Genomic DNA, 121,896 nt, shown 5'->3' with positions numbered 1-121,896 from the left:
TCCTTTCCAACTCTAAAATTCTATAATATTCCAGGAGTTTGAGATAGTCTTGTAAGAAACTGTTTCTGGTCAGCAGAGCTATGGGGAATGGAGAACTGTGCTTCATTTGCAGTGTAACAATTCCACCATAGGTATTTGTAAGTGGTTAAAAAGAAAGAAGAGAAGTGTTGGACATTTGGCTTCGTTTGCTTAGACGAGACATGGGGGGCAGAGGACTATGAGGTGATTTGTTTTCCCATCTCCCCTTTCACTGGTTAAAAGCCCCCACTACAGAGCCTAGGGCTTGCCAATCAGAAGGTTGGTGGTTTGAATCCCCGTGATGGGGTGAGCTCCCATTGCTCAGTCCCAGCTCCTGCCAACCTAGCAGTTCGAAAGCACGTCAAAGTGCAAGTAGATAAATAGGTACTGCTCTGGCGGGAAGGTAAACGGCTTTTCTGTGTGCTGCTCTGGTTTGCCAGAAGTGGCTTTGTCATGCTGGCCACATGACCCGGAAGCTATACGCCGGCTCCCTCGGCCAATAACGTGAGATGAGCGTCGCAACCCCAGAGTCAGTCACGACTGGATCTAATGGTCAGGGGTCCCTTTACCTTTACCTATAATATGTAAAGGTAAAGGTTTAGAGGGTTAAAGACGCTCTGAAGGCAAATCTTTAAAATGTGTAGCATAAACACTGACAACTGGGAAACACTGACCTGAGAGCGCTCCAATTGGAGAATAGTCTCTACCAAAGACATCATAGACTTTGAAGTTGCATGAACTCAGGATGAAAAGGAGGAACGAGCTAAGAGGAAGGCACGTTTGGCAAATCCTCACCGTGATCAACTCCCGCCCAGAAACCTATGTCCCCACTATGAAAGGATTGGCCTCCACAGTTACTTAGGGACACACTCTAAAGACCATATTCATGGAAGACAATCTTACTGGGTTACGAGTGATCACCAAAGAGATGTACCGTAATCTAGAGGCTTCAAAATCCTTGGCACTTCGTCTTGTTGTTGATTTGTGTTGGTTTCAAATGCACTTTGCAAAAAGACGACAGCAGCGGCAATAAATAGAAGCAGCAGAAGAGAATGGTTTGGAGAAACAGGTCTACTAGACTTTATTCAAATCTGCCAATGAGCCATTCATCGAGTCCCCACCCCATGTAATCCCGGCTTCCATTCTGGAAATAGGTTCAGCAGCTCATAACACGGCATGGCGCAGGGAAGCAATGAGAAACACTCAAAAGATTCCCCTGTACTTGATCAGGAGGAGTAACTGTAATCTGGTTTGGGGAGTTTTTCCAAATAGAATTTCTGCCAAACGGGAAACCAAAGTTCTTTTATCAGTTAAACTCACTTGGATAGAAAGGGGCCTTGAGGATGCAAAGCACCCTTACTTGAGGGATTAAAGTCTGAGGAGGACGTTGTCTCCTCAATGATGTCATGGCTTTACTTCTTTTTGTTGTTGTTGTTATTGTTCTTCTTCTTCTTGGATGGTGTTTGTCTGGCCAGTAGCGCCTGTCACCTCCATGGCACCATGGTCTTTATCTCCCCCCTCTACCTTATGCAATGACGTAGATCTGGTAGTTCTCAGGTCAGTAGCATCCAACTGAGATTTTGTTTGCTTGATGTCTCCCTCTTTTGCATTATTTGTGGAGATGACAGTGCTGGGGCTTTTCTGGTCAGACTTCCAGGACAACCTTCTCTTTGGCTGGGCAAAAACAAGGTCTTTATTTGAACACGACAACGTCATCACCGGAACTAGGCTGTTGCCAGAGATGAACTCCTCATTGCAGTATTGCTTTCTCCAGTCAGCATCTGCGATGAAATCCTCATTGCTGCATTTCTTTATCCACCTAGCATCTGCGATGAAATCCTGATTGCTGCATTTCCTTCTCCATCTGGCATCTGCGATGAAATCCTCACTGCTGCATTTCTTTCTCCATCTGGCATCTGCGATGAAATCCTCATCAGAGTATTTCTTTCTCCATCTAGTATCCGCGTTGACGAGCTCGGTCACATCATGGAAAGGGCTCGCGTCTATGGCATCGCATTCATTTTGGAAACCTGTTGGGGAGAAGCAGAAAGATCATTTCCTCGCGAAGGCTTCCACAAACATGGTGCCATGTCATTAAATCTCTCACTTCCAAAACACCCCCTTGAGCTTGATTTCTTTTAAAGCTGCTCCTCAGAGCAAGAAAGGCAAGACCTTTATTGGAAACAGCAACAAGCGTGGGAAGGAAGAACAAGCCGCAGGAAACCAAAATAAAAATGCCAACTTGTAAGGGGAAGACAATATAGAGAACCTCCCCCTTGCATCAGGAGTAGCTCCTCCCCAAGCAGCGATGGAAGCGCGGGCTCTGAAGGGGCTAGTCAGGAAGCGGAGGGAGAGTGCCCGGGCTCTGACAGCATGGGAGAGCCCCGGCTACACAGGAGGGAAGAGAGAGTGATGGAAGGGGGGGGGAGGGAAAGCATGGAGCGTAGACCCTTTCCCCCGGTTCCGGAATTACAGAGGAGGAAAAGGGGGAGGAGATTCACTGTCCCGAGACTCTTATGTTGGGGGAAGGCACGCGGGGGGGGGCAGTGCCGGATTCTGGATCGGAATGAGCAGACATGTTTCCAACACCCCGTTTTACTGTAAATAGAGTCCACCAATAAAGACTGTTAAAAGACAAGCCTGTGGAGAGTCGTTACTCTGGGTAGTCGCAATAATCCCTGATACAACTAAATCAATATTGTGGGCCAGATTCAATTGCCCTGTTCTTCTAGGAGGCAAGGACTGCTGCTACCGCAGTTCCCCCATGCACCCCACCTCCCCCAAGCAGTGCCAGATGAAACCCTGTGGAGGCCCCCCCAGGCAGTCGAAATCTCGGGGGCTGTGCTCTCGTTAGTCCTAGGGCAGACAAAAGGAGACTCCATGGTGGGAAGGCAAACGCCCCCTCCATAGCAGTGCATGAGTCATTGTAGGTATGTATAATCATAGAATTATTGAGTTGGAAGGGACCCTGTGGGTCATTTAGTCGGAACCCCCCCCCCCAATACAGTATCATTGGCTATAAAAGTTATGAATGGAAACCATTCAAAAATGAGATTGTTTAGCCAAAGCACTAGGCAACCCACCTTCTTCCCCCAAGCCTCTTTGCAGTCCCCACGCAGTCTGAAGGAAGCTCAGAATGTCCACCTTTCCATTCCCTACAAACAGAACAAAATGTATGTTTCCTGAGAAAGATCTAGTTCGTTTCAACTTATCACATAAAGAAGACCTTTTGAGATACAGTGGAACCTCGGTTTATGAACACCTCGGTTTATGAATTTTCGGTTTATGAACGCTGCAGACCCATCTGGAACGGATTAATTCACTTTCCATTACTTTTAGTGGGAAAGTTCGCTTCAGTTTATGAACGCTTCAGTTTATGAACAGACTTCCGGAACCAATTCCCCCCCTGTTTCAGTTTATGAACGCTTCAGTTTAAGTACTCTGCGGACCCGTCTGGAACGGATTAATCCACTTTCCATTACTTTCAATGGGAAAGTTCGCTTCAGTTTATGAACGCTTCAGTTTATGAACAGACTTCCAGAACCAATTGTGTTCATAAACCGAGGTACCACTGTAATAGGTTTCTTTAAAATTTTGCCTACGATTGTTCAAATAATTAATTTTGGAGGGCACATTTATTTTTACTTTATTTTAATGTAGTGATTCATGGATAATTTTTGACATATTTGCCTTCGTCATGGTTTTGCAGAAGGGCATGTTGTTGCATGTGTCTTAAATAAGCAAATATTTTAAAAAGTTGGGCAAAGCAGGAGGGAAGGCTGGGACTCACGAGTGGCACCCCCAAGCCTAAAATTTGTTTCATGATTTAAAAGTGAGAAGAGAACTTGGAGTGGAATCACAACTGGATATGAAGCATCAAACAAGAACTTCTGTTGATGTCAAAAGAAATGGAGAACTGGCCAGATTTTCCCGCTCCAGCACCAATTTGGATGAAGAAATGACCAACAGACACCCCTGCAAGTTTTATTTGGCTAATACCATGTCCGATATCCTTTCTGCAACTTGTTCTCTTGGTGCACACTGAGATACTCACTAACTTGAGTGCATCCCAGTGCCTGTTGTATCTCCTCGTTGTTCAAGTTGACTCCCAGGCCTATCAGTACTGTTTCCAAGTCATCAACAGCCACCATACCTCTATTTATTTTCTTGAAAATCCAAAGAATACTCTGGAAATCTAAAGGATGCACATGGGAAAGAAAGGACAACAATTACTGGGCCGGAAATTACCTTCAACCTTTAATTGCCAGGTGGTGTTGGTGTTTAGGCTCCCTGGGCAGATCGATGGAACCATACTGGCCCTTCTACAAATTTGCTGAGGTGACCCCCCACCTTGCTGCTACCCCATCCAAGTTCAGTCCCATCCAGGTAAGCTGGTGTTGGGTGGACAAACCCACAGCTCTGCCTCCAACTTCAGCTCTGCCACTGAAATAAAGGTAAAGGTAAAGGGACCCCTGACCATTAGGTCCAGTCGTGACTGACTCTGGGGTTGCGGCGCTCATCTCGCATTATTGGCCGAGGGAGCCGGCATATAGCTTCCAGGTCATGTGGTCAGCATGACAAACCAGAGCAGCACATGGAAACGCCGTTTACCTTCCCGCTGTAGCAGTTCCTATTTATCTACTTGCATTTTGATGTGCTTTCGAACTGCTAGGTTGGCAGGAGCTGGGACCAAGCAACGGGAGCTCACCCCGTCACAGGGATTCGAACCGCCGACCTTCTGATCAGCAAGCCCTAGGCTCAGTGGTTTAACCACAGTGCCACCTGAAATAAAACTGACCCCCAAATGGCCAGACCCCCAGATTGGCACAGGGTATTGTTTTTGTGAAGCAACATCAGCAGCTGCAACAATGGGTAAATCTTTTAGTTTGTGCAGAGAGGGTGAAGGAGAGAGAAACAGTTTCTAAGAATGCAGACAGAGAGTGACATACAGAGCAACAATAGGAAAGCGGCCATCTTTCCCCTCACTCCCTCAGTTTTCTTTCTCCTACCCTCCGTGTCTGTGAAAGGCGAGGTGTTATTCACAACTTCCAAGAATTCAGAGAAATCCAGAGTCCCAGATGCTGTAATGGAGAAAGACGCAGAAACTGAGTTGAAGTATGTGTGGGCGCATTACAGCGAAATCTAGTCTTGCGCAACTATTCAGGTGTTTCTGTTGCAGAAATTAACACTGTGCAGTTTGAACTGACAGGGAGCATACAAACAGGCTCCTATGGAAGAAAACATTGTCCAGGCCCAGAAAAATATGATTCAAACTTTTACTTGCAGAACTCTTTAAAAACAGAACAGAAGCATTACAGATACACCCAAAATATCCATACAATGTCCAGCACAGGCTCAACATCTTTGAAAATATGAAACAATCCAAGCAGCCCTCGAAGCAGAGGTCTGTTTCTCCCCACAGCCTGCTTTCCAGCCTCCATTGGCCTTGGGCTGCAATACTCTCCCTTTAGGAGAGCTTCATATACATCCTCTCTCCATGGAGTTTGGGAGACAAAAGACTAAAACCAACTCCCTTTCAAAATGGAGATTTCCAGGTCCTTTAGCAACTCAGCTGTTTCTTCACCAGCCACCCTGCTCCAGTGGAACCTTGGCTCTCGAACTTAATCTGTTCCAGAAGTCCGTTCGACTTCCAAAACGTTCGAAAACCAAGGCACGGCTTCTGATTGGCGCAGGCGCCCCGGAAACAATAGCCGACAACCGCATCAAGACGTTGGGCCTCCGAAAAAGGTTTGAAAACCGGAACGCTTACTTCTGACTTTTCGGCGACCGGGAGCCGATTTGTTCATCAACTAAGCAGTTTGAGAACCAAGGTTCCACTGTATTTGTAAAGTCTTCTGGCTTAGGTTTATGAGGTATAAAAGAAACTTGTTCTTGTGGAACACAAATTGTCCTTCGGTCCGTTCACCCCACCCTCAGCTGTGCAAGAGCTGGGTCTGACCCACTTAAATCAGTGCACGTAGCTTTTTTTTCATATAGCAGTCGGATTTCAACAGGGCTTCTGGGCATATCAAGAGTTCCTCAACATTGCATTCAACAAAGGTAAAACAACTGCCATGGAAAACCAGAGATCTGAGGATGAAGTTTGTCACATACCGGTCACCTTGACCTGCTTAAGCGTCCGACGCATTTCAGCATTGGTCACTAGGATGCCCAAGGTGTGCAAAGTCAAGAGAAGATCGCTGGTGTGAATCATTCCAGACTTAAGTGTGCTGAAAACAGTGCAGGCCTTGGAGAGCCCTGAAGAGGATGCAGACTCTGGAAAGTAAGGATGAGAGTGCATTGGTTTCTGGAACTGATTGTGAAAAAGAACAAGAGGCAAAAAACCTTTTGGGGAAGGGTCGTAGCTCAGTGGTAGAGTAAAAAGGTAAAAGGACCCCTGGATGGTTAAGTCCAGTCAAAGGCCGACTATGGGGTTGCGGCGCTCATCTCCCTTTCAGGCCAAGGGAGCCGGTGTTTGTCCACAGACAGCTTTCCACGTCATGTGGCCAGCATGACTAAACTGCTTCTGGCGCAACAGAACACCGTGACAGAAGCCAGAGTTCACGGAAACACCGTTTACCTTCCCGCCACAGCAAGTACCTATTTATCTACTTGCACTGGTGTGCTTTCGAACTACTAGGTTGGCAGGAGCTGGGACAAAGCAACGGGAGCCCACTTCATCACAGGGATTCCGATCAGCAAGCCCAAGAAGCTCAGTGGTTTAGATCACAGCGCCATCCGCATCCCAGTTCAGTGGTAGAGTATTTGCATGCAGAAGGTCCCAGGTTCAGCATCTCAGCATCACCAAGCAAGGCTGGGAGACCCCTGTCTGAATCCCTGGAGACCCACTGCCAATCAGTGTAGCTAATAATGAGCTAGATGGATCACACACACACACCCCGAATTAGAACACAAAACCTGTGCTGTATTCAAATGCAACGGCTTAGATCCAGTCCAGGTTGTGTTTAGGCCCCACCCAAATCAATGGGGCTTGAAATCACCAATCTTACAGCATCACAAGGACTAACATATTTATCACATAGTCTTTTGTGGGTTACGCGCATGAAATGCTATCCTGAGTTTCATTAATGTGTGTTTGTACATACACACAGATCCAGACCCAGAGCATTTGGGGCGGAGGGGAATCTTAAACAGTGAGGTCAGAGGGAAAAGAATTGCTACTGTGAATCACACAATTATCACTCTCTGTGTACTTTCTGCATTTCAAAATGGCGGCACTTGAATGGGTCTGGGAAATGGGTGAAGCTTGTAATGTCAGGAAGCGCTCCACATCTCAGGATGTTTGAATTTAAAAGATATTGTCTGTATCTGTCCAAGCATATTCGGGTAAAGATACGAAAAGTGGAGATTTATTCCCCACTCTATGTCCTTGGGACTGTGTAGGCTTATAAATCGAAATAAGAGTAAACATTTCTCTGTTAGGAAATCTGCAGTTTTTTCAGCCACACAGATTTCTCTTGTCAGGGCAAGAACACATTAATTACCTGGAGAACAGCAGGAACCGGGGGGGGGGGGGAGAGAGAGAGAGAGAGAGAGAAAGACATAACATATCACAAGGACAGGAAGAAACACCACAAACAGAATAATTGCCACACACAGGAAGAACAAGGATATAGTTTGAGTTCCTCACTTGTAGTTTTATAAATCATTTAATGTGTCAACACGGTTAGAAGTTATTAATATTGCAGTTGTTGTATAAGGGATTGCTATTTTGACTGGAGTGTAACTGAAATTAATAAGATTCTGGTATGCAGAAATAAAGCAAATAATCAATTCTAGCACGTGGGGGGGCACCTTATCTAAATTATATAATTCAGTATTTGAACTATTGGTATTAATAATTGTATTATAAGTTGGTATTGTTGCAATGAGGCTATTATTGGATTGCAATTGAAAACTAATAAAAATTATTATCAAAAATAAAGAAAACAAAAAAAAGAACACATGAATTACCTTCCCATCTCGGTCCCGCCTTACACATTGAATCCTTTTCATTCTCCCCTTCATAAACAGTTATGTGGAAATTGTAGACAGCTTTAGTTTTCCTGCCAAAACACATGCAGAATTAGTAAAATGTTTTTTTGCTTAATTTTGACCCATTTGTTGATCCCTGAGGGATCAGAATACAAATCCTTAAGCATATTTATTTATTTATTATTATTACTTTTTTTAAGACTTGCTTGTTACCCAAAATATCTCCAACAACACATTAAAAACTTAATATAAATACATACTACCATAGAAACTGAACAACCCCTATAACAAGGTTGGAGGCAAACTAATAACTACATTACCTCAGTCTATCAGATGCCTAGGGGCGGCGGCGGGGGGGGGGGAGAGATAAGTCTATACCTGGTGCCCAAAAGATATCAGTGAAGGCGCCAGGCAGACCTCGCTTGGGAAAGCATTCCACAGATTGGGAGCCACAACTAAAAAAGGCCCCTTCCCTGGTCACCACCCAGAGCCGTCTTCCCCATTGGTGTTAGTGGTTCGTTGCGCCAGGGCACCGGCCTCTCAGGGGCGCCCTAGCGAGTGGGGGAGCTGTGCAGCTTTGCCGGCAGCCTCCCCTTTCCCTGCACGCCCGCCAGCTGCGCCCCGCCAACTATATGGCTGATGGGCATACAGCTTCCTTCCCAAGCCTCCGCAGGTGGAAAGCGATCCCCGCAGAGACTTAGGATAGAAGCTGCACACAACTTCCCTCCCAAGCCTCTGCATCTGCTAAAGACGGCCCTGCTCCCGGTCGGTCGTTGTCCTCCTCCTGCTTCCTGGCAAAAGTCGGTGCACGGCCTTCCTGGGCTGCCTTCTCGGGCACCCCGGCGCTGGAGAGCATGTCCGCCAGCACGTTTTCCTGCTTGATCGCCACCACCACGCCAGGGATTGGGGCGGTGGGGGAGGCAGAGGACATTTTCCACCACCCTCTCCCTTGCTTTGGAGTCGGTGGGGGGCACCGGAGGGATCTCTGCACCATGGCGCCAGAACCTCAGTTGAAAACCTAGTGTCCAAGACTGTTCCTATAGGAAGAGGCATTTCCTAATATGTTGGCATCTGGAGCGATAAAGAGTTTATAGGTCAAAACCAGCACTTTGAATTGGGCTTAGAAACATATCCAGTGTTGTAACATAATTGGTATTTATGTTATTTGTGTGGGTGCTTGTGCACCTCTGAACAACCCATTGGTGGTTCCTACTCTAGCTTTAGAACAGAACTGAATGTAAAACCACAATTTAATCCCATTTCCCGCTTTAAGAATCTCTGGGCTTCAGTTAAGTGTGGTTTCGAGCCCGCCAAGGGACGACAGTGGGCATAGCTCAGTTGGTTAGAGCAGGCATCCCCAAACTCGGCCCTCCGGCTGTTTTGGGACTACAATTCCCATCATCCCTGACCTATTAGCTAGGGATGATGGGAGTTGTAGTCCCAAAACAGCTGGAGGGCCAAGTTTGGGGGTGCCTGGGTTAGAGCATGGTATTGATAAGGCCAAAGTTGCAGGTTCAATCCCCATAATGGACAGCTGCCTACTCCTGCATTCCTGTGGAAATGAAAGGCGAGACAAGCTGAGAAAGGGGCAGAACCAAGATGGCAGAAAGGAAGGGCAGAGGGAAGCAAGCGGGCCCGAGAGGGAAGGTGGAGATAAAAGGAATGGGAGTCAAGTCAAGGCAGGACAGAAGAGTCTGGAATACTCACTTGCCCTTTTTAATAGTCATGGAATCCTCCGTGCAGATACTGTGGAAGGCAGAAATGGTGGTTACTTAGAAGCCTCCTAAGACCGCCAACTCCATTTACATGGTACCTGGAGCGACATGGCTGCCATCATCAATTCATGGTTGCTTCCTTCCAGTGCCAGATTTACATATAAGCTAAACAAGCTATAGCTTAGGACCCCACTCTCTTGGGGCCCCCCAAAAAATTAAAGTAAGAAAACACCTGGATGTACCGGTAGATTTCTAAAATATAAGATTAAAAAACAAATAAAATAAAGCCTACATAAATTAACAGTGTTTTGTGTTGTGTAGGCTCCTCTGATGTAAGTCATGGGCCCCGCCTGTTAGCCTGCTCCCTAAAATATCACTGGTTTGCTCATTTCTATATATAGGGTGCCCACATTCTGCATGGACTGGTTGCATGGCAACAATGTGCAAATGGCTTTAGATACCTATTAGGTCAGTGGTGGCCAAACTCGGCCCTCCAGCTGTTTTGGGACTACAATTCCCACCATCCCTGACCACTGGTCCTGTTAGCTAGGGATGATGGGAGTTGTAGTCCAAAAATATCTGGAGGGCCAAGTTTATGTTCATAAGTCGAAACCTACGGTAAGTCGAGGGTTTATGAACACAATTGGTTCCGGTCTGTTCATAAACTGAAGCGTTCATAAATTGAAGCAAACTTTCCCATTGAAAGTAATAGAAAGTGAATTAATCCGTTCCAGATGGGTCCGCGGCATTTGTAAACTGAGGTGTTCATAAACCGAGGTTCCACTGTACATAATAAACAGTAGTTGATTCTGCCACCCACCTCCTTGCATGCCTCTCTTACGTATCTGGGTAGGCTTGCCTAAACAATTTAGCTTTTAGCGGGTGCCAAAAAACAATAAAGTGTCCAAATAAGTTGATAGGGGAAGGGTGGAGAGGTTCGTCTCAACCAGTGCTCTTTTTTTTTCTAAAAAGAAATAAAAAATGTTTAGGGGTACTCTCAAGATAACTACCATTTTATAGTTCAAATTGGGAAAAATAAGTACAGTAAATGGACAAAAGGACAAAGATTCACAAACTGTTTAGGGGTATGTGTACCCCTGCGCCCCCCACAGGAAAAAAACAAAACCCTGGTCTTAACTATACCAGGGGTTCTTACTTGTCATAATAGCTGCCACTTTCTTTACGCAATATGGATGGTCTGGTCTTGCTTGGAAAAGGCTTGTCAATTGTCGTTTCCCCTGTTTTCTTCTTTTTGATCGAAGCAGGTTGTCTCTTCTCTATCTTCCCATAGTGAGAGTTAATCTGTTGGTGAGGATGGCAGGGTTGTGGCTACAGCAAATGCTCAGGGCTACAGCCTAGCAATCTCAGATTGTTAAGGAGTGATGGGGTCACATCTGAAGTGGGACAACCAAAGCTTGGAGAGAAATTTTGGGAAGCTGGTGTTTCTCTGTGGTAGTCTTTGTCAAAATAGCAACTGAAGTTGTTAAGCTTCTAGTTCAGGGGTCAGCAAACTTTTTCAGCAGGGGGCCGGTCCACTGTCCCTCAGACCTTGTGGGGGGCCAGACTATATTTTGAAAAAAAATATGAACGAATTCCTATGCCCCACAAATAACCCAGAAATGCATTTTAAATACAAGGACACATTCTACTAATGTAAAAACACGCTGATTCCCGGACCGTCCACGGGCCAGATTTAGAAGGCGATTGGGCCGCATCTAGTTACTTGGGGAAGATAAATATTCTAAGAGTAAGCTTATCAGTATTGCAACACCAACTGCATTAGTGAAGTCAGAGAATTCAACGGAAGCAGGAGCAGAAATTATTCGTCCTATGTCCAGAATGGAAATCGATTCAGCAAATAATGCTCATTATTTTATTCAGTCCTCCAACAATTCGTGATTTGTTACAAATTCCCCTTTCCAGTTGCGTTGATTTTCGTTTTCACTGTAATGAATGGTGTGGAATGATGTAATGTTAACACAATTAATTATGTGATTAATTGTGTAAACGTCTGTCACGGTGGACAGGGAGACAAAGACTGTACTCTTCGCCAGAAGCCGAATTGCAGCAGAGCAAAACAAGGTCTGCGTGGGACAAACTCGGGTCAGAATGCAAACGGATACCTTCTGGCATCCCTAACTGCAAATTAGCATTGCCAAAAGTGATGAATGGCCATGCAGTGTGATCTTAAGTATATAGAAAGCAGCGAAACTTATGCTGTCTTCAGATATACCAGCATAAATTACCCCTATTTTGACCTCCGTTCAGGAATGGAAGGTACTGTTGCCTGATGGAGCCTAGGTTTGGCAGAGGGGGGCTGAAACAAGCCTTTGAAACAGAGCTTGACTTAACAGCACCCTGTCCAAGTTCTGCCCTGTTTTGAGATCACATGACTAAGCTGAACCAAGTCAGGATCTAACATAAGCCCCCCGCCACGCCCAATCCTTCCCCTCCCTCAGAATACCCATTTTTCAGGGCTTATACCAGCAAAAGCCCCACCAGTCTCAGCTGAGCTGGAAAGAGGGAGTTTCATCAGCATAATGTCTGCTGAGCTGGAATCTCCTCCTCCTCCTCCTCCTCCTCCTCCTCCTCCTCCTCCTCCTCCTTCATACCCCGCCCATCTGGCTGGGTTTCCCTAGCCACTCTGGGTAGCTCCCAGCAGAATAATTGAAGGGCGCCTTCAAATGTCCTCTAAAAGTCTGATACAGTGGTGCCTCGCTTAACAAATGCCCCGTAAGACAAAATTTTCGCTTAAAGAAAGGATTTTTCTAGCGGAGGTTGCCTCGCTAGACGAATTCATTTTACGAAAAATTTGTCTAGCGAATTACGGTTTCCCATAGGAATGCATTGAAATTCAATTAATGCGTTCCTATGGGCAAAAAAAAAATTCAAAAAAATTCAATGCATTCCTATGGGATTCGCTAGGCAAATTTTTCGTTATAGGAATAGACCCGTGGAACGAAATAAATTCGTCTAGCGAGGCACCACTGTAGTTGTTTATTTCCTTGACATCTGAAGGAAGGGCATTCCACAGGGAGGGTGCCACTACCGAGAAGGCCCTCTGCCTGGCATAGCCCAAGCTATGCTGGGAATAAGCTGACTGAGCCATTAGATCCAAACTCACTCACCCCAATGGATCTTGGTATGAATTGCGCCTTAAGCTGAAAAAATATATAATGAAGTATGGAACCTATGACTGGCAAACCATATCATGCATGCAAATAAACTCTGCCACAAAAGAGGGTACAAAAGAAAATGGCTCTTAGGACAGATGAGTTAACATTGCTCTTCCTGGAAGGAAGTATCAACAAGTTCCTTTGGCTGGCTGATATCACTGAAGCAGCCTCAGTTCCGTCTTCTCTCCACTATGACTTACCTGTCCTGCTTTCTGCATGTAAAAGAGGGAGGGTAATGGGAATTGAAGGTACGACAGGTTGGCAACATTGTTATGAGCTTCTGGGTGCCAGACACTGAACCCCTGGATTCAGTAAATGTTAAAATATAAGCCAGGCCAGTTTCCTGATGAGGTAATTGCCTGGGAGATGAGACATTAGGAGAACAAAAGGCAGGTGATGAGCCATTAGGAAAGCCAGGGCTGTTCTTCTGTTGGCAGAACAGCACCAGTCCCATGGTTTAATGCCCTGGCAATGGGAAGGTACCTGCTGTAGGACACTGAGGGGAGCTTGGAGTGAAGGCAGCTTAACAAGGTGGGGCTTCTAGGGTTAGATCCATCCAGGGCTGGCCCAATACATTTTGGCACCTGGGGTGAACCACAAAATGGAAAGAAAGGTGAATATCTACATCAGGAACAAGAGAGGGAATCAAACCATCCTTATCCAATGGTTGAAGAGGAAATCAAAGATCATTGTAGGAGAAAAAGGGACTCTCCCTGAATTACATGGCTGGGGGTTGCAGAGCCCAGGAGATCCCAGAGGGCAACCACTACCATTTTCTCCTTAGTGGCGAGAAGAGACCAGGAGCGCCTCCTATTTGCAAAGAGGGTATGGGGGGTGCTGCTGAGAAGGTGACAGATTTAGCCTCCAAGGAGCACAGCGCAGCTGTTGCTGCTACCACAGCAGCAGCGGCCCATGCACTCCTTGGAGGTAAGATCTGCTGCCTTTGTGGTTCCTCCCGCCTGAGGCAGTCACCTTGCCTTGCCTCACAGGTAGGGCAGCCCCGGATCAACCTTGCTACATGCAAAGATTTCGGCTCCCACCTGGGTCGCTTTATCAGCGGTTGCTCTCTGCACATGGCGTCTCTGAGGTGGCGACCTCGGAAGCACCTGCAATTTCCGCATGAGCATCAGCTTGCACTGTTCAATCCAAGAGAAAAGACAATTCCAAGATGACAAACAATGCGGATCACTATCCCACTGTTGAAATATATGAAGAACTCTGTTACTGTCAATCATAGAGGCATAGCTGCCAAGTACCCCGGTTTCCCTGGGAAACCCCCGTTTTTACTTACCTTTTCCCGGTGGTCCCTCGTATCACTTCGTCTCCCGTTTTTCTCCGTTATTTTCTCCTGCCGGCGGCCATTTTTTTCTGATTTGCCCTTCTATGGGCACAAAAAATGGCCGCCGGCAGCTTCAAAGTTGCCATTTTTGGTGCCCATAGATGGGCGGGGTGACAGCAGAAGTTGCGTTGACGCACTTCCGGTCATGCATAGAAGCTACTTACGAAGCCGGTGGCGGCCATTTTTTGTGCCCATAGAAGGGCAAAGCGGCACCGGAAGTTATGTCGACGCAACTTCCGGTGTCACACGGCTGCCGGTCCCGTTTTCTGCAGTCCGGGACTTGGAAGGTAAGCTTAGAGGTCCCTATAGTAGCAATTTTCAGGTGACAACTGTGGGGTGTCATCCATTGGAGCAGTCAAAGACAACATTCCTTATTTCCCTAGAGTGGGCACAGGCAGGACATCCAGTCATGTTTCACTGGTCTGGAACATACTCCCTCAGCATGTGATCTGGGAGATGGGCGTGGCTCTGGCTGACTCCATAAAAGAGCCGAGTCATGCAGCCATTTTCTCAGTCTTGATCTTGCTGTCTTGCTGCTCTTTTGCCGCTGTGCTGCTTTCCTCCAGCCATTTTGTTATCTAAATGTAATTTTGCTGTCTGCTGGCTCTCAGCCAGCAGCACATGAGTTCAGTCTCCATATGAGATGAACTCACAGTCTCTTTCTTTATGTAACCACTAAGTTATGCCTGCCTTTCAGGGATCAAATCGTGAACTGAAATGTGAGTAAACTTTTTGTTACTTTACACAGAAACGACTCTTGTGCCTTTATTCTTTTAAGAGGGATCAAAGGGGGCACCAGGAAATAATCTTAGCTAAGAGATTCAAACGAATCTGCAAACTAGCTTCCAGCTATATTGAGGGGAATCCGTTCTGCTACATCACTTACTAGTGTGAGTGTGACTTATTCAATATATCCTTTCCTACTATCCTTAACATTCCCACAACAACTGTGCACACAGTGAACACATGGGAGGTGTAGAAGGGGGCCAGGACCACGCTGCAAGCCCAGTCTGCATATTACTAGACGGTGTTACCAGGGCCGTCTTAAGCGTACCAGGCGCTGTGGCGCGACAATCCCTCCGCCGCCCCTCGCGCTCTGCTGGGCAGGGCTAGGCGCAGTGGGCAGCTGGAGGCACGGCGCGACAGGCAGGGACGCTGCCAGCTGTGCTCTGTCTCCGCCTGCTTGGCTGAAGCGAGACGGCAACAGTGGCAACGAAGCTGCCTCCGTTGGGGGAAACCTGGAGCTGGACTACCTTCTGCCCACACTCCTTTAAGTCACAGCGAGCACAGACAGCACTGCCCCACAATGAGGTGCCGCAGAGCATTGTGGGACAGCGCTGTCTGTGCTCGCTGTGACTTGAAGGAGTGTGGGCGGAAGGTAGCCCAGGTCCAGCTCCAGGTTTCCCCCAACGGAGGCAGCTCCGCTGCTGCTGCTGCTGCTGCTGCAGTCTCGCTTCAGCCACCGCTGCCGGGAAAGGAGCGGGCGAGGCGGAAGCGGCTCCGTATTCCTCTTTGATGCGTCCCCTGCTGGTCGGGCGCCCTGGCACACCACACCAGTCAGCCCAATAGGAAGGACGGCCCTGGGTGTGACTAGTTCTTATATGTGAATAATTATCAATATGTGTTCAAATTCCGCCAGTGGCATTTCAGCTGCATACTGTTTGCCACTTTATTGGCAGCACTGAGCTGTGCAATTTGATTTCCTGACCTGTGAACATGCCACGATGCCATGTATCACTACGGAATACCAGCCCGCCCGGCCATTGCACTGGATTGGCTGCGTAGACCCACATGATCTCACTGGCCTGGCAGAAGTCAATGCTCATCTTACCTGAGTTCCTTTATCAGCAGTTTCAGGTTTTACTTTGGCAGAAGGGGGTCTCTGTAGTGGGACCTTTGCAGGCACTGGCAAATTCCTTATAGATCGCCTATGGAAAATAGCAGCACATCAGAGAATGTTCTCTCCTTCCCTCTAACAGGAATGGCCTCTAAGGATGGCGGCTAAAAGATTGAGATTGAATCCTGACAAGACAGAGGTACTGTTTGTGGGGGACAGGAGGCGGGTGGGTGTGGAGGACTCCCTGGTCCTGAATGGGGTAACTGTGCCCCTGACCAGGTGCGCAGCATGGGAGTCATTTTGGACTCACAGCTGTCCATGGAGGCGCAGGTCAATTCTGTGTCCAGGGCAGCTGTCTATCAGCTCCATCTGGTACGCAGGCTGAGACCCTACCTGCCTGCAGACTGTCTTGCCAGAGTGGTACATGCTCTACTTATCTCCCGCTTGGACTACTGCAATGCCCTCTACGTGGGGCTACCTTTGAAGGTGACCCGGAAACTACAACTAATCCAGAATGCGGCAGCTAGACTGGTGACTGGGAGTGGCCGCCGAGACCACATAACACCGGTCCTGAAAGACCTACACTGGCTCCCAGTACCTTTCCGAGCACAATTCAGAGTGCTGGTGTTGACCTTTAATGCCCTAAATGGCCTCGGTCCAGTATACCTAAAGGAGCGTCTCCACCCCCATCGTTCTGCCCGGACACTGAGGTCCAGCGCCGAGGGTCTTCTGGCGGTTCCCTTGCTACGAGAAGCCAAGTTACAGGGAACCAGGCAGAGGGCCTTCTCGGCAGTGGCACCCAACCTGTGGAATGCCCTCCCACCAGAGATCAAAGAGAACAACAATTACCAGACCTTTAGAAGGCATCTCAAGGCAGCCCTGTTTAGGGAAGCTTTTAATGTTTGATTTCTGTATTTTAATGTTTTGTTGGAAGCCGCCCAGAGTGGCTGGGGGAACCCGGCCAGATGGGCGGGGTATAAATAATAAATTATTACTGTATTATTATTATTATTATTATTATTATTATTATCCATCTGTCTTCAAATATGACACTTTGGAGCTTAATTCTGATAAATACGTGATGTATCTATATCATTGCAAGAAGAAGATGGCCTTCTTTAGGAGGGTATTTACAGCTGCATACCCTTCAACATTTCTCGGATGAAAACAGGGGTGTCCTATTCCATAATAATGGTTGCCCCAGTGACTCAAGGTGGCTTCCAACAGATATAAAAACACAATAAAACATTAAACATTTGAAAACTTCCCTATACAGGGCTGCCTTCAGATGTCTTCTAAAGGTTGTATAGTTACTTATCTCCTCGTTTCAGTGAGTTGCCTTACTCCATGCCCGTCAACATTTCTCTGATGAAAAGAGGGACACCCTACAACATTCCACTGATGGAAGTAGTTACATCCTAAGGAAAAGTGGGACATCCCGGGATCAAATCAGAAACCAGGAGGGCTTCTGTAAATCCGGGACTGTCCCTGGAAAATAGGGACACTTGGAGGGTCTGTTATTGAGCTCAGTCATGATCCGTAGGCCATCTTCGGTCCCAGCTCTCTGCTTCTGCTTACATGGAGTAAGTGGATCTAGCAGAGACGACGGGGAGGGATTCCTTCTTTTTTTTGGACTGTGGTTTTAAGTCCACAATGGTGGTAACAGAAGGCGGCTTTAATTTTTTGTCTTGAGACGGTTGCGTCAGTGTCTCTATCAGAACCTCTGAAGTTTCCTCGACCTCCTCCTTCAGGTCTGGGAGTCTGCCATATTTAGCCTGGTCTTGTGGAATTCTGTAGCAAGGGAGGAGGAAAGAATTAGTCCAGTCGCAGGCATGAATGAAAACTCTTCCTCTCAATAGGAAGAATGGCAGATTAAGTTGACGGACTTTCCCGAAATGGCAAAAATGATGGGAAAAATCAGAAATCAGGAAAACCAAAGCTTTAATAAGGAATGGGGGAAATTTATACTTTACCTTAGAGGCCACTGTAAACAGTTAAAACCGTTAGTGGGATTTTAATAACACTTGTAATGTAACGAGAACTATGGATATAATGGAGTAATTAAAATTTGTATTATTATAAAAGTTGCAGCAGAAAAGGCTTAACAATGGGACCCACAAAGGGGGAGGTGGGAAGTACAGAGATTTGTGGGAATCTTGTACTTTTAAATGTGTTGTGTTGTGTTGTGGTATGATTGTAAATTCTAATATGTAAAACCAAATAATTTTTTTTTTGCAAAAGAAAAAAGAAAACAAGTGTAGGTGGGCTTCCATGAGGCAAGGCACACTGATAGCAGCAAGAACCTCTCTTGAACTACATAACTGCTTATATACATTCCTGAAAGCCTGGGCCGCTCCCACTCCCAACGTGATTGGCTGTCTAAACTTCCAAGCTGCAAATCACGACTCAAGAGTTCAAGGGCCAATGGCAGAGGCCCAAATCCTGAAATTTTCTGTGATTGGACGTCATGTATCAAATCAGAACACAGGTGCTCAGAATCCTTCGCCCAGACTCAAGCTCAGGCAAACACCGACCACTGAATACATAACAAAAACTATTCCTCTCAAACTATCTTTTTTTATAGCGAGGGCAATGCTTTTTAGCCTGAGCAGAGGGTCATCTTAGATGTTAGCGAATGTAGGCTGCAATTGAGGGAACTCTGAAAGGAGGGAAACACCCTTCTTTTCCCACCCCCTAACTTGCAGTCCTCTGGTAGGGAAGCCAACTTCTGCCTTAGCCATCCTACTTCAGGAGATAGGCAGCGGCAGAATGACGTTGTTGATTCACCTGGATCTCTCAGCAGCATTTGGTATCAGTAACTGTGGACAATATTCTTGGGTGGTTCTGCTATTTTTTTGGAGTATCTGCCCAAGTAGCTAAGAATGGGTGGCCTTTGGAGCCTCTTTTACAGGATTATAACTAGCTTCCTGTTAGAATTAGATGCTGCCTGAGCAACGAGGGCTACTTAGCTTTCGTCCCAATTTATGACTTAATGCTGTGGCTTCCTTCCCAGGTCCGCTTACAGTTCAGCCCAGACAAAAGGAATTTTAGCTTAACCCCGCCGCCTCCCCGGCATTTGTGCTGGGTGGCGGCTGCTCTGTCCCTCATCCTATTTAACACCCATACGAAGCTACTGGCTGAGCTCATGCAGAGTTCTTAAAACCTCTTTTTGTGACAGTACTCACCAGTACAGGGTACTGGTCACCTCTTCTCCTTTGTTCGCTGCTCATAGCTGTCGTTTCACGCTGGCACCCACAACACTTCCCCACCCCCACCCCACCCCAAGATATGAATACCAGCCCTTCATGTTACTTTTTTGGTAAAAGAGAGCAATGGTTAAAGTTAACAAGATAATAAAAATATTATACAAAAAAAGTTATTTGTCACAAAAACCTTGCATTAAAGAAAGATGCAAAAAATAAAACATTTAAAACAACTATATACACAGTCAGTGTTGAATCCATATTATGGGATTACTGGAATCCCCCGACTTCCTTCCCCTCCCTCCCCTGGTTCCTAGTATTATTTTCATTCATGCATGTCAATAAAGTCTTTATCTCTGATTACCTCCAATTTTAAATTTTGTCTATAACATTACAAGGTGTTTTTTTATTAAAAAAACCTGCTAATGTATTCTGTACATTGCTTTTGTAAATATGCAATAAACATTTCCCTTAAAAAAAAAATTTGTTGTCATCTTGATTTCTAAGTTTCCCAGTTAATTTAGCCATTTCAGCATACACCATTAACTTAATTTGCCAATCTTCCTTGGTGAGGACTGCTTCTTCTTTCCAATGTTGGGCTAGCAATATCTGGGCGGCCGTTGTTGCATACATAAACAAATTCTTATATTCTTTAGGTAGATCCATTCCTGTAATCTATATAAATAAAAATGTAAATGTCCGTTTGTACACAACCAGAAATCTCCGAAACCGCTTGACCGATTGCATTGAAATTTTGACACAACGTTGCATTCCAATACGGGAGTGTTTGTATTTACTTAGATTATATAGATGCCACACCTGTCACAGGTAAAAACATGATTTTGTGTAAAAATAGCACCCTCTGGTGGACGTCAAAGGAACAGACCCTATAGTACATTCTTTCCTCCCAGGACGCCACGGGGAACGTGCAGAGCGTGCTGAGAGCGGGTGGCCGACGGCTCCTTCTGATGGAGCGGGGGCGGAATCCTCTCCCTCCCCCACCAACGCCTCACCTCTCCCCAGCGGCCTCCACATGTCTGTCTTCGGTCAGGACCTGCCGTTGGGCCACCTGCCCCCTCGCCCACCAGAATCTGGCGGGGAAAACAGACAGCCCCCCCCAACATCTCCATACGTTGGCCAGTTCCTTCTGGGAGACCGGGGGCCGGATCCTCTCCCTGTGCCACCGCCACCTTTCCTCTCCCCATCCTCGGCATGTCCGCCTCCTCAAAGGGACTACACCTCGACCGTCTACCTCCACACCCATCAGGATCTGGCAGGGGAACCGCCCAGAACCTCCCCAAAATGGGAGGGGAAAAAAGAGAGGTCGGGGTGGAGGTTGACGTGGCGTCGAGGGAAGAGGATGTCACTCCCCGGTGGCAACAAGAGAGAGGGGTGTTGTTACGTCATCCACCTCTCCTGGGAAACGGGGGCCCTGACTGAGCTACAGCAACGCATGGCCGGGTACAGCTAGTACCTAATAAAAAAGCTTCTGGGTTGTTTTTTTTTAACAAAGGTTATTCTTAACATTTTCCCCCAATTCATTATATATCATTTCCCATAATTTCTTAATAACCTTACATTGCCACCACATACGATAAAACGTACCTTCTACTTCTTTACATTTCCAACACTTATTTTCTCTCGCTTTATACGTTTTTGCCAATTTAACCGGTGTTAAATACCACCATTTAATACCGTCATTTCCATGTAATTCTCTTTATAATAAATTAATGTAAATCCATCTGGGATGTTCCTCACACAAAGGATTGGTGCTGGATCCTGCCACTTGGTGCTGAAGTTGGCAACACTAGGGACAATTTAAGGAATCAGATGTGAAGCACAAGATTTCTGCCACAATGCCAGAACGTTACTTACCGGGACTTATCCAAGTCAGGTTGAGAGGCAGAGGAGATTTGTGGTCTATCATGCAGTTCCGCCAAATAAAACTCTGGTATCCTGGAAAGAGGATACAGGGAGGGCTTTTTACCAGGGAGGTACAGAACTGATGTTTTCACTTGTTCCTCAACCCTGTCTTTTATATCTTGGGGATTATCGTCGTTGGCCTGCTCATCTGGGCCTTGTGGCTTGTTCTCCTGCTCCTGCTCCTCATCTAGTTCTTGGGCTAATTAAATTTAAGTTAATTTAGCCATTTCAGCATACAGTGGTACCTCGGTTTAAGTACACAATTGGTTCTGGACGTCTGTACTTAGGTAAGCTTAAGCGTACTTAACCTGAAGCGAACTTTCCCATTGAAAATAATGGAAAGTTGATTAATCCATTCCAGATGTGTCCGCGGAGTACTTAAACTGAAAGTACTCAAACTGGAGCGTACCTAAACCGAGGTATGACTGTACTCCATTAACTTAATTAGCCAATCTTCCTTGGTGGGGACTTCTTCTTCTTTCCAATGTTGGGCTAGCAATACCTGGGCAGCCGTTGTTGCATACATAAACAAATTCTTATATTCTTTAGGTAGATCCATTTCTGTAATCTCTCTCTATATATAAATGTTAAAAGGCCATGTTTGTGTGTCCGGACTTTTCTCCGAGACTGCTTTACCGATTGTCTTCAAACTTGGACACAGCATCACATGCGGATATGCGAGAGTTTGCATACCGTTTGCGTAGATAGATGTCACCCCTATGGCAGGTAAAGCAGGAAAAACCCACTGTTCCCGAACACAAACCTCAGACAGCCGGGGATGTTGGGAGCACAGGAGAGGTTGCAAAACAGCGCCCTCTAGCGAAGGCTACATGGGAATTGCAGCTAGAAAAGCTTCCCTCTCCACAGCATCTCAGCTCGGCTTTGGAGACTGGGCCGAGGGGGTGGGATAGGTCATGGGTCGGGACAGGGTGGGGCCAGTCACAGGGATGAGCCGGGGGTGGGGGGAGGAGGGGGCAGAATAGGTCATAGGTTGGGACAGAGTTGGGGGAGTCACAGGGATGAGCCGGGGGGAACAGAATAGCTCATGGGTTGGGACAGAGTTGGGGGAGTCACAAGGATGAGCCAGGGGGTGGGGGGGAGGAAAGGGCAGAATAGCTCATGGGTCAGAACAGGGTGGGGGCAGTCACAGGGATAAGCCACAGCAACGCGTGGCCGGGTCAGCTAGTACCTAATAAAAAGGCTTCTGTTGTTGTTGTTTTTTTTAATCAAACGTTATTGCGTGGACAGGCGGAGTCCCCCAAAACCCCAGGCGGCCCCCTGAGTGGAATAATGATGCAAGGCAATGTGCTATGGGATTCAAATTGGCCACAACTTTATTAAGATTCAGATTTAGGGAGACCTTGGCTCAGGCATTGGGCGTTATCCTCTCCAGTCCCCAGCCAGGGTTCTGGGAGGCTTCGGGGTTATCAAAATGTATGGGGGTTGGGGCTGGCTCTGGAGAACATACAGTGGTACCTCGACTTACGAATGACTCGACAACCGAATTTTTCGACTTACGAATGGGGGTAATGGCTGCGCCCTTACGAATGTCTCAACATCCGAAAGAAAACCGCGGTGGTTTTTGATAGGGATTTTTCGACTTACGAATTTTTAGATAGGGTTGCTTCGACTTATGAATTTTTCTGTTTCCAATGCATTCCTATGGGAAATCGTGTTTCCAATGGCGTTTTTCGACTTACGAATTTTTCAGCCTACGAAGGTGCCTTCGCAATGGATTAAATTTGTAAGCTGAGGCACCACTGTATGTTCAAGCAGAGAGAGCCTGCCCCCCCCCGGTTCGCCGCCACTGGAAGGGGGAAGCAATGACACCTCTTGGTATGGTCAACGCTTCCCCCAATACCCCGATCTTGTCGTCGCAAAGAGGGCGAGGTCTCCGCCTCACGCCCCTCCCTCTAGGAAAATCGCCAAAAGAATTCCACCCAAGGCCTGAAACCGCCAAAGTCGGTTTTGCTACAGGAAAGGCGAAACCTGCCAATGCAGGAAAATTCCTTTCTGGCCCTTCAACAGAGACCTTGACGTAGCAGCGCCTGTGTACCTGTGGAAATAGGTTAACCTGCAAAAGAAACTTCAATGAGGGTGTGGAGGGTGGGAGAAGCTCTGGAGCCAACTGGTGCTTGCAGGTAGGATTCAACTTCTATTGTGTGAGCTGGAAAGCCCCTCCCCATACCTGGCCAGTCCCCTGGCAACAACTCCCCAGGCAGGAGTGGACAATTGGATGGGGTAGGCGGAGACCCTTGGCATCCTGCCTGGGAAGGCAGCACCAGCCCCGAACTACCAGGGAGTTGCCTTATGGGATCAGGGGGCTGCGCGCGACCACGCAAAGGTCGCCCCCCCCAATTTGATGTGTGGAGCAGTCATTCTTAACATTTTTCCCCCAATTCATTATATATCATTTCCCATATTTTTAAAATAACGTTACATTGCCACCACATACGATAAAATGTACCTTCTACTTCTTTACATTTCCAACACTTATTTTCCCTCGTTTTATACGTTTTTTGCCAATTTAACCGGTGTTAGATACCACCATTTAATACCAGCATTTCCATGTAATTCTCTTTATAAGTTAATAGGTAAAGGTAAAGGGGCCCCTGACCACCAGGTCCAGTCGTGTCCGACTCTGGGGTTGCGGCGCTCATCTCGCTCTATAGGCCGAGGGAGCCAGCGTTTGTCCGCAGACAGCTTCCGGGTCATGTGGTCAGCATGACAAAGCTGCTTCTGGCAAACCAGAGCAGTGCATGGAAACTCCGTTTACCTTCCCACCAGAGTGGTCCCTATTTATCTACTTGCACTTTGATGTGCTTTCGAACTGCTAGGTGGGCAGGAGCTGGGACCGAGCAACGGGAGCTCACCCCATTGCAGGGATTCGAACCGCCAATCTTCTGATCAGCAAGCCCTAGACTCTGTGGTTTAACCCACAGCGCCAATAAATTAATGTAAATCTATCTGGGATGTTCCTCACACAAAGGATGGTGCTGGATCGTGCCACTTGGTGCTGAAGTTGGCAATACATGGGACAATTTAAGGAATTAAATGTGAAGCACAAGATTTCTGCCACAATGCCAGAACGTTACTTACTTATCCAAGTCAGGATGAGAGACAGGGGAGATTTCTATTTCATCCTGCAGTTCATCCTGCAGTTCCGCCAAATAAACCTCTGGTATCCTGGAAAGAGGATACAGGGAGGGCTCTTTACCAGGGAGGTGCGGAACTGATGTTTTCACTTGTTCCTCAACCTTCTCCTTTAGATCTTGCTCATCTGGGCCTTGTGGCTTGTTCTTCTGATCCAGCTGCTCAGCTAGTCCTTGGATTTCATTGCCTTCGATATTTGGCTCCGAAAGTTCACTGCTCTCTTCAACCAGCTCAGATACATCTTGGATTCTAATTTCTTCAAGATCTGGCACCGAAAGTTCACTGCTCTCTTCGGTCTGGTCGTTTAAGTTTTGTGGCGTGTTCAATTGGTCCTGCTCAGATACCTCTGGGGGTTTATCGCCTTCGGCATTCGGTTCTTGGAGTCTGTTCTCCTCAGCTTGCTCGTTTTTGTCTTGGTGGTCACTGTGAGGGAAGGAAAAATAAGCCCAGTGACAAACATGAATGAAAACACAATACTACGATATGGTCGGATAACGCCATTAGTGGGGAGGATACCCCGAATGTGCAATAAAACTCCAGCAACAACAACAAAAACCACAAGAAGGGAATGGACCCTTGGTTTCCAAAGACTGGTCAATGGCCCACCAGTGGTTCACAAGCTTCATTCAGAGAGTCCACAGCTTCTCTGTCAAAATACAATTAGAAATCATACAGCACATTACTTGGCAGTCCACATTGTTAAGTGGTCTGCCGAGACCCTCAGGGAGAAGGGGAGATTTGGGGACCACTGATCTAGATCAGCACACAAACTAAGGGACCTGTAATTCATCCCAAAAATTAACCTGTTTCACAGGTCATGAGAAGCGGTTCTTTTCCTTGTCCTTGTCAGGATGAAAAACTGTCATGAATAACCCTTAATAGGCGACAAGTAGGAAGAAGTATGTAGGCACTCTTGGGATTTGTCATAAATAATCCCCCTCTCTTCTTGGAATTGTTCCTTTTTGTCTTTGTTTCTCTTCCTATTTTTTCAGAATTACTGTATATACTGATAGTTGCTCATAGTACCATTCCCCGCTACCTCAGTGCTTGTCTACAGTAGACCACTGAGCCTCTTCGGCCTGCTGATCAAAAGGTTCGAATCCCTGAGACGGAGTGAGCTCCCGTTGCTCTGTCCCAGCTCCTGCCAACCTAGCAGTTCAAAAGCATACCAGCGCAAGTAGATAAATAGGTACCGCTGCGGCAGGAAGGTAAACGGCGTTTCCGTGCGCCCTGGTTTCTGTCACAGTGTCCCGTTGTGAAGCAGTTTAGTCATGCTGGCCACATGACCCAGAAAGCTGTCTGTGGACGAACACCAGCTCCCTCAGACTGAAAGCGAGAGGAGTGCCGCAACCCCATAGTCACCTTTGACTGGACTTAACCGTCCAGGGGTCCCCTTACCTTTTTTACCTTGATCTGATAGTGCTCAGACAGAGCTGAATTGTTCTCTCTCTTCTCCCTCACATCACATAGGAAAAAGCACCCCCATTGGTCTAGGATTCACCTTCCAAGTTTCCTTACCCTACTTTCCTGAAGGGCAGGGCAATCCCAAAATGTTTACACTGACCTCCTGAGAATAGGAATTTACTGCAAATGTGGCCCCTTCTGCACTATGCATTTAAAGCAGCACTTTAAACAGACACAGCTCGCCACAAAGAACCCTGGGGAGTTTATTGAGGGTTTATTGACACCTATTCTCCTCAGAGAACTAACATTTCCAGAGTGGTCTAATGGTCAATTACTCTGGGAATATAACTCTTTGATGGGAATAGGGGTATCCTAAAAATACTCTTGTTGTCTTTGTCCATGGAGATTTCTTGGCAGGGATACTGGAGTGGCTTGCCAGTTCCTTCTTTTACTTTCCTGGGCTTCTTGATCACTGCAGAAGGTGACAGCAGTCACGAAATTAAAAGACGCCTGCTTCTTGGGAGAAAAACAATGACAAACCTAGACAACATCTTAAAAAGCAGAGACATCACCTTGCCAACAAAGGTCTGTATACTTAAAGCTATGGTTTTCCCAGTAGTGATGTATAGAAGTGAGAGCTGGACCATAAAGAAGGCTGATCGCCAAAGAATTGATGCTTTTGAATTATGGTGCTGGAGGAGACTCTTGAGAGTCCCATGGACTGCAAGAAGATCAAACCTATCCATTCTGAAGGAAATCAGCCCCGAGTGCTCACTGGAAGGACAGATCCTGAAGCTGAGGTTCCAATACTTTGGCCACCTCATGAGAAGAGAAGACTCCCTGGAAAAGACCCTAATGTTGGGGAAGATGGAGGGCACAAGGAGAAGGGGACAACAAAGGACGAGATGGCTGGACAGTGTTCTTGAAGCTACAAACATGAGTTTGACCAAACTGTGGGAGGCAGTGGAAGACAAGAGTGCCTGGCGTGCTCTGGTCCATGGGGTCACGAAGAGTCGGACACGACTAAACGTCTAAACAACAACAACAAAAATACTCTTAAGAAACTGCACTTCCCAAAATTCTTTGGAGCAAGCTGTGACTGTTTAAAGCTTTATAACACTTTGAAACTTCTCCAAACTTTGCAGTTTAGTTCTCCCGTCAAAAAAATGTGGACAAAAATGTAAATACTAGTGCAAAGTGTTATATATTAGTGAAAATAACATATCAACGCGCATTATTTTGGGGGAGATTGCATTGCAAAAACGTGTATACTAGGCAAATATACATGTGTATAATTAGGAGAAATCCGCACTAAAATGCTGTTGAATTCTCATGAGGATTTTTAAATGAATGAATGAATGAATGAGAAACTGAACCTGAATGGACAGATTTACCCATCTCTAGTTGTTACTTTTGACTTGGTGGGTCTGGATTGCAAGTTGATAACCCTAAGTAATGACTAAGTGATTACTGAGTCATTTGCAGTTTGACAGATCACTCTCCGTCCCAGGCTGAGAGGGAAAATGGCAAAAACAGGTTATTTATTGGGACAGTGTGATTTTTTGCAGCTGCTGTTAAACAAAGAAGCACAGGACGGAGCAATTGAGAATTTCTGAAAAAAACAATGGGATGTTAGCTCCGCCCAAGGCATGATGGAGAACAGCAACAACTGGGAAAAGATAAATAACATTTTACAAGGACAGGGAGAAACATCACGGAATTACCACACACAGGAAGAATAAGGATATAGTTTGAGTGCCTCACCTGTAGTTTCATAAACCATTTAATGTGTTAATACGAATGGAAGTTGTTAATATTGCAGTTGTTGTATGAGGAATTGTTATCTTGACTGGACTGCAATTGAAATGAATAAGATTTTGGAGCGCAGAAATAAAGAAAACCATCAAACCATCAATTCCAGCATGCAGGCGGCCATGTAAATTATATGATTTGGTATCTGAATGATTGGTATTAGTAATTGTATTATAATTTGGCATTGTTATAATGAAACTATTATTGGACTGTAATTGAAAACTAATAAAAAGTATTATCAAAAAGCAAGTCGATCACCCTAGTTAGGGGTATATCGATAGCTGGGTAACCTTAAAGGTAAAGGGACCCCTGACTGTTAGGTCCAGTCGCAGGACCCCAGGTTCAGTCGTGACCGACTCTGGGGTTGCGGCGCTCATCTCACTTTACTGGCTGAGGGAGCCGGTGTACAGCTTCTAGGTCACGTGGCCAGCATGACTAAGCCGCTTCAGGCGAACTAGACCATCACATGGAAACGCTGTTTACCTTCCCACCAGAGTGGTACCTATTTGTCTACTTGCACTGTGTGCTTTCAAACTGCTAGGTGGGCAGGAGCTGGGACCGAACGACGGGCGCTCACCCCATCGCGGGGATTCGAACCGCTGACCTTTCGATTGGAAAGCCCTAGGCTCTGTGGTTTAACCCACAGCGCCACCCACGTCCCTCAGTGTTTAAGTACAGCCTTGCAAATAATCACATAGAACAGTGGGGAACATTTGGCCATTCAAACCTCAGCTGAACTTCAGTTTCCAGCATCCCTGACCATCGGCCACGTTTGTTGAGGCATATGGGAGTTGTAGTCCAGCAACATATGCAGAGCCCGGAGCAAACAACGGGAGCTCACCCCCTCGCGGGGATTCGAACCGCTGACCTTTCGATTGGCAAGCCCTGGGCTGTGTGGTTTAGACCAGTGTTTCCCAAACTTGGGTCTCCGGCTGTTTTTGGACTACAACTCCCATCATCCCTAGCTAGCAGGACCGGTGGTCAGGGATGATGGCAACTGTAGTTCAAAAACAGCTGGAGACCCAAGTTTGGGAAACACTAGTCTAAACCACAGTGCCACCTGCGTCCCAGAGGGTAACCTTTTAGAGCCCCTATTACCTGACAACTCTGTTGATGGTGTCATCCATTTTCTAGGAACCACAGCAGGGAGATGTACTCCTTCCACATTAGCAGGGATGGCAGCCAAAACTGAAAAGTCAAAGGTCAACAGAAAAGATGAAGGCCACACAGCAAGGTCCTCTTCACTGGAGGTGGAAAAGAAATCATTGAGCTCTTCTTCAATGGCCCTTCATCCAGAGCAAGTGGAGGGGGAAAAGAATAAAAGGAACAGGAGGAGCACCAAGGGAAGACGGCCTCGTTTTCCAATCCCTCAGAACCACAATTCACTTGGTCAGAAGCCGTAGGGATCAGCAATTTTGTTGGGTGGTGTTCAAGGACCTAGGATGAGATGAACCGGCAATGGGGATGTACAGCTAGGACCAGAAATATGGGGATGGAGTGGAGATTGGCGCTGCTTCCATTTCCCCCAAAGCAGCTCAGGTGTTACGGCTGGTGGAAGCAGGGCCGCGAGAATTGGCATAAATGGTTCTCCACCGGTGCCATGTTTTTCACCACCACCGCCACTTGGGTGGCAACTGTTGTTTGAGAGGTTCCGGCCCGATGATGTCATAGAGCAGTGAGTGATCCAAACAGAGCTCATGTTGTAGAAAATCACTATCCCAAAAAAAAGGGCGCAAGTCTGTGTTGGAACAAGCTGGCTGTCATCCTTGGGAGTGAAGCAGTAGGAGGAACACATGGGCACGAAACCAGAATGGTCCGTTTTATGCAGGCTGGCAAAGACGCCCAGCAATGTTACAAAGCTCACAAAGATGGATTTGTTTTGCGCATTTTTATCCCGACCTCCTTCACCCCATGATCACAGGGCAGTAGGAGTGGCTTTACTTGACTTGGAATAAGCCTCACTGAACTCACCGAGACTTACTTCTGAGTAAATGAGCAAAAGATTACATTTGGGGTTATAAAACAAGAATTCTTGTTTTGCTGTAAATTCATTTACGGGACCTTAGGTAAGTTGCTCTCCTTAGGCTTCCCTCCCTCTACCCCACCAACCACCTGTGATAAAGATGTACTGTATTTTTCTGTAGCAAAATAAAAAATTCCTTCAGTAGCACCTTAAAGACCAACTAAGTTTTTATTTTGGTACAAGCTTTCGTGTGCATGCACACTTCGTCAGATACACTGAAACAGAATCAACCAGACCCTTATTTATATTCAGAGGGTGGGGGGTGGGTGGGAATGGGTGATGGGCTGATAGGAGTGGTGAACTAGTTGATGGCTGTTATTTTGTGCCTCATTATGCATGATCCAGCTTTCTTTTGTGCCTTGCTTCCCCCCCCCCCCCCCCGCAGGACCAATTGCAGTCATCAGCAGTCATTAACAGCCATCAACTGGTTCACAACTCCTATCAGCCCATCACCCATTCCCCCCCCCCACCAGGAACTTTTTTATTTTGCTTCGACTCAGACCAACACGGCTACCTACCTATATTTTTCTGGGTATAACATGCCCCTGTGTACAAGACACCCCCCTTTTTGGGGACTACAAATAGAGAAAATGGGGGGGGGGGAGATTGCCAAAGTTGTTGAGCTTTTTTTTGGAGGGGGGATTGCCCACAGTTGCTGAGCTTTTTTTGGGGGGGGGTTGCCGAAAAACGCTTACCCGCAAGACCGCCGCAGCCAATTGCACACACATCAACGAAGCAACCAGTCGTCTGGACGCTCGCCAAAAGCGCCAATCGCCCGCCCAATTGCCGCCGCAGCCAGTAGCCAGCTAATCACCCACACAAACACTGCTGACAATCTCCTGCTTGTGGCAGGCACCAATCGCCTGTCCCACCTCTCCACTATCTGTGTATAAGACAACCCCCAATTTCAAGCATAATTTTTAAATAAAATAGCCTCGGCTTATACACAGAAGAATACAGTAATTGTATATAGCTGCTTTTTATCTAAAACAAAATGTTTAGGGGTACTCTCATTTTTGACTCAAGAAAATCACCATTTTATAATTCAAATTGGGGGAAATAAATACAGTAAATGGACAAAAGTACAAACATTCAGAAAATGCTTAGGGGTATGCGTACCCCTGCGTCCTCTCCCCTCCTCCCCCAGGAAAAAAAGCACTGGGTATGATACTTCTGGTCACAACCAGAAGTCAAGTCATTTTGTGTCAAAGCGGGAGGCCCTCACAGAATTCTGTGAAAGCTTCCCCCCCCCCGCCTCTTGAATACTTTTTTTTTTTTAACACTGAAAGGCCTTTGCAGATTTTGTTAAATTAACTCGGGTAACCAATTGTTTTCATGGTGGTTTTGTATTGCTTTTAAAGTTTTTGTAAATGGTTTATATTGTTGCACACCTCCCTTTAGAAATAAAAATTTAATCAGTAAATAATTCCATATATATTGTAATGTATATTATTATATTAAATTATATGAGTTATATGAGTTTCGAGTATTCAGAAGTATGCAAATACCGTACAGTGGTACCTTTACTTACGAATTTAATGCGTTCCGAACGCACGTTCGTAAGTCGAAAAAAATTGTAAGTCGGATCCCATAGGAATGCATTGGGAGAAAAAAATTGTAAGTCGAAGCAACCCCATCTAAAAATTTGTAAGTAGAAAAAATCCTATTTAAACAGCATCCAAGATGGCGGACGGAGCTCCATTCGTAAGTAGAAGCATTCGTAAGTAGAAGCATTCGTAAGTAGAGTCATTCGTAATTAATTAGAGGGACCACTGTATTGTTTTTACAGTAGAATGCTCAGGGTGTTTGGATATGATGAAATCCCAGAAAATGCCCCTAGATGTCACTGCTGCCTCAACATTTCCTTTTGTCAACTCTGTTCAGTACTATTTTGTCCAGTTCATCCTGTCTATACGGAACCTATTGAATATTTGGTAAAAAAAATATCAAAACATAGAAAAGGAAAAAAACCGGCTCCATATACAAACCACTTTTCTGTAACATAAACTGGGTTTAGAATAGGCAGATGATTAGGCAGCCCTGTTCAGGGAGGCTTTTAATGTTTAATAGATTACTGTGTTTTATTTTTCTGTTGGAAGCTGCCCAGAGTGGCTGGGGAAACCCAGCCAGATGAGCAGGTATAAATAATAAATTATTATTATTATTAATTATTATTATTATTACTCCCTGCGTGGGGGGTCTAACCATTCCAATTTGCAACAACCCAATTACAATACAGTTGTACCTTGGGTTACAGACGCTTCAGATTACAGACTCCGCTAACCCAGAAATACCACCTCGGGTTAAGAACTTTGCTTCAGGATGAGAACGGAAATCGCACAGCGGCGGCGGCAGTGGGAGGCCCCATTAGCTAAAGTGGTACCTCAAGTTAAGAACAGTTTCAGGTGAAGAACGGACCTGCAGAACGAATTAAGCTCTTATCCCGAGGTACCACTGTATGTTATTTATAAAAAACAGCAACCAGGCTCCATAGCTCACTAACAAGTTTGTGTTCTTGTAGTTTTATGCTGTGAACCATCCTATGCGCTACGGATGAAGGGTGGTACACTAATTAATAAAAAAATTAATAATAATAATATCAAATGCATTTCAATATTTACAGAATGCTATCCATTTAATATGATCGATAGATAAGATAGCGCCATGATACCCCCAGCCATTCTTGTTCCAAATACCTCTCTTTAGATTTACAACTATGAGCATAACGCAGTCTAGCAACCACTAAAATTGAGCCTTTAAGACTACCTCTTGTTACTTTCTGGGGACTGGACCGGGTATAAAATTGAGAATGATTATATAAATTTCTACAGTGCCTCCTCCCAATCCATCCCCACCACCCAACACTTTAGTGCAGGCATCCCCAAACTGCGGCCCTCCAGATGTTTTGGCCTACAATTCCCATGATCCCTAGCTAACAAGACCAGTGGTCGGGAAAGATGGGAATTGTAGTCCAAAACATCTGGAGGGCCAAAGTTTGGGGATTTGTCATCTTTCCGCAGGGCCTGCGAGACAGAGCTGTTCTGCCTGGCCTTTGGGTTGGACTTAGTCTGACCCCTGTGTTTTCCTCCCTCATGGCTTGGATTTATGGACAACTTAAAATCAGGCTGCATTTTAAATTTTAATACTGTATTTTAATCAATTGCTTTTTATGTTTTATTGTAATTTTATTGGTGTGAGCTGCCCTGAGCCCGGTTTTGACTGGGGAGGGTGGGGTATAAATAAAAATTTATTATTACGGTATTATTATTAGAGTGTTTCCTCACTGGAAAAAGTAATCCATCCCACATATTATTTTAGTTGCTCCTTTCTGTACCTATCACAGTTCCGTAAATAGGTAGATTTGCTTCCACATTCTCATTTCACCAGCAATAGCAATTTGCTGCGTTGTGTTAAAGTTGTTATTGGGCTAAGAGCGAGAGAGAGAGAGAGAGAGAAAGAGAGAGAGACAGATACAGACAGAGACAGACAGACAGACAGACAGACAGACAGACAGACAGACAGACAAATGAATGACTAAGAGAAGCCAGGCAAATCTATGGGTTTAGACAATTTGATTTTATTTACGTGTGACAAGAGTCTTCATTTCATCACATCATTGCCCTCAACAAGACCTGCTTTTCACCAAATCAACACAGCCCTGCCTGTCCCCTTCTAAATATGCCACTTCTTGGCACCTCTCTCTCCTTCCCAGAATCCACACCAGTTGACAGCAAAACTGGAAGAGGACAGGTGGGGTTGGGGGTCAGATGGGGCAAGGAGCTGAGAAATCCAGAAGAATGGATCCATTGTACGAACGGGGAAAGGAGCAGCTTGGAAACTGGCGCCATGCGAACTCAACTTCTTCCGACCTATATTCTGTCGCTCCCAACAGACTCGCTGCAGCACTGAGCCTCCTTTTCATAATTCCAGGATCAGACGTTTGTGGCGGCAATGTGAGATACTTTGGCTGACGGACCCAGCCTGCATGTGGGAAGCGTGGGGCAATGGAAGCGCTGGCGTGAGCGGTGGAGTGAGAATCGGGAAGGAGAGGAAAGAGGGCGTCAACCTTTCTGCGACTCCTCGCCTCTTTTAATGACTTTGGGTCTCAGGTCAAGAAGCCACAGTGGCTTTTGGAAGCCACCTTCCACGATGAGAATGGCCAATGGCGAAAATACCCGAGTCTACCAGAATAGTTCACAGCCCAACGAAGATTGGGGGGGGGCAGCCCATCTAGCCGTAGTGGGTAACGCAAGCCCAGAAAAAGAGGGTTTCATTGGGTAGATTGCTTCAACATATTCCCCACCCCCTTCAACAAACCTGAGGAATATTTTAGGTCACCCAGGACACTGGTGTCTCATCTCCTTAAGGTGAATCTTTGGTTCCCTGAGTAAGAAAGCAGGAGCAAAGAACTTGCCCCCATGGTGAGGATCTGAAGATTCAGGAACATGTGAGACAACGACAGCTCAGAAACACATATCAAGCTACCAAGCCATCTAGCCTGCTACTGTCTACTCTGGCTGGAAGCAGCTCTTTCCAGCTCTCCCCCAGCCTTGCTACGTAACATAATACACGCTCTATCAGTGAGCAATGGCCCTTCCCCAAACCCACGTCAGCATTAACAAGTTGGCTATGCAGCAGAAAGGGGAGAGATGTTGTGCGAAGGGCTTGATTTGAACCCAGGGGCTCAGCCTTGGAGCACGCGAATGCCATTGTGCAAAAAGAAGTACCCTCAAGCACGTGCAGAGTGCCTTTTGTCCCTTAAACTGAGCCCTGTGAATGATTAGCGAGGGTCACAAAATGGTCAGGGGCAAGCTTGTAAATACATCAGCATCTCTTGTTTTTCTAGAAGTTAAACACAAAACACTTATTACTTACTCTGGGGATGAGAATAGCAAGAGGTATATTTTATATATATATAACATTATGCAGTGCTTTGTTCTTGGTACATTAAAAGCTAGATCAGTTTGAAATAGGTTCTGAAAATAATTTCACACACCCCTCAATATTCCAGAAAATGCTCTCTGTTTCTGAACCTGTTTAGAAGTTCAGTCTCGCCATGCCTGCAGTTGTCTCAGCAGCACTACAGAGCCTTGGGATTTTGTCATCCCAATGACGACTCCCCTGTTCCCTTTTCTCAAAGCTTTCCTACTCCCATTAGGAGTTAGGATCCATGGGAACCATATCCCCCATGCATCCTTGTACCAGAAATGCTGGCAAACAGCACTGAAGACACAACGGAGGCCTTGCAAGAAAGCTTTCCTATGCCCACCTGAGCCAACTGACTGGTAACTTCGATTGAGAAGGGAAAGGGACAGATTTCAGCCGCTGAGCCATTTCAAACCAGGTGTGAAACTTTCGGGAGGAGTTTGGGCTAAGCTGGGAGTGAGTTGGTAATAATCTGAATTGGGGAAGTTTGTTTCTGGAGGGAAAACTCCCCAATTCCCAACCTGATTAGTAAAACCCTTCGGAGTTAGATTGCATCTCAACATTCCTGCCCCTTAATTTCATTCAACTAGAGTGTCTGGTCACCTCCGAGGGATTTGCTGTCCCCACTGACGAGAGAGGCCTGCTTTCTCCTTCAGCATAGAGCAGGGGTCAGCAAACTTTTTCAGCAGGGGGCCGGTCCACTGTCCCTCAGACCTTGTGGGGGGCCGGACTATACTTTGAAAAAAATATATGAATGAATTCCTATGCCCCACAAATAACCCAGAGATGCATTTGAAATAAAAGGACACATTCTACTCATGTTAAAAACACCAGGCAGGTCCCACAAATAACCCAGAGGTGCATTTTAAATAAAAGGACACATTCTACTCATGTAAAAACATGCTGATTCCTGGACTGTCTGCGGGCCGGATTTAGAAGGTGATTGGGCCACATCCGGCCCCCGGGCCTTAGTTTGGGGACCCCTGGCATAGGGGGTCTGGGCCCACAGTACTAGGTGAGCTGAGGTAAACAGAGAATCTCGGAAGCATAGTGCATAGTTCACACGCGGCAGCAGAACAACGCAGAGCAAAAGCTCCGGAACCATTTGAGCAACAGCTGTTAAAACATCTCACATACACACACAACGCACACAGAAAACACACATGCCAGCGCAACACACAGACTGTTCTGTAAACATCAGTAAGGAAGGCCCTGCAAGGCCTTGTCTCTCTTCACGAATTTCCACGGTATGTGATGTTGGTGAAGGTCGAGGTAGCTCCTTTGTATAATGGGTTGTTGGCCTGAAACGGAGAAATAGCAGGGTAAAGGAGTTAGCACAAACTGTACCCGCTAATTCACGGCCATTGTCAAAAGCTGTTTGCGTATAGGCTTAAACCAGTTTAAGAGTTCTCTTGCCCCAGTGATCCCTGGCAAACATAATTCTGCAGGCAGGGCTTGGAATCTCTAATTATTCTCACCAAACAGACAACCCCAGGATTCTGTAATAGACCCAAAGCACACGGGTTCTAGCATATCTCCCTGGCTGCATGCATTTGAGAACATGACATGTCATCGTTATTTCAGCGTTTCTCTCTCCTTCCCTGCAGGCATTAGTTAATGAAGCAGAGCAAAGGGCAGGAAATGCTAGCACAATGAGTCTAGTCATATGTTTTTTCAGCAGCGCAGTGCTGGAGAAATAGGAATGGATGTGGGTTGGTGACACCCACACTGTTTCCCCCGCAATGTCTAGTTTGGAAACTGGTATAAGCCTGATATCCGTGGCTGGTATGATCCACAGCATGAGGATTGCCAGAATATGGAAGCTGAACTAGGGATCACTGCAACAAACCCTTTCCCCCTCTGAATTGTTGCAGGGCTGTTCTCTACTCCTCCATCAACCACCTCTCGTGTATCTCACCGTGTCCCATCTAGCTCGGGCCCGCTCTTCTTCAAACTTGGCGAACTCCCGCCGGTCGTGGATGGTGATGAGCAGTTTCCAGATGAGCAGAGTAGCCAAGCCAATAAGCAAAATGGCTCCCGTCACAGAAAGGAGAACCACCAGGATGTCCGGCCCCTTGGGGCAGTCTGCAAGAGAAGCACGTGTTATCACGCAGGGCTGCGAAACTTCCTCAGTTTCCTACTTTGGTATTCCCATTCTCTCTCCACAACCCACATCAGCACACCAGTAGAGATCTCTACTGAGAATGCACGACAGTAATTCCCATCCCATATGAGAGTGGCTCCCCTCAAATGACTTCCCTTCCTCTCTTTCCATGGTTCATTTTGCACTACACCCATCAAAACTTATTTACATTGTCAAATTTATCTTAATGCTGTCCACGTTTTCAAATATGCACAATTTCCCTTCATATATTCAATAAACATTTTCCAATCTTTTTAAAACGTATGTTCTTCTTGTTCTCTTATTCTATATAAAAAAATTCCTTCAGTAGCACCTGAAAGACCAACTAAGTTTTTATTTTGGTATGAGCTTTCGTGTGCATGCACACTTCTTCAGATACACTTGAAACAGAAGCGTCAGACCCTTATGTATATACAGAGCGTGGGGGTGGGTGGGTGGGAATGGGTGATGGGCTGATGGGAGTGGTAAACCTGTAGATGGCTGTTAACGACTGCTGGTGGCTGCAATTGGTCCTGCGGGGAAAAAGCAAGGGCTGAGGCGCTAAAGAAAGCTTGATCATGCATAATGAGATAAGAATCAAATGTCTTTATTCATCCCAGGTGGCTCCGTGATTTTAAGCTTGGTAATGAGTTCCAGTTCAGCAACTTCTCTTTCCAGTCTGTTCCTGAAATTTTTCTGTAATAAAACAGCTGCTTTGAGATCTTGTATAGAATGTCCTGGGAGATTGAAGTGTTCTCCTACTGGTTTTTCAGTCTTACGGTTCCTGATGTCCGATTTATGTGCATTTATCCTTTGGCGTAGGGTTTGGCCTGTTTGTCCAATATAGAGAGCTGAAGGGCAATGTTCTATGTGTTAGATTTGCAAGCTGCGCATATTCCATCAGTTTATGTTGCCATTCTTCTTCATTTCGAACTTTGCTTGTTTTCCATTGTGGGGCTAACAAAACACAAGCCACCGTTGTGGCATACATAAACAACCTTTTCTGAGAGTGGCTCCACTGCTTGATTCACCAGAAGCAGTTGCTCTGCAAGCACCACCTCAATATACTTGGCTCTCTGCTTCTGAGCTGTGGGAGTCTTATTGTGGGGACAGAGAGCTTGGGGGCCTTTTGTGCCCAGCTGATGGTTCTGTTTCACACATGCATGTTCAACATCTCTTCACGACTGCCACATCAGGCTATGGCCACACATTCAGCTGCTAGCCATCAACAGCTGCACATGCCATGTGTGAATCAGTTCTAATAGGTTTTCTGCTAGAGGCCCAGCTAGGTGAAAGATGGGCATTTTAGGAGACATTTACACTTAACTGAGAAGGGGATCCCCCTTCATGGATCAATGCCTTGTCATGGCGAAGGGGCTTCAATAACTCAGAGAAGCTATGAGCTATGCCATGCAGGGCCACCCAAGATGGACAGGTCATAGGGGAGAGTTTTGACTAAACGTGATCCACCTGGAGAAGGAACTGGCAAGCCACTCCAGTATCCCTGCCAAGAAAACTCCATGGATAAAGACAACAGGAAAAGGTCTGTATAGTTAAAGCTATGGTTTTCCCAGTAGTGATGTATGGAAGTGAGAGCTGGACCATAAAGAAGGCTGATCGCCGAAGAATTGATGCTTTTGAATTATGGTGCTGGAGGAGACTCTTGAGAGTCCCATGGACTGCAAGAAGATCAAACCTATCCATTCTGAGGGAAATCAGCCCTGAGTGCTCACTGGAAGGACAGATCGTGAAGCTGAGGCTCCAATACTTTGGCCACCTCATGAGAAGAGAAGACTCCCTGGAAAAGACCCTGATGTTGGGAAAGATGGACAGCACAAGGAGAAGGGGACGACAGAGGACGAGATGGTTGGACAGTGTTCTCGAAGCTACGAACATGAGTTTGACCAAAGTGCGGGAGGCAGTGGAAGACAGGAGTGCCTGGCGTGCTATGGTCCATGGGGTCACGAAGAGTCGGACACGACTAAACGACTAAACAACAACGAGAAGGGGATCGGATTTTCACAAAACACCTCCTCCCCTTTGTCTCAGTCCTAGTTCTGATCCGACCCTTGTGTTTTCTGCAATTCAAGTTAAGTGCTATAGTGCTCAATCAAATGTGGGACAAACTCTCATCTAGGCGCAGCCCAAGACAAGGACATAAACGACAGAGAATCAGATCCAATGTGGGCACAACCAAAGCCTTCCTAACAGCCAGATCAACACAGTTAAGAACCTCCTCCCTGGAAGTCCAAGGCGTATTTAGGCCACTGCGTACAATAATAATAATAATAATAATAATAATAATAATAATAATAATAATAATAATTTATTATTTATATCCCGCCCATCTGGCCAGGTTCCCCCAGCCACTCTGGGCGGCTTCCAACAAAACATTAAAATACAGAAATGACTCAGGCAGTGGGAATCCTGCCCTGGAGGGAGTTGCAGGTCTCAACAGCCTTTGATGATGTTTTGATGATGCAGCAGCTGTCACAATATCCTTCCCAGAAAGTGTACTGGATAGCCAAAAGATTTCCAACTCTATCTTATTTCTGCATTACTATATGCGTTAAGTCCCATGGAGTTCCAAGAGAACTGGCAGCTTTGTGGTTTCCCACCAGGCATTAAGCTGGCCTCAAAACTGCTCCCCACTGAAGTCTGGCCAGGCCCATGAAATCTATCCCAGTTGGGTGTCTATCTCCTCTGTGCAATACAGTTGCATCTGAGTCACTGGCCAGGTTCAAGGCCCCTGTGGCTGGTCCAGGGGAAGGGGGGGGTAGAATTAGATATAAGTGGTTAAGGATTACTATGATAGAAGAAATATTATTTGAATGTATGGGAAAAAATTTGGGGTATAAATTGTGAGGCTAAGGGAAGAACTAGAGATGGATGGGAAAATAAATTTAGATTTGGATTAATGAATGAATTTTAGGTTGAGGATAATTGATGTGTGTTTTTTTTATATTAGAATTGGTTGTGAGATAATGGAAAAATTGTGTTAGAATGATTTAAGATGATAAATGGAAACTGCTTAGATTTAAAAATTGGACCCAGTGTGGGGGGAATCGAGGAAGTCCACAATGTCAAGTTAATGTAAGAATCTATTTTTTTCTCTTTTGTTTATGTTTATGTTCATTTTTTGCTTCTTGTTTTTGTTTTTGTGATTGAAATGTTTGAAAATCAATAAATATTATTTGAAAATAATAATAATAAAAGTTTTACCAAGGAAAAGCAACAACAACAACAACAAAAAGACCCCTGTGGCTGGGGGTGCATTTGTTTGTACCATTTATTCCTTCTCTTTTGGGGGTCTTTGGCCATGCTACCCTGAACACGCCCGATCTCGACATTCTCTTTGGGGGTTACATGATGATCCCTGGAACTTTTGCTCACATCCGGTTTCCGCCTGCAGGAATGGCGGACCTGTTTTCCATCCCTCTGACCTTCGTAAGGAATTTGGCGGTTGCTAGGGGAGTAAATGGCAACCCCCTACCCTCTCCGGGGGTTACGGAGAGGGGCCACTGGCCCGCGATGCCCCCAGACCCACTCCGACTGTTTATGGAGTGGGGGAGCTTGGGCTGAAGCACTTACGAGGGCCAGGACTCCCAGACGCTAATCTGCATGGCGGGGATTTCCATGATTAAAGAAGATAATTAGGCTTAAATCTATGGACATACTTCAGAAGGAGGGGCAGAAGCGCTGTTTACTGCCGAGAAATCTATGCTGCTGAGGGTGAGGAGTTAAAGGCTGTATTTCATCTGGAAGAAGGATTGATGGGGACGGAGCGATAAGGGAAGCGAGTCTTTCTTTTTTATTTTTTTTCATATGAGTTACTTCGTACCTTCCCAGACGTGATGTCCTGGCTTGTTTGGAGTGAAAGAGAAGCAAAAGACTGTGTGAGTTGAACTTTATAAACTGTTGTTATTGAGTATATTTTTTGAAGATGAGGAGTTGCTGACGAGAAAAGCCCCCCTCTAGTTGGATGGGAGGAGTGCCTGGACGCGTTCGGAGGATTTATGAGTTGTGACGCACTTTGAATTGGAGCAGCGACCTGAAGCTAAGTTCAGCTATAGGGCAAGGAGATCCATTAATTTACCAAGAGTCTATGCATGGTGTGAGGTCTGGTTCTTCTGCCTGGAAAAGCTGTAAATTTTATAAAGATCGTTAATCTATGAGAGAAAACGAAAGTGATTTGAGTTTTTTTAAGATGGCGCTGCTTCGTGTTGAGAGTCGACGCAATAGGGACGCTCCAGACCAAGAAGATTTATGGGGAGGCTGGACTGATTAACTCACACAGGAGAAAGAACATTTGTGAAACTTTGTTTGACATTTATCTCAGCAGCTGGGAAATAATCGGTTGAAAGAGGAAAACATCTATGTGACTGTAAGGGAAAGATCTGGATTATTATGAACTCGGAGAGACGATTTGAACTTTAGAAAAAAGACGGCAGTGGACGGTCGCGAGGAATCCCCAATTTCTTGAAGCATGGGAACCCAAAAAATTTTTCTAGATGATTTGGCATAACATTCGGTTTGATTGATATATATGTGTATAATTTGAAATAATGAATGTGATATAACTGGTTTTAATTGGAAAATTAATAAAAATATATTTTAAAAAAAAAGGAACTTTTGCTCACAAGCCTTCTCAGGCAGGCGGGAGACAGACTATAGCCCTCGCTCCCCTTTGCTGATCTATCAGCAGGCACAGACAGGGGAAGAATTTGCTAACCTAAGCAAAAAAAAAAAGGTCATCTGTTTCATTCTATTTATGCTTTTATTACTGTGAGTCACTCTGGGGGCCCTTTAAAGGTGCAACATAAACTATTGTATAAATAATGTTTGCTTTGGTGTTGTTTTGCTTAATTCATCACTGCTCATCTTGGACGTTCTCTCTCCAACTTGATAAAAAGGTAAAGGGACCCCTGACCATTAGGTCCAGTCGTGACCGACTCTGGGGTTGCGCGCTCATCTCGCGTTATTGGCCGAGGGAGCCGGCGTACAGCTTCCAGGTCATGTGGCCAGCATGACAAAGCTGCTTCTGGAGAACCAGAGCAGCACATGGAAACGCTGTTTACCTTCCCGCTGTAGCGGTTCCTATTTATCTACTTGCATTTTGATGTGCTTTCGAACTGCTAGGTTGGCAGGAGCTGGGACCAAACAACGGGAGCTCACCCTGTCACAGGGATTCGAACCGCCGACCTTCTGATCAGCAAGCCCTAGGCTCAGTGGTTTAACCACAGCGCCACCTGGGTCCCAACTTGATACTTCTAGCTTAACAGAGATCTGCCTATTACGTTCCTGATTCCCCATACCTTCCTTGGCCATGGATGTGGTTCCAGTTTCTCTCTTCCTTCAAATCCCCATTTTCCCATGAAGCCTTTGGCTTGACCCTCATCTACTACAGAAGCAGTCTTAGGTACGTTCTGCTGTGTTGGCAGATATTTGCTCTTTGACAACGAACATCTCCCTTACTGGAGATGTTTTCTTTTCTTCCCCAACACATAAATTAAGTTTGTAAGATCCTTGCCGCAGGAACCTTCTTAAAAAGGTTCCCCCCCCCCCGCTAATGAAACTTTCTGAAGTTTAGTGTATCGCTGCAGCTGCATTTCTCAGGTTGCAGATTAAGCACCCGGGGTGGGGGTGGTGCTAATCTCCAAAGATCAAGCCTCATTTCCATGGCTTTTCATAGAATCATAGAGTTGGAAGAGACCACAAGGGCCATCCAGTCCAACCCCCTGCCAAGCAGGAAACACCATCAAAGCATTTTTGACATATGCCTGTCAAGCCTCTGCTTAAAGACCTCTAAAGAAGGAGACTCCACCACACTTCTTGGCAGCAAATTCCACTGTCGAACAGCTCTTACTGTCAGGAAGTTCTTCCTAATGTTTAGGTGGAATCTTCTTTCTTGTAGCTTGAATCCATTGCTCCGTGTCCGCTTCTCTGGAGCAGCAGAAAACAATCTTTCACCCTCCTCTATATGGCATCCTTTAATATATTTGAACATGGCTATCATATCACCCCTTAACCTTCTCTTCTCCAGGCTAAACATACCCAGCTCCCTAAGCCGTTCCTCATAAGGCATTGTTTCAAGGCCTTTGGCCATTTTGGTTGCACTCCTCTGGACACGTTCCAGCTTGTCAGTATCCTTCTTGAACTGTGGTGCCCAGAACTGGACACAGTACTCCAGGTGAGGTCTGACCAGAGCAGAATACAGTGGTACTATTACTTCCCTTGATCTAGACGCTATACTCCTATTGATGCAGCCCAGAATTGCATTGGCTTTTTTAGCTGCTGCATCACACTGTTGACTCATGTCAAGTTTGTGGTCTACCAGGACTCCTAGATCCTTTTCACATGTACTGCTCTCAAGCCAGGTGTCTCCCATCCTGTATTTGTGCCTTTCATTTTTTTTGCCCAAGTACTTTACATTTCTCCTTGTTAAAATTCATCTTGTTTGCTTTGGCCCAGTTGTCTAATCTATTAAGGTCATTCTGAAGTGTGATCCTGTCCTCTGGGGTATTAGCCACCCCTCCTAATTTGGTGTCATCTGCAAACTTGCTCAGGATGCCCTCAAGCCCATCATCCAAGTCATTGATAAAGATGTTGAATAAGACTGGGCCCAAGACAGAACCCTGTGGCACCCCACTAGTCACTACGCTCCAGGATGAGAAGGAGCCATTGATGAGCACCCTTTGGGTTCGGTCAGTAAGCCAGTAACAAATCCACTGAATGGTAGCATTGTCTAGCCCGCATTTTACCAGAATATCATGGGGCACCTTGTCAAAGGCCTTGCTGAAATCAAAATAGGCTATATCCACAGTCATTTTCATCCTCACCTGGCTCCTCAATGACATAGAGGATGGACTTGCCGCTGGAGTCTTCATAGTACTGGAAACGTACCACACAGTCATTCTCATCCTTGTAAGTGCAATTCACAGCATCCTTTCCCTTGTCTCCTACATAAGGGGAGGGGGCAGGTGAGAAGGAAGAACATGGAAACATTTAGTCCTACAAGTAAAAAGTAAAGGATCCCTGGATGGTTAGGTCCAGTCACAGGAGACTATGGGGTTGCGGCGCTCATCTCGCTTCAGGTCAAGGGAGCCAGCGTTTGTCCACAGACAGCTTTCTGGGTCATGTGGCCAGCATGGCTAAACCGCTTCTGGTGCAACAGGACACCGTGACGGAAACCAGAGCACACGGAAATGCCGTTTACCTTCCTGCTGCAGCTGTACCTATTTATCTACTTGCACTGGCGTGCTTTTGAACTGCTACGGTAGGTTGGCAAGAGCTGGGACAGAGCAACGGGAGCTCACCCCCTCTCAGCCTCACTGATGTGGTCCAAAGGAAAACAGAGCAATACACTTGGCACCAGCCTGGCTGCAGGAGTTGCCAGAAGGAGCCACCCAACCATCTTAGGGGCTCCACTCTGGATTTGTGAAGAGTTGACTCTTAGCCCTTCCTTCTCCCAAAGATGTTACCTCTTAAGGCATCTCTTTGATATTATTAAGATGTAGCATTTGCCCATTTTCTTTTAAAATGCCACTTGAGATTAGAGGCCATTCATTTCCGCCTCTTGTTACATACACATTGCACGCAGAAGTTATTCTTTCTGTCACCCCAAAGCATCTGCTGAAAGAAAAGGTGACCGGCAGCTAAAATATGAGAGGAAGAATGGTGTTGTGTGTGTGTGTGTGTGTGTGTGTGTGTGTGTGTGTGTTAATCACGCCAGAAAGTACTGGCACAGTTGCCATCCCTTCCTGAGGCAGGTCATGCAGAGAGCCCCATGTTTCTTACGCACCAAGCTCCTGCACCAATTCAATCTCGTCCCGGCAGTTGCGGTTGCAGGTCTCTTGCTCCATCAGGATCCCTCTCTCAAACTTCTTGCATTCCACGCACTCCCTGCGTAAGAGAGGAAGAAGCAGGTACTGTGAGAATAATGAAGCAGGCCGAGGGATGCTGGCTGCAGATCCCATGCCTGCAAAAACAGTAGCTATACAGTCGTACCTTGGATCTCAAATGCCTTGGCTCCCAAACAAATAGGCTCCCGAATAACCAAAACCCGGAAGCGAGTGTTCCGGTTGTCGAATGTTCTTTTGGAAGCCAAACATCCGACGCAGGTCCCACGGCTTCCGATTGGCTGCAGGAGCTGCGCTTTGGTTTCCAAACGTTTTGGAACGCCCTCCCACCAGATGTCAAGGAAATAAACAACTACCTGACTTTGAGAAGATATTTGAAGGCAGCCCTGTTTAGGGAAGTTTTTTAACGTTTGATGTTTCATTCTGTTTTTAATCAGTTGGGAGCCGCCCAGAGTGGCTGGGGAAACCCAGCCAGATGGGCAGGGTATAAATAATAAATAATAATAATTATTATTATTTGTCACAGAGGGAGCGTTGCAACTACTCTAAAGTAACGACTCTCCAAACCGTTGCCTTTTCATGCTTTTATTGTGTGCAGGCTATTTACAGTGCTAGAGCTGTACAGGGTACATGTTCTTAGTCTGACCCAGAACCCTGGAGTGACGCTTACCGCGTTTTCTTCCAACATAAGAGTCTGGGCACCCCAAATCTCCTTCCGCGTTTCCTCCTGCGTAATTCCGGAACCGGAGGGAAACAGGGTCTCCTTTCCATGTTTTCCTTCTCCCCCCTCCCCCCCCCGCTCTCTCTTCCTCTCTTACGTGCAGCAGAGGCTCTGCTACCCTGCCAGAGCCCTGTCTCCTACTTCCTCCTTCCCCACTGGACTCTTCCCCCTCCCCGCTGGCTCCGCTGCTGGTGGAAGAGCTACTCCTCAAGATGGGAGGGGGCTCTCTGTACTGTTTCCCCCTCACATTATTAATTATTATGATTAGAGTTAAGAATGCAACCTTGCACCCTAATATTCTACATGTCTGCAGCAGGTTTCTTCCTGATATGATGTTTACTTTAATGGTTTTGCGTTGTTTTGAGAAACGACAGACAACGGGTGCACATACACACACAATCACAGCTCCCCTCTTGCTCACTTCTTGATAGTGCAGGCGTCAGGGCAGGTTGGGCACTTCTCACAGGTATCTCCGTAAGAGCCAGGCTGGGTGCAGACGCATTTCCCGCAGGCACAGTAGCCGCGGCCTTGTCCGCTGCATACCAGCCCATTGCTAGACATGCAGGTGTCCGTCCGGGTGGTGCAGTTGCAGTAGGCTCCCGTCCAGTCGGGGTCGCAGGCACAGTCGCCACAGATGCATTCCCCATGACCTGCGGGCAAATCACAATGCGGCTTATGTGCCAGTGTTGGAGCCCAGATTAAACGGGAGGGGTGGGGGCGCGATCAGAGAGTGCAATGTGTGTGCTGCAAAGGAACAGTTTTTAGCATTCCAGTAACCGACTCTCACCCCTCTTTCTCCCCAACCAAAACAAAAAGTGAAAACTCCATACCCATCCAAGTAGAGTGCACATTAAAGGTAAAGGGACCCCTGACCATTAGGTCCAGTCGCGGACGACTCTGGGGTTGTGGCGCTCATCTCGCTTAACTGGCCGAGGGAGCTGGCGTACAGCTTCCAGGTCATGTGGCCAGCATGACTAAGCCGCTTCTGGCCAACCAGAGCAGTGCACGGAAACGCTGTTTACCTTCCCGCTGTAGCGGTACCTATTTATCTACTTGCACTTTGACGTGCTTTCGAACTGCTAGGTTGGCAGGAGCTGGGACCAAGCAACGGGAGCTCACCCCGTCACAGGGATTCGAACCGCCGACCTTCTGATCGGCAAGCCCAAGAGGCTCAGTGGTTTAACCCACAGTGCCACCCGCTGTCCTAGAGTGCACATTAGGACAGAGCAGATACTACACTTGATCTTAGCCAAAAGGCCGAGAAGTGATCCACTATTTGACTATGGAGTCAAAACCCAAAAATGTATTTTATGTAATTGACTTTTTATTTCTATTCTTTCTGTATCGTATCATTGTTTTATTGCTGTGGCCGATGGCTGATGCAAATAAAGGATTCATTCGTTCCTTCATTGGAACCCGCTCCACCCCATCTGTCACCCCAGGTTCCTATGAAGATAAAACAGGATAACCCCTTTTGCTGTCCTCAGAGGAAGGGTGAGAAACGAATGTGATAAATTACATAAAATAATATCAGCTGGCGCAGACATTCTCCCTAGGTTGGGGAAGGGCCAAGGCAACAGAGGGTATACACTGGTACCTCGGTTACAAACACAATTGGTTCTGGAAGTCTGTACTTAAACTGAAGCGTACTTAACCTGAAGCGAACTTTTCCATTGAAAGTAATGGAAAGTGGATTAATCCATTCCAGATGGTCTGTGGAGTACTTAAACTGAAGCATACTTAACCTGAAGCGAATTTTCCCATTGAAAGTAATGGAAAGTGGATTAATCCGTTCCAGACAGGTCCGCAGAGTACTTAAACTGAAAATACTCAAACCAAGGCGTACTTAAACTGAGGAATGACTGTACTCTTAATAATTTACTTCACCGTTGCCAGACACCAAGGCCTGTGCTTGCATTTAATTCCCACCCAAGTAGGTACTGACCTTGCTAAACCACTGGTGCAGTTAGACCATTAGTTGTTTGGGAGGTGCCCGCTCCAACCAGGAGGCCCCAAGAAAGGCTGCCATGGAAATATTCAGAGGAAATGTTTTCTCCGAGGTGCCCAGCTCTGCCCACGCACTCCTGGGACAGAGGGTAGGTGGCAACCCACAGCCCCCCCCCGCTAACTATGAAGAAGACTGGTTAATGAGAAACTCAAGTGAATCATGGCCGGGTTGGGGGTGGGGGAGAGAAGGAGCAGCTAGTTTGGGAGGGGGGAGTCTCTAGTGACACTGGGGAAAACACATGCCGACCGAGAGAACAGGCCGTGCGTGTTTGTCACTCGCTTTAGAATTAATTACTCCGATGGAATGAGCCGGGAGACAATGACCTAGTCAAAAGTTGCCGGGGAGGACGAAGCTTGTGGAGGAAAGAACAACAAGAACAGAAAAAGGAATTGGGAGCTGTAGCAAATCTGTCTAGTTTTCACATTTACATGCCAAAATCCACCTCCCTGGGTTAGGTCTGTGCACCTTTTTTTAAATAATTAACAAAAACCAGTCTCGCTCCAACGCCTTAACTGCAGCCTCGAGGCACAATGACCGTTCCCCACATAAAAGGGGAGGCGCATTTTGCGCGGCCGCGCGCAGCCCCCTGGGGCAGCCCTGGAAGTTCGGAGGCCGGGTGATGATCAATCAGGATCATGCAATCGACCAGGGACACACATGATTGACCGGTTGGGTATGCCTGTTCTATGGCAATGAGCTTCTTGAAAGATTCCATCAATTGTGTCTCCAAAAAAGCTTGCACATCACTTGGGAAGACAGGCGAACTAATATCAGTGTACTGGATGAAGCAGAGCTCACCAGTGTTGAAGCCATGATTCTTCAACATCAACTTCGTTGGACTGGTCATGTTGTGCGGATTCCTGATGATCATCTTCCAAAGCAACTACTCTATTCCGAACTTAAAAATGTAAAGCGTAGTGCCGGTGGTCAACAAAAGAGGTTTAAAAACTGTCTCAAAGCAAATCTAAAAAAATGTAGTATAAACACCAGCAATTGGCAAACATTGGCCTGCAAGTGCTCCAATTGGAGAACAGCCTTTACCAAAGGTGTCGTGGGCTTTGAAGACACTCAAACTCAGAACGCAAGGGAGATATGTGCTAAGAGGAAGGCACGCTTGGCAAATCCACACTGTGATCAACTCCCACCCGGGAACCAATGTCCCCACTGTGGAAGGACGTGTGGGTCCAGAATTGGCCTCCACAGTCACTTACAGACTCATTGTTAAAACTGTGTTTATGGTAGACAATCTTACTCGGCTACTAGTGATCACCAAAGAAGAAGGGATTGGAGGAATTCAATTCAGTTCACATTTAGAAATGAGCTTGGGCCGAGTCACGCTTTTTGAAAACCGTACATGAACTGAAACACAGCCAGTCTTCAAAATTCTCTCCGTTTTACAACCGAGAACATCCACGTACTGCAACGACATGTGCATGGCAATGCATAAGTTAGCGAAAGCAACCTACAAAAATGTGTTGCCTCAGGGAAAACAGCTTTGCGGAAGTGTGATGAGGCAAAACTGCGTGCGGAAAGTGTATATCAGAGGAGAAATCCACGCTAAAATGCTGATGGATTTTCATGGGTGCTTTTTATTTCAATCGCAGACCTAACCTGGAAACGTGGAGGACTGAACTTAAGATTGGGAAAATGAGAAACCGAGGGAAAACCAACACGGACAGATTCACTCATCTCCAAATGAGATTCAAGGCTACTGTGGCTTGCCACCTCTCGTTTCCTCTCAGTCTTTTAGGGATGAGCAGGAGAAGGCTTGGCTACATTATCTCCCAATTCAGTGGTGGATTCAGGCCCAAACCATGTTTTATGTGAGGGCCTTGTTTCTACTACGATATCCTCTGAATGGGGTATCAAAGGTCAGTATTCTCCTAAAAGAATCACAGCGGCTTACGCAATGAACGGCATGCCTGCTTTTATCAATGGGCTGTAAACATCTCAAACGGCCGCATTGCACAATGTTTGTAGTATTTTGCAACACACACAGAAACTCATATGGAACGGAATGAGCTGCTGCTCTGTACAAGGGGCAAGGATGATTCTCCCAGCTCACACAACCACAACGGTTGCCCCTTTCCCCATCAGTCCTTATCACGTTGAGTCACCCACGAAGCCACGCTGAATTCTGTAACTGAAAAGAAAGGCACACCCAAGCAGACCTTTCATCCTTCAGGAAAGCAGGCATAATCAAAGTCTGGATCAAGAAGTCATAAATTACAAGCACAGACTAGGAAGCACTGCAGAACTGGCACCCTCCCTTTCAACATCAAGCTTTCCACTTGCACAGAAATCTTCTTTGAGGAGGTTAACAAATTCAGTTCCTGCATGAATAAGAGTTTTGTGTAACCCACGAGCTTGATATCGTGTGAACACCAAATGCTCAAATATAAATGTTATTACATTTTGAAACCTACCTCCTATGGCAAAATACAAAAAGTTCTCTCTCTCTCTCTCTCTCTCTGTGTGTGTGTGTTTCTGTTGCCTATGTATATATAGTTATTATAGTAATTACTTATATCCCGCCTTTTTCCCTGATGGGAACCATAGCTGCCAAGTTCCGGCCTGAGAAATAAGGGACTGGACCGGAAGTAGCATTAAAAGTCGCTTCTGAGCATGTTCCGCCCAGTTCCAAAATGGCCGCTGTGCCAGAATAAACCGGGGAAAAACAAAAATAAAATCCATTTTTTCGGCTGGGAACAGCTGGAAAAACGGGGGTTTCCCGGAGAATACGGGAGACTTGGCAGCTATGATGGGAACACTCAGAGTGGCTTACAGATAAAAATGAAACAGCTAACAACATAGAAAAAATAAGAATAAAAACCAATTAAACGCTAACAGAATTAAAACTATTATGTATAGCTAAAACAAAGTCCTCAAAAGTCATTAAGGATGATCTGTCTTTCAGCCTGGAGCCTCCAGGTTCCCTTTCAGAAGTGAGGCCAAAAGTGCACTTATTTCTTAATCCCTTCTAAGATCCGAACCCCATGTCCTTCCCTTTTTTCTCCCGTATCCCAAATAACTCTCTTGGACAGGGTAATCTGCTTAGCATAGATCAGCAAGAAACTGATTTCTGGCAGACCCAACAGAGTAAGTATGTGAGTACTTTTCCCACATCAAAGTTCAGCTAAAATTAAATCTTGGCCATGTGGGGCCTCGTTCTGAAGGAGTGGAGCCAAAGACTAACAGATTCACCACCTAGGAAGGGAAGGAGGGTGTGCTCACTTCATGTTTCTGTCCACATGTGATTATTCCTCAGGAACACCTTTGCAGTCATACCTCGGTTTAAGTACGCTTCGGTTTGAGAAATTTCAGTTTAAGTACTCTGCGGACCTGTCTGAAACGGATTAACCCACTTTCCATTACAGTGGTACCTCGGTTTACAAACACAAATGGTTACGGAATTCTGTACTTAACCTGAAGCGAACTTTCCCATTGAAGGTAATGGAAAGTGGATTAATCCGTTCCAGACAGGTCCGCGGAGTACTTAAACTGAAAAGACTCAAACCGAGGCGTACTTAAACCGAGGTAGGACTGTACTTTCAATGGGAAAGTTCGCTTCAGGTTAAGTTCGCTTCAGGTTAAGTACGGACTTCCAGAACAAATTGCACTCATACTTCGGGTTAAGTACGCTTCAGGTTGAGTACTCCGCGGACCCGTCTGGAATGGATTAATCCACTTTCCATTACTTTCAATGGGAAAGTTCGCTTCAGGTTAAGTACGCTTCAGTTTAAGTACAGTGGAACCTCGGTTTATGAACACCTCGGTTTATGAATTTTCGGTTTATGAACGCCGCGGACCCATCTGGAACGGATTAATTCACTTTCCATTACTTTTAATGGGAAAGTTCGCTTCAGTTTATGAACGCTTCAGTTTATGAACAGACTTCCGGAACCAATTACACCCATGTTTCAGTTTATGAACGCTTCAGTTTAAGTACTTCACGGACCCGTCTGGAACGGATTAATCCACTTTCCATTACTTTCAATGGAAAAGTTCGCTTCAGTTTATGAACGGTTACTCCGCGGAACGTCTGGAACGGATTAATCCACTTTCCATTACTTTCAATGGGAAAGTTCGCTTCAGTTTATGAACAGACTTCCGGAACCAATTGTGTTCATAAACCAAGGTACCACTGTACTCTATGGACCATCTGGAACGGATTAATCCACTTTCCATTACTTTCAATGGGAAAGTTCGCTTCAGTTTATGAACAGACTTCCGGAACCAATTGTGTTCATAAACCGAGGTACCACTGTACTCTATGGACCATCTGGAACGGATTAATCCACTTTCCATTACTTTCAATGGGAAGGTTCGCTTCAGGTTAAGTACGCTTCAGGTTAAGTACAGACTTCCGGAACCAATTGTGTACTTAAAGTTTAAACCGAGGTACCACTTATTTCTGTCAAGCACTGGCTGGTTCTATGAATTGATTATTGTTAGAAAGACTTCAGTTGGCACTGTGTTTGAGATGTGTGCCCAAAGCTACAAACCTCTTTGCCTTAAAAAAATAAAATATATTGACTGTTGGATGCATGTTGATTTTTTTAAAAAGGGAACCAGGGCACATGCCCAGTGGCATAGCGTGGGTTGCCGGTACCTGAGGTGAAGGAAGTGTGGTGCCCCCCCGGATGGACTGGGGAGCTGGGGGGGGGACTCACCTGGGGGGGGCAGCTGTGTGGAGCCCACATGGAGGGTGAATGGAGCCCGCCTCCAACAGGCCCCTCACCTGCTGCCTCCACCCACCTGACCACTAGACCAACCTGCCTCTGCCTGTTGTGGGGGTGTCTGATTGAGCCCCCTCAAAAATATGCGCCTGGGGCCATGGCCTCCCTGTCCCATCCCTCCGTCCCCCCCCAATGCTACGCCTCTGCACATGCCTTTAAAAAGGTACTGCCCTTTCTGCAACATAATCTGGGATCGATTCAAAGGTGGGGCATTGCAACTGGGCACAGAGCTCCCCCTGCGAAATCAGAGGAGGAAACCAAACCTCTCCGGCTAGACACAAAAAGTTTGAAAGAGAGCCGGCAGCATTTCAAGAGAGCCATCCATTCCTATGGGGCACCAACAGCCCCCACCCAAGCAGCCAGATGTCGGTCCAGTACACCTGAAGGAGCATCTCCACCCCCATCGTTCTGCCTGGACAATGAGGTCCAGTGCCGAGGGCCTTCTGGCGGTTCCATCGCTGTAAGAAGCCAAGTTACAAGGAACCAGGCAGAGGGCCTTCTCGGTAGTGGCACCTGCCGTGTGGAACGCCCTCCCATTAGATGTCAAAGAGAAAAACATCTACCAGACTTTTAGAAGACACCTGAAGGCAGCCCTGTTTAGGGAAGCTTTTAAAGTTTAACAGACCATTGGATTTTAATATTTTGTTGGAAGCCGCCCAGAGTGGCTGGGGAAACCCAGCCAGATGGGCGGGATATAAATAAATAATAATAATAATTATTATTATTATTATTTTGGGCTACAGAGGTGTGAGAAGGGGACGAATGGAACGCAGCAGGGGCAGCGGTCCTTTCGTTTCAAATTGCACCAAGTTCTCAAAAGCCCCGTTCCAAGCCCCCCAGACATTTCCCCACTTACCAGAGCACAGCTCGCCCTTGAACCGGACGCAGGAGAAGTCATCGCATTCACAGTACTTGCCGGAGATCTTGCCGAAGTCACTGCTGTAGCAGACGCACTGGCCGCAGATGCATTCTCCCCGCTGGTTGCAAGCAGGCTGCCCCTGGCGGGGGCTGCAGTTATCCTGCTGCAAGGGGCTGTATTCCTCCTCGGAGCACTCGCACTGGGTGCCCAGGCGGCCTGGGTGGCAGCGGCACATGCCACATTCAAAGGTGCCGTTGCCGTTGCTGCAGATGTCACTGTTCGGCCTGGCGAACTTCTGGCAACGGCAGTCGCAGTCAAAGTACACCTCCACCGTCAGGCTGTCCTCAAAGCCCACCGGCTTGATGGTGAAAGTCTTATGCCGTTCCGCAGGGCAGCCACGCACCTTTGCTTCAATACTGAAGCTCACCTGGAAAGAGCAAGACATCCGGAACTGCCCTCACATCCTTCCTCAAGGAAACACCTTTTTTAAAAGGACAATGTCAGGGGGCCTGATATGGCTACTCTAGAGTAACGACTCCAGCATGGTCTTTTAAGGCTTTTATTAAGTGCTGATTATTTACAGTGTTCAGAGCAGTAAAAATGCATCCTTAAGGTGAGGTGTCAGAACCTCCGAATGGCGATTGGCGCGTTTTCTTCCAGCACCAAAGCTTTGGCAGACCCAACCTCTTCCCCCTACGTTTGCGTCGCAATTCGGGAGTTGGGGGGATTGGCCTCCCCCCCCCCGTGCGTCCAACTTCCTGTCCCACCTGCGGCATGGGCTCCACAACCTTGCCTGAGCCTCGGACACCACTTCCTGACTCTCCGCTGGAGGCAGAGCTCTCCTTACTCTCTCCAGTGCTTGGGGATGGGCTGGAACTTAAGATGGGAGGGACTTCCCTGTATCCCTTGTCCCTCACAGACAACCATTCGGATTCTGCGCTTTTAATAACCCATCTCTCACAGCCTTGAAGTGGAATTGCCCAATTCATACAAAAGCTGCCCATTTACGATATTGAAATGAATTGTGATGACATTCTCTTGCTCAGTAACTGGGCAGAATCTCAGCGCATTTATTGGGGGGAAAGACCATGTCTCTCCACTTACTGGATCACATTCATCCAGTGCTTTACCAGCTGCACTGGCTCCCGGTGGAGTACAGGATCAGGTTTAAGGTGCTGGTTTTGACCTTTAAGGCCTTATGCAGCTTAGGACCCTCGTACCTACGGGACTGCCTCTCCCAGTATGCCCCTCAGAGGACATTAAGGTCCACAAATAATAACATACTGGAGATCCCGAGTCACAAGGTAGTTAGGCTGGCCTCGACCAGGACCAGGGCCTTCTCAGTACTGGCCCCGACCTGGTGGAACGCTCTGTCTCAGGAGACTAGGGCGCTGCGGGATTTGTCATCTTTTCGTAGGGCCTGCAAGACAGAGCTGTTCTGCTTGGCCTTTGGACTGACTCAGTCTGACCCCGGGGTTACCCTCCCCTAAGGTTTCATCTTATAATGGTTTTATTTTACTTGTAGATTTTTAATTAAAATGGAATTTTAACATTGTATTAATCTGCATTTTAATTGAATTCTTTCTTTTATACCTGCGTTGATATTTTTGTTGTTAGCCGCCCTGAGCCCGGTCTTGACTGGGAAGGGCGGGGTATAAATAAAATTATTATTATTATTATTATTATTATTATTATTATTATTATTAACGCAGCTCTTAGACATCATAGTATAGGACAAACACCCTTGTGCTTGGAGCAGTTTCAAAGGACTGCGTGACATGGGGAGATGCAGTCACTTTTTCAGGAAATTTACAGGAATTTCTGTTCAACTGCTTCCATTACTAATAGTTCTGTTAAGTGCTGTTTCATGAAACTGATTTAAATTCTCTCCGCTTACTAAACAAAGAGTGTCATTATTCAGGGGGAGCTGGTTTTGTTTTTCGTTTTGCATCCAATAGGCAATTCCATATATAACCTCTTGTTATTTTTGCAGCAGTGGCAAACATGGTGATCCACCGTAGTGGATGGAGAATGGCTGGGGACAGGTCTGTTTTTAGTCTTAGGCAGGCATCCCCAAACTCGGCCCTCCAGATGTTTTGGGACTACAACTCCCATCATCCTTAGCTAACAGGACAAGTGGCCAGGGATGATGGGAGTTGTAGTCTCAAAACATCTGGAGGGCCAAGTTTGGCCATGCCTGGTCTGTCTTAGGGAAGGGAGTGTAGCAAATCAGATCATCTTAGCAGGGAAAAGGGGTTAAAAAAAAAAAAGGTAAAGGACCCCTGAATGGTTAAGTCCAGTCAAAGGTGACTATGGGGTGCAGCGCTCATCTCGCTTTCAGGCCGAGGGATCCGACATTTGTCTGCAGACAGCTTTCCAGGTCATGTGGCCAGCATGACTAAACCGCTCCTGGCGCAACATGACACCATGACAGAAACCAGAGTGCGCGGAAACACTGTTTACCGACCCGCCGGAGCGGTATCTATTTATCTACTTGCACTGGTGTGCTTTCAAACTGCTAGGTTGGCAGGAGCAATGGGACAGAGCAATGGGAGCTCACTCCATCGTGGGGATTCGAACCGCTGACCTTCTGGTCGGCAAGCCAAGAGGCTCAGAGGTTTAGACCAGTGCCGCGTCCCAAGGGAAAAGGGTGCTTGATGCTACTGAATACAAATCTGCAGATGCATGGTCCCTTTTTAACTTTTGGGGGCCCCAAATTTCAACCCCCTTTTTTTTAAAAAAAGAAACCCTCTACACAAAAGGTTTATGACGAAGGCAGAAATATTACTTGCACATTCTGCTGACACTTCCCTCTTGCCTCTTTGATTTGAACCTTCTCAAGACTGCTGGTGGAGGTTTGGATTCCCTTTGAACGAGAGACATGGAGAAGTTCTTATTGCCCCTGCAACTCACCGTGTCTCCAATCTTAAGGCCAACGCAGGACTTAACTCCCGGAATGACTTCATTGTTCAGGCAGGTGGCATTGAATGAGAGGGACAATTCATCGGGCAGATTGCGAACTTCTAGTTCAATCTTGGAACGAATTTTCTGAAAGAGGAACAGGGGGAATGTCTGAGGACTCGGCTACATTAGTAAAAATAAACAGTTATAAATGCATTATAACACTGTGACACCAGATGGCGCTGTAGAGCTTAATCAGAACTGAATGGAATTTTCCATTGTGAGCTTTAAAACTGTCCCCCCCCCCCGAGCATTTCCAGAGCGCTTTTTATAGCTGTGTAGAGGCAGCCACAGTCTCAAGCTCAAAGTGAACCCGCAACAAAAAAAGCAAACACATTTCCCTATTTGTTCATATTTATTCTAGATTACATCCAAAAACAAAAGGTCTCTGAGTGGCTTACAACAATGCTAAAACACAATTATAAGCCGTAAAAACTGAGCAGGCCTGGAAAACAATATTTCGGGGTTGTGTGCAGTGCTGGTTGTATTCAGAAGAAAACCACTGAAATTAATGAGCCTGTTAGTCCTGTCCATTAAATCGAGTGGCTCAACCCTGAGCATGACTAGCACTGGATACAGCCTGCAATTCTATTACTTCATTCATTCCTCTAAAATCAATCCAGAGTGTGGATGATTCAGGGTGATGCAGTGGACTCAGTAAAGTGTGTCACCTTGAGAAAGTCACACCAAACCTCCAAAGGAGAATGCACTGCAACATTTTGTTGCAAGCCCCAAACACCTGAAATGGGTTTAGGGCTCTAGCCAGCCTAGAGAAGGTCTTTCAAACCTCACAGAAAAACAACAAAGGACACTGACTACCCCCTGCTATGCCAGAGGGGCTTTCAGCCTGGAAAGTGAGCTGTTTTATTATATGTAGACACACACACACACACACACACACACACACACACACACACACACAGAGAGAGAGAGAGAGAGAGAGAGAGAGAGAGAGAGAGAGAGAGAGAGAGAGAGAGAGAGAGATGCATACATGTTATTCAACAGGGATCATGTTGCTCTGCTTAGCAGGAAGTAGCAAAAGGGGGGCAGGAAGCTTCTAATTAAATACTGCTTCTGATAAGTTATGAGAAAAGAAAACATTCGGGGGGGCACAGTAAATGCTAGAATCCAACTATATTTTAAGTAGGTTATCCGGATGGCTCCATAAAATCAGAGTACACAAAGGATAGCATTCCCAGACCAAACTCCTGGAGTGGAAGCAATATTAATGCATTATCACTTACACTAGGAGACAGCACTTCAGATTGCCCTGGTATTTACATCTGAAGGGTGGTATACAAAATAATTTTTGTTTTAAAAGGGGGGGGGGCATGCTTGAAAGTCCACATCCCTCTTCTGCAACCCCATGATAATATCTCTCTGAGTGTGGAAAACTAAGATGCCATAGAGAAAAGCTCAGAATGACTGCTCCACACATCAATGGAGGGTGACTTTTGCGTGGTCGCGCGCAGCCCCCTGATCCCAGAGGGCGACTCCCTGGTAGTTCGGGGCTAGCATCACCTTCCCAGGTAGGATGCCAGGGGTCTCCGCCTACCCAATCCTGCCTGGGGAGGTGTTGCCAGGGGATGGCCAGGTAAGGGGAGGGACTGTCCGGCTCACACAAGAGAATTTGAATCTTACCTCCAAGCACCAGTTGGTTCCAGAGCTTCTCCCACCCTCCACACCCTCATTCAAGTTCTTTTGCAGGTTAACCTTTTCTCTACAGCTTCACAGGCGCTGCTATGTCAAGGCCGCTGTTGAAGGGTGGGAAAGGAATTTTTCTGCATTGGCAGGTTTCGCCTTTCCCGTAGCAATACGTCACAACTTTGGCGGTGTCAGGCCTTGGGCGGAATTCTTTGGCGATTTTCCTAGAGGGACGGGCGTGAGGCGGAGACCTCACCCCCTTTGCGGCAACAAGAGCGGGGTATTGGGGGAAGCCTTGACCATGCCAATAGGCGTCATCGCTTCCCCCTTCCAGCGGCGGTGAACAGGGGGCGGGCTCTCTCTGCTTGAACATATGTTCTCCAGAGCCAGCCCCAACTCCCATACATGTGGATAACCCCGAAGCCTCCCGGAACCCCGGCTGGGGACTGGGGAGGATAACGCCCAATGCCTGAGCCAAGGTCTCCCTACATCTGAATCTTAATAAAGTTGTGGCCAATATGAATCCCATAGCACATTTGAAATATACTCGGAGTCGAGAGTGAATTTCATGCTCTTTATTCAGCTCGTAGTCATCAAGGAGAAGAAGAGAAGAATGCCCTTTTCCCCAAACCATCTGCTTATATACATTATTTACACAATGGGCTTTGCTACTTCAGGGCTACACCTGCAGGCCAATCAGGTTGCGGATTCACTTCTGCCAGCCGCCTGATTGGCTGCTCATGCAGGCCAATCATGTTGCGGATTCACTTCCACCTGGAGTTGGATTGGGTGGCTCCTGCGGACCAATCAGACTGCTGATTCAGGATCCTATTGTTCTATGATTGAGCTCAGTACATAACACCATTGTTACGCGTCTTTATTCCACTCAGCTGGTCGCTGGGGGGGGCGTTGGGGGACTCCGCCTGTCCACGCAAAGCCCAAACTAGACAGAAAACCCTTTGTGCAACTGGGAAGTGAATTAAAACCTGCCCTCCTGAACAGAGTAACAATAGAAGGCACAGCTGGGTTACCAATTCAATTTTAAGACCTGCATTTCCTCCGCTTTTACAACTTTGCAACTATGCGCAGCAGGCAATGCCTCTGGATCATGACCCCTGGAATTTAGGGAGCCGCACTAGCCAAAGCGAACCCTGTGCACCTCATCGAAATACACAAGTGTTGCCTGTATCACACAACACAGTTGGCTTAGCTGTGCGAGGTGGCCCTGGGAATCCGGCACCTCTGGCTGTTGCCCATTTTGCCTGGACCAGCCTCGCTTCTGCATATCTCACAGGTCTAGGCACTCACCTCATAGGAATCCACAATGAGTTGCAAAACATTGCTGGAGTCAGCTGACAGGGTGCCTACGGTAGTGCCAGGGATCAGCTCGCTGTAGTTCTGAAAATAAAGAAGGGGCGTGTGTGTTTCCAGTAAACTTGGGCGAGATTCTGCTAATATTTAGGCCGATAAGGGCTTTTGTTTGCTCCATCCTGGACAATCTAAAAGGGTAACGCCCAAGCTGATAGTTTAGCATTCGGACAGCCTCGTTCAAGCCCCACCCGCCAATCCAATGTTCTCGAGGAAACTGTAGCTTCGAAGGGTCTACTTACCCGGTAGAGGTCCACAATGGCCTTTGTCACGGCAAAAATCAAGTTGATGTTTTTCTGGGAGAGTTTCTCTGTCATCAAGCCGAGGGACGGATAATCCTTGGCAGGGGAGGGGAGAGGAAGTTAGGGAGCAGAAAATCCACTTATGTCTGTTGTGAGGGGAACAGGATAAACACATTTTCATCCTATTTCCCCCCCCTCAAAAGGACTAGGATACCGTAGGAAGGACAGTCCAGCTTTTCATACCAAGTGGTCTGCAAGCAACTGATGGGCCACACGCTGAACTATCATAAATTAAAGTGTTTTCAAAATATTTAATGTTATTTGAGATACAGAATTAATACATGTAATTAAGTACACAGTTAATAGATTTAATGATTAAACAATTTTATACACAGATGCATGTGCTTTCGTTCACAACACATGACACACACACAAAATTTTTTAAGGCTTTTTGACTTTTTTCTTGAATGTTTCTGAGGGCCGTCAAAAAAGGCATTTTAGACACCTTCACGTCCAGAGTGGTCCAACAGCGGTCAGTAAAAATAAAAGATGTGACCATCATAACAAAGTTAGTGCCATGACAAATCTTATCTATTTATTTCCTGCCTACCTATCTATTGCCAGATCTCAGCACCTCTCCCTCCCTTTCTCACATGCTGTTACATTTAGTGTAACCAAGAAATAGCACACTTGTAATGTGGAATGGCTTTAATGGTAAATATGGTTATATAATAGATAAAGGTAAAAGATGCAGTAAATTTAATCTTAAAGAGGGAACCCATGGAGGGATGGAAGGAGGTCTAAGGATTCGAAAGAACTCTGTATTTTAATATTTGAAAATACTATGTTTTCTATGTATAAAAAATTCTTTTAAAAAACCTAATTAAAAATTATTTTAAAGGGGGGGGGATAGAACCCAGATGATGGGTTGAAACCACACAGATATCAAAGCTCTTATACAGGTGGCCTTTTGGCCTCTGGGGTTTAACTACACCCAAAAACTGAAAATATAAATATGGAATGCAAAGTATGTTCTGAACCTTAAGAGCAGCCCTGTGGATCAGACCAAAGGCCTAACAACTAGTCTAACATCCTATTTCCTATGGTGGCCAAGCAAATGCACTTCTCTGGCAATTGAAATTCCAAGGCACATTGTCTCTGGTCCTCAGGGGGTAATATATACCCTAATATCCTAGGATTTGCCTACTATCCTTTTGAAGCCATCTATCACATCAGCTACAGCGGTTGCAATCCTGGCCTTGTGGTTGCGGCCGCCCAGCCTTACCAAAGTGGTGGAAGCGTCATATAAATTGTCGCTTCCCATGTGGCACTGTCCGTCATTGGGTATCACAAGCCCTGAAAGTCTCCCATCTAAAGCAATGTGCGTATTGGCATCTGTAGTAAAGACCAGCAAATGGGAAGCATCCTGTCTCCATCCAATCTTGTTCTGCAGCAAAATAATAATAATAAAATAAAATAAAATAAAATAAAAGTGACACACACAAACACAAGCCAGCCCTACAAAGGAATATACTCTTCTACATCAGTGGTTCCCAAATAGTTAAGCACTGTGGTCCCCATGTTTTTCAAAAGGCAAGCCACAGACCCCCTGCTTTTGAACATTTGGATACCTCTATGTGGGACGCGGATGGAGCTGTGGGTTAAACCACTGAGCCTAGGGCTTGCCGATCAGAAGGTCGGCGGTTCGAATCCCTGCGACGGGGTGAGCTCCCGTTGCTCAGTCCCAGCTCCTGCCAACCTAGCAGTTCGAAAGCACGTCAAGTGCAAGTAGATAAAAAGGTACCACTCCGGTGGGAAGGTAAATGGAGTTTCCCTGCGCTGCTCTGGTTTGCCAGAAGCGGCTTAGTCATGCTGGCCACATGACCTGGAAGCTGTACGCAGGCTCCCTCAGCCAATAACGCGAGATGAGCGCCGCAACCCCAGAGTTGTCCGCGACTGGACCTAATGGTCAGAGGTCCCTTGACCTTTATGGTAGTTTTTGTTATGGAAATGGTGACACAGACAGGGTCGGCTCTAGGGGAAGGCTGGGTGGCGCGGGGAGCTGTGCGCTGCGCCCGCCCACCAGCCGCGGCAAGAAACGAGGCGGGGGCGCCGGAGCGATCTCCGCACCACGGCGCCCGACATGCTTAAGACGGCCCTGGACACAGACCCCCCCATGGGTGGGTTACATGGACCCCCTGGGGTCCACAGACCACAAACTGGGAACCACTGCTCTACATCAATCAGCCTAAGCCAGGGATGTCCAACAGGTTGATCTCAGGGGTGTCCAACTTTGGGGAGTTGGGCTTGCCTGGCCTAGGCTCTCTCTTTAAAGCAGGCACCCCCAAACTGGGGCCCTCCAGATGTTTCGGCCTACAATTCCCATGATCCTTAGCTAACTGGGGATGCCTGCTTTAAAGCCCAGATGGAGAACCTGAAGCCCTTGGGCCCAACTTCCATCCAACCCACATCCTAATTTCAAAAGCAGGAAGAGGAAGGAAAGGGGCCAGTGAAGAAAGAGAAGGAGGTCGTCCTTTCATCCTACCCCTGCTCAGCACCTGCAGATTACCTCTGAAGGAATGTGGCAAGGGTTCCGACCCCTGCTTGAGGGCTTTAACTTCACAGGCAGGGTGCCGAATGATTGTGTGTGGGGTGGGGGTGGGTCAATACAGGGCAAGCTCAACACATACTGGGTTCCTGTCTGAGTTGGGAGATCCAGCTAGCTTCCCCTCCACACTCTAACAAACCCCAGGCATATGCAACCCACTAAGAAGTTGTTCTCAGTCCTCCTCCTCGAGAGGTCTGGAGGGTGGCAGCATGAGAACGGGGCCTTCTCTGCAGTGGCTCCCCATCTGTGGAATGCTCTCCCCCAGGGAAGTTCACCCGGCGCCCTCATTATACACCTTTAGGCGCCAGGCAAAAATGTTCCTTTTTAGCCAGGCCTTTGGTTGATTTGTTTTACGTCCTATACCCTTTTAAAACGTGGCTCTTTCCTGAGTGTGTGTGTGTGTGTTATTGGGTTGCTGTTTTTATTCTGATTACAGTGGTACCTCGACATACGAATGCCCTCGACTTCCAAAGGTTTCGACTTACGAAGTCAACAACCCCAGAAGTCTTTTCGCCGTGCGCAAAGCGGGCGCTTCGACAACCGATGACCTCGACTTACGAAGAGCGCCACGGAACGGATTGCCTTCGTAAGTTGAGGCACCACTGTATATATGTTGTGATCTTTTCTCTGAACCGCCCTGAGACCTCCGGGTATAGGGCAGTATATAAACTGAATAATAACAAGTAATCCCTTTGACCCATGACAAGGGGACGGCTCTTACATCACAGACGACTGCTTGGATGATGGCATCAAACCCGCCTTCTGGCGCATCTCGGTTTCTTGACACGCTCTGCTTCTTCACCTCCTCGTTGAAACGCTTCACCTCATCTGTGAGTGCCAGGACATGCTTGTATCCAAACATTGGCAGGCAGTGGTTATTTGGGGGTTTCAAGCTGGAGGGAAGCAGCAAAAAAGTTGCATTGGGCAGGCAACCAGGGCTCCGGAGGCCTGATTGAAACTACCATAGCCATAGATCCCTTATTATGCATTTCAGTCACTTTTTCTTGAGCTGAGACACATACAAAAGGCTTCCTAACCCAACTCCCAGCAGTGTGTGTGTAATAATAATAATAATAATAATAATAATAATACAGCAACAGCTGCAACAGCAACAGCAACAATAGTATAATTAAAAAGGCCCACCAGAGGTTGTATTTCTTGCGACAACTAAGGAAATTTAATTCGCCCCAAGAAGTGTTGATCCAATTTTACAGAGGTACCATTGAAACTGTTTTCTGTAATTCTATTACTGCCTGGTATGGCACAGCCTCCAAGATGGACAAGAAAAGGCTCCAACGAGCAATAAGAATGGCAGAAAGGGTAACTGGTGTTCCTTTGCCTTCAATAGAGACACTTTATGCTGTCCGAGCTAGGAAAAGAGCAGACCTTTTGCATCCCGGTCATCACCTGTTTGATTTACCGGTACTTCCATCTGGACGTCGCTACAGGACTTTATACACAAAAACGGCTAGGCACAGGAACAGCTTTTTTCCTTGTGCCATCAAACTGTTAAATTCGTAGTTGTGTAGCGGAAGGGGAGACCAGTTGTGGCGTGGGGTTCTTTTGCTGTGCTGTTGTATTGTGAGTAGAATAGTGTTTGTATAAGGTATGTTTCTTACATTACAATGTAGTAGAAGAAAAATTCCAAGTATGATTGGTACTTGGCCAATAAATTATTCCAATTATTATTCCAACTTATACCCCGCCCATCCGGCTGGGCCTCCCCAGCCACTCTGGGAAGCTTCTAACAGAATATTTAAAACACGATAAAACACCACACATTAAAAGCTTCCCTAAGCAGGGCTGCCTTCAGATGTCTTCTAAAAGTCAGATAGTTGTTTATTTCCTTGACATCTGACAGAAGGGCGTTCCACAGGGCGGGCGCCACTACCAAGAAGGCCCTCTGCCTGGTTCCCTGCAACCTCACTTCTCGCAGGAAGGGAACCGCCAGAAGGCCCTCGGAGCTGGACCTCAGTGTCCGGGCTGAACGGTGGAGATGCTCCTTCAGGTATTTAGCCTCAACAACAGTTAACGTTGGGGCTGGCGTATCTCTTAACTGCAGTGAAGGCAAGGGAGGGACTGATTTGCTGTGGGATCACAGAATTGTAGAGCTGGAAGGGACATCTAGCCCATTCCTGCAATGCAGGAATCTTTTGCCCAAGGTGATGCTCGAAACCACATCCCTGAGATTAAGAGTCTCATGACTCTACTGACTGAGGTACAGATGGGAGCACACCATAGCTGCCAAGTCTCCCGTATTCCCCGGGAAACCCCCGTTTTTCCAGCTGTTCCCATCCGAATAAACAGATTTTTTTGTTTTTCCCCCGGTTTATTGTGGTACGGTGGCCATTTTGGAACTGGGCGGAGCATGCTCAGAAGCGACTTTTGATGCTGCTTTGCCCAGTTCCAAAATGGCTGCAGCGTGACTTCTGGTGCGGTGGCCATTTTGGAACAGGGCAGAGCAGCATCAAAAGTAGCTTCTGAGCATGCTCCTCCCAGTTCCAAAATGGTGGCAGCGCTACTTCTGGTCTGCTACTTCCGGTCCACTCCCTTATTTCTCAGGCCGGAACTTGGCAGCTATGGAGCACACATTCCCACAGCTCACCTGATTTTCAAGATGAGGTTAAGAGAGGACCTTCATTAGGTCTACCATGCCTCAAAGCAAAGGAAGAACAGGAGCACTGTACATCCTTGGCAACCCTAGATCACGAACATTTATCAGAGGGTCGCTTAGAGAACTTACTCATAGCATGGGTTTCTGATGACTTCCGGAGGGGAAATGTACATATAAGGAGGCATGGGTTTGTCTACAAAGGCTCCAAAGCCAATCCTCAGGTTGCTGGTCACTTTGCGCATTTCTATGGCTAGCCTGGTACCCAAGTTCTGGATGTTGCGGAGGTCGTCCTTCATGGAATTGGACAAGTCCATCAAGTAGTAGATGTCCACAGGGTAGTCCTCCACCTGTCGCACTTGCACCGTGAATGTTTGGGAGTCATCTGAAATGTCAAAATGTGGAAAAAATGTCAAAAAGTCAGAAATGTCAAAAAGTCAAAAATGTCAAAAAGTCAGAAATGTCAAAAAGTGTGAGGAGGGGTCATTTCCCCTGGAAGACTACAGCTCACCATCCTTCCTTCCACTAATAATAATAATAATAATAATAATAATAATAATAATAATAATAATATATTATTTATAGCCCGCCCATCTGGCTGGGTTTCCCCAGCCACTCTGGGTAGCCTCCAACAGAATATTAAAATACAATAGTCTATTAAACATTAAAAGCTTCCCTAAACAAGGCTGCCTTCAGAGATGTCTTCTAAAAGTCTGGTAGTTGTTTTTCTCTTTGACATCTGGTGGGAGGGCGTTCCACAGGGCAGGCGCCACCACCAAGAAGGCCCTCTGCCTGGTTCCCTGTAACTTGGCTTCTCGCAACGAGGTTAACCACCAGAAGGCCCTCGGCGCTGGACCTCAGTGTCCGGGCAGAAGGATGGGGGTGGAGACGCTCCTTCAGGTATACTGGACTGAGGCCGTTTAGGGTATTTGAGTAATTAACCCTGTTATGCTAACATTGGCCCATATTGGCATAAGCTGACCAGATGTGGTGGACTTGTGAAAGAGGATTGGGAAATGACCCGTAATGATTTGGAAAAAAAATGTTTAAAAGTACTCCCCCCACTCCCAAAAAACCCAGAGGGGATAATTGAGACTAAAATCCTCAGTGTCAAAAAGGTTATTTATGTATGCCACTACTGTGGCCCATGTTTTGTTAGTCCAAAAAAGGGAAGCGAGCGAGGTCCCAAAGAAGAATGGTGACTTAAGTTGACAGAATACGTGCAGCTTGCAGACTTAACATATAGAATAAGAGAACAAGAAGAACATACATTTAAAGAAGATTGGAAAACGTCCATTGAATATATGGGAATTAACTGCACAGCTGAAAATGCTGGCAGCATTAAGATAAATTCAACAGTGTGAACAAGTTTTGATGGATGCAATAATTGGAATGTTCAATGGTACAATTTTTTTTGAAAAATATGCAGAGATTTCTGATATGTAAAATGAACCATGGAAAAAGAAGAAGGGAGGCCATTGATATCTTAAGGATGGAAAAATGAGGACTTTAAATTGTAAAACAAAAAATTCAATAGAAATCATATACCAAAAAAAAAAGAGACCCAAAAAAAGACAAAAGCTGACCCATGGCTTGAAACTCTGGGTACATCTAGGGCAGGCATCCCCAAACTCGGCCCTCCAGATGTTTTGGGACTACAACTCCCATCATCCCTAGCTATTAGGACTACTGGTCAGGGATGATGGGAACTGTAGTCCCAAAATATCTGGAGGGCCGAGTTTGGGGATGCCTGGTCTAGGGCATCCATCGAGCTGTGGCTGATCTCTGTTATCTATGTATGGGATGAGGTTTTAATGGATAGCCACTCACAGCACCCTGAAGTCCTTTGGGGGGTGGGGAAGTGTGCCGATGTCCTAAAACTGCAATAATCAAATAGTGTCTCTCAGTTTACCTGGCCGCAGGTGAAGCACGATCTTCTGTGGGGTCATCTGAGTGATGTCGCTTCCTGATCCTTTGTCACTGAGCTGCCTGTCCTCCAGGATTTGAGTGCTGCTGACTGGATACTCGATCAAGTTTTTCATACAGCCATTTTTAATGAGGTTGTCCTTCGAGTCGCAGCGGGAAAATCCTGGCGGCATGCCCTGTTGGAGTGAGAAAGGCCAGCCTTAAGATAAAGAGGAGCGAGTTCACACAGAGATACAGTAATCCAGTCAAAATGGGTTTTGTGTGATGCTGATGCTGATGCAGGTGGCGCTGTGGTCTCAACCACTGAGCCTCTTGGGCTTGCTGATCAGAAGGTCAGTGGTTCGAATCCCCGTGACGGAGTGAGCTCCCGTTCTGCTGTCCCAGCTCCTGCCATCCTGGTTGTGAATGTATGTAAAAAAAAAAGGTAAAGGACCCCTAGATGGTTAAGTCCAGTCAAAGGCAACTATGGGGTTGTGACACTCATCTGCTTTCAGGCCGAGGGAGCCAGCGTTTGTCCACAGACAGCTTTCCGGGTCGTGTGGCCAGCATAACTAAACTGCTTCTGGTATAACAGGACACCGTGACGGAAACCAGAGCGCACGGAAACGCCGTTTACCTTCCCGCCAGAGCGGTACCTAATATTATCTACTTGCACTGGTGTGCTTTTGAACTGCTAAGTTGGCAGGAGCTGGGACAGAGCAACGGGAGCTCACCCCGTCACGGGGATTTGAACCGCCGACCTTCTGATCGGCATGAAAGGGTGTGGGCAGGTTATAAAACTGTAAAATAAATAAATAAAACCCAGAATGGCTTTAAAAGGGGAAAACAGCAAGAACTGATGCTTCAAAGAAAGCGAAGGCTTCCGATTTCGTTTCGCTTCAATTTATTTATTCAAATTACGCCGCTTTTTTGAATCCTGCTCTTCTTTCCAAGGTGCTAAGGGCTGTGCATACAGGACTGTACAAATTTAGCCTCCCAGCTTTGTAAACAGAGCTGCCACCATATTTGGAGGTCCCTGTTCAAAGAAAACACCCAAGGAATTTAGAGGGAAAGAAAAAGGAATTTCAGTAAGAAAAGCAAAATTGATAGGGGCAGGGGCTACGTGCTCCTACATGTATGGTTAAGTTTAGGGTGAGAAAGAGTTACAGGCTCAAGTTTGTCAAGGGTGCCGAGAGTTGTTAGGAGACACACACACACACACACACCCTATTGCCGTCACAAAGCCAGCTTCCAGAGTGGTTTAACAGTCAAGCCCAGGGAACTCTGGGAATTATAGTTCTGTGGGCAGAATTGGGGTCTCTTAACAACTCTCAGCATTCTTAAACTACAGTTCCCAAGAGTCTTGGGGGGAAGCCAAAACAGTTTAAAGTAGGATTGCCAGACATAGCCGGAAATACTGGAGTGTCCGGGAAAATCCGGACGTATGGCAGAGACTTTCTGTTCCTCATCGGGTAATGATATTTCCACCTGTTTTGCCCCAACTAGCCCTTCCCAGACTATGACTTTAAGAACAGCAGCAGCAGCAGCAACTGGCAAGAGAAGAGTTCAGGGATTTTATTTAAAGAAAATAGTTTTACATGTTGTACATTTTTGTATCTCAACTTGATCCTTTTACATGGTTTTGTATGTTTTGTGGTATTTTATGCATTGTGATTTGCTGTTACTTTTATTGATTATAGATTGGTAATTCTTTATTGTGGTCGAACTGTTTGTTATTTGCTGATGTTTAATTGTACTGTTTACTATTAGATTCTGATGGGTTGTTGAATGTTGCTTCGTTTGATATAAGTTGTTTATCTTAGATTTATTGTGACTTTCCTATTTGATCAGATTGTTACTGTTAATGTTTGATGTTCCGTTATACCAGGCATCCCCAAACTGCGGCCTTCCACATGTTTTGGCCTACAACTCCCATGATCCCTAGATAACAGGGCCAGTGGTCAGGGATGATGGGAATTGTAGTCCAAAACATCTGGAGGGCCAAAGTTTGGGGATGCCTATGTTATACTTTTATGTCCTGGAAACCATCCAGAGTGGCTTGGGCAACCCAGCCAGATGGACGGAGTATAAATGAAATATTTATTTATTTATTTATTTATTATTATTATTATTATTATTATTATTATTATTATTATTATTATTATTTCCCATGTCATCAGCTCAACAACTTTTGTGTCCGAATTTTCACTTTTTGAAATATGGCAACCCTAGTTTAAAGTGGTGTGATATGGCTTTAAAAATAAATACACAACATTAGTGGGGCCTAAGTCTCATTCACCACATGGGGCACATCATGGAAATACTAAGGGCTTATTTCTGATAAGTTTTTCTTGTGGCTGTCTAGTCACCTTTTAAAAAATACAGTGGTGCCTCGCTTACCGAATGCCCTGCTTAACGAAATTTCCGCTTAACGAAAGGTTTTTTCTAGCGGAGGTTGCCTCGCTAGACGAATTCGTTTTACGAAAAATTTGTCTAGCGAATCGCAGTTTCCCATAGGAATGCATTGAAATTCAATTAATGCGTTCCTATGGGCAAAAAAAAAAATTCAAAAAAATTCAATGCATTCCTATGGGATTCGCTAGACGAATTTTTCATTATAAGAAAAGACCCGTGGAACGAATTAAATTTGTCTAGCGAGGCACCACTGTATTTTACTTATTAAATACGGGATTGAAAAATAGGTCTCTAAGGACTAATTCTCCCTGAAACCACACAGCACTTCAGTTTTCTGCATTCCAGATTTGCAGCCTGATCCTAGCCATGCTTACTGGGAAGTCCTACCAAAGGGACTTAAATAAGACTGCAGCTTTAAAACTGGTTTAACAGCTAAGAGAGCTTTAAGAACTCCAGCTGGGGGGAAGGCAATGTGACTCCAGTAGATAATTCTCAACACCCACACTAAACGACAAGTGCCACTTTCTATGGGAGAAACTATGACAATTAAACTAGCATAAAACCGAGGTAGACATACACTAGGACAGGCATCCCCAAACTGTGGCCTTCCAGATGTTTTGGCCTACAACTCCCATGATCCCTAGCTAACAGGACCAGTGGTCGGGGAAGATGGGAATTGTAGTCCAAAACATCTGGAGGGCTGAAGTTTGGGCATGCCTGCACTAGGAACACATACAGCTAGTAAAATAATTATGTGCACTGTATTCTAAAACAACAACTTATAGAACTTTTAAACCAACCTTGGGGAAAGTAAAAAACTTTGCTGCTTCGGGTGCCTTTTAATTCTCAAAACACATCTCCCTAAAGCGGAAGACAGCAGCATTGGCTGAAAGTTTAGACGTGCAATTCAGCCTTCAGAAAAAAAACATTAGTAAGGGTTCCAGTTATTATGGAACGGGGCTCTCAAAATAGGACAATCCATATGAATCATGAACATGTGGTAGCCTTGTTTTCTGGCAAACAGTTTAAAAACTGGCCCCATTAACCCTGCCAGGAAATCCGGCTTTCGTGGAACTCAAAAGCCCCTCGAGACGATACAGGGGAATCTGGTGTCACACCAATTGCACAAGCTGTCCGGAAAAACGAAACAGGGAGCTCTCTAACCTATCGTTTCCTCCAGGCATGCTGGAGGAAGGAGCACTGCAAGAGGGGGGGGGGGAGAACCAAAAAAGGAATAAGGGTGATTCTGCAGCAGCAGCAGCAGAGACGCCATGGGAGGAACGGCAAGGAAATGGAATGCCAACAGAGGATCAACATGACTCAAGAGATATTTTTGCGGTTCCTCCGGAGAAAAAAACAAACTCCCAGGTCTTTTTTTCTTTCTTTTCTGTTATAGATTGGGGCTAAACTGAGACTTTGATTGCCGCAACTGGTTAGCACACCTTGGTATATTTGAAGCTTACCTTTTCCCTGAGCTAAACAAAAATATGGGTTTGGGTTTCGTTCCTTAAGCCTATAAAGGCAAACGGCTATGATTAGGCATGGCATGTCTGCATCTTCTGAAAGGAAGCAGTTTTCTTGTATGCTTTTAAATTATTATTATTTTTATAATAAAAAAACCCTTAGTGTAAAGATACAGAACAAATGCAGGAGTCTCTGAATGCCACTGTTTCAAAAACAGTTAAAGCCACACAATTTGTTGTTGTTTAGTCGTTTAGTCGTGTCCGACTCTTCGTGACCCCATGGACCATAGCACGCCAGGCACTCCTGTCTTGCACTGCCTCCCGCAGTTTGGTCAAACTCATGTTCGTAGCTTCGAGAACACTGTCCAACCATCTCGTCCTCTGTCGTCCCCTTCTCCTAGTGCCCTCAATCTTTCCCAACATCAGGGTCTTTTCCAAGGATTCTCCTCTTCTCATGAGGTGGCCAAAGTATTGGAGCCTCAGCTTCACGATCTGTCCTTCCAGGGAGCACTCAGGGCTGATTTCCTTAAGAATGGATAGGTTTGATCTTCTTGCAGTCCATGGGACTCTCAAGAGTCTCCTCCAGCACCATAATTCAAAAGCATCAATTCTTCGGCGATCAGCCTTCTTTATGGTCCAGCTCTCACTTCCATACATCACTACTGGGAAAACCATAGCTTTAACTATACGGACCTTTGTCGGCAAGGTGATGTCTCTGCTTTTTAAGATGCTGTCTAGGTTTGTCATTGCTTTTCTCCCAAGAAGCAGGCGTCTTTTAATTTCATGACTGCTGTCACCATCTGCAGTGATCAAGGAGCCCAAGAAAGTAAAATCTCTCACTGCCTCCATTTCTTCCCCTTCTATTTGCCAGGAGGTGATGGGACCAGTGGCCATGATCTTGGTTTTTTTGTAGGAAGTGTGAATGTCATTGAAAGACTGACCGCATTTCCCTCCCAAGATTTTTATCCATCCATTTCGACAGCTAGAAAGGTGACACGTTTGCTGGGTCCCTAAAACTCTTCCCAACTGGCAGTCCTTAGGGGAATCCCCAAGGTAAGACATAAATTTTGACCTTCTGAGCAGAGCCTTGAGAAGCAAATTCCAGGAATCCTTTCCAACGGTCACAGGACTTCAACCACATACAGCCTGATATCTTTATCAGCAAACACTGATGAGGTGGGAAAGCTCATTCAAAACACCTTATTTCCCTTAAATAATTCTGGGCACTGTAATTTCTTAAGGCTGCAGAGAATTGCAAGTCCCAGCCACATTTAACAAACCACTTTGCCCAGATTTTCTTTAAGGAATGGATGTGTTTCAAATGTGCTTTAAAGGTATAGTTTACACAGCCTGATTCTGGGTGTGAAAGCCCAGTTCCCACATAGTGTTAACTATACCTTAAAACAAACTACGGCTTAGGATGCCTGAGCAGTGTGCTTAGTGCACTCTGCACAAAAAGCTGCCATGGCATTCTTTCCCCAATCCTGCTACAACTGACTAACAGACAAAACAATTCAGAGCCTGGCTTGCTCACACTGTCTGAATCAGGCTTGTGGTTTGTTTCCTCCAAAAGAAGCCATGAGCAATAACCAGGGGGTTCAGGCGGTGTCAACAAGCCAGTCTCTGGCTTGTTTTGCCCATGACACTTTAGCAAACCCGAGTGTGGAAAGAGCAGTGTGGGAACTTTTAAGCAGTGGTGCACCAATGGCACTGCTAGAGCACATCAAACCATACTTTTGTTTGTTTGAAACTATGGCTTAATATATGTGAAATGGTCCACCGCGACTAATCTGTGTTGCGTCACTTTGAATACACATCCAGGGGATTATAGGGGAGGGAAATGACATAAATTATAGCGTGGTGCTAGATTAGAACCAGGGCCGTCTTTACCCGGGGGTGCAAGGGGTGCGGGGCACCCAGGCGCCGAATTCGGGGGGGGGCATCAGGTGCCTGCCACTGAAGCCGCCTAAGCTCTTAACTATCTACCTGTTATGAAATAATAAATAATTTTGATCAAGCTAGAAAAACAAAATACATATATACCCAGGTATTTCCGAAATGTATACCTACTGTTTCACTAAAGGACTTTCGACTTTGTGCGCTCATTTACCAAAGATGCGCCGCGCCAGCGGCGACGCTTGTCAGACTCAACGGTGACACTTGTCATTCTCAACGGCGCCATGCGCATGAAATTAACTCTTACCTCAAAATATTATGTTACGTATCGTATTGAGCTGCTATGCGGCAGCACCTTCGACACGATTGATGTCGCGCCGCCTGTCTGTGGCAGGCAGGCGGCGTGAGATCAGTCGTGTCAAAGGTGCCGCTGACCCAGAGTGAAACATTGCAAATTGTGTTTTTAATTTCATCACTTACAGTTCAAATTCGTTTAGAGAACTCGTTTAAAAAAATATGTCTGACATAAGCATAATAAAAGTCCATTTGAGGGCTAAGCTAAATTTGGGGGCGCTGGGCGGATCTTTGCACCTCGGCGGCGCATATGCAAAAGAAGGCCCTGATTAGGACAGTGGAGATCCAGTTTCAAAAGCCCTACTCAGCCATGAAACTCCATGGGATTGCCACTGAGCTGAGCCCAGGAAGGTTGGTCTTGGGGTAAAGTAGGGGGATCTTTAATCACAGTCTTTCCAGAGAGAGAAAACGAGCACAGTGAGGAAGACACAAGTAAAACCAAATGTGTTCCAACTGCCTAGCCATTTTTCTGTTCCCTTGTTCTCTGAAACTGCCCGTTATTCTGTACGGTTTCCTTGCCCAGTGGTTGGGCAGATAAGAACAAAATTGGCTACCCACAATAATTCCTTCCTGCCTGCTACTGTCGGCTGGCAATGAGGAATGGCACTGCCCTTTCTCCTCCAGACTGCCCCCCCCCACGCATTTAATTCTAGAGTGAAGGGCAGGAACCCAACAACGTGTGAAACTTTTTCCTTTGTAATAATAAATAAGGTAAAGGGTAAAGGGACCCCTGACCATTAGGTCCAGTCGTGACCGACTCTGGGGTTGCGCGCTCATCTCGCATTATTGGCCGAGGGAGCCAGCGTATAGCTTCCAGGTCATGACAAAGCCGCTTCTGGAAAACCAGAGCAGCACATGGAAACGCCGTTTACCTTCCCGCTGTAGCGGTTCCTATTTATCTACTTGCATTTTGACGTGCTTTCGAACTGCTAGGTTGGCAGGAGCTGGGACCGAGCAACGGGAGCTCACCCCGTCACAGGGATTCGAACCGCCGACCTTCTGATCAGCAAGCCCTAGGCTCTGTGGTTTAACCACAGGGAATCTTTAAACATAGTCTTTTCCAGAGAGAGAAAACGAGCACAGTGAGGAAGACACAAGGAGAACAAAATGCGTTCCAACTGCCTAGCCATTTTTCTGTTCCCTTGTTCTCTGAAACTGCCCGTTATTCTGTACGGTTTCCTTGCCCAGTGGTTGGGCAGATAAGAACAAAATTGGCTACCCACAATAATGCCTTCCTGGAGTTGCCTGCTACTTCCGGCAGGCAATGAGGAATGGCACTCCCTTTCTCCTCCAGATTGTCTCCCCCCCCCATGCCTTTAATTTTAAAGTGAAGGGCAGGAACACAACGACGCGTGAAACTTTTTCCTTTGTAATAATAAATACTTAGCACTTATATAGCCTTTGAAACATTTCACACACGTGACCTTGCATCTTTAAGACAGGGCAGTATTACTGCACCCATTTTGCTGATGAGGATAATCGGGGGTGCGTGTGTGAGAGGCTGGGAGAGAGTGGCTCACTTACAGAACACTTAAAGCACATGCCGACCCCCACCCCAAAAAGAATCATGGGAACTGTAGTTTGTTAAAAGGTGGTGGGAATTATGTCCCAGTGAGAGGCAAACTACAGTTCCCGTGATTCTTGGGAAGGGGTATACTTGAAATGTATAGTGTCTTTGCAGCCTGAGGTAAGAAAAATAATAATGTGCAAATGTATTTCTGTGCAGAAGAGAGAGAGATGCAAAAGGAGGGCTTCTCTCTCTCTTTATATAAGGCAGACAAGAAGACAGAGGCCGTAGGGAGCCAGGCAGGAAACTTTCATTTGCTAAATTAAGACATGTGAGGCGGTTCGCAAAAGTTACTCCATTAACAAGTTTTGCACCCCAGGGGACCTGACTTTTGTCGAGAGGCGGAAGACAGCTCCTTTGCTAATTGCCACATCTCTTCAATAAACAGAGCCCCGAAGCCCAGCGGGGAAAATATTGCCATTTTTGGAAACGCTTGTCAGAGGTAAGCAAAACAGCTCCGTAGCCATAGCTGCTGTCTAGGAACACGGGATAAACGCTGAGGCAGCTGTGGGAGCGGGAAGAAGTGGTGACGTATTGGCTTGAGCCAGCCAATACTTTGCTTTTTTTTTTAAAAAAGTTTCCCCATCATATTACACACAAAACTGGCAAGTATTTCTGGCACGGGGCCTTGTGGTCCAGCCGTCACACGCCCACAAATATCTCATCGCGTAATCAACAGCCAGGATGTCTGGTGAGCTGTTAAGGCACAAAACAGAGGCAAACACTGTGGCGAGAATTATGAGGGATCCTGGGTTTCCCAGTTAACCCTTTCTACTTATTTTCATGCCAAAAACCCCACCCCACCCCTAGCTACACAACAGAGATGGGCAGTTTTTGACAACCACAACCCTATGTTGTTGGACTGCAACTTCTGTCAACCATGCCCTGCGTGAGTTAGTCAACCTCTCAGCTATGCAAAGGCGGCTCATCTTCTGTGGAAAAGGCATTTGCTCGTTATACGCAGACTTCACAGCGAAGGTTCAAGTTACAAGAAAGGAGATTCCAACCACCTGCATTGTGTGGCCTAGTTGAGATTCCTGTATTGCAGGGGGTTGGACTAGATGACCCTCGGGATACCTTCCAACTCTACGATTCAATGATTCTATACAGTCATACCTTGGAAGTCGGACAGAATCCGTTCCGGGAGTCGGTTCGACTTCCATAACGTTCAAAAACCAAAGCGCGGCTTCTGGTTGGCTGGAGGAAGCTCCGGAAGCCACGGAAACCCCGTTCGGCTTACAAAAATAGTTTGCAACCCGCACCTGGGCTGGCGATGCTCGGGAGCCAAAATGTTCAGGAACCAAGCTGTTTGACTTCCAAGGTACGACTGTACCTGTGTCTGGGCAGCAGCACATTGGACTACAGGTGGGCGGCTACGTGATTTGATCACCTTCTATACAAATCATCATCATTCCTATATGCAGAATACTAAATGTCAGGGAGGAAATGTCTAGCCCTTTCTCTGACATGCAACTTTCAGTAGGGAGGAATTTATAATAAATTTAATAAATTAATTTATTTTCATACTAATACTAATAATATTCTTTATACCCCGCCCATCTGGCTGGGTTTCCTCAGCCGCTCTGAGGAACCAGGCTATTGCCCAGCCTAGTTCTTATCCAGGGGGCATACTGGTGAGTTTCCTTTGGAAGCCAGCCACTGGAGGCTTACTGTCATTTCGTAATATTTGCGTTTATTTATGAAGGTTAAAATTCAACGACTCAAAACCTGCTGCCCTTTCGCGACACCCCAAGCCAGCTGTGTCACTTGGCCTAGCGGCCCTGTGGCCCAGAGGATTCTGGGATGTGTTCTAGTGCTCCAATCTCAGTTCATCTGGGGGCATTGTCCAGGCTTATTGAAGGCTCACGTCCAGGACAGAAGAATGCATCACAGAACACACCCAACAACACTCTCCTGCAGATGTGCGGTGGAGGGGAAGATACATAGCTGCCAAGTTTTCCCTTTTCTCGCGAGGAAGCCTATTCAGCATAAGGGAAAATCCCTTTAAAAAAGGGATAACTTGGCAGCTATGGGAAGATAGCAAGCTGCACTCCAGAGAAGTTTGCCAGCCATTACTGATCTCCTCAATGAGCGGAAAATTGCGTAGAAAAACAGTTCCTGCCCGTGAAAGACACTGAATGGCCTTTGGAATGCACAAGCTCCTCCCAAAACTTAGTATATTGCCCCGGCAATTCAAAATGAATTAATGCATTCTAATGGGACATTTGGTGTCATTTTTTTTTTTTTTTTAAAAAGTCTCCATTAGTGAGAACCGCTTGCTAAGTGATCTTCAAACACTGCGTTCGTGGAAATGCGTTTAAATGGCATGGAATGGATCGCCGCCGCTTATTTGCTCCAGGGCAAGACACAGATGGAGCTTAGTTAATGCAGCAGCTTGCGATTACTCTTGCAACGTTTGGTGGGAAGACATCTGGTGGTTCCCTCCTTGCCTACAGCGAGCTGCTCCGATGCATCATCCGTTGATTAAAAAGGTCCTAGGAGCATATATTTTTTAAAAAAGCGTTTGCTTCTTTCCCCAAAGAAATCTTTTGCTTCTTTTCCAAAGAGCCAGCAAGCTTTGCTGTTTGGGAGTTAACGGCCACCCCAAAAAAAAAAAACATTCTTCAGATACTCCAAGAGGATTCCACTGTTAATTGGGCTTTCGTTATTTTAAAACAAGACATTCTTCAGATTTCTTTGACAGCTCTGTCCAACGGTCTCCCCACCCCTACCACTTCCATGTCTTTCCTTGGTGCTTCTAGAAGAGAAATTGCAACTGACCCATGGCGCTTTTCCTGTGTGTTCAATCACACTACCATACACACCATTCGCTGCAATGGGTGCGACATTTGAAATGTGAACATTCCATGTCGTCATAGAAACCTACCCAGCTTATCTCAGCAAATAAGCTCATAGTTCCAGAACTCCTAGACCGTTACTGCATGATCTGCTGCTTTGTTTTGTTTTGTTTTGTTCAGTTTCTTTTAGTTAGCTTTTTAATCTTATTCTGAACTTGGTTCATTTTATGATAGCAACAATTCCTGGCCCCGGCAGATCTGTGTGGGCCCCCTCCTGGTGGCATTCTGATGCCACTTAGAATATTTTTTGTTCCAGCACAACTTTGGCTCGACTGATATTCTGATGTGCAGGAGTACCTCAAACGCCTTGGTACTCAAACACCTTGGAACCCAAACACTGCAAACCCGGAAGTGTTCCGGTATGCAAACTTTTTCCGGAAGCCGAACGTGCTCCGTTTTGAGTGCCACATTTCTGTTTTGAGTGTTAAGCTGAGGTCTGTCTGATTTTGCTATTTATTTTGCGTTTTTGCGGCGGCTCTTTTTGTTTTGTTTTTGCGATTGTGTGGAACCCAGTTCAGCTATTGATCGATGGATTGTGTCACTGCAGTACATTGTTTATTGCTTTCATTTTACGGATCATTGGTCTCGTTGGATAGTAAAATTCATGTTAAATTGCTGTTTTAGAGGTTGTTTTTAAAAGTTTGGAATGGATTAATTCATTTTGCATTACTTTCTATGGGAAAGCGCGCCTTGGTTTTGGAACGCTTTGGTTTTGGAACGGACTTCCGGAACAGATTAAGTTTGAGAACTGTCAGAGGTGGCTGCGGCTGCTCTTGAGTAAAGACACTCCACTCCGTCTTGTCTATCAGAGTTTTATTGTGCATATTATTTACAGTGCAAAGATATCAGCAAACATGACTGCCTAGTCCGTGTCAGAACCCTGCAATGGCTTCTTCCGGGTTCCTGCCCAGCATAAAAGCCTGGGCACCCCAAAGCGCCACCCCCTGACCCTACGGGTGGGCGCCGCCTCAATTCAGGCCTCTGAGGGAACTGTCTCCTTTCTGGCGGCCCTGTGTCAGACATCTCTCCAGACTCCTCCTCCCCTGGCCCTCTCTCACAGCGGTGCTGAGGCTCCGATACCTGAAAGAGCCCTCTCTCTTCCCCGCTCACTTCCTCATTCCTTTCTCTTGACTCGCTGCTCGTGCTGACGCTGGGTGAGGAGCTTGTCAGGATGACAGGGGGCGGCTCTCTGTAGGGCGTCCCCCTGACAAGAACCAAGGTACCACTGTACTTTGGGTTCCCTCCCTCTATTGTTGTTGTTTATCTGCTGCTCCTCTTTTTGTGTGTATGAGACAGGATGCTTTTGAATTCTGGTGCTGGAGGAGACTCTAGAGCAGGGGTCTGCAACCTTTAAGACAAAAAGAGCTACTTGGACCCGTTTCCGAAGAAAAAAAATAAACTGGGAGCCGCAAAACAGGGACGTAATTAGAAATCAGAGGGCCCCATAGCAAAATTTGCTATGCCCAATAATCAATGCCCCAAAATGCCATAGAAAATTAATCAGGGCCCCAGTGTACCATAAATCATAATCAGTGCCTGATGTAAATAATAATTAATAATGAGGGCCCAATGTCATCATCGTCATTATAAAAATAACTTTGAGTTTGGGCTGCCTTGATTACTGGGAACATAGCTGCCAAGTTCTCCCTTTTTTTAAGGGAAATTCCCTTATGCTGAATAGGCTTCCTCGTGAGAAAAGGGAAAACTTGGCAGGTATGACTGGGAATGGGCACCAGCAACCACTGCCTTATGAGTTTGGGCTGCCTTGATTACAGTGGTACCTCAGTTTATGAACACAATTGGTTCCGGAAGTCTGTTCATAAACTGAAGCGTTCATAAACTGAAGTGAACTTTCCCATTGAAAGTAATGGAAAATGAATTAATCCGTTCCAGATGGGTCTGCGGCGTTCGTAAACCGACTGGGAATGGGCACCAGCAACCACTGCCTTATGAGTTTGGGCTGCCTTGATTACTGGGAATGGGCAAAACTCTGACTCCCTTATTAGGACACCTGTATGGTTTCATGTGTGTTGCTCCCATCAAGTGAACTTATAAAATTTCCTCATATTGAATCAACCCATTGATTAATACATCTACCTCTATCTCCTGACCAGGCCGGCAGGAGGCCACAGGCAGGCCGCAGGCAGGAGCAGCAGCAGCAAACACACGCTCTGAGCCCGCAAGCCTTTTCTGCTGCTAGGCGGGAAGAAGCGCACACGTTTAAAAAAATAAATAACTCCGCCCCCCGCCCCCATGAGCCTATTGGCTGCAGAAATGCGGCGGGGAGGGGGCCGACCATGCTCCCCGGGCTGCTAACGTCACCCTGCGTCCTTTTTGCACAGCGCACGCGCACAGCAGAGTTGTGGACTCCGGCGGGCGCTGTGCGGGGCGCAGGCGCACAGCGCGCCGCCGCAGCTATGTGCTCCGGCGGCGGTGGGCACCGCGCGAGTGTCTGGTGGGCCTGGTGGGTGCCGCCGCATGGCTCAGGCGGCGCATGTCTCGGATGCCTCCTCCCCTCGTATCCGCTCCGGAGCCGCAGCAAAGGTGTAAAAGAGCCACATGCGGCTCCGGAGCCGCAGGTTGCAGACCCTGCTCTAGAGAGTCCCATGGACTGCAAGAAGATCAAACCTATCCATTCTAAAGGAAATCAGCCCTGAGTCCTCACTGGATGGACAGATCCTGAAGCTGAGGCTCCAATACTTTGGCCACCTCATGAAAAGAGAAGACTCCCTAGAAAAGACCCTGGTGTTGGGAAAGATGGAGGGCACAAGGAGAAGGGGAAGACAGAGGACGAGATGGTTGGACAGTTTTCTCGAAGCCACCAACATGAGTCTGACCAAACTGCAGAAGGCAGTGGAGGAGTGCCTGGCATGCTCTGGTCCATGGGGCCAGGAAGAGTCAGACACGACTAAACAAACAACAACAACATATTTATAGATGTTAAGCTATCTTGGGCATTGCAATTTGCAATGGCACAGTTGTTATAAACGCTTGAAATAAATGAATGAATAGATAGATAGATAGATAGATAGATAGGGAGCTCAGTCAAGATCAAGCCAACACCCAAGAACCGCAAATTCAGTTGGGGGAAGGTACATGGTATTTCGTAATCTTGGTTTTTGCCTCACCTCCTGGGAACACCAAGCACATTGTGGGTTCACAGCCAAGCACTGCTGACATGAGTTTACTCCTCGTGTAGCACAGATGTCGTCGTCACCTGAAGAAGAAAGGGCAGACAAGAATTGGACCACAGTTTCAAACAGCATTTTTATGGGCCATGGGTGGTGAGAAAACTACATCTGGCCAGCCCATGCTTACGGATCTGCAAGGGGGCCCCTGGTAATAGTTCCATTTTATCCACCGCTTGCGGCACAGTGACTTATAGCAGGGCCTTCTTCATCATGGCTCCCCAACTGTGGAATTCCCTCCCAGTGGAGATATCTTTTTTCAGCATCTACTAAATAGGCCTGGGCAATGTATCGATACATCATCCAGGACCAAATGATGCTCCTTCCTTTTCAACATCGCAGTGTATCACTATATCACGATGTTTAGCCAGTGATGCATCGCAATGTTGAAAAGCTGGTATCGCCCAGCCGTACTACTCAAGACGTCTCTCTTTGGCCTGGTCTTTGTGGGCTCATGGTACGATCCATTTATTGCTGTGCCATCACACGCTATGCCATTGGCGGTTACTTATATACCAGTTGTACTTCTATTGTTGGTATTTTATCAGAAACTGCCAACGCACACACCACGGAAACTTCGGTTGAAGGGTGATCTAGACATCTGACAAATAAATGAATACAGGAAGTTGAATACAAGAAGCTGACAAAAAGGCTAACTTCTCTCTAATCTCTACAGCAAATATCCTGGATATTTTAATGGGGAGGGAAGACTGTTAACCTTCAGATAGATTCCTAAACTGGATATGCTAATCTGCACCACAGGTTTCAAAAATCAGGATTCAAAAATGTGATACCTGAACAAATCTCTACTTTCCAGAGTCAATTTCACCCGGGGCGGGGTTGGGTGGGGTGGAGTTCAAATACTAACAATAAATCTTGAACTTCAGCCCAAAAGAGTACCAAATATGACATTTCTCTGTCCTTAAAGGACCTCACTTTTCACACTCCAGTTCCCATGCGTTAATTTCTGGTTTTATTTTTAAAGTCCAGATTTTGAATTCAGGCAAAATTTTAAGGTCTCGCCATTTCTCCTCTCGGTAACTGCCCCATTCCCTGTGCTCCTTGAAATTTTACAAGACTAATCTGGGAACATACCTAGGAGATGTTATCTCCCAGAGAATGCACTAAATACTGCTTGCTGAAGGTTTTCGCAGGAGGATTCCAGCATAACCGGAGCCGTGCATTCTTCGGGGAATTATCAGCAATATCTGAACAGCAGCACAGAAAGAAAACCAGTGTATTAACACAGCCAAACTTTCCTTATCTTAGCGATGCCCTTCGCTTGGAAAGACAGCAATTCCGAACTGCTCTACGCATTACGTGGCAGGGAAACCTGTGCTGTACAGTTATTAAGTGCTACTCCAAAATTTGTGGCGTGTGCTAATGTCATCCACATGTCTCAGCTATCAGAAGTTGGGGAAACTTTAATATAGACACTCAAGGGCTCATCCACACTCGTCCTGAGATTCCTAGGCACAAGTCCAAGAGGTCCCCCAAAATATACACCTGGACTTGTTTCCATTAATTTCTACAAGAGACTTTGCGGTTTTTAAAGTCATAATTAGGAAAAATGGTAATAATCCTATATAATAAAGTGCAAGTGTCTCTGCGTCCAGTATTCCGTGTCCCTGGGTTTGCGCTACTGCGCATGTGCCCCACGGACACAGGGATTGGACGCAGAGACTTGACGCACACACGCACGCGCACGCTCTCCCCACCCCTCTGCCTACCGTTTCCCTCGCAGTCCTCAGAAGAATTGCGGCCTTCTCCCGGGCGCCCGCTGGCCAGCTGGGCTCAGCGGAGCGCCTCGACGAAGCGGCGGCCATGGGAGTGGCCAGCCGGGCCCCCCCCCAGGCGCTGCCGCCGCCGAAAAATGCCAAATGTTCTAGCGCCCGTTTAGTAAACGGGCTGAGTGACACTAGTCACATATAAAAGAAACAGTATACAAGTAGTAAATAAGGAGGCCATTTACAGGATAAAGGAAGTCTTTTATTTTTATGTTATGTTTTCTTTGTGTAAGGGGATAGGAGTTTAATTTTGATATGTTTTAATTGTCAGTGGTGGTGGGTTTGTTTGTATGTATGAGTTGTGGATTATGTTGTAAAAATTTTTTAAGTGACTTGCATGAAGGAGACAAATAAAATCCTAGAACTTTCTGAGTTTCCCCACATGTATGCATGTGAACCGCCCTTATTCTGTGAACTGCCTTGAGGACACCCCCCCCCCCACCGAGTATAGGGCAAGATATAAATAAAATAAAATAAAATAAAATGCATCTGAGCGCGCACCCAGCAATTTCTCTAGCACTGATACTCTGCCAAAACAGCTGGCACAAAGGGAAACTGGGGTGCACTCCCATTCAGGGCCAGATTTAGGTTTGATGAGGCCCTAAGTTACTGAAGGTAATGGGGCCCTTTATATGTCCAGCTGTCCTTTGTCAACGACAAATTATCGCTGTTTTTTGTGTTGAATATATGCTATATGGTAATTTACGGACCTAATAGGTATCGAAAGCCATTTCACATGCTGCCATGCAACCAGTCCATGCAGAATGTAGGCACCCTATATATAGAAAGGAGCAAACCAGTGATATTTTAGGGAGCAGGCTAGCGGGGGGGGGCATGAATTACATCAGAGGAGCCTACACAACATAAAACACTGTTGCCGTATGTAGGTTTTATTTTATTAGTTTTTTATCTTATATTTTGGAAATGTACATCCAGGTGTTTTTTTCCTTTAATTTTTTTGGGGCCCCCAAGAGAGTGGGGCCCTAAGCTGTATCTTGTTCAGCTTATACATAAATCCGGGCACTGCTCCCATTGTACAGTGGACTGCGAGTCCATTGGCAGGGATTTGAACCCAGGGCTCCCACCAGGCCCGGCCCTAAGGCAAGGCTAGGTGGCACAAGGTGCCAGGGCGCCAGGGGGGCGCCGTGCTGCTCCGCCCGCGTGGCAGCCGTGCTCAGAAATGGGAGGGGGGCGCCAGAGGGATAGTTTGAGCCAGCTATGCTTAAGATGGCCCTGGCTCCCACATCACCACAGACTCACCATAGGCAAGTGGGCCCTGCTACCTACAATGATTAGGACAACAGGCCTCTTTTAAGGGAGAGGTGGGGCAGAAAGCACTCCGGAGTCTCCGCTAGCCCCTTGTTTATCTCCATAATTGCTTTTCTTCCTTTGTTCATGCACAAACACCCCCTCCTCTAATAACCGCCTTGGTCTGCTGACTCACAGGCTGTGGCTTCTACAGCTCCTACAGGCTGAAGATTACGCAGCTCCCTCAGAAACTGTTGATTAACAGCCCAGAGTTATTATTAACTCCACACTGGCTTGTCTATGGAAGGCTGCCACCCCACTATGTTTCCTTCTGCGTCTGTGGGCTTGCATAAAGATTTCTCACCAGTTTCTGCTAAGGTGCACTCTCCCCGTCTCCTTGTCCATAGCTTAGGAGGTGGCAAATCTGTATGTATGAATAAGTTCTCTTTTACGTTATCAAGAGACACAAAGAACTGGTTGTCGTTGTTGTTTTTTAAGTGACAAATAAAATGTGGGTGTAATATGGGCCATATAGCTACAGAAGCAAAAACAGGAGGCAAAGAGGGAATGGGGGGACAGAGAGATAGCATTGAAGAGGCTTTCGCAAGTTCTATCTTTCTCCAAAACCACAAGGATTATAAACTTGTGGGCATACTGCAATTCACATCCCACCGACGTCAAGGCTGAAAACCTTGCCCATTTATTGCAATGAAGCTAAGCTGACGCTACTCTGGCTGCACACGAGTCACAGAAGTGCCCTTCTCCCCATGAAACGCTAAGCTGCAGTTTCAATAGCACCACCAACCTTTGCAAAGTTTAGAAACTTGTGGGAAGAGAAAAGGAAAGCTGGGAGTCTCCAGAGATTCAGCTTCCACAACAGGGAAGTCTATATGTTCTCAGGCAGGGCCGGCCCTAAGGCAAGGCTGGGTGGTGCAAGGCGCAAGGGTGCCGAAGCGGCACCGCGCTGCTCTGCCTGTGCGCTCAGAAACGGGAGGGGGGCGCCGGAGGGATAGTTCGCGCCACAGCGCCAGCTATGCTTAAGACAGCCCTGTTCTCAGGGACTGGAGATTTCGAATGCAAGCAGCCGGGACCGGCCCGAGACATTTCGGCACCTGAGGCGAACACCAAAATGGGGCACCCACCATATCCACCAGGAAGGAGGAGTGAATGAAGACTGACGCCAGGAACAGGGGGGGGGGGAGATGGATATCAGGATCTGTTTGGGGACCCTGCCGCCTGAGGCAGTCTCCTCACCTGGTCTCATGGTTGGGCCGGCCCTGCAAGCGGCTATAATTATTGCTAGAGTTTGAGGAGCGGCATGAGGGAAATATTTGACAAATAAGGGCAACTTCATATTCCCCTAGCCATTGCATTTAAGGTCCTTACTGCGGTCAGAGATCAGGCTAAACCCAGATGTAGATCCTCTTGCCTCCTTTTCCACTGTGAAAGGACATTTCCAGTCACCTGGTGATAGCGGAAACCCAGAGGAATGATGGTTTTCTGAATCATACCACACCCATTGAGCAGCCCACGTGAAGAACCATCACCAAATCAAGGTTTCTGAGTAACAGTCTGTGATGTGCTGATCATTCATATGTCTGGGTCATAAGGTGTGACTAGGGTTGCCAGACTCAATAGAGGACAGGACTTCTGTGCCTTTAATTGCCCTGCTCTCTTTTGAGCCTGGAAACCTTAAAGAGAAACCAGCAGACCCTTTGCTTGGAAATTAAACAAAGGGTCTGCTGGTTTCTCTTTAAGGTTTCCGGACTCAAGAGAGAGCAGGGCAATTAAAGGCACAGAAGTCCTGTCCTCTATTGAGTCTGGCAACTCTAGGTGTGACTGGCACCAAGTGATGTGAAGCACATTCCGGATACGCCTTTCTTATTCCATGCTTTCTGTCTTTCCAAAAGCTCAATGTTTCGTGTTTTTCCCCTTCGCACCTTTGGCCATACCTAGAATTAGATCTTGTCTTCCTTCCATTGAGCCACCTCTCCTCAACAACAAGAGGAATCTTCCTTGCCCTGCCTTCCTTGATGTTCCTCCGGTGTCACACGACAATCCTCAACTCTGACAACAATGCTAGGAGCTTGCCAAAAAACAACAACCCTCTCTTCCAGCCCTGTCCATCCAAAGTAGACTGCAAGCCCTCTGAGGGCTGAGACGGAATACTTTCCTATGTTTTGTATCATGCCGATGCTAAACAGATTTTAAAAGTAAATAAATAAAAAGAAGTAATCAACTTCTTTAGGCGACTCCTTGTTATCAACGGTAGTACGATAAGGATTCGACTAACAATTGAATATATTTATCACATTCAGATACCCACTCTTCTTTAAAGGAATCCAAGGTGGGTATAAACTCCCCCACTTCACCTTATCCTCTCAACAACCCTGTGAGGTAGGTTAGGTAAGTAAAGCTGTGTTTCATTGACAGGCGCTCACATGCTTTGTACAGAACAGTAACTCCCTCCACAAAGAAAACTAGCCTTTCCCCAGATTATTATTATTATTAGTGTAATTCAGCCCGTTGAGTAAACGGGCGCTAGAACATCCCTTTCTCCTCCTTCCTTCCTCTCCCCCAGCCGCCGACAGGAAGGAGACATCCCGGGGTTCGGAGAAGTGCTTGCGCAGCGCTTCTCCGAACCCCGGGGCCTGTCCTTGCTGGACGCACTCACACACACGCTCTCCCCCCCCCCCGCTGCCAACGCTCAGTCCGGCCGGGAGCGACGGTTGGCGGCTGCAGGGAAACGGTAGGTGGGGGGGTGGGGAGAGTGTGCACGTGTGTGCGTCCAGTCTCTGCGTCCAACCCCTGTGTCTGTGGGGCACATGCGCAGTAGCGCGGACACAGGGACACAGGGACTGGACGCAGAGACACTTGCACTTCATTATATAGGAGGATTACTACTATTATCATCACTATCATACGTCATCAAGAGCATTCAGTCACATGAAATAGTTCCGTTTGTTCCTAGTTCAATCCAAATTTAGACAGAGCTTTCCCTTGTATCCCACCAATCTGCTCATTCCCAGTCCCCCTCCCTTATCAAATTGTTGCAGCAGTGACAGCTCTAGTGAGGCGGCAATACATAGCAAGCAAGGAGAAGGAAAGCATGGAGGCCTCTCCTCTCTAGCCGGGGAAATGTTTCTGCCCCCTCAAAGGCTCTTAACTTGCCTTGATTCAATGTATTGCAGCCTGATCTTGCTGTTATAGTGCAATTCCATCCTGGAAAACGCAACAGAAAGAAAAGAAAGAGAGTAGGAGGGGAATTCTTCTGTGGTTTGGATTTAAACCTGAGTAGGAGAAGAATTTGGGGGTCAACGCTGTGCAATTCCAGCCTCCCTCTGTTTCTCTCTCACACAATCTCTGAGTCATACACACCCCTCTTCTGAGCTGTGGCCTGATAGCGGTCATACATTCAAGTATATTAGCCGTCTTCAGGGTTAGAAATTTACTTTTTTTGTAAACTGCAAGCAGAGGTGGATCCTGCATGCAACACCAGTGTTTAGAGTAAAGGTAAAGGTAAAGGGACCCCTGACCATTCGGTCTAGTCATGACCGACTCTGGGGTTGCGGCGCTCATCTCGCGTTATTGGCCGAGGGAGCCAGCGTACAGCTTCCAGGTCATGATGAAGCCGCTTCTGGCAAACCAGAGCAGCACATGGAGATGCCATTTACCTTCCCGCCAGAGCGGTACCTATTTATCTACTTGCACTTTGACGTGCTTTCGAACTGCTAGGTTGGCAGGAGCTGGGAGCAACAGGAGCTTACCCCGTTGCGGGGATTCGAACCGCCGACCTTCTGATCAGCAAGCCCTAGGCTCTGTGGTTTAACTCACAGCGCCAGCCATGTCCCGCAGTGTGTAATCTGTGTGATTATTTGCAAGTACAGCCTTACAAATAATCACACAGAACAGTGGGGAACATTTGGCCATTCAAACCTCAGCTGTACTTCAATTTCCTGCATCCCTGACCATCGGCGACGTTTGTTGAGGCATATGGGATTTGTAGTCCAGTAACAGAGCCAACTGTTCCCCGTCCCTCATACAGAAGGCTAGAAAACAGTGCTGGGTAGGGAATTCATACAGACTCGGCTAATTCATATTCCAAGATAATTCGCAAGGCAACAAACTCTAAGAAGACTAAGATCACTTGCAAATGACCTGCTTATTCAGCATTCAATAGACAATGTTGCATCAAGCAAGTGCTATTCCAGACTTCCCAAGTGCATTACCTCAACCATTTCCTGCTTGCAAAAAGTCCATTTGGGTGGGTGGAGCGTTATCATGCTGGACCTCCAAATCAACTCTAAGTGCACAACCTGAATTTCCAGGCATGTGACTGAACCTCATCTAAAAAACCAGAGCCCAGAATCGCCCATATGGAAGCATCATGCCTGCAACACAGTTCCTCTGCGCAATTTGTCTTGGATCTGGTTTGCCATGACGCCCCCTTCTCCCTTTGCTGCCCTTTGTTGTGCCTAATACAAAGCACAGCACTGGAATAATAAGACAAGGGAAAACTCAAAGAGATTGTGCCATATGAGCAAATGCATGGCATAGCTGCCAAGTCTCCCATTTTCCCCAGGAAATCCCCGTTTTCCCAGCTGTTCCTAGCTGAAGCGACTTTTGATGCTGCTCTGCCCAATTCCAAAATGGCTGCAGTGTGACTTCTGGCGCAGTGGCCATTTTGGAACTGGGCAAAGCAGCATCAAAAGTCACTGCTGAGCATGCTCCGCCCAGTTCCAAAATGGCGGCAGCGCTACTTCCGGTCTACTATTTCCGGCCCGGTCCCTTATTTCTCTGACAGCCACTTGGCAGGTATGATGCATGGAGGAAACAATAAGTATTCGGAGGAAGAGGTCCAGCTAAATAAACACATGACTGGTCCAAAATAGATGTGGAAAGGCCCCATCCTGATTCAAGCCTCCAGCTCACCGACACATAAAGCACACCCTCCCACATTTCTCCAATGAAAATAGGGGTGTCTTATTCCATAATAATAGTAATACCGTATTGGCCTGAATATAAGCCTCACTTTTTCCCCCCACATTCCGACCGTGAAAAGTTAAAGTGCGGTTTAAATTCACGACCTTACAAAAACGGGCTTTTGCAATATCGCTGCTGAAACAGACATACAGTAAAACAGAACGGGTTTGAGCGCCTGCGGAATTTTAAGGGAGCGGTTTATATTCAGGTATTGTCTCTTTTCCCCCCCCCCCTGAATTTTAAAGGTGCGGTTTATATTCGGGTGCGGCTTATATTCGGGCCAATGCAGTTATGATTATATTATTTACACCCCACCCATCTGACTGGGTTGCCCCAGCCTCTCTGGGCAGCTTCCAACTAATAATAATAATAAAACATTAAGCATTAAAAAAGCTACCCTATACAGGGCTGCCTTCAGATGTCATCTAAAGGTTGTACAATTACCTCCTTGGCTGGGGAGATCGCATCACTCCATATACCCTACAACATTTCTCCGATGGAAATAGAGGTGCCCTAAGGAAAAGTGGTACATTTATCTGAGATAAAATCAGAAGCCTGGGCAGCTTCTGTAAATCCCAGACTGTCCCTGGAAAATAGGGTCACATGGAGGGTCCGATAAAGTAGAGGAGAAGGATTTTACTTACACAGGCAACATACCAGAGATGGGTTCTAAGTCCATCCCCACCACCACACACTCTGCAGTCACTTCCTCCAGCCTCTTCCCTCCATCCCCAGTTCTGATATACTGTATCCTACTTGCTAGATACATGAGCAGGGAAAGGCGCATGAAGAGAGACATGTGCCTGTCGCAGCTAATGTGGCCTCAAGAATCATTTGATAATCTGCCCCACAAACAGCAATCTCAGGTAGTGCGTGCCAATAAAATGGGAGCCAAGAAGGCCCCCAACACCAAGGCATGCAGATTGCAGAGGCACAATACTTTTTTTTTAATAATTCAAAAGTCCCAAACACCCACAAATACAGAACACATGCTTGAGGGCTTCTCACGAGTCCTGAAAGGTTGAGACTCAATCGAGGGGAACCTCACAAATACAGTCGTACCTCGGTTTACGAACCGCTCGGGTTGCGAACAGTTCGGGTTACGAACTCCGCAAACCCGGAAGTGTTTTCGGCGCGTGTGCATGCTGCGCATGTGCAGAAGCGGCGCGCGCGCTTTGCGCATGCGCAGAAGCGGCACTCGGTTTGCGAACTTTTCGGGTTATGAACTGCGACCCCGAACGGATCGCATTCGTAACCCGAGGTACTACTGTATACTAAAGTGAGGAGGACGCAGAAGGGGGAAAGATAATTGGCCTGCTAGAGCTTCTTACAGTTCTTACAGTTTAGGGTAGGGGTCAGCAACCTTTTTAAGCCGTGGACAGTCCCTCAGACCATGTGGTGGGCCGGAATATTTTTTGTTAAAAAAAATGAACGAATTCCTATGCCCCACAAATAACCCAGAGATGCATTTTAATTAAAAGCACACATTCTACTCATGTAAAAACACCAGGCAGGCACCACAAATAACCCAGAGGTGCATTTTAAATGAAAGCACACATTCTACTCATGTAAAAACACCAGGCAGGCCCCACAAATAACCCAGAGATGCATTTTAAATAAAAGGACACATTCTACTCATGTAAAAACACGCCGATTCCTGGACCATCCGCAGGCCGGATTGAGAAGGCGATTGGGCCGCATCCGGCCCACGGGCCTTAGGTTGCCTACCCCTGGTTTAGGGTATCCTGAACAGGAGCATGGCTGACTGACTGATATTCTCAACACAAGCTCTCTTACTAGGAAGCTAGGATATACTGTTATTACAACACATTGTTGTAGATCCCACTTACACCCAAGCACCGATAAAAAGGAATGGAATGTTCTTATTAGCTGAAGTGATCTCCGATGCATGGCACCGTATGTTTCCGTACGCAGCTGTTTGTACAGAAACACAGGGACGTGTGGCCTGTTGATGTTTCTGTAGCTGTTCTTTGACTTTACTTCGTTAGATGGAAGCAAGTGTGCAGGGTGGCTTAAATCTTTTCCCGTGCGCCATACTAATACTAGACTAGATGGACAGCATGACCTAGTACGAGGCAGTTTCCTATTAGGGCCGGCCCTACCGTTGGGCACAGTGTGGCAACCCCTTCAAGGTGGCAGAGACGGGGAAAGGGAGAAGCAGCAAGGAGAAACCGAGTGTGCAACACAGCCTATCCAACTCCTCCTCTCATAAACCGTCCTGGGATCTTCGGATGAAGGGTGGTATACGAATTTCATAAATAATAATAAACAAATAAGTGAGTCTGCCACTCTCAGGTTCAATGGAGGCAGCTAGGGTTGAGTAAGAGGCAACCGCCTGTCCAGTCAGCTGAATTGCAGGAAGCGCCATCTTGTCCTTTGCCTCAGGCAGCAAAATGTCTTGCGTTGGCCCTGAATTCCGTGTTCCCCCTGTTTGTTCCTCATGTTTGTCCACTAAAACAGGGTTGGCTCTGGGTCTGATGGGGCCTGAGGCAAGCTCCCAATGCCTATATGGGACGCAGTGTGTAAAGACCCAAAGAGACCGACCATTTCCAGCTGAATAAATCTGTCGAGCCTCCTATATATGTCTGCTTCCCGTTCTTGGGGTACAACAAAAACTGAAATAATGGGCTAATGCTGCCAATTTCTTCAAACGTCCAATACAATACAAGCAGCATGCAAGGGCACCAGATTCAATCAAGTTTCAATCAAGTATTATTAGTACAAAAATAAAACAATAAGAGAACCATATACAAGTGCTGACACAGAAGCCAAAACCAAACGAACGAAGTGTCGACCTGCTGCCACTTTGCTGACCGCTATATAGCCTCAAAGACCATAAAGACTGGTTTGCCTTTCGGTATTTATTTGTATATGCTATCTGCTTGACGTTTGGTTTTGGCTTCTGTGTCAGCACTTGTATATGGTTCTCTTATTGTTTTCTTTTTGTACTAATAATACTTGATTGAAACTTGATTGAATCTGGTGCCCTTGCGTGCTTTTCCCGTTCTTGGGGGGCATTGGAAATTCCCATCCAGGGAATGAATCTGATTAAGCATAATTTCATGCAACAGTTGAAGCAGCAGCAGGCATGCACATGCAAGGGAGCATGTCGACATTTTAACTGGGCGCCCCACGTCCCTGAAAAGGTTTTATCAGGGCCACTGGGGAATGATTAAAAAAGGCATCTTCCTCCCTCACTGCAGCCTTTCATGTTGCTCATAGCACTAAAGGATTTAAAAACTATGGAACTCACAATTATTATAACTCGCTCTACACGGGGCTGCCCTTGAAGCTGACCCAGAACCTCCAGCATGTGCAGAATGCCGCGGCGAGGCTCCTTACGGGGTCCTTGCGACGGGACCACATTCATCCAGTGCTAGACCAGCTGCACTGGCTCCCGGTGGAGTATAGGGTCAGGTTTAAGGTGCTGGTTTTAACCTTTAAAGCCTTATACCAGGCACCCCCAAACTTTGGCCCTCCAGATGTTTTGGACTACAATCCCATCTTCCCCGACCACTGGTCCTGTTAGCTAGGGATCATGGGAGTTGTAGGCCAAAACATCTGGAGGGCCGCAGTTTGGGGATGCCTGCCCTATACGGCCTAGGACCCTCGTACTTACAGGACTGCCCCCCCTGGTATGCCCCGCAGAGGACCTTACGGCCCGCGAATAATAATATCTTGGAGGTTCTGGGCCCCAAAGAGGTTAAACTGGGCTCAAGCAGGGCCAAGGCCTTTTCGGCTTTGGCCCCAGCATGGTGGAACACTATCGCAGGAGACCAGGGCCCTGCGGGACTTGACATCTTTCCGCAGGGCCTGCAAGACAGAGTTGTTTCACCTGGCCTTTGGTCCGGGCCCAGTTGGAACCCCCTCTATGGGACGCTGTAAGTCAGGCATCCCCAAACTTCGGCCCTCCAGATGTTTTGGACTACAATTCCCATCATGCCTGACCACTGGTCCTCTTAGCTAGGGATCATGGGAGTTGTAGGCCAAAACATCTGGAGGGCCGCAGTTTGGGGATGCCTGCTGTATGTAAGTTATCTCTTTGGCCCTTCTATCGGCTCATGTGGGACCAACATGGATAGCTGGCCCTGATGAATACTTGAGGTTCCTGACCCCTATGGTTGTAATTCGTAGGCAATCATTTAATTTTATCCTGATTCTCATTTTTAAGCTGCATTTTAATCAACTGCTTGTGTTTTAATGTATTTGATATTTGATGTTAGCTGCCCTGAGCCCAGTCTTGGCCAGAGAGTGTGGGGTGTAATTAAAAATTTACTTGCTTGCTTGCTTGCTTACTTATTTCCCCAGGAGGCAGTGAGGTCCACCAGCCTAGATGGTTTTAGAAGAGGACGAGACAAATTCGTGGAGGAGTGGGATACCGATGGCTTGCTAGCCATCATGCCCGTGCTCTGGCTCCACAGTTGGGAGGCAGGAATGCTTCTGAATAAGAAGCTGATGGAAAACACAGGAGGGGAAGGTGCTTTTGTGTTCAAGGCCTGCTTGCGGGTTTCCCAAAGGGATCCGATTGGCCACTGTGAACACAGGATTGCTGGACTAAACATCAGGAACAACTTTCTGATGGTAAGAGCCCATTTGACAGTGGAATGGTCTCCCTCGGGAGGTTGTGGACTCTCCTTCCTTGGAGGATTTTAAGCAGAGGTTGATGGCCATCTGTCATGGATGCTTCTTTAGGTGATAATTCCTGCATTGCAGGGGGTTGGACTAGATGACTCTTGGTGTCCCTTCCAACTCTATGATTATATGAATAGATGGGCCACTGTCCTGGTACAGCACATATCAAGAGTATTTTCTTTTGTAAGCCGCCTTTAAATAAGTGATAAAAAGATGGCCATAAAGAATAAAAGGTGTCACTTGAGGCCCAGGTGGCCTCAGTAGCCCAGAGTGCCTTCCATCAGCTTCAGCTGGTGGCCCTGCTACTCCCCTATCTGGACAGGGATAGCCCAACTACTGTTGTCTATGCTCTGGTAACTTCAAGGTTAGATTACTGCAATGAGTTATACGTAGGGCTGCCTCTGAAGATGGTTCGGAAACTTCAGCTACTGCAGAATTCAGCGGCCAGGTTGCAAGTCGGTTTGAACATATTACACTGATCCTGGTCTGACTGCACTGGCTACCAATTAGTTTCCGGGCCCAATTCAAAGTGCTGGTTTTGACCGACAAAGCCTTAAACGGCTCAGGACCGCAATACCTCAAGGACTGCCTCTTTCCATATGAACCTACCCGGACCTTGAGATAATCTTCTGAGGCCCTCCTTCAAGAGCCTCCTCCTCGAGAGGTCCAGAGGGTGGCAACACAAGAACGGGGCCTTCTCTGCAGTGGCTCCCCGTCTGTGGAATGCTCTCCCCAGGGAGGTCCGCCTGGCGCCTTCATTATACACGTTGAGGCGCCAGGCAAAAACATTCCTTTTTAACCAGGCCTTTGGTTGACCTGATGGCCATCCTATACCCTTTTAAAATGTGGCTCTTTTTTGGGGGGGTGTCTTGTTATTGGGTTATTGGTCTGATTTTGATTTAAAATATTGTGATCTTTTCTGTGAACCACCCTGAGACCTCCAGGTATAGGGCAGTATATAAATTCAACAAACAGTCATTACGAAATGCAATTCTAAGGGTGTTCCCATGCTCGATTCCCACCCACAGACTGTCCTATAATCCACTTTCCTGCCTGCCTAGAAAACACTTCTGTTAACTATTTGCTCAGGTCAAAGGGAATGATTCAAGACTTCCTTTGGGAAGAATTATCAGAATTTGCCAAACCGGTTAACACGCACGTACTCTGCCCAGGACACAACAGGGCTATGGAAATGAAACTACAGGCGTCCTAAGGCTGACGGCCGTGACCCCATCCCTCTGCAAACCTAGAATCAATTCCTGGCCATATTGTATTAGGGAAAGGAGAAGCTCAGCATTTCAGGAGAGGGGCTAGATCTCCGGAGGTAAACCAGTGGCAAGGTCAAGATCTCACAGAGCAATAAAACAAACATAGCTCCAGAAATTACCACAGGAATAGAATGAGATTGAAGTATTTGGCAGGGGTGGAGGCAGTGAGTGGGTGTAAGGAACATCTGGGTGTGAACAGCAAATCCATGTTTCAGCAGGGAACATTCATCCTGTTGGCCGGGAAGATGCATCAAGCTTTCAAGGGCATTGCCCCATGACTTTCTTTATCACAAAAAGTCTTGTCTTTAGGGGGAAGCAGGTTTGTTGTGCAACTTTTCCTACTCATCACCTGTAATTCCGCAACCTCAATTGGCCGGTATGCGGTATCAAAAGCAGAGACAGTCTGGAAGTGTGCCACTAAGCCTGGAGCCACCTTTTATATTGTTTTGAGAAAAGTTTTGAGAAAAGAAGTGGGCACACTGTTCTGCATGAGGATCCTTCCTCTGATATTATGGGATGGAACGGCGGTTGCCTGGATGAGCCTGTGGACTGGCTGCTGAGCCTTGCAAGTTACGACGGGGAGCGTCGAGTCAAGAACCGTCCTTAATAGCTCCAAAGATGGCACGAATCTTTATAGCGCCAAAGGTGCTTCCAGACGGGAGCTTAAGACTGCAAAATGGGGTGACCTTGGGCCAGTCACCATTTCTTAGCTGAACCTACCTCACAGGGTTGTTGTGAGGAGGAGAAACATGTACACTACCTTGAACTTATTGGAAGATAGTTTATGAATGTAATGAATATGTCATAAAATGTACACCCTACTTGATTGGGGGGGGGGAAGGTATCAGATATGGCGAACACCATTGGCAAGTTTTTTAAAAAATTGATTCAAGTCTTGCTCTTTTGCATGTGGGATTTAATCGCATGCCAGCAAGTTCCAGGTTATGCAATTATAGGGCTCCTTCACACTTGCGCTTGCCCTGCAAGTAGAGTCCGAGCTGCAAAAAGCTGCATTTTTAAAATATCAGACTTTTCCACAGTAAGTAAAGTGACAGGGAAACTCAACAGAATAGTGTGGGATAACAATTGTTTGGCACCAACCTCTATAACCTCCCCGCAAACGAATCCGAATGACGGCTCAACAAACAGAAGGAACCTTATTTCTGCAAAAAGGGTAGTAAATCCGGATTAAATTAAATCCTCGCTGGCATTCCAATGCCGCCAAAGTAACTGGGGGGGGGGGGCGTTGAGGAAGCGCGCCTCTAGGAAGAGAACCTATTCCCAACAAATCACTCACGTCGATCCGGATTTGATCCGGAGTTGCAAAGGCTTGCTTTGCTCCAAACAGTGATTCAAAGAAAAGAGTTGAAAATATCACACACAGAGAGAGCTTCCCTGAAGGAAAGTCGCCTTCCAAGTTTCCCTTCTCGGCTTGCAAACGAGTCGCTAAATCCCCCACTAAAACTGGGGGTCTTGCTAGGGAAGGAGATGCGCCAAAAGAGACGGGAGATGCTCGCCAGTGGAAAATCTCGCAGGAGGAGAGAGGCGCCTTTTCTTGCGCGCCGCTAACTCGCTTACCCCAAACCGCGGAGGCGAACAGGATCAGCCCGAAGACGCGGAAAGCGGCGCCCGCTTTGCCCATGTCGGCGGAGCGGGAGGTTTCCGAGCTGGAGAGGAGTTTTGGCTGCTGCTGCTGCGGAGGAAGAGCGAGGAGCGAGCGGGCGCCTCCCCGGACGAGCTGCTGCGACCCCGATGCTGCGTTACGGCTGCGCCGGGGCAGGAGGATCCCACGAGCAGGCGAGAGGAAGCAGCTGTCCGACGGGAGTCAGTGGGGCGAGCGGGTGGGTGGGAGCGCCCCCGCCTTGGCTTGCAGCTCCCTCCTCCTCCTCCTCCCCGGTCCTCCCCTCCCAGGAAGAAGGGCCTTCCCAGCGCCGCGGAGGGAGCGCGCCTTGCCCGCCCCCTCGGGGACTGGCTCTCCATCCGCTCCTCTTCGCCCCGCTCGCCCAGCGATCACCTTCCCCGAATCCCCTGGGCGTTATTTTATATACACACCCAGGGCCGGATTTAGGTGTGATGAGGCCCTAAGCTCCCGAAGGTCATGGGGCCCTTCATATGTCCAGCTGTCCTTTGTCAACGACAAATTGTCGCTGGTTTTTTGTGTTGAGTAGATGCTATATATGGCAATTTATGGACCTAATAGGTGTCTAAAGCCATTGGCACCTAACAAAATATGTATTTTATCAAAGTAATTGTTGAACTGAATATATTAAGTATATTAATAGTGAAAAACAATTAAGAAGATGTCTATTAATAGTCAAATAATTTGTTGTTGTTTAGTCGTTTAGTCGTGTCCGACTCTTCGTGACCCCATGGACCATAGCACGCCAGGCACTCCTGTCTTGCACTGCCTCCCGCAGTTTGGTCAAACTCATGTTCGTAGCTTCGAGAACACTGTCCAACCATCTTGTCCTCTGACGTCCCCTTCTCCTAGTGTCCTCAATCTTTCCCAACATCAGGGTCTTTTCTAGGGAGTCTTCTCTTCTCATGAGGTGGCCAAAGTATTGGAGCCTCAGCTTCACGATCTGTCCTTCCAGGGAGCACTCAGGGCTGATTTCCTTAAGAATGGATAGGTTTGATCTTTTTGCAGTCCATGGGACTCTCAAGAGTCTCCTCCAGCACCACAATTCAAAATAATTATTAAGCTCTAATTTAAAAGGATTTTTTTATTTGTAACCAACTTAATAATGCAAACACATTGGCATTTGGCAATAACTTTCTATGGGAAAGCGCGCCTTGGTTTTGGAACGCTTTGGTTTTGGAACAGACTTCCGGAACGGATTAAGTTTGAGAGCCAAGGTACCACTGTATATAAAAAGGTAAAGGGGCCCCTGACCATCAGGTCCAGTCATGTCCGACTCTGGGGTTGTGGCGCTCATCTCGCTCTATAGGCCGAGGGAGCCGGCGTTTGTCTGCAGACAGCTTCCAGGTCATGTGGCCAGCATGCCAAAGCTGCTTCTGGAGAACCAGAGCAGCGCACGGAAATGCCGTTTACCTTCCCGCCGGAGCGGTCCCTATTTATCTGCTTGCACTTTAATGTGCTTTTGAACTGCTAGGTGGGCAGGAGCTGGGACCGAGCAACGGGAGCTCACCCCATTGCAGGGATTCGAACCGCCGACCTTCTGATCAGCAAGCCCTAGACTCTGTGGTTGGGAGCAGGCTAGCAGGCAGGGCCCATTACTTACGTCATAGGAGCCTACACAACAGAAAACACTCTTGCTGTATGTAGGTTTTATTTTATTTGCTTTTTATCTTATATTTTGGAAATGTACAGTGTTTTTTTCCTTTATTTTTTTGGGGGGGCCCCCAAGAGTGGGGCCCTAAGCTATAGCTTGTTCAGCTTAAATGTAAATCCAGTACTGTACACACAGACAATTTTACTACTTGGAGATACTAGCTCTTCTCCAGCCTCTTTCAAGCTCCTTTTTATGCCCTTTATGAACAAATAAGGGTTTGTGTGTGTGTGTGTGACAAACTAGGTCTTTGCCCCGGGTGACAGAAAGCCTAATTTTGGCCCTGGGACTGGATGACTTTCAGGGGTCCTTTCCAAACTCTATAATTCTATGAATCTACAAAGGAAGGGAGGAAGGAAGGAAGGAAGGAAGGATCTCTCTCACATATAAACATATATGTTGGTTTGCTCCACTTTCTGGTTTAAATGATAGGGCGCTCTGCTTTCTGGACAGGAACCGTAATAAACTTCCCATGTGATTCCTATGTAAATCACAAGCATAGAATCCTAGGGACTATAGTCTTTCTGAGAGCTAAAATCCCCAGCACCCTTAACAAACTACAGTTTCCAGGACTGTTCTTGAAATGTACGGTGTGTGCACAGCAAAAACAGAGACAGTTAACAGAGGAAGACTTCGGGATTCAGATACCAGTTTGATGGCCTTCAGCAAATCCCCCTCTAATCGCAGTTGGGGTCCTCCCGAGTCCCGTCTGTAAAGTGGGCACAATAAGTGGCAAACCTCCTAGGGCTTTTGAGATGAATGAAATTGGGACATTAGATGATATAGATAGATAGATAGATAGATAGATAGATAGATAGATAGATAGATAGATAGATAGATAGATAGACTGTCATCTCAATCAGGCAGACAGAGTCTGCATATGGAAATGGTTTGGTTTTGGCCCATGGATGTGGAAAAGCCTACTGCATCGGGCGGATGAAGAGAATCGGTGGAGCACTCCAAAAGATGCCCACTTGTAGCAGCTGGGCACTCCACAAAGCAGCCTTCGCACAGCTAGAAGCAATTCCAGTGAAAGCTCCCAGCAGCTTCCATGGATCATCAAAAGGTACTCACATCTCTAGAAACATTTCCTGGGTCCTCCTGTCTCTTTGCCACTCCTGTGCTCCCAGCCACGACAGAGCTCAGTGGAGGGAGAAGCCAGCCAACCAGCCGAGTCTCAGGGTACTTGCCTGGAGGCAGAGTCTGTACACAAGTCCACTCCAGTCCTAAGATCAGGAATATCTCGGTTCATGTAGTCAGACGATCCGGGGCTCAAGAAAGCCAAGGGTCCAAGGTCGCGAGAAGCAAGAAGCAGCAAGGTCTGGCCAGGAACGAGGAATAATGTTTCCAGCAACTGACTGAGGCTGGAAACCCTGCTTAAGAAAGCTGGAGCCAGCTGGTTCGCATCAGGAGCAAGAAGGCTGATCAGCAGCAGGTGGAGTCACTTCACCTTCAGGCTGCTGCTCAGCAGGTGAAGCCGACTCCTGGACCATCACGGCCACATTCAGCTCACTGGATGGCTCAGCTGGTTGGAGCGTGGTTCTGATAACGCCAAGGTTTCAGGTTCGGTCCCCAGGGGGCTGGACTAGATTGATCCTCGGGGGTCCCTTCCAACTCTATGATTCTATGCCACTGGGGCACAGATTGGAAGCCAGGGTGCAGGTGAAGGAGGGGGCTCTGCCACGAGTCCCGTGGAGTTTCGTGGGACAAATGAAACATGCTCTAATTGGGAAGACTTAAACCGGCAAGGGGACACAGGCCTGCACAAACACACAGCGAGAGCATCCTTAACTTCCACACAATGCCACTGGGGTCTCTGGGGACAGGGGGAGATTGCAAATGCAAAGACTGTAGCAGAGTCCTGAATGCTCACCCGCCAGCCATCCCTCTGGGTCTATGAGGTGCTGGCAGGAACTCCCCATGCCTTTCCATCCAAGTGTATCTGCACAGATACATAAGGACTAGAAGCTTGTTAAAAATGGATACCGGAATCCTCAGGAAGTGGGATTCTGCACTCACCATCATATTCAGCACCTCATCAAAATTCTGATCATGGGCTAATCGCCGATTTAATTGAACCGTCCAAGGCAGGGGGTAAGGTAGCATGGAAAGTTTGCACAGCCAATGTCGAGAAAAATAAATATGCCACCCTGTTCTGTGGGATGTGTCCTGAACACTCCTCAGTCTGAAAGCAAGTTCCATTGCATGGTTTTCCTTGGCGAAGCCCTAATTGATAAGGGAATACATAATAAGTGTATGTAAATCAGCCCAAATAGGTTCAGTGGAGCCTTGGTTCTCGAACACCTTGGTTCTTGAACATTTCGGCTCCCAAACGCCAAAAACCCAGAAGTAAGTGTTCCAGTTTTCAACGTTTTTCGGAAGCCGGACGTCCGATGTGGCTGTTGGCTATTGCTTCCAGGGCGCCTGCGCCAATCGGAAGCCGCACCTTGGTTTCCGAACGTTTCGGAAGTCGAACAGACTAAGTTCCAGAACCAACGTACCACTGAATGTACTACCAACAAGACGTGTCAGAAATTTTAACCTATTTGTTTCGGGGGGGGGGCTAAAAACATCTGCTGCTTGCATTTCAGTAAGTAGCATGTTTTTAAATAGCAAATTAGGCACACAAATGTCAAACTGAGGTGTATGTATTATTTAATGGCCTCCCAGAGCTTGTCTTGATATTTCCATACTGGTCCTTTACTGCCCTCTTGTGTCCATATATGCATACTTCACACCATGGGATACAGACCCATTTATGCACCACAAGATTAAAGCACATATCAAACTCATTCCCCCCCCCCCAATAATTCTGAGAACTCCAGTTTTGTTAAGGATGCTGGAAAGTGTAGCTCTGTGAGGGGTGAACTAGGGTTCCCAGGATTCTTGGGGTGGGTGTGAAAAAAGAAATCTTTCTCGCCATTCCACCAAAACTGGGCGAATTTCAGCTGAACATGGTGGTTTCCGTTGCGTCATAACCCGAATCTGAATATTTTACTGGTTACTCAGAAACCACAAGTTTGGCATATCTGTTTATGAGCTAAGCATTCTTCCAATAGCCAAATTCTCTTATTTCAATCTTCCCCACACAAGCCGCCTGCATTCTTGTGTTGTTTTAAACTTTTGCACCAAACTCTCTTATTCTGTAAGCAAAACACATGTGCATGAGAATTGTCGTTTATAAGAAGCCATGGGACTGCGAAACCCATGTTGCAGCGTGACATCGAGTTCAACATCACGCAAGCATTAAAAAAAAATCCATAGATTTTAACTGAAATGCAGACATGACTGGCAATATTGAAAGTTTCACGGTGTGAACAGAACGGGGCGAAATTCAAAAACAGGCAAGCGCACTTACACAGAAACCCATAGGCTGCTACTGTGAAAACCGAGGATGGATATGATCGCAGGCAATGGAAGTGCCTGTAGTAGACAGTGCATTTGGATCTCAGAACAGAAGCACTGGCTGGGGAAAGGAGGTTTGCAACAATGAAGGAATGGCTGGACATGTGGAACAAATACAGTGGTACCTTGGTTCTCAAATGCCTTGGTACTCAAACAACTTGGAACCCAAACACTGCAAACCCGGAAGTAAGTGTTCCAGTTTGTGAACTTTTTTCAGAAGCCGAACGTGCTCTGTTTTGTGTGTTACGCTTCCGATTTGAGTGCCACACTTCCGATTTGAGTGTTACGCTGAGGTCTGTCTGTTTTTGCTATTTATTTTGTGTTTTTGTTTTTGTGGCTCTTTTTTCTGTTACTGTGACTGTGTAGAACCCAGTTCAGCTACTGATTGATTGATTGTGTGACTGCAGTGTATCTGACGAAGTGTGCATGCACACGAAAGCTCATACCAAAATAAAAACTTAGTTGGTCTTTAAGGTGCTACTGAAAGAATTTTTTTATTTTGCAGTACATTGCTTATTGCTTTCATTTTATGGATCCATGGTCTCGTTAGATAGTAAAATTCATGTTAAATTGCTGCTTTAGGGGATGGTTTTTAAAAGTCTGGAACGGATTAATCCATTTTGCATTACTACTTTCTATGGGAAAGTGCGCCTTGGTTTTGGAATGCTTTGGTTTTGGAACGGATTTCCGGAACGGATTAAGTTTGAGAACCGAGGCACCACTGTAACTCATTTAGGAAGATCTTTGGATTCAAAAGCTCTCATAGCATCCATGCACTCGTGGACTGGAAAATGCTTATGAGGGATTATGACAGCGAGGTATGCAGAGTCTGAAGCATGCTGCTTAGCATTTTCTAAACACTGATATGTGGCTCAGTGAATCCCTCCCAACTCTAGAGAACTCCTTCACAGGACCAAAGGCCACGCAAGTCGTTTCCCATGCAATAAACAAAATCTGTCCTCATTCCCTTAAGGGGTACACAAGAGCCCTTATAGAGTCCTTTGTAGGTTCTCCATTGGTAACAGAGGCCAACCAGAGAATTTTGAGAAGCAAAGGGATAGGGAAGCCATTTATATTTTAGTGCGAACCAACCTTATTCACACCTCCCAAAACAATATGTGAACCAAAACACAGCTACCCTTCAGAATTCACAGCTGTCCGGATTTTTGTTCCGCAGTTCTCTAGTCAAAACACGGCGTGTGCACAATATGCACCGTTATGAGAAAGTGTTCCTAAAAATGCATTTATTCGTAAAAATAACATGCAAAACTGCATCATATTAAGGGAACTTGCCATGAAATGCCTACATTAGGGAAATTGCATATAAATGGGGAAATTAGGAGAAATAGACACTAAAATGCTGATACATTTCCATGAGTTTGGGTCCCCTCCCTCCCGCAACAAAATTGCAAATGGATGCACAAAGGTGGAGAAAAGTTATTGGATTATTTTTATTTGTGATGTTATATATTGTGATTTTTGTTGTGAACCGCCCTGAGACCTCCGGGTATAGGGCAGTATATAAATGAATGAATGAATGAATGAACGAACTGAACTTAAGTTTGGAAAAACAAAAAAGCCGAGAGAAACCAAAATTGACCGAAATTTGCCCATCCCTGTGTCCCACTGAACTGGATAGGTTCTTTATGTTGTGGGCAGGAATGTGAGCAAGCAGCTCTCTCACTGAAATGGTGGGAGGGATGAAGGTGGTGCTTAGGATCAGTTGGGGTGGAGTTTTAATGCGACTTATTTTCTATCATGCTGCTTGGAGACTTTACAATGCAATGTGCATCTCCTGAGTTCTCAGCCAGCCAGCCTGCCTGCCTGCTTGCACATTTCCCCCTGGAAACTTAGCTTCTGGAATTACCTTGCTTCTCCTTAAAGATCTGGTGAAGCTGTTGCCGAGGAGCAATTTGCTCGTACTGGAATTCCTTTTCTTTCTCTCCACTCCCTTGTGCTGACTGACACTGTCTTGATTTTTAAAAGAAAAGAAAAGAGGAAAAGGAATCAAGGAGACAGAGAATTCTTGCTGAGAAGTCTTCATAACTGTGGGGTCATCCATAAAGGAAGCTCAAGCCTGCGTTCGTTGTTCTTATTTTCTGGAAATTCTGGTGGATTCAGATATAAAATGAACGGGACTTTATTTAACCAGACGCTAGTGGAAGAAGGGGTGTATTCTAACCGGTCCCAAGACCTGAGCACTTTGATTGGCTGCTGCAATGGGACGGGGACAGTGGTGGCCAGCGATGGAGGCGCGTCGGTCCTGCTCCCAGACGAGAGGAGCCTCTTCATCACCCGAGTGGTACAGATCGCAGTCCTTTGCGTCCTCTCGTTGACTGTGGTCTTTGGGGTCTTCTTTTTGGGTTGCAACCTGCTCATCAAATCGGAGAGCATGATCAACTTTTTGGTCAAAGACCGCCGGCCATCCAAGGACGTTGGCATCGCAATCATGGGGCTGTACTAAGACCGTCCCCTGGATCACTTCTCTGTGGGTGAGCAGAGTTCTGCTTGGGGTGTGTGTGGAATTCTATTTTGGAGGCTGGAAGGATGGAAATCCCGTGGCATCGTGCTGCTAGACAGAGGAACAGAACTGGGGAGAAAAAAGGGGAGATTCCTCGTGTGTGTGTTACAAACGATAAAGTCCGCTGCCCGTCAAACAAACAAACTGAAGCAGAGAACGAAAATCCATTTAGCAAGTTCTGTGCAAAGTTGAATTCCTCCCTAATGATGCATGTGGGAATGTCGTACGTTTTGCATGAACAGTCCATGTGCAAGAAAAAAGATGAAGGAGAAAGTGAAGATGTTTTAAGTCTTTCACGTCGTTTCCCTTGGATACCAGTGACTGGACACAACACTTTCCTTGCTCGAGACAAGCGTTCACATCCAGATACATGAACTCCACTGATCGATCAGGCGCAAGGGGAGAAAAGTGCTCACCGGGGGCTAAGTAATGAGATGCTTTGTTGCGCTGCTGACTTTGGGGTGGGTGCCGGGGAGTTTTGCAAATTGGCAGAGTTGTTGTGTTTGTGTGTAATCATCCTGATGACATTTTGTGCTGTGAATAAGGGGACCTCTGCTTTGACCCCATGTATTAAAAAACATGAACAACTCCCAATCTCAACTGAATCAAAGCATGTCTTAAAACAAACAAACAAATATTCCCTGGGATCCTTTTCAAATCCAACATGGTATTAATTCTCTGTAGATGTTATTTGGGGGGTGGGAATAGTTGTGCTTTCATACGCTGCTATTGTTTTATATATATTTTTTCTCTTGGCAAGTATGGCTCATTTGTGGTTTAAGAACAATGATTTTGGAAACTGTTTGTATGATAGAGAATGAGAGAGAGAGAGAGAGTGAGAGATATGTTGGAATTAAAGCTGCATTAAACGAGTGGGAAATTGCTCTGTTAAATTGCTTGTGGCCACAGAAGTGTCTTGCAAGGGTGTCCTGGGAAAAGATGAGTCCACTTTAGCTCCCGCAAAGTGAACTTCACTTTCCTGCTAACGTTATAAGGTTGTGGTTTGGAGCTGAAGAAAACATGTTAGAGAAGGAAGGGGCCAAGCCTCTCTCAACAACTTGCTCATAAACACAAAGAAAACTAAGGAGCTTGTGGTGGACTTTAGGAGACAGAAGAACGAGGTCCAGCCACTCTTGATTGACGGAATTTGTGTGGAGAGGGTAACAACGTTTAGATTTCTAGGCATTGAGTTACAGGAGGATCTGTCCTGGAGTGTTAATACAAGGGGGCTTGTGAAGAAGGCGCAGCAGAGACTGTATTTTTTGAGAATTTTAAGGAAAAACCATCTTCCACAAAAGCTGCTGCTTGCCTTCTATCACTGTGCCATACAGAGCGTGCTCACGTACGATTTATGTGTGTGGTACGGAAGCTGTACTTCCCAGGACAGAGCAGGGCTGTGTAGAATTATTAAAACAGCAGAGAGCATTATTGGCTGCTCACTCACCACCTTAGAACAAATTTACACCACCAGGTGCCATAGAAAAGCACTAGATATATCAAGAGATCCAACGCACCCTGGTCACCATTTCTTTCAGCTCCTGCCATCAGGACGGAGATATAGAACAATGCAGGCAAGAACGAGCCGTCTCAGGAACAGTTTCTTCTCTAGAGCAATTTTGGCCTTAAATGGAAAGCCCGGACTTTGAAGTCATCTTATTTTACCTGTTATTTTGTAGTATATTTACTGTTTTTAATTAGCTTTTTGTAATTTTGGATTATGCGGAATGCTTTATCTGAGTGGATGTAGCAACTGAGTAATTTCGTTGTTCCCGCAAGGGGACAATGACAATAAAGATATCTTAAATAAGTTTAGGGTGCTTAACAACTCAGTTCTTGTTGCACCTCTTTTCCATGGCATGAATGTCCTGCCGAATAAGGGAACAGAAGTCAGAACTTAGGCTGTGTACTGTTCGCACCATGCAATTAAAGCCCCCCCCCCAATTCTGGGAACTATAGTTTGCCCCCCTCACAGAGCTACTATTCCTAGCACCCTTACCAAACTACAGTTCCTGGGAAGATGTGCTTTTATGGTATGGGGTGTATTATACAGCCAGAGTCTTTGCCAAACTGGGATATTGCCTGTGTGCTTATAATGAGGAATAAATTTACACCCCACTAAAGTTGAAAGAAGTAAGGGACGAAAAGAAAGGAAGGATTTGTATGTTGTCTGTTGAGTTGTATGGAATAGGGCGGCACAGAATTGTGCGTGCGGAGGGAGAGGGAGAGGGAGAGGGAGAGGGAGAGGGAGAGGGAGAGGGAGAGGGAGAGGGAGAGGGAGAGGGAGAGGGAGAGGGAGAGGGAGAGGGAGAGAAATACAGTGGTACCTCGACTTACGAAGACGATCCGTTCCGCGGCCGTCTTCGTAAGTCGAAGTCTTCGGTTGTCGAAGCGCCCCTCCTGCGCATGCGCGAAGCGACGAAAAGACTTCTGGGGTTGTTGACTTCGGAAGTCGAAACCTTCGGAAGTCGAGTCGTTCAGATGTCGAGGTACCACTGTATGTTATTGGGCGTACAGCCTTCAAGGAAGAAGGAACTTCTGAGGATGGTGCAATATTTTATTTTACTTTTCATATTTGCACGTCGCCTGTTGTCTAAGAAGCTCAGCGTCAAACCCAGTTTGAACTTGAGCCTCCTTCACAGTCCAATCCTTTCACACAAAAATCCAGTCATATTGGTTTTAAAAAAGAGAGTGAGAGAGAACTCCCAAACCATTCCATATTTTCCAGTACTTTGCTCCCTTCTTAAGCCCATCTGGCTATCGGATGGTTGTCTCAAGAGGGGGGGGGGAGATGGAGGCTGCCCACAAACCACATACTGAAGTATGGCAAGTGCTTGACAATTCCACCTGTTTTGTTCAGCCCCAAAGGTGGGTTGCCTTTGTAGCTGCTGGGCTCCATTCAACTTGATGCCTCATGAGCGATGTGAGTTTGAGTTAAGAAGGTTAGAAGCATCTGCTGCAAACTCCCATCCGAGACCAGCGTCCTGGGTTCACAGCGGCCAGCAAGATGACCACAGGAAGCCTGCAAGGAGAATCTGAGCAGAATCCCACCTTCCAGTATCAGTGACTGGTTTTCAGAGGCCTCTGGCAGTGGAGGAAAACCGTAACCGCCATGGCTAGTAGTAGCCTGAATAGCTTTATCTTCCTTGAATTTGCGTTAGTCCTCCTTAAAGCTATCCAAGCAGACGGCCGTCACTACATCTTACAGGAGCGAATCTCACGGTTTAACTACTTGCTGGATGGGGGAAACCCAGGGCTCAAACCTCCACACAAGTTATGAAGAAACGAGGCTTCAAGCCTATAAAGGTAAAAAAGGTAAAGGACCCCTGGATGGTTAAGTCCAGTCAAAGGCGACTGTGGGGCTGCGGTGCTCATCTTGCTTCAGGCCGAGGGAGCCGGCGTTTGTCCACAGACAGCTTTCCGGGTCATGGGCCAGCAGGACTAAACCACTTCTGGTGCAACGGGACACCGTGACGGAAACCAGAGCGCACGGAAACACCGTTTACCTTCCCGCCACAGTGGTATCTATTTATCTACTTGCACTGGCGTGCTTTTGAACTGCTATGTTGGCAGGAGCTGCGGCGGAGCAATGGGAGCTCACCCCTTCGCCGGAATTCGAACCGCTGACCTTCCAATCGGCAAGCCCAAGAGGCTCAGTCATTTAGATCACAGCGCCACCAGAAGCGGTTTAGTCCTGCTGGCCACATGACTCGGAAAGCTGTCTGTGGACAAGCGCCGGCTCCCTCGGCCTGAAAAGCAAGATGAGCGCTGCAACCCCATAGTCACCTTTGACTGGACTTCACCGTCCAGGGGTCCTTTACCTTTTACCTTCAAGCCTATACACACTTACCAGAGAGTTAAAGTCTCCCTGAACTCCATGGGACCTACTTCTGAGCAGACACACGCACAAGATTGAGCTGTGAGGCAAGCCTCTCATCCTCAACTATCTGAAAAAGTTGAAATAACTGATCTTGGTTGCTAGAAAAGGTGGAGTATATTACTTGTCATCAGGGGCGTAGGAAGGGGGGGCGGGGGGAGGCGGTTCACCCCAGGTGCCATCATGGAGGGGGGAGATAAATTATCAAGGAACAATTACTGCCCTAATAGGGTGGTTCATAAAAAACTTTTTTTAAAAAATGCCTGCGCCAAAGGTCTAATCTTACTACACTAGGGATTATATAGTAATACAGTGGTACCTTGACTAACGAAGGCGATCCATTCCGCGGCGCTCTTTGTAAGTCGAATCCTTCGGATGTCGAAGCGTCCGTTTTGCGCATGCCGAAGCATGATTTTGCACTTTGCGCAGGCGCAGAACGCGCGCATGGCAAAAATACTTCCGGGTTAGTGGACTTGGGAAGTCGAGGCATTCGTAAGTCAGGGTACCACTGTATATGAAATTTCATGCATATCAGTCAATATCTTGACCCTCCTCCCTGAAAATAGCTGTTTACTTGGCCGTTTTCCTATATCGTGAAGGCTGAAATTTCAATTCAGTGGAGCACTTACTGTTCCCAACCCTAACCCTGCAGAAAGCCATCTAATTAGACTTTAATTTGATTTTGACATGTTTTTAGGAGGTAATTTAATTATTGTTTGATTTTATACCAATGTTATGTATTTGGTTTTAGCTGCCCTGAGCCCAACTTTGGCCGGGGAGGGCGGGATATAAATAAAAGTATTATTATTATTATTATTATTATTATTATTATTATTATTATTATTATTAGTTCCTTTGTAAGAAAATAAGAAATAATGTAGAACCATTTTTGCAGGCAAATAATAATAATCAATGTGTGTGTTGGGGGGGGGGGGGGTGACAAGAAATTTTTCACACCAGGTACCACTTGACCTGTTGTCTTTGTCCATGGTGCTGGAGGAGACTCTTGAGAGTCCCATGGACTGCAAGAAGATCAAACCTATCCATTCTGAAGGAAATCAGCCCTGAGTCCTCACTGGATGGACAGATCCTTAAGCTGAGGCTCCAGTACTTTGGCCACCTCATGAGAAGAGAAGACTCCCTGGAAAAGACCCTGATGTTGGGAAAGATTGAGGGCACTAGGAGAAGGGGACGACAGAGGACGAGATGGTTGGACAGTGTTCTCGAAGCTACGAACATGAGTTTGACCAAACTGCAGGAGGCAGTGCAAGACAGGAGTGCCTGGTGTGCTATGGTCCATGGGATCACGAAGAGTCGGACATGACTAAACGACTAAACAACAACAAAACCACTTGACCTTCCTACACCTCTACTTCTCATAGGTCTGTCTCCTATATGGAGAAAGTCACCCAGTCTCTCCACACATTATCAACTTAATGAGCAGGGTGGTCACTTAAAACACAGTCCCAAAGAAGGGGATATTATAGCCATCTTCAAATATCCCAAGGGCTGTTCCATGGAGGATGGAGCAAGCTTGTTTTCTCCTGCTCTGGAGGGTAGGACCCAAACCAATGGCTTCAGGTTACAAGAAAGGAGATTCTGACTAAACATCGGGAATAACTTTCTGACCGTAAAACTTGTTTGATAGTGGAAAGGTCTTCCTCGGGAGGTTGTGGACTCTCCTTCCTTGGAGGTTGTTAAGCAGAGGTTGGATGGCCACCTGTCAATGGATGCTATAGCTGATAATTCCTGCATTGCAGGGGGTTGAACTAGATGACCCTCAGGTGTCCCTTCCAACTCTATGATTCTAAGATCTTATTTTGTTCTCATCCCCCCAATACCAAAGGAAAGAAACTTATTTCCATCAATTGCTGAATGCCGAATCCAGAGAAGATATACTCTCATTCTCTCCAACTCAGGGCAAACAGGAAGACATGGCAATACGTACATCAGGGTTTGTTTGTTTTTTTTAAAAAATTAAATCATGGAGGTTTTGTGCAACGCCTCCTTATTAAAAACAGGATAGGCAAATGGAGAAGTTATTTCCATCTCCGTTACCACCACCCACAGAAAAATCACAAGCTTCTGTTTTGCCCATTATGAAACAACTAGTCTGTTGTACACACCCTGGATAATTTCTAAGGTACAGAAACACCTGCCTACATCTGCTGATGACTGAGAGGAGGGGTGAAAATAAAAATAAATCCCAGCAGAGATGCCATCCATCATGTTCTGCCCACCATTGTGGCTGGCGAGTAGCAGAATAGCATGGTGGAAGTGCTAGAGGGGAATCTTTTCTGCCAGAAACAAGTAGAAAGTTTCTAAAAGGTTCCTTTATATACGGGAGTGGCACTCTGAGCTTAATTAGCATCAACCTCAATTGCCAATGAGAAGACGACCACACAGCTTCGTTCTTGCAGACACCTGATGGGAGATGTCTGTCCGAAGAGTTGTTGTTGTTGTTTAGTCGCGTCCGACTCTTCGTGACCCCATGGACCATAGCACGCCAGGCACTCCTGTCTTCCACTGCCTCCTGCAGTTTGGTCAGACTCATGTTGGTGGCTTCGAGAACACTGTCCAGCCATCTCGTCCTCTGTCGTCCCCTTCTCCTTGTGCCCTCCATCTTTCCCAACATCAGGGTCTTTTCCAGGGAGTCTTCTCATGCGTATTACCTGTAAAATCTGTCGAAGGACTGCGCCTGTAATTTACGACGTGCTGGAGATAAAACTTTGGTTTGGAAGTGTACTGTGAATTGCTGTTTAATATTAACAGTCGAAAATATCTTTGCTACGGTAATGCTTGTACCCGGTCTGGGAATAAAAATCCCCCGACCGAGACTTCACAGAGTTTGTGAGTCATCTTTGAAACAGTTTCTGTCACTGTTCACCAGTTCCGCGAGAGAAAGAAGATAAACTCTGCTAAAACAATTTAAGAGAGGTTTTACCTCACCCCCAGGATCTGCGCAGCGAAAAGTGCGGAACTCCTTGGGGATATGTGGAAGGCTCAACTCGCCAAATGCATGCACAGAAAAATCGGGACTGAATTTGCAAAATCTGGTCCCCATTTTGAAGCACCTTAAATCATCATCAAGGAAAGCTAGCCAAGCAATGACCGAGTTTATGCCACAAATAAAAAAGAAGGCACAAAAAATGCACATTGGGCAAAACCACACACTCACACACACATACCCTGTGCATCTAAAGCATATTTTTTTAAATACATGGATTTTCCAGAGCATGGATTTTTCCAGCACCCCAAGCAAACTACAGTTCCCAGGATTCTTTTGGGGGAAGCCATGAACCTTATTTGTGCTTCGGGTGCTTGTTGTAGGTGTGGCCTACACCAAACAGGCTTTCTCCCCCCCCCCACTTTTTAAGTGAGCTATAAGCAGAATCCCCAGCCTAGAACTTAAACCCTGGAGAGACACTACCAGTCATTCTAGACAATGACTGGTATGGTCTGACTCAGGATAAGGAAGCTTCCCATGCCATTCTGTCTTGGGGTGGGTGGGACTTAATTGCTGGCCCCCAGTTCGAGCTGTCATTCAGATCCAAGTTTTTCATTCTGTCTTTTCAAGTGGGCAGCTTTATCCCGACACACATTTAAAAGAATTAACCACGTGCAAAAGAGGGAAGCGAAGGCAAAGGTCACAATGACTCCCAAACCTGTTTCATTAAGAAATTAAATTTCTGAAATGAGAGGAGTTGGTGCCTCAAACTTGCCCAGAGACTCTTTCCACATGAAGCTCTTTAAAATAAAAATAAAAATAAAGAATGAAATAAAAAGACACTATGCCACTAGACTAGGCTGGAGATATTGGATGGCAGGGTAATAAATGTGAAAGGACATCTGTAATTCTTAGCTGGTCAAAAGCACTGATTGCAAATTCAGGCTTGTCATGTTGAGTTTCCAGCTTGAGAAGGAAAGAGTCGTCGGAGAAAGGCAGCAACAGAACTAGCGCCGCCTTTGCAAGAAACACAAATAATGGGTTTTCCACATCAGTTTGCATCGCCCTGGCTCTCGAAGAGCTCAATATGCCACAAGGTGCTCAAGAAACCCTGGATTCTGCAGTCTGCATAAATTATGCAAATATAATGTATTTGCATGCTTCCTTCATTTGGCAATATTCCTTCTGTGGCTGTTTTGTAATATGTTCCTACTGCATGACAGGCACAGGACGGGGAAGATTGTGACTGATCCAGGGCAAGGGTCAGCAAACTTTTTCAGCAGGGGGCCAGTCCACTGTCCCTCAGACCTTGTGGGGGGGGCGGACTATATTTTTGGGGGAAATACGAACAAATTCCTATGCCCCACAAATAACCCAGAGATGCATTTTAAATAAAAGCACACATTCTACTCAGGTAAAAACATGCTGATTGCGCAGTCAGGCGGAGTCCCCCCAAAACCCCAGGCAGCCCCCGAGCGGAATAATGACAGAAGACCACGTTTGATGGGATTAAAATTGGCCACAACTTTATTAAGAGTTCAGGTGTAGGGAGACCTTGGCTCAGCCGCCAGCCAGGGGTGGGGTAATTTTCAGGATTGTCCAGCATGTGAGGGGGTTGGGCTAACTCTGGAGAACATAGGTTCAAGCAGATAGCCCCCCCCCTTGATCGCAGCCGCTAGAGGGGAGGGCAATGGCAGCCTATGCGTATGGTCAATGCCCCCCCCTTTTGCCTGAATCAGTCGGCTGCTTCCCAAGAATGGCTCTACTTCCAGCGTGTGCAAGGTAAGGCTACCTGTTCCTACCTGGCCAATCCCCCCGGCACGCCTCCCTGAGCTGGATTGGACGGCTAACTGAGTGGGCGGAGAACACCAGTATCCAGCCCCAGGTAGGCAGTGCCGGATTCTAAACTTCCAGGGCTGCCTCAGGGATCCCAGGGGGCTGCGCGCGACTGCGCAAAATGTTATTCTTGGACCATCCGCGGGCCGGATTTAGAAGGCGATTGGGCCGCATCCAGCCCCCGGGCCTTAGTTTGGGGACCCCTGATCCAGGGTATGGAGTAGCTCTGTGGGCACACATCCTTGCAGGGGACAGGGGACAGTTACCGTAACTTTGGTTAATATGACCAGAAGGTTTGGTTAGTTAAAATTTGCATACTGTGCTTCATCGGAAGATCTCACAGGGCAGTTCACAAGAAAAAAAATACAAAATGAGAACACAAAATATGTAATGACAACCAAATACCAATGACAGACATCCTCAAACAAGCTTTAAAGACCACAGAAAGTTAATCAACCAAAGGCCTAGCTACGTAAAGAGAAATGTTTTCATCTGGCATCTAAAGATATGTAATGAAGGCGCCAGGCGAGCCTCCCTGCGGAGAGCATTCCACAAGTGGGGAGCCACCACAGAAAAGGCCCGTTCTTATGTTGCCACCCTCCAGACCTCTCGTGGAGGAGGCACATGAAGAAGACACTCAGATTATAATCTCAGGGGTCTGGAATGGTTCATATGGGGAGAGGCGGTCCTTGAGGTATTGCAGTCCTGAGCCATTTAAGGCTTCATGGGTCAAACCAGCACTTGGAATTGGGCCCCGGAAACGAATTGGCAGCCGGGGCAGTTGGGCCAGAATCGGTGTAATATGCTCAAACTGTTTTGCCTTGGTGAGCAGCCTGGCTGCCGAATTCTGCACCATCTGAAGTTTCTGAACCGGTTAGGTGCTGAGGCATCCTGTGGCATAAATGGGTACACAGTGGTACCTCTGGCTACGAACTTAATTCTTTCCGGAGGTCCGTTCTTAACCTGAAGCTGTTCTTAACCTGAGGTACCACTTTAACTAATGGGGTCTCCCGCTGCCGCCGTGGCGTGATTTCTGTTCTCATCCTGAGGTAAAGTTCTTAACCTGAGGTACTACTTCCGGGTTAGCGGAGTCTGTAACCCGAAGTGTTTGCAACCTGAGGTACCAGAAGTTAAGGGCGAGCTAGCCCACATGGTCCCACAACAACCTCTCATGTGCTTCTTCAATGCAGGATGGGGGGCTGTTGGTAGGGGAGGGGATGGTATGGTATGGTAGGGGAGCTGGAGGTTAAGGTGGGAAACCAGTTCCCAGAGAGAAGCATAGCTGCCAAGTTCCAGCCTGAGAAATAAGGGACTGGACCGGAAGTAGCAGACCGGAAGTAGCGCTGCCGCCATTTTGGAACTGGGCGGAGCATGCTCAGAAGCTACTTTTGATGCTGCTCTGCCCTGTTCCAAAATGGCCGCCACACCAGAAGTCGCGCTGCAGCCATTTTGGAACTGGGCAAAGCAGCATCAAAAGTGAGCATGCTCCGCCCAGTTCCAAAATGGCCGCCGTGCCAGAATAAACCGGGGGAAAACAAAAAAATCCGCTTTTCCGGCTGGGAACAGCAGGAAATATGGGGGTTTCCCGGGGAATACGGGAGACTTGGCAGCTATGGAGAGAAGCTGCCATTTATTTATACGATTTATAAATGGCACTGTGGCTGTAGACATCAGCAGCAATGTTCGATTTTTGTACATCCAGCCTCTTGGATGCAGCAATTGCGTAACTGAGAAAAAGGCACCAGTGAAGCACAGCTCTCAACTTCTCCCTACGAACTAAAAAGGCTGCATTTCATAGCTGAATGGCAGGACCAGCTGAGCACATGCCACCACTCCTGGCATCTGCAAAGCGCTGACCCTATTTGCATGGCAACGGGGATGGGACATGAGTTCGAATTTAACATTCAAACCTATCTAACCCCCACTTTCCAAAAACAATGCACCCGCTGAAAAACAGCCCATCCTCCTAATTTTGTGATGGGGTTTCCCAGCCAAACAATGAGTGCAGAAGTGCATCTACTAGGCTCAAGTGCATACTAAAATGCACATAGTTAGCAAAAGGAGCAGACAAAAATGCGTCGAGTTACAAGAAACACGCTCTAAAATGCTGGCTAAGTTTCACGAAGCCCTTCCGCTGCCCCGCCTGCCGTTCCTACAAAATTGCAAGCTGCGTATTCAAAATTGAGATGTGTAGAGCTGAACTTAAGAGAGTAGAAAAAGGAGAAAGCGAGAGAGAAACCAAAACTGACACATTCACCCACTTTCTGCACATACTGTCTTGAGCCACGGTTGTGACTGTGTTCAGTCTGAGTGACGGTGGGAAATCCCCAACAGAATCCGGTGGGAAGGAGAGCGGTTGATCGCAGCCAGCCCTGTCTGTGCCATTTCCTCCTGTCTGTGGGATCCATCTGCTTCCAAGCTGACACGGCCCAACTCCTCTGTTGCTGGGGCTTCTCCAGGAGTGGCTATTCCTACAGCACAAACACTGGACCCTTTGCTCTGGTGCACCTCAGAAGGCTGTTTTGAACTTCCCTCCACCTGGGTAATGCAGATCAGAACTACTGGTTTCAAAACAATGGCCAAGGAATAGGCTTTTCATTTGAATGCATTATTTTAAGTGGACAAATAATAAAATAATAAAATTAAAATTAAAATAAAACAATAAAATAATAATAATAAATAATAATAACTTATACCCCACCCATCTGGCTGGGTTTCTGTGGCTCCCAACTGATTAAAAATAGAATGAATTATAAACAGAATTAGGGTGCAAGGTTGCATTCTTAACTCTAATAATAAATAAATAATAATTAAAAAGGTAAAGGGACCCCTGACCATTAGGTCCAGTCGTGACCGACTCTGGGGTTGCACGCTCATCTTGCATTATTGGCCGAGGGAGCCGGCGTATAGCTTCCAGGTCATGTGGCCAGCATGACAAAGCCGCTTCTGGCAAACCAGAGCAGCACATGGAAACGCCGTTTACCTTCCCGCTGTAGCGGTTCCTATTTATCTACTTGCATTTTGACATGCTTTTGAACTGCTAGGTTGGCAGGAGCTGGGACCGAGCAACGGGAGCTCACCCCGTCACAGGGATTCAAACCGCCAACCTTCTGATCGGCAAGCCCTAGGCTCAGTGGTTTAACCACAGCGCCACCTGGGTCCCAAAATAATAATTACTTATTTATTATTTATACCTTGCCCATCTGGCTGGGTTTTCCCAGCCGCTCTGGGCGGCTCCCAACTGATTAAAAACAGAATAAAATATCTAACGTTAAAAACTTCCCTAAACAGGGCTGCCTTCAGATATCTTCTAAAAGTCAGGTGGTAGTTTATTTCCTTGACATCTGGCGGGAGGGCGTTCCACAGGGCAGGCACCACCACCAAGAAGGCCCTCTGCCTGGTTCCCTGTAACCTCACTTCTCGCAGTGAGGGAACTGCCAGAAGGCCCTCGGCGCTGGAAATCAGTGTCCGGGCAGAACGATGGGGATGGAGACGCTCCTTCAGGTATACTGGGCCGAGGCCATTTAGGGGTTTAAAGATCAGCACCAGCACTTTGAACTGTGCTCGGAAACGTACTGGGAGCCAAGGTAGATCTTTCAAGACTGGTGTTATGTGGTCTCGGTGGAAGGATTAAGCACCTCCTCCTATACAGCTTTCCTTTCCTGAAATTGATGGCTTCTTGCAGATTCCATCACACTTGCACAGCTCCTGCTCCAGCCAAGCTCCCATCTCTCCATTTACCAAGTGCCATCACTGGGACCACCAGAGGGCGAGGGAAGAGAAGCCCTGCCTCTGTGCTTAGGTCCAGCTCCACGACCGACCGGCTGAGTCCTGTAACAAAGAATTTCTGCCCAATACCATTTTCTTCTCCTCTGCCCTCCCCATCCGCTTTTCCTTTTGTGATATGTCTTTCCCGATTGCCCCATTTTAATATCCCCGGTCTTTGTAAGCTGCTGTAGGTTTCCCCACCACCACCTAGCTGAAGAGTGAGATTAAAATGATGGTGATAAGAATAATTTACCTTTTGGACTGTTTTGTGGGGCGGAAAGCTGCAGATCATCCGGAGACTGTTCACACATCCCTGCACACATCTACTGTGGAGCCTTCCAATGCAATGAGATACCATCAAAGCAGAATGGCTGGTGTGGGAGAAAAGAAGAGCCATAAAACTGCCTGAAGCAAGAAGGTAGGTGTAAGGGGGAGGGATTATAGAGAACCCTCCCCCCTCATCAGAAGCAGCCCGTCTCCAAGCAGTCATGAGAGCGAGGGGTCTGAAGGGGTGAGTCAGGAAACGGAGAGGGAGTGCCAGGGCTCTGGCAACATCAAAGAGCCCCTACTCCATAGGCAGGAAGAGAGGGAGGCGGAAAGAGTGGACAGGAATAGGTCAGACAGAAGACCCGTCCCCCCCCCACGCCGGAATTGAGAAGGAGGAGGAAAGGGAGGCGCTTCTCAGTTCCAAGGCTTTTATGCTGGTCCCGAACGCGGAAGGAAGTAGTGCAGGAATCTGACTCGAGCGGGTAGACATGAAATGAGCAATCCGTTACACTGTAAATAATGTGCACCAATAAAAACGTCTGAAAGACAAGCATGTGTACGGCCGTTACTCAAGAGTAGTCACATCAAACCCTGACAGTAGGCAAGCGAGAAGAGGCAGCAGCTTCTTCTGGTGCCAAACACCTGACTACCAGTGAAATAAAACTAGACTTAAGCAGGAGAGAAGAATTACTTTCTCGTGCTTGGAAGCAAAGGCAGATTATTATAATTGGCTGTTATCCCCTGCCAAGTCTTCATGATGGCAAGACAGAGGTCGGCAGGGGCACAGCGATGCAGATACAAAAGGACCCTAATGAAGATAACTTGAGTATGTGAGAGGCCTCCCCCCCCCCCGTCAAGTTCCATTCAATAACAGGCTTGCTTTTAAAGGACAGGGTTGCGGACAAACAACATTTCTGCAGCAAGGCAGAACTCGAAGCATATAGCTTCCAGGTGCCTTTTATCAATTTTATTTCTCAGGTGCCTCATAAAAGGATATATCTAGGTGTCAAAAAAATAAAAGAGAGAACCAAAAAAATAAAAACATACTGTAAGAAAACAATAAACTAAAGGAGGTTGTAGAAGAGTGTTAGTCTAGTTTCTTATGTATTAAGATTTAGTTAAGTGTTATTATTGTATTGAATTTTAAGATTTAATTAGAATAGAATTGTATTTTGAGATAAGTATAAGAGATTTATAGTATTGCTAAGTCAATAAGAGTATTAATAGGTTTAGATAATTATTAAAAAGATTGGAATCAAGATTTGGAAAGTACTAAGGAAGTAATATAAAGAAACATAGTTGGGATAGAATGGAGGAAGTTGATAAAGATTTATGCTAGGAGATTGATGTTATCTTTTTTATTGTAGTGTTTCTGTTTTGTTTTGTTGTGCAATTTGTGTGTTTTTTGTGTTGTATGTTTTGTTTTATAAAAGCCAATAAATATATAATAAAAAAGAAAAAGAAAACAATAAACTTATGGGGTAACTAGAAAAAAAACAAATACAAATACAAACCCAGCGCAGTAAAATGCGCAGAGCTAAAACCGACCGCCATATATGCCGCCACAGGAAGGACCATGTGTGTAGCCAGGTGTTCTGGAATTGACACTAACTGGGGAAACCCACATGATCGTGGTGGTCAGGGGTGTATTTTATCAGTTCAGGCTGGTGCGCCAGCTACGGCCCTATCTGAAGAGGTATATCATGTGCACTGAGAGATGGTGTATATAAAGCACAGGTGTTGGTGAAAACAAGATGCAAACTGCATTACATTAAGGGAAATTGCTTTTTTTTTAATAAAAAAAGTGAATATTCCCAATATTAAAAATGGGAGCCAGTTACAAATAAGTACATCAGCTTCCATGAGTCCTGTTGGGTTTTTTTCCCCTACCAGTGTTCTAAGCAGGCAATAATTAAACGTACAGCATTGTTTTAATCTAATGCAGAGGTTTTCGACCTTTTTGAGTCCACGGCTCCCTTAGCCAACTACATTCTTTCTGCGGCACCCCGGTGGGGCTCAGGAGCCCAGTTATGTCACCCCTTGCCTGCAGAGCTAGCAGCCCCTCACCACTTACTGAACAACTTCCCTTGTGGAGTGTTCCCTCCACCCTCCTCTCCCCTATTATTGGGTGTCCTCCGGGCAGCCGCCGCCACTGGCCCTGGTCCCTGAGCCACCCCCCTCACCCCCAAAGAGAGGTGCCTCCTCCCTACCCCCCCCAGGAACCTTGGAAGAGGGTGCCCCCAGGCAGCTGTGGCCGCCACCAGGCCTGCGTGGCAGAAAGGCTCCCCCCTGGCACTGGGCACACAGCTCCCAGGCAGGCATTGCACAAAAAAGGCCAGCCTGGCACTTGCCTGCCTGCCTAGCCTCCCACTTGTCTGTCCATTCCCAACAGCAAGAGCTAGCAGGCTGGCTGGCTAGACTTCCTCACCCACTTGCCTGCTTGCTCCGAGGCCGTCTCAGCTCCTGGCATCAGCACCCCCTGGCCAGCCCCAGAGGCACCATTCGCCTGCAGAGATTGTAGCCAGGGCTGCTACAACAAACAGCCGCGAGAGGGCATCAGAGGAGGGAGGGAGGGAGGGAAGGAAAGAGCCCAGGGTGCCACGGTGCACTGGTCAAAACCCCCTGATCTAATGCAATGTATTCGCACATAGAATTTAGCAGCACAGTACATGGGCGTAGGCAGGGGGCAGGAGGGGGCAATTGCCCCCCCCTAGAAGCAAAGGCTGAGGGGCGCAGCAGTGTGGCAGCCCCAGGCTCCCGCTCCCGGCGCGAAGCTCCAGAGTCGCGTAGGGAACGCAAGCCTGGGGCCGCCTCCTCCGAAGACCTGGGAGGCGCGGAGGAGGCAGCCACAGGCTCGCGTTCCCGGCGTGACTCTGGAGCTTTGCGGCGGGAGCGGGAGCCTGGGGCCGCCTCCTCCGAAGACCTGGGAGGCGCGGAGGATGCAGCCACAGGCCCGCGTTCCCTGCGCGACTCCGGAGCTTCGTGCCGGGAGCGGGAGCCTGGGGCCGCCTCCTTGAAAGACCTGGGAGGCGCAGGCCACGTGGCCCCGCCCACATTTCCACTGTGGCCCCTCCCCTCCCGCCCCTTGCTCCCGCCCCTTGCCCCCCCTAATTTTGATCCTGGCTACGCCCCTGGCACAGTACATTACAATATGTACCAGTATCTATGCATTTCAATGTGTTTCGGTGCTGGTCATATGTACTTGCTTGAATTGCACGACAGGGGAAAGGGACCCTCTTGGCACAAATGCCAGAAACGACCTCCCCGTTCCCTTCTGCCACCCCATTCTCATTGACTGCAGAGTCTATTGTGTGCCTTTTGGCACATTTACCGCACAGATGCAGCCGAAACCAGGACGAGAGTTAACGACAGATTAATTACCTCCTGCAGATGGGAGTTGCTATGAATAAAGTAGGTCTGTAGCAGACATCTCACAAATAAAGGGTGATTAGTATGGGGGTGGGGGGAAGGGGACACCCAGCTCTAAAAGTGAGCAGAGGGACCGGGCTAAGGATCATTAGGAAAGGAGTTGGAAATAAAACTACCAACATAATGCCTATGGCCCTCCTCCTCCTCCTCCTCCTCCTCCTCCTCCTCCTCCTCCTCCTGCGATCACTCGTAGCCGAGTAAGATTGTCTTCCATAAAAATGGTTTTAAAAGTGAGTCCGTAAGTGATTGTGGAGGCCAATTCTGCATCCACACATCCTTCCACAGTGGGACATAAGTTTCTGGGCAGGAGTTGATCATGAGGAGGGTTTGCCAAGCATGCCTTCCTCTTAGCACGTTTCTCCCTTTCGTCCTGAGTCCGGGCATCTTCAAAGCCCATGACACCTTTGATAAGAGTCAGATAGTTGCTTATTGCCTTGACATCTGATGGGAGGGTGTTCCACAGGGCGGGCGCCACCACCAAGAAGGCCCCTCTGCCTGGTTCCCTGTAACCTCACTTCTCGCAGTGAGGGAACCACCAGGAGGCCCTCGGAGCTGGACCTCAGGCTTCTGATGGGCCACCGTGAGAATAGGATGCTAGACTAGATGGGCCATTGGCCTGATCCAGCAGGCTCTTCTTATGGTTTATGAACACCGGTTACATCAAGATGATTACAGAATTACAGTATAGAGAAATATAGCTAGATATGCATACGCATATTATTATTTATTGAATTAGTCATATATCCTTCAACTTTTCACAGACGCATATTGTAACTTCCCACATGCTGTAAATGAATAAAAGGGTATTCATTCACTGCTGGAAACGAAATCGATTTACTCTGCAATAAGCTCTCCTTCACCAGTCGAAAAGCATGTTTTGCTAAAGATCTGCAAGAAAATGCAATTGTTCTGAAATGCCTTAACATTCTTTACTGTGCAAAATAAACACGCAGAGTTCTTTACATCATAAATGCATTTCCACACACATGTAAACACTAGACACAGTATGTATTTGCTGCTACAGTGCCCCCTCTGCCCAAAGATTTAAGTTCTATAAGACTTTGGGGAGGGACCCAGGTGGCGCTGTGGGTTAAACCACAGAGTCTAGGGCTTGCTGATCAGAAGGTCGGCGGTTCGAATCCCCGTGACAGGGTGAGCTCCCGTTGCTCGGTCCCAGCTCCTCAGGGCCGTCTTGAGCAGATCGCGCGCCCTGGTGCTGAGGGGCGGAGATCGCTCCGCCGCCCGGCTCGCCCCGCCCCCGCAGGGCGCAATTGGTTTCCGCGTGGCGCCCTCCTTACCAGGCCGGCGCCCAGCTTACCAGCCCCCCGCCCTGGTGCACTGCGCCACTGGGGGGCTACGTAGAGCCGGGCCTGCAGCTCCTGCCCACCTAGCAGTTTGAAAGCACACCAAAGTGCAAGTAGATAAATAGGGACCGCTCCGGCGGGAAGGTAAACAGCGTTTCCGTGCGCTGCTCTGGTTCGCCAGAAGCAGCTTTGTCATGCTGGCCACATGACCCGGAAGCTGTCTGCGGACAAACGCCGGCTCCCTCGGCCTATAGAGCGAGATGAGCGCCGCAAACCCAGAGTCGGACACGACTGGACCTGATGGTCAGGGGCCCCTTTACCTTTACGACTTTGGGAAGAGGAATTAATTAAATGAGACAAATAGAAACCCGTAAATATATCCCCACAAATGGCAAAACAGGTGCGGTGATTTTACGTGGGGCAGGTACTGTTACCCAGATGTCAAAGCATCTCATCTAACTCCTCAACCCCTTTAGTTTTGCTTTACAGTTGTCTGTGCCAAGTGCAGTCTCTTCTCGCAAGCATGACCTTGGTGTCTGCTAGCTATCTTCACGAATAGGAGATAAACTTGCCCTTGAGGTCTAGGAGGAGAAAGAGCTCTGGTGGGATGAAAATGCCACTTGAACTAGGAACATCCAGTGCAGGATTACAGAGGCACCCTCCCCAAACCAGGATTGCTATGACATCCAGGGCAATGCTGGAGGTGGGGGCAAAGTGATGGTGAGGTCTGAGCTGTACAGGCAAACCATCGAAGCCAATCTGGCACTTGTGCATGGCCCCCAACGTTGCTGTTCTCCTCCCCTGGTGAGTGGACAGTTCCTAATCAACTGGGCAGTGGCTGGACAGTTCCTAATGAACTGAGCTCAGGATGTTCCCAATTTGCATGCAATATTTCCCGGGAACTCCCTAGTTCGTCTCAGGCACTCCATCCTCTCTCCACCTCAGTCGCCCGCCAGCAATATGGGTGCAATATTAGTAATAGGGCCTATTGGCAGGACCACCATATAATATATGCAAAACAAGCTGGAATGTTCTATATGTTGCTAAGCTTTATTTCATGAAGTAGGATTTACCCTGTGGTGTTATTTAATCCTATCCAACCTCACAGAGAGTGGATAGATAGATAGATAGATAGATAGATAGATAGATAGATGATAGATAGATAGATAGATAGATGATAGGGGAACTTAGGAGAAAAAATTTCCCAAGTACAAACATTTTTTTAAAAAAACCCACCCCAGTTACCATAGCAATCTAACTTGGCTCATCATTACCATGGCAATTACAATAATTCATAGGATGTTGTTTTTTTAAAGGTAGAGACACAGAATCCCAGCAGCAACTTTAACCTAAAGTACAACAAGAAATACTTCAAATCGTTAAAACCCATAATCAGTTCTCTAG

General features: G+C 46.8%; 3 protein-coding genes and 1 pseudogene across 4 annotated transcripts; 1 reads left to right on the top strand and 3 right to left on the bottom strand.

The window, feature by feature from the left end:
* Nucleotides 1–1,074: 1,074 nt before the first annotated feature.
* LOC132593095 (uncharacterized) lies at nt 1,075–28,702 on the bottom strand. Its single transcript, XM_060282077.2, has 14 exons — nt 28,674–28,702; nt 24,306–24,782; nt 21,159–21,239; nt 17,659–17,871; nt 16,075–16,171; nt 13,945–14,040; nt 10,885–11,030; nt 9,721–9,759; nt 7,993–8,084; nt 6,133–6,294; nt 5,028–5,099; nt 4,073–4,213; nt 3,102–3,173; nt 1,075–2,048 (listed from the first exon to the last, which is right to left on the bottom strand). Exons 1-14 carry the CDS (start codon nt 28,700–28,702, stop codon nt 1,453–1,455), a joined length of 2,313 nt encoding a protein of 770 aa, XP_060138060.2. The 3' UTR covers nt 1,075–1,452.
* Nucleotides 28,703–33,153: 4,451 nt separating this feature from the next.
* Nucleotides 33,154–98,267, bottom strand: ITGB3 (integrin subunit beta 3). 2 transcript variants are annotated; one of them, XM_088654998.1, is made up of 15 exons: nt 98,216–98,267; nt 79,853–79,941; nt 66,179–66,368; nt 64,399–64,651; nt 62,377–62,548; nt 60,333–60,494; nt 59,048–59,143; nt 58,746–58,835; nt 55,746–55,880; nt 52,830–53,259; nt 45,648–45,876; nt 44,448–44,548; nt 43,486–43,605; nt 36,443–36,609; nt 33,154–35,825 (listed from the first exon to the last, which is right to left on the bottom strand). In XM_088654998.1, exons 3-15 carry the CDS (start codon nt 66,363–66,365, stop codon nt 35,757–35,759), a joined length of 2,211 nt encoding a protein of 736 aa, XP_088511124.1. In that variant the 5' UTR covers nt 66,366–66,368; nt 79,853–79,941; nt 98,216–98,267; the 3' UTR covers nt 33,154–35,756. The 2 variants fall into 2 exon arrangements, with proteins under 2 accessions (XP_088511124.1, XP_034991972.1); XM_035136081.3 differs by lacking the exon at nt 98,216–98,267 and adding an exon at nt 95,430–95,812.
* Nucleotides 46,392–46,495, bottom strand: LOC118095926 (U2 spliceosomal RNA; annotated as a pseudogene).
* Nucleotides 98,268–102,572: 4,305 nt separating the features above from the next.
* Nucleotides 102,573–103,453, top strand: RPRML (reprimo like). Its single transcript, XM_035134251.2, has one exon. The coding sequence runs from the start codon at nt 102,675–102,677 to the stop codon at nt 103,008–103,010; it is 336 nt and encodes a 111-aa protein (XP_034990142.1). The 5' UTR covers nt 102,573–102,674; the 3' UTR covers nt 103,011–103,453.
* The last annotated feature ends 18,443 nt before the right edge of the window (nt 103,454–121,896 follow it).

Source organism: Zootoca vivipara, chromosome 12 (genome assembly GCF_965207765.1).
Source record: "Zootoca vivipara chromosome 12, rZooViv2.hap1.1, whole genome shotgun sequence".
NCBI classification, from domain to species: Eukaryota; Metazoa; Chordata; class Lepidosauria; order Squamata; family Lacertidae; genus Zootoca; species Zootoca vivipara.
Note: the sequence above shows the minus strand (reverse complement) of the source record. Positions and strands in the feature narration are given on the sequence as shown.

Bases quoted from the DNA above. Each gene is read 5' to 3' on its own strand.
- LOC132593095 (XM_060282077.2), bottom strand. From the start codon at position 28,702: ATGGATGACACCATCAACAGAGTTGTCAG. The intron at 3,174-4,072 runs GTGAGTATCTCA...TTCTGTTTGTAG, and splicing joins ACTGGGATGCACTCAAGTTA to GGAATGGAAAGGTGGACATT. The intron at 2,049-3,101 runs GTGGGTTGCCTA...TCTCCCCAACAG, and splicing joins AAGAGGCTTGGGGGAAGAAG to GTTTCCAAAATGAATGCGAT.
- ITGB3 (XM_035136081.3), bottom strand. From the start codon at position 95,493: ATGGGCAAAGCGGGCGCCGCTTTCCGCGTCTTCGGGCTGATCCTGTTC. The intron at 59,144-60,332 runs GTAAGGCTGGGC...TCCCCTGCCAAG, and splicing joins ATGACGCTTCCACCACTTTG to GATTATCCGTCCCTCGGCTT. The intron at 58,836-59,047 runs GTAAGTAGACCC...CTTTATTTTCAG, and splicing joins CCATTGTGGACCTCTACCGG to AACTACAGCGAGCTGATCCC.
- RPRML (XM_035134251.2), top strand. From the start codon at position 102,675: ATGAACGGGACTTTATTTAACCAGACGCTAGTGGAAGAAGGGGTGTAT.